Genomic DNA, 144,179 nt, shown 5'->3' with positions numbered 1-144,179 from the left:
TATATTTTTTAAATATTTAACTTTCACACATTAACAAGTCCAATACAGCAAATGAAAGGTACACATCTTGTGAATCCAGCCAACATGTCCGATTTTTAAAATGTTTTACAGCGAAAACAGCACGTATATTTATGTTAGCTCACCACCAAATACAAAAAGGACAGACATTTTTCACAGCACAGGTAGCATGCACAAAGCCAACCTAACTAACCAAGAACCAACCAAACTAACCAACAAACAACTTCATCAGATGACAGTCTTATAACATGTTATACAATAAATGTATTGTATTTTTTTTTGTTGAAAAATTTGCATATTTCAGGTATAAATCATAGTTTACATTGCAGCTACAATCAGAAATTGCACCGAAAGCAGACAGAATAATTACAGACACCAACGTCAAATACCTAATTACTCATCATAAAACAATTCTGAAAAATACATAGTGTACAGCAAATGAAAGACAGGCATCTTGTGATTCCAGCCAATATTTCCGATTTATTAAGTGTTTTACAGCGAAAACACAATATAGCGTTATATTAGCTTACCACAATAGCCAGAAAGACAAGCCATTTCCCAGCAGTAAAAGTTAGAGATCGTAACAAACCAGCAAAGGATATATAATTTTTGACTAAGCTTGATATTCTTTATCAGATGACAGTCCTATAACATCAGGTTATACATACACTTATGTTTTGTTTCGAAAATGTGCATATTTAGAGCTGAAATCAGTGGTTATACATGTTGCTATCTTAGCTACTTTTTCAACAACGTCTAAACAGCAACAATATTTTTCTGACACGTTTTCTGACACACATATTCTGACCAAATAGCTATTCATAAACATAACTAAAAAATACATGTTGTATAGGAAATGATAGATCCATTAGTTCTTAATGAAATCGCAGTGTTAGAATTCTGAAAAATAACTTCATTACGACATCCAGCTTCGGTATAGCTAGAGTACCCAAAAGTTGGGCGCCGACGACTAGTTCACATGTATGACAGATATATGAAATAGCATCATAAAATGTTTCTTACTTTTGCTGATATTTCATCAGAATGTTGGACAAGGGGTCCTTTGTCAAGAACAATCGTTGTTTGGATTTAGAACGGCCTCTTTCCCTCTTGAATTAGCAAGCACACTTGCCAAGTGGCGCGAATCTCTCCATCGTCAACAAAGTCAGAGAACGGAACACGGCAAAACTCCCCAAAAAATGTAAATAATCTGATTAAACTATATTGAAAAAACATACTTTACGATGATATGGTCACATGTATCAAATAAAATCAAAGCCGGAGATAGTAGTCGCCTATAACGGCAGCTAAACAGAAGGCAAATCCAGGTACCTCCTCGCGCTCTCCAGAAAACAGGAAATGGGAGACACGTCATACAAAGAGCTTGTATTCCACTTCAGACCAAGATAAACACTCAATTTCTTCTCTCACCGCCTCTTGACATCCAGGGGAAGGTCTATGAAGTGCATGTATACTAATACGTATCATGCCCATTTATAGGCAGGAAGTAGAACAGAGCCTCGATTTCAGACTTTCCACTTCCTGGTCAGGAAGTTTGTGCCAAATGAGTTCTGTTTGACTCACAAATATAATTCAAACGGTTTTAGAAACTAGAGAGTGTTTTCTATCCAATAGTAATAATAATATGCATATTCTACGAGCAAGAATTGAGTACGAAGCCGTTTGAATCAGAGCTACTCAATACTGCCCCTGCAGCCATAAAAAGTTAAAAGGTTTTTATATATTTGGACTATTTTCTATATTGTAGAATAATAGCGAAGACATCAAAACTTTGAAACATATGGCATAATGTAGTAACCAAAAAAAGTGTTAAACAATCAAAATACAGTATATTTCATATTTGTGACCGACCGGTTCAAATCGGTCTTATGTAGCAAAATTAGAAATTGTGTTTTTTACATTGGATAAAAGTAGAGACTCAGAGCTACAATATGGTATATCATACACTACAGTTGAGGAACAATGGGAAAGTCCTTTTGCTTTGAAAGTTGCTAAAAATGGTCTTTGAATGTTTTGGGTACTACTACTGGAGAGCCCTTCTTTGTCTACACCCATTGTTCACACCCTCTTAAAGCTTTAGCCCCACCCATCTCTTTAAGGGTTGATCTGAGCGTTCTGTATTAACAACAGCAGTCAAGCACCCAAGCTAACTTGCTAGCTACTTCCAGAGACAAATGAGAGAGCAGCTCACTGAACATTACTCGCCCTAGCAGAGCTTGTTAGGCTGTTGTGTTATCCAGACCGTGGGTGACTGTAACTGTGCTGTCAGATTGTGAGGTCAGAACTCTGAATTAACGAACGGACAACAGCATTCAAGCACCCAAGCTAACTGGCTAACATTGGTTGGCTTGCTAGCTACTTCCAGACACATGAGAGAACCCCCCCCCCCCCCCCCTGACCATTTTACTCGCCCTAGCAGAGCTGGTTAGATTTTTTTCATGTTATCTAGAGCATTGGTGACTATAACTGTGCTGCTGGCAACAATTTATTTATGCTTTTTTGCTTACTTTTGTTTACTGACTACGGCCATATTCAACAGTGTTGAGCGTTCGTAAATTCATCAGTTATTCTGCGCTCTGGCACACTCAGACGAGAGTCTTTTGTTAAGACATGTAGCTAGCTAGGTAAACACTGAACCATAATCCCAACTCAAGACGTTACTACCATGCATGAATCTGCAGGTAGCTACTCAACCAGATTCAATATTAACTAGCTAACATTAGGCTGTAACTAGTCAAGTAAATGGCTATGAGATACGAATAATAAGATCATATACGTAACGTCAGCTAGCGAGCCAGCCAGCTAACGTTGGCTAGTTAACAGTACACTAACATGAAATGAAGCCACTTTGTCAAAATTAGAAACGTGTAATATCTGAAAATGTAGCTAGCTAGACTATCTTACCCATATACATCATGGTTGGACTTGTCTCCTGTCGGATACAATGGTTGCCCTTAGTTTAAAGATGAATTCCACAGACAGGTGTTTTCTCCATCTCCTTAGCTATCATACTCGTATTCCACTGATTTCAAAACTCGGTCCTCCAGAAATTGGAGAGCATACACGTAACGTTAGCTAGCTAACAGCAGAATTTAACTTGACATTAGGCTTATGCACTTTTACTATGCAATATATATTTTTTTTTTATTACCTTGTGATAAGGTGCGTCTCGGTGAGAGGTGTAGGAGTCAGGCGCAGGAGAGCAGGGATTTCTGAGAAGCGTGTTTAATATATAATTATATATATATAGTCCACCAATACAAAATTGGCACAGACGAAAATCCAAAACTACGCTCTCGAAGGAACAGAAACTCGTGCCAACACACGGAGGAACAACCACAGTTCCGACACTACATACAAGTGCCTAAATAGTGAAAACAATACAGAAACTCGTGCCAAATGCACGGAGGAACAAACTCAGTTCCGAAACTTAACTACACGTACGTAATAACGAAAACAAGAAACATCAAAGATAATCGAGCGCAAATACACACAAGCTTAATCCCGCACGAAATAAGGCAGGTAACAGGTGCCCTTTATACACACAGAAATAAACGCAATTGAAACCAGGTGTGAAAAGGAACACAGACAAAACAACCAGAAAATGAAAAAGGGATCGGTGGTGTCACGTTCCTGACCTATTTCTGTTAGTTTGTTATATGTGTTAGTTGGTCAGGACATGAGTTTGGGTGGGCATTCTATGTTTTCTGTTTCTGTGTTGGTTTATTGGGTTGCCTGGTATGGCTCTTAATTAGAGGCAGGTGTTTGGCGTTCCTCTAATTAAGAGTCATATTTAGGTAGGCGTTGTCACAGTGTTCGTTGTGGGGGATTGTCTTCCGTGTCTGTGTCTGTACACCACGAGGGACTGTTTACGGTTTGTTCGGTTTGTGTAGTCTATGTTACCTATTCGTGCGTTCTTCTTGTTTTATGTAAGTTCGTCGTTTAGGTCTGTCTACACCGTTTGTTGTTTTTGTTAGTTTAGTCAAGTTCGTGTTTTCGTTAATAAAATTATGTCATTTCACTACGCTGCGCCTTGGTTCCCTCAATACTCCTCCTCTTCAGATGAAGAGGAGGAGGACTGCCGTTACAGAATCACCCACCAAAAATCCAGAACCAAGCAGCGGAATTTCGATCAACGGGAGAGTATACAGGACTTGTGGAGTTGGGAGCAAATATTTAACGGAGAAGGACCATGGGCTAAAGTGAATCACCGTCCATGGGAACAGCTGGAGGCAGCTCGGAGAGTGGAGGAAAAGAGAGAGAGGAACCGGAGTTATGAGGGAACGCGTCTTGCACGGAAGCCCAAAAAGCCCGTGAGTAACACCCAAAAATTTCTTGGGGGGGGAGGCTAAGAGGTAGTGGGCCAAGGGCAGGTAGGAGACCTGCGCCCACTTCCCAGGCTTACCGTGGAGAGCGGGAGTACGGGCAGGCGCCGTGTTACGCAGTAGAGCGCACGGTGTCTCCTGTACGAGTGCATAGCCCAGTGCGGGTTATTCCACCTCCCCGCACTGGTAGGGCTAGATTGGGCATTGAGCCAGGTGTCATGAGGCCGGCTCAACGCGTCTGGTCTCCAGTGCGTCTCCTCGGGCCGGCATACATGGCACCTGCCTTACGCATGGTTTCCCCGGTTCGCCTACATAGCCCAGTGCGGGTTATTCCACCTCCCCGCACTGGTCGGGCGACCGGGAGCATTCAACCAGGTAAGGTTGGGCAGGCTCAATGCTCAAGAGAGCCAGTACGCCTGCACGGTCCGGTATTTCCGGCGCCACCTCCCTGCCCCAGCCTAGTGCCTACAGTGCCTACATTACGCACTAGGCTACCAGTGCGTCTCCTGAGCCCTGTTCCTCCTCCACGCACTCTCCCTGTAGTGCGTGTATCCAGTTCGGTGCCTCCAGTTCCGGCACCACGCACTAAGCCTCCTGTGCGTCTCCAGAGCCCTGTACACACTGTTTCTTCTCCCCCTACTAATCCTGATGTGCTTGTCCTCAGCCCGGTGTCACCAGTGCCGGTACCACGCACCAGGTATAGAGTGGGCTTTGAGAATCCAGTGTGCCCTGTCCCTGCTCCCCGCACTAGTATGAAGGTGCGTGTCCTTAGCCCGGTGCCTCCAGTTCCGGCACCACGCACCAGGTCTACAGTGCGCCTTATCCGGCCAGAGCCATCCGTCTCCCCAGCGCCATCTGAGCCATCCGTCTCCCCAGCGCCATCTGAGCCATCCGTCTCCCCAGCGCCATCTGAGCCATCCGTCTCCCCAGCGCCGTCTGAGCCATCCGTCTGCAATGAGCCTGCAAAGCCGCCCGTCTGCCATGAGCCTGCAAAGCCGCCCGTCTGCCATGAGCCTACAGAGCCATCCGCCAGACAGGAGCCGCTAGAGCCGCCCGCCAGACAGGAGCCGCTAGAGCCGTCCGTCAGACAGGATCTGCCAGAGCCGCCAACCAGACAGGATCTGCCAGAGCCGCCAGCCAGACAGGATCTGCCAGAGCCGCCAGCCAGACAGGATCTGCCAGAGCCGCCAGCGAGCCATGAGCAGCCAGAGCCGTCAGAGAGCCATGAGCGTCCAGAGCCGTCAGCCTGCCATGAGCGTCGAGAGCCGTCAGCCTGCCATGAGCGTCGAGAGCCGTCAGCCTGCCATGAGCGTCGAGAGCCGTCAGCCTGCCATGAGCGTCGAGAGCCGTCAGCCTGCCATGAGCGTCGAGAGCCGTCAGCCTGCCATGAGCGTCGAGAGCCGTCAGCCTGCCATGAGCGTCGAGAGCCGTCAGCCAGCCATGAGCGTCGAGAGCCGTCAGCCAGCCATGAGCGTCGAGAGCCGTCAGCCAGCCATGAGCGTCGAGAGCCGTCAGCCAGCCATGAGCGTCGAGAGCCGTCAGCCAGCCATGAGCGTCGAGAGCCGTCAGCCAGCCATGAGCGTCGAGAGCCGTCAGCCAGCCATGAGCGTCGAGAGCCGTCAGCCAGCCATGAGCGTCGAGAGCCGTCAGCCTGCCATGAGCGTCCAGATTCGTCAGTCAGCCATGAGCTGCCCTTCAGCCAGAAACGGCTATATACCCAGAACTGCCCCTCAGTCCAGAGCTGTCTCTCTGTCCGGAGCTGCCCTTCAGTCCGGAGTTGCCCCTCTATCCTGATCTCCCTCTCTATCTTGAGCTACCTCTATATTCTGATCTATCCCTCTGTCTGGTGCTATCCCTCTGTCTTGATTTATCTCTCTGTCCCGGTGCTGTCCCTGTCATTGATGTTACTAAGAGGATTTTGTGGGGGTAAATTGAGTGTGGACATTTTTAGGGGGAGAGGGAGGCTAGGATTGATTATGGTGGGGTGGGGACCTCGCCCGGAGCCTGAGCCACCACCGTGGTCAGATGCCCACCCAGACCCTCCCCTAGACTTTGTGCTGGTGCGCACGGAGTTCGCACCTTATGGGGGGGGTTATGTCACGTTCCTGACCTATTTCTGTTAGTTTGTTATATGTGTTAGTTGGTCAGGACGTGAGTTTGGGTGGGCATTCTATGTTTTCTGTTTCTGTGTTGGTTTATTGGGTTGCCTGGTATGGCTCTTAATTAGAGGCAGGTGTTTGGCGTTCCTCTAATTAAGAGTCATATTTAGGTAGGCGTTGTCACAGTGTTCGTTGTGGGTGATTGTCTTCCGTGTCTGTGTCTGTACACCACGCGGGACTGTTTACGGTTTGTTCGGTTTGTGTAGTCTATGTTACCTATTCGTGCGTTCTTCTTGTTTTATGTAAGTTCGTCGTTTAGGTCTGTCTACACCGTTTGTTGTTTTTGTTAGTTTAGTCAAGTTCGTGTTTTCGTTAATAAAATTATGTCATTTCACTACGCTGCGCCTTGGTTCCCTCAATACTCCTCCTCTTCAGATGAAGAGGAGGAGGACTGCCGTTACAGGTGGTGGCTAGTAAACTGGCGACGCCGAGCGCCGCCCGAACAGGGAGAGGAGTTATCTTCGGTAGAAGTCGTGACATACCTAGACATAATGACCAGCTCAAATAGACAGAAGCATGCTATATGCCAGACCAATCCAAACTCATCTCTCGACATGTCCAGCCCACTCATTTTCTCAGCCAATCATGGTTAGCGGGAAGGTTGCTGCCTTTTTCTGGGCTCATTATTTAACAATTTTATTTGTATTTACAGATGGCATACAAGTTTGTTATTAAGGCACATGAAAGTTCACATGTTCGAGAAGGCATTTCTGCAACAAAAAAAAGCATGTTGATAATTTAGAAAAATGAAGTTTACGTTCAAAGGGCTCTCCTGTGAAGTAGTGACCCGCAAAATACACATGGTTTCCTGAAACAGGTCACATTTTAGATTCTTCAAGTAGCCACCCTTTGCCTTGATGACAGCTTTGCACACTATTGGCATTCTCTCAACCAGCTTCAAGTGAAATGCTTTTCCAACAGTCTTGAAGGAGTTCCCACATATGCTGAGCACTTGTTGGCTGCTTTTCCTTCACTCTGCGGTCCAACTCATCCCAAACCATCTCAATTGGGTTGAGGTCGGGTGATTGTGGAGGCCAGGTCATCTGATGCAGCACTCCATCACTCTCCTTCTTAGTAAAATAGCCCTCACACAGCCTGGAGGTGTGTTTTAGGTCATTGTCCTGTTGAAAAACAAATGATAGTCCCACTACGCGCAAACCAGGGGATGGCGTATCACTGCAGAATGCTGTGGTAGCCATGCTGGTTAAGTGTGCCTCGAAATTTAAATAAATCACCAACAGTGTCACCAGCAAAGCACCCCCACACCATCACACCTCCTCCTCCATGCTTTCATGGTGGGAACCACACAGAGATCATCCGTTCACCTACTCCGCATCTCACAAAGACACAGCGGTTGGAACCGAAAATCTCAAATTTGGACTAATCAGACCAAATTACAGATTTACACCGGTGGCCATTGCTCGTTTCTTGCCCCAAGCAAGTCTGTTCTTTTTATTGGTGTCATTTAGTAGTGGTTTCTTTGCAGCACTTTGCAGCAAGACCATGCAGGCCTGATTCACAGTCTCCTCTGAACAGTTGATGTTGAGATGTGTCTGTTACTTGAACTCTGTGAAGCCTTTATTTGGGCTGCAATTTATGAGGTTGGTAACTCCAATTTTTAATTTTTTTTATTTTATTTAACCTTTATTTAACCAGGTAGGCAAATTGAGAACACGTTCTCATTTACAATTGCGACCTGGCCAAGATAAAGCAGAGCAGTTCGACACATACAACAACACATAGTTACACATGGAGTAAAACAAACATATAGTCAATGATACAGTGAAAAAAAAATAAGTCTATATACAATGTGAGCAAGTGAGGTGAGATAAGGGAGGTGAAGGCAAACAAATATATGTATAAATAAATACAAATATAAAAAGGCCATGGTGGCGAAGTAAATACAACACAGCAAGTAAAATAAAAACTAAAAACACTGGAATGGTTGGTTTGCAGTGGAAGAAAGTGCAAAGTAGAGACAGAAATAATGGGGTGCAAAGGAACAAAATAAATAAATAAATACAGTAGGTAAAGAGGTAGTTGTTTGGGCTAAATTATAGATGGGCTATGTACAGGTGCAGTAATCTATGAGCTGCTCTGACAGCTGGTGCTTAAAGCTAGTGAGGGAGATAAGTGATTCCAGTTTCAGAGATTTTTGTAGTTTGTTCCAGTCATTGGCAGCAGAGAACTGGAAGGAGAGGCGGCCAAAGGAAGAATTGTTTTTTGGGGTGACCAGAGAGATAAACCTGCTGGAGCGCGTGCTACAGGTAGGTGTTGCTATGGTGAACAGCGAGCTGAGATAAGGGGGGACTTTACCTAGCAGGGTCTTGTAGATGACCTGGAACCAGTGGGTTTGGCGACGAGTATGAAGCGAGGGCCAGCCAACGAGAGTGTACAGGTCGCAGTGGTGGGTAGTATATGGGGCTTTGGTGACAAAACGGATGGCACTGTGATAGACTGCATCCAATTTATTGAGTAGGGTTTTGGAGGCTATTTTGTAAATGACATCACCGAAGTCGAGGATTGGTAGGATGGTCAGTTTTACAAGGGTATGTTTGGCAGCATGAGTGAAGGATGCTTTGTTGCGGAATAGGAAGCCAATTCTAGATTTAACTTTGGATTGGAGATGCTTGATGTGAGTCTGGAAGGAGAGTTTACAGTCTAACCAGACACCTAGGTATTTGTAGTTGTCCACATATTCTAAGTCAGAGCCGTCCAGAGTAGTGATGTTGGACAGGCGGGCAGGTGCAGGCAGCGATCGGTTGAAGAGCATGCATTTAGTTTTACTTGTATTTAAGAGCAATTGGAGGCCACGGAAGGAGATTTGTATGGCATTGTAGCTCGCCTGGAGGGTTGTTAACACAGTCTCAAAAGAAGGGCCAGAAGAATACAGAATAGTGTCGTCTGCGTAGAGGTGGATCAGAGAATCACCAGCAGCAAGAGCGACATCATTGATGTATACAGAGAAGAGAGTCGGTCCAAGAATTGAACCCTGTGGCACCCCCATGGAGACTGCCAGAGGCCCGGACAGCAGACCCTCCGATTTGACACACTGAACTCGATCAGAGAAGTAGTTGGTGAACCAGGCGAGGCAATCATTAGAGAAACCAAGGCTGTCGAGTCTGCCGATGAGGATGTGGTGATTGACAGAGTCAAAAGCCTTGGCCAGGTCAATGAATATGGCTGCACAGTATTGTTTCCTATCGATGGCGGTTAAGATATCGTTTATGACCTTGAGCGTGGCTGAGGTGCACCCATGACCAGCTCTGAAACCAGATTGCATAGCGGAGAAGGTATGGTGGGATTCGAAATGGTCGGTAATCTGTTTGTTGACTTGGCTTTCGAAGACATTAGAAAGGCAGGGTAGGATAGATATAGGTCTGTAGCTGTTAGGGTCAAGAGTGTCCCCCCCTTTGAAGAGGGGGATAACCGCAGCTGCTTTCCAATCTTTGGGAATCTCAGACGACACGAAAGAGAGGTTGAAAAGGCTAGTAATAGGGGTGGCAACAATTTCAGCAGATAGTTTTAGAAAGAAAGGGTCCAGATTATCTAGCCCGGCTGATTTGTAAGGGTCCAGATTTTGCAGCTCTTTTAGAACATCAGCTGACTGTATTTGGGAGAAAGAGAAATGGGGAAGGCTTGGGCGAGTAGCAGAGGGGAGGGCAGTGCTGTTGTCCGGGGTAGGGGTAGCCAGGTGGAAAGCATGGCCAGCCGTAGAAAAATGCTTATTGAAATTCTCAATTATAGTGGATTTGTCGGAGGTGACAGTGTTTCCTATCTTCAGAGCAGTTGGAAGCTGGGAGGAGGTGTTCTTATTCTCCATGGACTTTACAGTGTCCCAGAACTTTTTTGAATTTGTGTTGCAGGAAGCAAATTTCTGCTTGAAAAAGCTAGCCTTGGCTTTTCTAACTGCCTGTGTATACTGGTTTCTAGCTTCCCTGAAAAGTTGCCTATCACGGGGGCTGTTCGATGCTAATGCAGAACGCCATAGGATGTTTTTCTGTTGGTTAAGGGCAGTCAGGTCAGGAGAGAACCAAGGGCTATATCTGTTCCTGGTTCTAAATTTCTTGAATGGGGCATGCTTATTCAAGATGGTGAGGAAGGCATTTAAAAAAAATATCCAAGCATCCTCTACTGACGGGATGAGATCAATATCCTTCCAGGATACCTCGGCCAGGTCGATTAGAAAGGCCTGCTCGCTGAAGTGTTTCAGGGAGCGTTTGACAGTGATGAGTGGAGGTCGTTTGACCGCTGACCCATTACGGATGCAGGCAATGAGGCAGTGATCGCTGAGATCTTGGTTGAAAACAGCAGAGGTGTATTTGGAGGGCAAGTTTGCTAGGATGATATCTATGAGGGTACCCGTGTTTACGGAATTGGGGTGGTACCTGGTAGGTTCATTGATAATTTGTGTGAGATTGAGGGCATCAAGCTTAGATTGTAGGGTGGCTGGGGTGTTAAGCATGTTAAAATTTAGGTCGCCTAGCAGCACGAGCTCTGAAGATAGATGGGGGGCAATCAGTTCACATATAGTGTCCAGAGCACAGCTGGGGGCAGAGGGTGGTCTATAGCAGGCGGCAACGGTGAGAGACTTGTTTTTAGAGAGGTGGATTTTTAAAAGTAGAAGTTCAAATTGTTTGGGAACAGACCTGGATAGTAAAACAGAACTCTGCAGGCAATCTTTGCAATAGATTGCAACACCGCCCCCTTTGGCCGTTCTATCTTGTCTGAAAATCTTGTAGTTGGGGATGAAAATGTCTGAATTTTTGGTGGTCTTTCTAAGCCAGGATTCAGACACGGCTAAAACATCCGGGTTGGCAGAGTGTGCTAAAGCAGTGAACAAAACAAACTTAGGGAGGAGGCTTCTAATGTTAACATGCATGATGCCAAGGCTATTACGGTTACAGAAGTCATCAAAAGAGAGCGCCTGGGGAATAGGAGTGGAGCTAGGTACTGCAGGGCCTGGATTCACCTCTACATCACCAGAGGAACAGAGGAGGAGTAGGATAAGGGTACGGCTAAAAGCTATGAGAATTGGTCGTCTAGAACGTCTAGAGCAGAGAGTAAAAGGAAGTTTCTGGGGGCGATAAAATAGCTTAAAGGAATAATGTACAGACAAAGGTATGGTAGGATGTGAATACAGTGGAGGTAAACCTAGGTATTGAGTGATGATGAGAGAGATATTGTCTCTAGAAACATCATTGAAACCAGGTGATGTCATCGCATATGTGGGTGGTGGAACTGTGAGGTTGGATATGGTATAGTGAGCAGGGCTAGAGGCTCTACAGTGAAATAAGCCAATAAACACTAACCAGAACAGCAATGGACAAGGCATATTTACATTAAGGAGAGGCATGCTTAATCGAGTGATCAATAAGGGTCCAGTGAGTAGAGGTTGGTTGGGGTCACGGCGATCCAGACAGCTGGCCGGGTAGATGGCTATCGGTAGCAAGATAGCATAGTATGGAAGTCTATTTGTAGATACCTCGTGCGTTTCTGTCGGTAGGTTAGTGGGGTTCCGTGTGGTAGAGGGGATCAATCCAAATTGACAAAATAGTTATAGTGACCCAAGAAAAGAAAAAATAATAATAATAAAATAAATAATAATAATAATTGTTCGATATTCTTATTCAGATAGCAGCCGATGAAACAGCTAACGGTTAGCGGGCCCCAGATGAGCGTTCAGGTAACGTCGGGACGGAGGTGCCAGTTGGATAACTCCCTCGGGGAGATAACGTCGGCAGTCAGTCGTGAAGGCCCGGTGGGGCTCCGTATCTGCAGTAACAACAAAACAAAAACAAAAAAAAACGGGTCCGGATAGGTGACTGTAGCCCAGGAATGGCTGATGGAACTCCTCAGCTGGCTAGCTCCGGAATGATTTGAGTTTGCTCCGGGATCGACGTAAGCCAATAGTCACACGGTTTGCAGCTAGCTAGCTGCAAATGTCCAGAGCCTGCGGCTGAAATCCGGGTAAACTGAGAGAAAAAAAAGTCCCGGAATGCTCCGGTAAACTCATCCTCTGCAGCAGAGGTAACTCTGGGTCTTCCCTTCCCGTGGCAGTCCTCATGAGAGCCAGTTTCATCATAGCGCTTGATGGTTTTTGCGACTGCACTTGAAGAAACTTTCAAAGTTATTGACATTTTTCGGATTGACTGACGTTCACGTCTTAAAGTAATGATGGACTGTCGTTTCTCTCTGCTTATTTGAGCTGTTCTTGCCATAATATGGACTTGGTCTTTTACCACATAGGGCTATCTTGTGTACCTTGTCACAACACGACTGACTGGCTCAAAGGTGTTAAGAAGGACAGAAATTCCACGAAAAATTGTTCTGTATATTATTTTTTTTGTGTATAATTGTGAATATTTATGTTGTATTATACAGTGCGCATTTGAAAAAGAGACATACTGTAAGCCTCAATATGTCTTCACTGTTTAAAATAAAGGTTAAATAAAATAAAGAATATTCTGGAGTCTGTCCACAAAATTTCAATTAAAAGATACACTGAATTTAACCGAAGAGGAGGAGTAGTGATTGAACCAAGGCGCAGCGGGTTGTGATGACATATTTATTTACAGAAAAGACGAAAACACGAACTTGACTATAAACTAACAAAACAACAAAACGGAGTAGACAAACCTGGACATGCGAACTTACATAAAACGCAGAACTCACAAACAGGAAAATAACTACACAAAAGACCGAACTTACAAACAAACCGAACAGTCCCGTATGGTGCGACAAACACTGACACAGGAGACAACCACCCACAACGAACACTGTGAAACAACCTACCTAAATATGACTCTCAATTAGAGGAACGCCAAACACCTGCCTCTAATTGAGAGCCATACCAGGCAACCCTAAACCAACATAGAAACAGACAACATAGAATGCCCACCCAAACTCACGTCCTGACCAACTAACACATACAACAAACTAACAGAAATAGGTCAGGAACGTGACAATACCGCTCAGGAAGGAGATGCGTTCTGTCTACTAGAGATGAACGTACTTTGGTGCGAAAAGTGCAAATCAATCTCAGAACAACAGCAAAGGACCATGTGAAGATGCTGGAGGAAACACGTACACAAGTATCTATATTCACAGTAAAAACGAGTCCTATATCAACATAACCTGAAAGGCCGCTCAGCAAGGAAGAAGCCACTGCTCCAAAACCGCCATAAAAACTCCAGAATACGGTTTGCAACTGCACATGGGGACAAAGATCGTACTTTTTGGAGAAATTTCCTCTGGTCTGATGAAACAAAAATAGAACTGTTTGGCCATAATGACCATCATTATATTTGGAGGAAAAAGGGGGAGGCTTGCAAGCCGTAGAACATTATCCCAACCGTGAAGCACGGGGGTGGCAGCATCATGTTGTGGGGGTGCTTTGCGGGAAGCTTGTGGAAGTCTACCCGAAACGTTTGACTCAAGTTAAACAATTTAAAGGCAATGCTACCAAATACTAATTGATTGTATGTAAACTTCTGACCCACTGGGAATGTGATGAAAGAAATAAAAGTTGAAATAAATCACTCTCTACTATTATTCTGCCTTTTCACATTCTTAAATAAAGTGGTGATCCTAACTGACCTAAGACAGGGAATTTTTACGAGGATTAAATGTCAGGAATTGTGAAAAACTGAGTTTAAATGCATTTGGCTAAGGTGTATGTAAACTTCCGACTTCAACTGTATAAGTCTTAAACCGACAGACAGACAACAAAAGAAGAACAGAGTCACAGCAGAGACAGATAGACAACACAACATGGAGGAAAACAAAATGGCTAGAGCATAGGCAAAGTTATAGTGGTCAGTTGTATCTCCAGTGTGTTTTTACATATTGTATTTGCTTTCAACATGAGCTGGTTAAAAAAAGAGGAAGAGGACCATGTCTCATCAGTCACTGTTACAGAAATGTTTGAGAAACACTGCACTGTACTGCCAATGTTGTGTCAGCACTACTGCCTTTGTCTAAGTAGGGTGTGTGGGGTCAGTTGTAGGGTGTACGTGTGGGAATGGGGTGTGTGTATATTGTTGGTGGCCAGCTGGGTGGGTGGTAGGGGGATGATGCGGGTGGGGGTGCATGCATTGACGTGGACTGGTGTGATCAAAATGTCAGGAACTAACTGTCCCAATCCTCCCCTGAAGGTAGGCACATCCGTAGAGTGCATTACAGGACTGAATAAGGTAAGTCTGAATACCAAATAGTGAGAAGTGCGTAGGACAGGCGTGTGTAGGAATGGCGTACATTTTGTGTGTAGGAAAGCCGTACATTTCCTAAATCTGAATCCCCCCAAATAAATGTGACCCTACTGTCCTGCCCGTCTGCCTGCCCTAAGACCAACTGAGGCCTCTTAGAAACTTGCTAGAAGCACACAGAGGGTCTGAGGCGTGGAGTGCATGCTGCAGGTTTGGAGCAGGCCGGGATGTGGCCCTATTGTTTTCAGGGTCACCCCTCTTTTCCTTCCAGGGCTGCAGAAGGCCTGCTCTCTCCCTCAAGGCTGAAACCTCTTAACTAAACACAAAAACGCTTTACACATATATTTTCTGTTTCCCTCGCTCACCTCAAGACGTTCAGAGATGAGGTGGTTTTATAAGATCAAAGCAAGGTGTGTCTGTGGGGTATCCAATTTGTGATTTATTAATACATGTAAAGGGGACGTAAATGGGACCTGTGTGGTTCTAGTCCCGACCGATATTTTAGCTTATAAATCGATCTGTGTATACCATAGATCGAAATGGCTTGCATTGAGCAATAGCCCTTGTTCACAGGGACACAGACTCCTGGCTGAATCCTACAATCATTACATTGTAGTGCAGCAACAAAGAGCGGTTTCATCAAGGTAGTGTCAGGACCCGGTGTGAGAAACAGTCACTAATAGTCGGCAGAACCCAGAAGATGAGGCAGACACAGCAGTACTAGAGATGGTGGTTTAATAAAAGGAAAAGATCTTCAGGCAAAGAATCTAAATCCACAATGACAAAAATAAAGCCAAGAGGAAAAAATGGATATCCTCCAAAATACAAAGAAAATCCACAAAGTGGTAAGAATAACAGGGAAAAAAACAAACCTCAAAAGACTAATCAAAAATAAACAACAAAACCAGAGAACCTCTCGAAAATCCAACAAGAGAAATATATGTTCACAACAAGGCTGGGGCTGGGTGCTAACATACAAACACTGAGCAAAGAACTGAGAAACACACAGGGTTTAAATACCAACAAGAAAACGACACACAGGTGCAAACAATAATTAGAGCAAGGAAAAAACAAAAGGTTCAAAAAAGGTGCAATGGGGACATCTAGTGACCAAAACCTGAACAATCCTGGCCAAATCCTGACAGAATCCCCCTCCTAGGAACGGCTCCTGACGTTCCTACCAGCCTTCTCAGGGTGGAGGGCCCTGAACTGACGAATGAGGTCAGCGTCCAGTATGTCCTTTGCAGGAACCCAGGAGCGCTCCTCGGGACCGTAGCCTTCCCAGTCCACCAGATACTGCCAGGACCGCTGCACCCGGCGGGAATCCAGTATCCGATGGACGGTATAAGCCGACTGGCCCCCGATGACACGGGGCGGAGGGGGAGGTCTGCCTGCCGGGATAAGGGGAGAAAAAACAACAGGTTTTAACAAAGAAATGTGAAACGTAGGATTAATCTTAAGGGATCTGGGTAAGTGCAGGCGAAAAGTAACGGGATTCACTCTCCTGGCAACCTTAAAGGGACCGATGAATCTCTGGGACAGCTTGCGAGACTCCACCCGTAGTGGTAAGTTCTTAGTTGAGAGCCAAACTCTCTGGCCGGGGTACAGGGTAGGCCCGGGACGGCGACGTCTGTTGGCTTGTCGTTGGTACTGCTGTGAGGAACGCAGAAGATTAAGACGGGCCTTCTTCCACGTAAGCCGACAGCGTCTGATGAACCTCGAGGCTGAAGGCACTCTGACTTCTGCCTCCTGGTCCGGGAACAATAGAGGAGCATAGCCAAACTGACACTCGTGCGGGGATATACCAGTGGAGGAGGAGCACAAGGTGTTGTGCGCGTACTCGGCCCAAACAATGAAGGATGACCATGTGGACGGGCTGTTGGAAACCATACATCTGAGGGTGGTTTCCAGCTCTTGATTCATCCTCTCAGTTTGGCCGTTGGACTCCGGATGGTACCCTGAAGATAGACTGGCCGTGGCCCCTATGAGTTGGCAGAAGGCCTTCCAAAACCTTGAGGCGAACTGGGGACCTCTGTCGGAAACCATATCTTGCGGAATGCCAAAGACTCGGAACACATGGTTAATCACCAACTCAGCCGTTTCCTTGGCAGAAGGTAATTTGGTCAAGGGAACAAACCTGGCCTCCTTAGAAAACCTGTCGATGATTACTAGGATAGTAGTATTACCATGGGACGGTGGAAGGTAATAAAGTCCAACGAGGTATCGGACCAGGGTCGGTGGGGAATAGATAAAGGGTGAAGGAGTCCTTGAGGGCGGAGGTGAGAAGATTTGCCCTGGCAGCACACGGGACAGGCCTTGACGAAAGTGGCAACGTCTTCTTTTATGGTGGGCCACCAGAACTTACGCTGGATGAACTCCAAGGTGCGACCTACAGGTGGCAGGTGAGGCGAGAGGAGTGCCCCCACAGAAGGACTTGGGATCTTGCTGCCTTGGGAACAAATAACCGATTGGCAGGACCTCCTTTAGGACCCGGTTCGATGGCTTGAGCTTGTCTCACGGTATCCGCAACTTGCCACGAGATTGGAGCCACGATCTTAGCGGCAGGAAGAACAGTCATGTCAGTATCTTCTCGAATGGCAGGAGAGTAGACTCGTGTCTATAGGTGAGGATAAACTGGAATCGGCTGAAGAAAAGAGACCATCGAGCTTGTCTGGAGTTCAACCGCTTCGCCTGCTGGATATACTCCAGATTTTTGTGGTCCGTAAGCACTTGAAACGGTTGAGAAGCCCCCTCGAGCCAGTGTCTCCATTCCTTCAATGCCATCTTAACCTGTCTAGGATCAGCGTGGCGCTAGCGGCACACCCCCCCCCCCACCCCACTGAAAAACCAGTGCCGCGAAATTCAAAAAAAATATTTTTTTTAAATATTTAACTTTCACACATTAAAGTCCAATACAGCTAATGAAAGACACAGATCTTGTGAATCCAGTCAACATGTCCGATTTTTAAAATGTTTTACAGGGAAGACACAATATGTAAAGATGTACATCTATTACCTAAAAACACATTAGCATAATCCACCATCTTTTATTTGTCCACCAACACCAGTAGCCATCACCAATTCGGCTAAACTAAGATATTTATAGCCCCTAACCAACAAAAAAACTCATTAGATGACAGTCTGATAACATATTTATGGTATGGGATAGGTTTTGTTAGAAAAATGTGCATATTTCAGGTAGATGGCATAGGTTACAATTGCACCCACCGTCACAAATGGAATAGAAAAACTACTTAGAGCAACGTGTTTACCTACTTACTAATCATCAAACATTTCGTAAAAATACACAGCATACACGAATCGAAAGACACAGATCCTGTGAATACAGACAATATTTCAGATTTTCTAAGTGTCTTACAGCGAAAACACAATAAATCGTTATATTAGCATAGCACATAGCACATAGCAGCCCAGCATTGATTCTAGCCAAAGTGAGCGATAAAAGTCAACATCGCCAAAAGATTTTAATTTTTTCACTAACCTTCTCAGAATTCTTCCGATGACACTCCTGTAACATCATATTACACATTCCATATAGAGTTTGATCGCAAATGTTTATATTTAGCCACCAAAATCATGGTTAGACAATGTGAAATGTAGACAAGCTGGTCAGAAAAAGTCCTTGCGCCACTTAGACAGTGATCTACTCTTATACATAAATACTCATAAACGTGACTAAAAAATATAGGGTGGACAGGGATTGATAGACAATTTAATTCTTAATACAATTGCGGAATAACATTTTTTAATTTATCCTTACTTTTCAATACAGTTTGCGCCAAGCGAAGCTACGTCAAAAAACATGGCGTCCTAAGCCACTAAAATGTTTCGACAGAAACACGATTTATCATAATAAAAATGTCCTACCTTGAGCTGTTCTTCCATCAGTATCTTGGGCAAAGGATCCTTTCTTGGGAGCAATCGTCTTTTGGTGGAAAGCTGTCCTCTTGCCATGTGGAAATGCCAACTGCGTTCGGGATGAACTGAAAAGCGTGCCCAACTATTCACATCGTTGCAAAAATAAATGTCCCAAAATCGCACTAAACGGATATAAATTGCTATAAAACGCTTTAAATTAACTACCTTATGATGTTTTTAACTCCTATAACGAGTGAAAAGATGACCGGAGAAATATAACAGGCTAAACTAACGCTTGGAACAGGAGCGGGTCGGTGTCCAGCACGCGCGTTACGCAGCAAGGAAAGACTTGCTAGCTACAGGGTTTTTTGATTTATAGGGCCTGTGAACGCGCAATCGACCCCATTGGAATCGTCATCACGTAAAGGCATCCAGGGGAAGACGTAAGAAGTGTCCGTACAGTCATAGCAATATCAGTGCCGTTTTAACTGACTTCAGAACAGTGGCCAACATTTCTGAAATCTGAATCCATGTCAGGGAAATTGCTGTAGAATGGGCTCTGTTCCACTTAGAGACAAAATTTCAACTCCTATAGAAACTATAGACTGTTTTCTATCCAATAATAATAATAATATGCATATTGTACGATCAAGGATTTTGTGGGAAGCCGTTTCAAAAATTACCCAATTAGCATAAATAGTCTAAACAGCGCCCCCATCCCCAACAGGTTAACCGCTAGGAGTTCACGATCCCCCACATCGTAATTCCTCTCGGCCGGGGTAAGCCGGTGAGAGAAGAAGGCGCAAGGATGAAGCCTCTTGTCTTCACTCCTCTGAGACAGGACAGCTCCAACACCAACCTCTGATGCGTCTACCTCCACCACAAAAGGTTCATCCGCCGTTGGTAGTGTCAGGATGGGGGCAGAGAGGATGCGCTGCTTGAGTCCTTGGAAGGCCGTCTCAGCTTCTCTTCCCCACAGAAACCTTGTGTTGCCACCCTTGGTTAAAGCTGAGAGAGGGGCTGCCACCGAGCTGAAGTTCTTGATGAACTTGCGGTAAAAGTTAGTGAAGCCCAGGAAACGCTGAACTTCCTTAACGGACTTGGGGGTGGGCCAATCCGCAACCGCCCCTACCTTCCTGGGGTCCATCTGGACTCGACCGGGTTCCACTACAAATCCCAGGAATTGTACTCACATTGTACTTCACACTTTTCCGGCTTAACGTACAAATGGCTGTCTAGGAGGCGTTTGAGCACTTGTCTGACATGCTTAGTGTGCTCTTGAAGGGAGCTCGAAAAGATGAGGATGTCATCCAAGTAAACAAACACAAAAATGTTAAGCATATCCCTAAGCACATCGTTTATGAGCGCTTGAAACCCAGCCGGGGCGTTGGTCAGGCCGAAGGGCATCACCAAGTATTCATAGTGACCAGTAGGCGTGTTGAAAGCGGTCTTCCACTCGTCACCGGGTTTGATCTGCACAAGATGGTATGCGTTCCGCAGGTCAAGCTTAGTGAAGACCACTGCTTCCTGGAGCAGCTCAAAGGCTGTGGCCATAAGAGGTAGCGGGTAGCGGTTACGGACGGTTATGGCATTGAGTCCCCGGTAGTCGATGCAAGGACGTAATCCACCGTCTTTTTTGGCCACAAAGAAAAACCCTGCTCCCGCCGGCGAGGTGGATGGACGCATGAGGCCTGCTGCCAGAGCATCCTTGATGTAGGTATCCATAGCAGCTCGTTCGGGAGGAGATAGGGAAAAGATCCAACCCCTGGGGGGGCAGGTGCCCGGAAACAGGTCGATGGGGCAATCGTAAGGTCTATGGGGTGGTAGTTTGGTGGCCCTCTGTTTGCTAAATACCGGTTTGAGGTCATGGTAATACTCGGGAACTCGGGACAGGTCGATGGATTCTAGTGACTCGGGAGGGGAACTCGGGGAACTTGGGAAGACACAAGTGGCTTGGCACGTAGGACCCCACTGCTTGATAGTGCCCACAGACCAGTCGATGTGAGGGTTATGGCTGTGAAGCCAGGGGTATCCAAGGACGAGAGGGAACTCGGAACACGAGACCAGATGAAAGTTCATCACTTCCTGGTGTTGGGAAACTGCAACTTTCAAAGGGGTAGTGGCACGAGTGACAAGTCCAGATCCCAAAGGGCTTCCATCCAACGTAGTAACCCTTATGGGGTCACTTAGAGGTTCAGAGGGAACGCCATTCTCCTTCGCCCAGACACCATCCATGAAGTTACCTGCGGCTCCAGAGTCTACCAAGGCTTGAAGGGGAAGCTCGTGGTTGTCCCAGGAAAGGGTAACTGGAATGAGCAGGCGGGAGTTGGATGGATGGGAGGAGGTTATGTTTCCCGTTACAGTCCTCCCAGGCCTGCACGGGAGAGTGCGTTTTCCCTGGAGCCCGGGACACGTGGAGCAGAAATGGCCCGGTTTGCCGCAATATAGACAGCATCACTCCTTCATCCGGCGGTCTCTCTCAGCCTGGGAGATGTGTCCAACCTGCATGGGTTCCGGTGGAGTCAGCGAGGATAAAGGTGGAGACTCGGAGCTGGGACCGATAGGAGCTAGGGTGAGAGGTCTACAGTTGAGCTCTCTCTCTCTGACGCTGGTCTATGCGTGAAGCCAACTTGATCAGGGACTCGAGGTTGTCCGGTGGTTCCCGAGTGGTCAGTTCATCTTGGATGGTGTCGGAAAGACCCTTCAAAAAGCACACTGTGAGCGCCTCGTCGTTCCAGCCACTCGCTGCTGCCACCGTGCGGAACTGGATGGCATAGTCCGTCACGCTGCGCCGACCTTGGCGGAGAGTCAGGAGCTGTTTGGCTGAGTCAGGACCGTTGGTAGGACCTTGAAACACTCGCTTGAATTCTTAGGCAAAGGTAGAGTAGCTGGCACAGCAGGGACTTTGGGCATCCCACACAGCAGTAGCCCAGGCTAGGGCTTTTTCCGACAGCAGGGTGATGATATATGCTATCTTGGACCGGTCGGTGGGAAACGACGAGGGTTGCAGCTCGAAGGAGAGAGAACATTGGGTGAAAAACCCCTTACAAACACTCGGATCACCTGAGAACCGTTGGGGAGGCGGCAGACGAGGTTCAGCCAGGGGGTTAACTGCCACGGGCACTTGAATCTGATGAACTGGAGCAGAAGCGGTTGCAGGGGAAAGTTGATCAGAAATCTGCTTTATTGAAGTCATCATCTCCGACAGAAGTTGAGAATGTCTAGCCATTAAGGCCTCTTGCTGAACCAGAGCAGCTTCGTGACGTTGGACAGTCCCCTCGTGGTGGGACAGCATGGGGAAAAAATCCTGGGTACTGGCTGCCTCTGGGTTCATTTTAATGGCTCAGTGTTTCTGTCAGGACCCGGTGTGAGAAACAGTCACTAATAGTCGGCAGAACCCAGAAGATGAGGCAGACACAGCAGTACTAGAGATTGTGGTTTAATAAAAGGAAAAGATCTTCAGGCAAAGAATCTAAATCCACAATGACAAAAATAAAGCCAAGAGGAAAAAATGGATATCCTCCAAAATACAAAGAAAATCAACAGTGGTAAGAACAGCAGGGGAAAAAAACAAACCTCAAAAGACTAATCAAAAATAAGCAAGAACAAAACCAGAGAACCTCTCGAAAATCCAACAAGAGAAATATATGTTCACAACAAGGCTGGGGCTGGGTGCTAACATACAAACACTGAGCAAAGAACTGAGAAACACACAGGGTTTAAACCTGTTATGGCTGCAGCCCGACACCGGTACACTTATGACAACATCCAGCTCAGGTGCAGGGCGCGAAATTCAAAATCTATTTTTTTTTAATATTTAACTTTCACACATTAACAAGTCCAATACAGCATTTGAAAGATAAACATCTTGTTAATCCAGCCAACGTGTCTGATTTTTAAAATGTTTTACAGCAAAAACACCACGTATATTTATGTTAGTTCACCACCAAATACAAAAGAGGACAGACATTTTTCACAGCACAGGTAGCATGCACAAAGCCAACCTAACTAACCAAGATCCAACCAAACAAACCTAGAAACAACTTCCTCAGATGACAGTCCTATAACATGTTACACAATAAATCTATATTTTGTTCGAAAAATGTGCATATTTGAGCTATAAATCAGTTTTACATTGATGCTACCATCATAGCTACAGTCAGAAATAGCACGGGAGTAGCCAGAGTAAATACAGACACCAACGTCAACTACCTAATTACTCATCATAAAATATTTCAGAAAAACATATGGTGTATAGCAAAATGAAAGACAAAGATCTTGTGAATACAGACAATATTTCTGATTTTCTAAGGGTTTTACAGCGAAAACACAATATATCGTTATATTAGCTTACTGCAATGGCTAACACACAACAGCATTGATTCCAAGTAATTGGTAGCGATAGCACAGCTCGACAGATATATGAAATAGCATCCCAAATTGGGTCCTTATCTTTGTTGATCTTCCATCAGAATGTTGTAAAGGGGTCCATTGTCCAGAACGGTCTTTGTTTGGATCCAGAACGAACTATTTCCCTCTTGAATTAGCAAGCACACTGGCCGTGCGGCGCTAACCTCTCCTTCTTGAAAAAATTCTTCCAACGCATCACGTCTAAAGTCCCGAATAAATTTCAATAATATAATTAAACTATATTGAAAAAACATACTTTAGGATGATATTGTGACATGTATCAAGTAAAATCGAAGCCGGAGATTTTATTCACCTATAACGACGGTTTTCCAGAAGGCAATACAAGGTCCAACTTCGCGCCTTCGAGAAAAAAAAAAAATTATGGCGGACCTCTCACTCCAAGAGGCTGTATGCAATCCGTGAACGAGATATTTAAGTCCTTTCTGCTCTAACCTGTTGAGGATGGGGGCGCTGTTGTCACTATTTATGCTAATCGTGTAATTTTTGAAACGGCTTCCCACAAAATTCTTGATCGTACAATATGCATATTATTATTATTATTGGATAGAAAACAGTCTATAGTTTCTATAGGAGTTGAAATTTTGTCTCTAAGTGGAACAGAACCCATTCTACAGCAATTTCCCTGACATGGAGGCAGATTTCAGAAATGTTGGCCCCTGATCTGGAGTCAGTTAAAAGGGCACTGTTATTGCTATGAGTATACGGACACTGCTTACGTCTTCCCCTGGATGCCTTTACGTGATGACGATTTGAATGGGGTCGATTGCGCGTTCACAGGCACTATAAATTAAAAAACCCTGTAGCTAGCAAGTCTTTTCTTGGTGCGTCATGCGCGTGGAGGACACCGACCCGCACCTGTTCCAAGCATTAGTGTTGGGAGTAATCTTTCTCCGGTCATGTTAAGACTCGTTATAGGAGTTAAAAACATCATAAGGTAGTTAATTTAAAGCGTTTTATAGCAATTTATATCCGTTTAGTGCGATTTTGGGACATTTATTTCTGAAACGCTGTGAATAGCTGGGCACGCTTCCAGTTCATCCCGAACGCAGTTGGCATTTCCACATGGCAAGAGGACAGCTTTCCACCAAAAGACGATTAGACCCAAGAAAGGATCCTTTGCCCAAGATACTGATGGAAGAACAGCTCAAAGTAGGAACAATTTATTATGATAAATCGTGTTTCTGTCGAAAAATGTTAGTGGCTTAGGACGCCATGTTTTTTGACGTAGCTTCGCTTGGCGCAAACTGTATTGAAAAGTAAGGATAATTTAAAAAATGTAATTCCGCGATTGTATTAAGAATTAAATTGTCTATCAATCCCTGTCCACCCTATATTTTTTAGTCACGTTTATGAGTATTTATGTATAAGAGTAGATCACTGTCTAATATGGCGCACGGACATTTTCTCACCAGCTGGGCTACATTTCACATTGTCTAACCATGATTTTGGTGGCTAAATATGCACATGTTCGAACAAACTGTATATGCATGTTGTAATGTGATGTTACAGGGGTGTCATCTGAAGAATTCTGAGAAGGTTAGTGAAAAAAATAATATATTTTGGCGATGTTGACGTTATCGCTCACTTTGGCTAGAATCAATGCTGGGCTGCTATGTGCTATGTGCTATGCTAATATAACGATTTATTGTGTTTTCGCTGTAAGACACTTAGAAAATCTGAAATATTGTCTGTATTCACAGGATCTGTGTCTTTCGATTAGTGTATGCTGTGTATTTTTACGAAATGTTTGATGATTAGTAAGTAGGTAAACACGTTGCTCTATGTAGTTATTCTAGTCCATTTGTGACGGTGGGTGCAATTGTAACCTATGCCATCTACCTGAAATATGCACATTTTTCTAACAAAACCTATCCCATACCATAAATATGTTATCAGACTGTCATCTGATGAGTTTTTTTCTTGGTTAGGGGCTATAAATATCTTAGTTTAGCCGAATTGGTGATAGCTACTGGTGTTGGTGGACAAATAAAAGATGGTGGATTATGCTAATGTGTTTTTAGGTAATAGATGTACATCTTTACATATTGTGTCTTCCCTGTAAAACATTTTAAAAATCGGACATGTTGGCTGGATTCACAAGATCTGTGTCTTTCATTAGCTGTATTGGACTTTAATGTGTGAAAGTTAAATATTTAAAAAAAATATTTTTTTTGAATTTCGCGGCACTGGTTTTTCAGTGGGGGTGGGGGGGGAGTGCCGCTAGCGGCACCCTCATCCTAGACAGGCTAACTTCCGCATGACACCCAGGGGAAGGCGTATGACGTGTTTCCATGGTCCCAAGTGACATGCCCTTTTATAGACAAGTTCTTGAAAAAAGACCTCGCATTTGGAAATCTCACTTCCGGATAGGAAATGGGCTGCAGAAAGAGTTCTGGTTCACTTAGAGAAATAATTCAAACGGTTTAAGAAACTAGAGAGTGTTTTCTATCCAATAGAAATGATAATATGCATATTGTACGAGCAAGAATTGAGTAGGAGGCCGTTTGAAATGGCCACCTCTTTTCAGGTTACTCAGTGCTGCCCCTTGCAGCCATAAGAAGTTAAATACCAACAAGAAAACGACACACAGGTGCAAACAATAATTAGAGCAAGGAAAAAACAAAAGGTTCAAAAAAGGTGCAATGGGGACATCTAGTGACCAAAACCTGAACAATCCTGGCCAAATCCTGACAGGTAGCACATTCAGAGATCGACATAGCCATTAATCTAAAAGAATGAATAGATTTAAAAAAATTTAAAAAAACTTGCTGTTTGTCATAGACGGACAAGATTATTATGAGATGAAAGGTGAGCTCCTCACGAGTTCAGGAAGCCAAGCTAGAGCTCTGTGAGACGTTCACAGCGATGGAGGCAGACGTTTTGAACAAGAGAGACCTTCAGAAAATATGCACATTTTCTCTAACACTATACATACAAATATGTATTTGACAGTTATAAGTAAGGTGAAATCTTAGAGTTACTGGTTTTATAATTTGATTATGCTATATTTAGAAAGCACGTAAGCATTTCAAGCCTTATCCATACAGTTTTGTTGAATAGGAAATACAACATATCAAATATTTTCCGATTTTTATCATATTTGTACTGCGCACTTGAACTTGTGTCCTCAAAAGTGACTACACCTCAGGAATTTATTTACCACAAAGTTTAGATTTGAACGTTTCTTGAAGTATGCAGAATTACTAGTTATTTTTTATGGCCCTCTCGTGATAAATCATTTATTTTGGGGTTACATAGATCACATTTTTGTTTACATTTAATTTCATTTAACTGGTTTTAAAATGTACAGTATTGTCTGTGCTATATCATACCCTGACTGCAGATAGACCGTGTTTTGATAAGTAGGCCTATGTAATGTGTAAATATGAATTTGTATTGATGTGTAAATAACATGGGTTCTCAGCTGTGAACTCAGATAACTGGAAAGTGTTAGCCGTAGTACAGACTGCTATTGTGTGTAAACAGTAGGAGATGCGGGACAAAGCATGTCATTTCAAAGCAACCACCTTCGTTCTTTACTGCATGGCAATATTGACTGAGGCCAGGTCTAGTGAAAGTAGGAGGCGAGCGCACCTATGTAGTTACAAAGTTACTCATTAACTTGTCCTTCACAACACGATTGAGGCGAACGCACCCCTTTCGGCCTCCATTTTATAGCAAAGGTGAAAAGAAACGTTCAGTGACAATGCTGCTTCAATGTGAGCTATAAGGAAGAGGGTCATATCCGGACCTGAGTTTCAGGTACATATAGACCAGGCTGACCAGGTAGGACACTTCTAACGAGTGGACTTTCTCAACACTTTTACCTTTTGGGCTGTGTTACCTTGTTTACATTTGTTAACACTGAGATCATATGACTTCCCTGGTTCACCTGTTGGTATTTAAGTGCATACACTAAGTACAGTATCTTGGTATATATTACCATGACAACTTACTAGTATAATAACCAAATGGAAAGAACCTTTTGAACAATCTCAACTAGTATACTGTATATCACTAATTATATTTTGATGGATATGGCGATATGTAATAAAATGAAAGTAGATTAATGAGAGAGAAATAAATACATAGATGCATGGGTCCATTTCTGAGTAAGATACCATATTGCAAGCCAATGCTGCTCTACCAGTCAGTCATGCCCACACAAAATAAGGCTAAACCTTTGACAGCCGCTGACTTTTCAGCCAGGGTGTTGGTAATAACGTAAACCATTGTTCATTCAGGCAGGATGTTGTGGTGAGGTGCAGTTACATTACAAAGGAGAAGTAGGGCGCTAAAGGTAAGAGGCAGTGTTGTAGTACTCGATCCCGGCTTCGAGACTACATATTGAGCGTCTCGGTCTTGTCTCGTTGTACTCGGCCTTGACTCGGTCTCGGACAGTGAGGATTCGTAATTTCTTCCCGAGACCAGCGGAGTAAAAAAACTCCCAATTATCATCTTCCATTCATTCAGCGCATAAAAGCGCTTCGCCAGGCCAAATAGGAAACATTAATATCTTAACAGCCTTTATATCTATTATAGACATGTTTGCGCAGTGCCTAACATATTCGCCTTCAGTGTGTGACAGGTTCGTAATTCTGAAAGGACAGCAACCGATGTATTCACATGCGCGCCACACACATAGCCTAGTTTCAGCGGAATATCATGTGCAGGCAGCTTGAGTAAAAGAAAAGCTATCAACTGTTTTTTAGCATGGAGCAGCTCACAGAAGACTGACATCGGTAGCCGGTAGAGTAGGAAAGACATTTCCACGTATGATATCTCCCAGCAAATAGGCAACAATGGGTATGCAAACCAGGTGTTCAAAAAGTTTAGTCCGAAGTGTTGGTTAGTTGGCTATTTGTGATGTGCAATTGTCATTATGTGCTGTTTGCATCAGGGGTATAGACATGGATGGGCCCTGGTGGACAGAGGCCCACCCACTGGGGAGCCAGGCCCTTACAGGCCCACCCAATCAGATTAATGTGGTTGAAGCATTGTTGTGGATTTAAGACCATCAAATGTGTATTATTTCAATATAAAAAAAATGGGAGGAAAAACTGACGAATCCATAGAAAAACTCACAAAAAAGACAGGATTTTTCATTGGGAACTTTTTAGCTAAATTAGAGTAGGCACCACTACAACTCTACATAGGGCCAATGGAAAGACAGCAGTCGCACACAGCATGCTAGTAAAGGAGCAGCAGTCCATAAACTCTGACATAATATACCAGTAGGACCCAATCATAAGTAAACAAAAACCATGAAGCATTTCCCAATCGAAATATACAACTATTAACGTTACTTCCCACTGCAAAAAAAAAAAAACATTTCATGTTTAGTACACAAAGTAATCCGTGACCTAAAGTTTAAAGTGGAACTGACATCGTTTTAACAGATATGAAACAGACAATCCTAATATCAGTAAAAAATATCAAATTCCCAGTTTATGCTTCAAAACCAACTTTATAAGAGGTTTAAAAAAAAAATATATTTTTTTTTACTCAACGTTCCATGAAGTACACTAAGGCATTGTTGGCATTATAGATGCATGCAGTTCAATACATGATTATTATAATTCACTAATACATTTCTTGGTAGTCAAAAATATATTGCCGTCAGGTTGTAGATGACAGCTGGCCTGGTACATTGTTTTCTGCCTCCATTCGGGATGCACTGTTTCAGTTTCACTGACTCAATATTCTGGGGGGAAAATTACAAAATGTAACTAACGCTGGGAATGTCAATACAATCAAAATAGCAAGGGCAATGATGACAAGTCAGTCATAATTTGGCTAATAGGCTAGCGTATCTATGTATGTAGCAAGCTAAAAACACGAAGCCTAACGTTAGTTAGACCGTGGGAAAACTACTGCTAGCTATTGCACAGTGACCTGTTGACTTTCAAGAAGGCAGATGTTTCCATAAGTTTTAGTAAAAACGGTCCCACTCATTAAGTCCAAATGTGATTGGTTGTTTCCAATGGCACTACAAAATGTTGCCCTAATACAGTTGAATAGCATATGCCTTTATCTAGCTTCGGATGGCCTAGCAAATGGCTGACTTAGCTAGCAAGATTTATCACCCCAGAGACCAGCAAAGAAAAATCCTGATTGGATCTTTTTTTTCTCTTCAGCGTTAACCCTTTCCTTTCCAACAAAAACTGAAGCGATTAAATTAGAACATAATTGAAAATAGTAATATAGGTATCATTATAGTTATATTATTATAATCATTCTTTTATAAATCCTTAGCCCTTCTCTGAAGGCTTAGAAGGCCCATTGTTCCCCACTGTGTTTGGGTTAGCAATCATTTGTAGAGTGGCTCTATTTTCCCTCAGCATGCATTTTTTCACTATTCTGAATGTCAAAAAAATCCATGTGTTGATCTGAAATATGAGCACAGAAAAACTGGACATTTTAACTCTTATTATGGTGGTGATTTGACAAAATTACAATCATGGTCTTGAATTGGACTTTCATTTTTCTAGTCTCGGTCTTGACTCGGTCTCAGACCCCTTGTCCCCCTCTGGTCTTGATCTTGAATCAGTCTCGCTTTAGGTGGTCTTGAACACAACACTGGTAAGAGGTATTAGTCCGTCAAATATATTACTCTGCTATCTGACTATCCTCTAAAGCTAAATATATCAGTTTCATGGTGTTTTTGTTTGCAGTAGTTGCTTGGCTCTATTGATGACATTGCAGAGTGTGTACGCCTTTAAGCAAATGTTAGAAACGATTGTACCCTTTGACACTTTCTTTGTTTAGGACAAACAGTAGAATTAACATAGTTGCAGTCGTAGATGTGAAACTCATTCAAAGTAAAGAATAACTATTTTTAAGAATACCACCCTAGCCTGCGTAGCAGGCTCCCTGTACCCATTGCATGCCTAAAACATCTTCCTCATAAATAACCTCCCTCTCTCTTTGCCAGCTGTTTTTCCAATCACTGTATGATCAAACCATGTCCTTCATTCTTGACAAACAATGGCATCGCTTAGTTCCCACGGAAAACAAATATATATCTGGCACCATGAATGAGGAGGAAGGTTGAAGGATGACTTGCTCAGCGGCACCACAGAGTAGCCATACGTTTCACCAGGAGATCAGATGCAGGATGGCTTTGTGTGTGACTTCTGTACCCAGAGAGGAGAGAGAGGAAGACAGGAGTAACTAGAGCGCGATGAGACAAGGATATCCCTGCCGGCCAAACCCTCTTTAACGACGCTGGGCCAATTGTGCGTCGCCCCATGAACCTCCCGGTCGAGGACGGCTGCGACAGAGCCTGGGCTCGAACCCAGAATCTCTGGTGGGACAGCTAGCACCGCGATGCAGCGCCTTAGACCACTGCACCACCCGGGAGGCCCTCAAAGCCTACTCTTAAACATACAGTGCACACTTATGCAGTCACAAACGCTAATGCAGATGCAGACACACAGACAAGCATGCACACACGCTAGATGTACGCACACACACATACCCACACCCTACTATTACACACACACAGCCCCTTGTGGGCTCCGAGGCTTTCCATAGCTCCCAGGCCTGGCGTGTTGTTTTTGTGCCTTGGCTGTGTGAGGACAGGAAGAGATAAAGAGAGCCCCACTCGGGTGTTTACAGCCAACAATGCTGAGCTGAATAGCAGGAGAAGGAGAGGGGAAGAGGCCTAATGGCAGACCGACCAGCCAGCCTGGCCCCTCTGTGAAAAATCACCATGGTGCCAAGAGGACTCTGAAAACAGAAAAGGCAGGGTGAAAAAATAGAGAGAGAGACACAAATGGTTCTAAGAACTACATAAGAACACTCTGCAGAACAAAAGCTATTGCTATTGTGTGTGAAAAGCTCTTAATTCTATAACTAAACGCTTTAAATCAACTTTTTAGTGCATGGAAAGTGTGTACACACATCTTCATAGAAGATGTACAACACTAAACTGGTGGGAACACAAAAACTGGTATGGACGGACTGTTGTCTTTGTGAGAACATGCCAATAGACATCTTCAGAGTGCAATAAGTCATTTATGACAGACAGCATGAATCAACATCGCATGCAAACAAATGTACATTTAACATATTCACTTACAGAAGAGCACAGAGGTCACTGGTTGCAGCTTTGATTGAACATGTCAAAAACGCTTTATGTTTTTCAACCCAATTCTGGTGTTATTTAGGGCCAGTAGTTTTTCCTGGTCAGGTATATTTCAGTTAGGTCATAAGTCAGGTTATAATGGCTACACAAATGCAGTCCAATTCTAGTTATGACTTACTTTTCAGTCTGATTAATATGTATTGTGTTTCTCCCTTTGTCATTTCTACAGGAAGTAGGGGAACCATGGGGTCCTGGGGCCCCGGTCTGTGTGTGGTTTTGTGTTTCTGGGGAACAGTTAGTTGGAACACACTTCACGGTCACATTGTTGGCCCGTGTACTGTCAATACTGGCACGGTAAGAAAGACACACACAGCTTTGTCCTTCTCCCCATGTTCTTCCCTTTGTTCAGTTCTAAGCAGTCACACGAGGATGACACGACGGAGAATTTCCTGTTTATGCTACACTTTTCCTGTTGTTGATCATACAGTAAACTAGTGTTACCTCTGGGAGTCAAGTCTACTTCGTTATAGGATATCAACATTAGAATTATATGTCAAGATTGTGCTTCTTTAATATAGACCACATGGACAATTCAATAAATCAGATTTATCTTATGTGATAAAGGCTTGCTAAAGTGCAAAAAAACTTCATTTTGACATGTCCCTCCGTCAACCCTGTGTCACCTCTATGAAGATTTGAACCCCCTTAATCCTAACATTTCTCCACATTTCACTGTCATTGTACAGCCTTAGTTATTTTGTTGTTTTGACAAAATCATGTCTGAAGATGATTTATTTCATGTGATTAGTGATTCATTTTATGGTCAACCCTGTTATGTGCACTGAACTCTTGTTTTAATATGGAGAAACTATTCCTTTTTTAAATATTTATTTCTAAAGAAACATTGAACATATAATAGTCAAATCATAGAATAAAAGCAAATGAGCTGGTTCTACTCCTTTTGGCCATTTCCTGGTGTTTTGTTGTGGAAAACGGAGCAGATCAAGCATAACACGTCAACCCTGGTACCCATAGGTTGGCTTGACCAATCTTGTCCATCTCTTCCACACGGCATCATTTAACTGCAGTTGGAGGAAACTGGCCCATATTCCAACAGAGATATGGAACAATGCAACCGCACTGGACCTCTCTCATATAAAAAAGAAAAATTGTACACCTTTTTTTTAATTCCCTGTTTCACACAAGAAGCTTCCATTCCCCCTCTAACAAAACGATTTATGGCTGATTTAAGAAGAAACCGTCAACCCTGTTACGGTGAACCCTGTTTATTTGGCTCTTTTTTTAATTTGATGTATTTGACCTTTATTTAACTAGGCAATTCAGTTAAGAACAAATTCTTATTGACGATGACGTCCTACAAAGGCACTTAATAGACACTTACTAGAGTCTTTTTTTAAATTTCACCTCTTGAGATGGGAAAACGGGTTTTATGACATTGAACATGTGCTCTTTATGACAGAATGATTATAATTAGGTGAAATCAAACTTCTTCTTTTTTTTAACATGTTACACTTCTCAAAATGTACTGAATTGGTGGAATGACCTTCCTCATTAATTTTAACATCACCATTTTAATAATTCCCTTTCAATTCACCCATACAATGGTTTTAGGGAGAAAATCCTCAAGTTGATTTATTCTTTTCCAAACTCTTCTTGATTCTTGCAAAATGGCAACCACAAAATTGGAAGGGTTGGCTTGACCAATCTTGTCCATCTCTTCCACAAGGCATCATTTAACTGCAGTTGGAGGAAACTGGCCCATATTCCAACAGAGATATGGAACAATGCAACCGCACTGGACCTCTCTCATAACCACCTGAACCTTACTAACCCTCAACACCTCAGACAACTACAGAGGTTGGATCAGCTGGTTCACCTAAATCTCTCAGGAAACTACCTCCCTCTGCTGGAGAAAGGCCACTTCTGCAGCCTGCCCTTCCTGCAGATACTAGACCTCAGTGGTTGCCAACTGACCTCCATGGAGGCTGGAGCTCTGCAGGGTTTACCCAGGTTAGGGAAGCTGTTTCTGGGGCACAACATACTGCAAGCCCCCCTGTCTGTTTCTGCTCAAACTATATCCTTCCTGGATCTCAATGGGAACCAAGAGCTTGACCATGGCTCTGATGATTCGTCGACAGGAAACAGAAGACCATTCCATAGGAAACTGTTAACAGAGGTCATTGAACATCCCAGCCCAACTCCAACTAACTCAGTGACTACAACTAATGGTATGGATCTCAGTTTTTTAACTTACTTCTGCTTCATTATATCAATTAATTTCTATGTACTTAGTATCAATTATCTGTTGTCACGCTTACTCACGTGTTCTTTTCTGTTTTGGCAGTGAACATATTAATAATGATTTGAGCAGTAAAAGCTATTCCCCTCTCCCAACAGGCAGTGAGGATGGTGGTCAGAGCCGTTTCTCCAAAAGCTGGCAGTACCTGGTAGCAGTACTGGTGACGGCCATCTCCCTCTCCCTCCTCATCGCTGTCCTGGCCAAATGCCAGCTGGTCCGCCGCTACCTGGCCAGTTACCGTCACACCCGGCTGATCGAGGGGGACACAGCCAGCCAGTGTGACGCCAACAGCCTGGAGGTAGGCTTCTCCATGCACAACCATGGGGGACAGGCACGGAGCCCCCACCCTGCTGCTGTCCTCCAGGGAGAGATGGACATGGAGGATGAGGAGGATGATGATGATGGCTTCATAGAGGATAACTACATACAAGCCAGCGAGAGGGAGAGGGCTAAGAGGGCACTGGAACTACAGGAGGAGGAGGAGGAGGATGACATGGTATTTTCCATTGGCTAGAGAGGTGGAATGGGAGGGGAGAGAAAGACAGACAGACAGACATACATACAGAGAGAGAGAGAGAGAGGTCAATGTAGCCAATTTGGACACTGATTAGGGCCAATGCCGATATTAAATATATGCATGTCTATCTCCATCATCTTGGGAGGGAAAAAAAGGTCACAGATGAATACAAAACTGACAATAGCAATCTCTCTCAGAGCAGAGCCAACTCAATGTAGCTTTGCAATAGGGTACCTGTGAATGTGTGTCTTTCATTGGATTTCCAAGTAGGGTTGACTTTGTACAGACTTGAAATACAAATATGTTTGGAAATGATTATTCAAAGTGGATCAAATAATGAATCAATTTGTTTTGAGTTTGCTTTTTTGAGTTCCGGCATAATTTGATTTTTTGGGTGTGCTTGCACTCCACTTTGTTACATTTGTAGATCAAATAAACGTTTTAAAATTCAATAGCACACTTCTGTAGAAAAAGCCATCAAATTATTTTGAAACGGGTATGCATCGATCTATAATACGGTATAACAATGTTTTATATAGTACAATAGACAAACACTCCTGCTAGTGGTTTATGCATAACCTCAGAAGAACAGAAGAGAATCGATATCGTGGTATGTAGACCGATTCATTGATGTAGAGACTCGCGCACAGAATGACTGTCCATACGGTGGGTTTGGTTTTGGTTGAAAGCTGCTCGACAGGTCTGACGACGAAATACTACCCGGAAAGAGCCGTGGCGTGGTTTAGACAACAGAGCGAGAGAGATAGGAGGTTCACTGAATAAAATGTAAGGGATATTGAACGTCAAACATCAGTATATTGTCCGGTATTAGTTTATCAGGATGTCGGCGTCTGCTATATTCATTCTGGATCTTAAAGGCAAGGTGAGTTGAGATTTGACAGTTTACGTGGCGGAGAAGTTTATAGTTTAAGGCATCGAGATCAACAGCGCTGAGCATAGGCTGCACCTGCCAGTGTAGCGCAGTAATCCATGCGTAAAACTATAAGCGCAGATAAGAATATGAAAGATAGCGGTAGGGCAGGCTATAGTAAAATTACACACTTGTTTATTATCTTTGATTACTTACAACTAAATGTTGTTTATTTCTGAATACGTAAATGTTATTACATTCACAACATAGCTATTTAACATAGCTATTTAACTTCGTGATCGGCTCAATTTTCCGTTGAATTTTGTCGGCAGAGAAATAGCAATCTATTTCAGCACTCTCTGAGCCCTACACCTACATCAAGTAAAACGAATTTCTTGACAAATTATTGCTCAATCACTTATAAACATTCTCAGCAGATCTAGGACAGTGTAGGCAGTGGCGTGTCCAGAACATTTTAAATGGGGTGCCACAGACCCAGTTTAGGGGGGGGCATAACATTTTGAACCTTAATCAATGCTAGGTAGATTATTTCAATATAGTTATGATGGTTCAACGCCAGTGGAGGCTGGTGACTTGAACAATTGAGGAGGATAGGAGACTCACAGTATAGGCGTGGACAGCACATATGGCAAAACTTGTTTTAAAAAAAATCGAGGGAGTAGCAGTGTGCAGGACATGCTCATCATGGATGGATGGTGTTGGAGAAGAACTAAACTCTTCCATTCAGGGCAGGATAGGATTGTACTGATAAAGATGTGCAGCTAGTTTAAACACATAATTGATCATGTTATCACTCCTTCCCCTATTTATTGCAGGATTGTGATTTATGATTCATCAACATTGACACTAGGTCTTTACAGTCCAAACAACAATAGATCATTGAGTAATACAAGTAGGTTATTATTACTAAAGCATAATTTCAGGTGAACAAAAAAATAATTCTATACCAGAGGTGGCCAACCTTGCTCCACTGACCCTTGCTCTACGGGGTGAGCAGACTTCTGTTCCAGCCAAGCAATAGCACACTTGATTATCGACTCATTACAGTAGGTTTGACAAGTTGAATCAGGTGTGTTATTGCTGGGCTGGAACAGAACCCTGCACACCCAGCAGACCTCCAGCCGGGTTGGCCTGCTCCAGTTATAGAAGGTATATACTTTGTGTGTCATGTTTTAACTGCATTTGTGTATACAACATTTGCTAACATACTGTATAATCCATTATATAGGTTATACCCTTAGTCTCAGTATTGGGACATTCATTGGGACCTCTCTCTTCATCTGCAAACAGGCTTTCACAGCTTTCCATATGAGTTCCCAGTTGTTTTGAACGTGGCATTAAGAGTTGGGATTATGATGAATTGTTTAGCTAGCTACTTGTCTAAACAAAAGACTCCACTCTGCAAGTAACCATTTCCCTGTACCGTTTACCCCTTCTGTATCCTGTGCATGTGACGAATAAACTTGATATAGTGTGTGTTTACCAGAGACGGTAATGTGAAGAACAACACGACCTGCACCAAAATCAGAAGTTTATTTTTACTACTACTTTTTGCTACCACTTTCACCACTTTTAGTCTTGAAATCTTTGGCTGTTTACTCCACTGTGAATCCTTAAAGAGATGGGTGTGAACAATGCTGAATGGGTGTAGGCAAAGAAAAGGTATCCAAGTAGGTGGACCAAACTATTCACAGGCCATTTTCTCAACAGTGGGGGTACAAGTTTATCAAAATGACTTTCTCATTGTTCCTCAACTGCAGTGTATGATTTACAATTTTCTAGCTCTGAGTCTCTACTTATATCCAATGTAAAAAAAACTATTTCAAATGTTGCTACATATGACCGAATCCAGGTGGTGGGTCAATCCCCAAAAAATCTAGAATCGGCTTCCTATATCGCAACAAAGCATCCTTCACTCATGCTGCCAAACATACCCTCGTAAAACTGACCATCCTACCGATCCTCGACTTCGGCGATGTCATCTATAAAATAGCCTCCAACACTCTACTCAACAAATTGGATGCAGTCTATCCACAGTGCCATCCGTTTTGTCACCAAAGCCCCATACACTACCCACCACTGCGACCTGTACGCTCTCGTTGGTTGGCCCTCGCTTCATACTTGTCGCCAAACCCACTGGCTACAGGTTATCTACAAGTCTCTGCTAGGATAAAGTCCTGCCTTTTTTCAGCTCACTGTTCACCATAGCAGCCCCCACTCGTAGCACGCGCTCCAGCAGGTATATCTCACTGGTCACCCCCAAAGCCAATTCCTCCTTTGGTCGCCTTTCCTTCCAGTTCTCTGCTGCCAATGACTGGAACGAACGGCAAAAATCACTGAAGCTGGAGACTCATATCTCCCTCACTAGCTTTAAGCACCAGCTGTCAGAGCAGCTCACAGATCACTGCACCTGTACATAGCCCATCTGTAAACAGCCCATCTATCTACCTCATCCCCATGCTGTATTTATTTATTTATGTTGCTCCTTTGCACACCAGTATCTCTACTTGCACATTCATCTTCTGCACATCTACCATTCCAGTGTTTAATTGCTATATTGTAATTACTTCGCCACCATGGTCTATTTACTGCCTTAACTCCCTTATCGTACCTCATTTGCACTCACTGTATATAGACATTTTTGTTTTCCTTTTTCTACTGTATTATTGACTGTATATTTTGTTTATTCCATGTGTAACTCTGTGTTGTTGTATGTGTCAAATTGCTATGCTTTATCTTGGCCAGGTCGCAGTTGCAAATGAGAACTTGTTCTCAACTTGCCTACCTGGTTAAATAAAGGTGAAATAAAATTAAAAAATAAACATACAGCTAAGTGCTTTCTAATTGGCTAAACTAGGCTCATAATAAAATAAAATAAAAATTAATATTTACGGATCCCATACAAGTTTGTAATTAAGGCACATAAAAGTTCACATGTTCAAGAAAGCATTTCTGAAAGAAAAATAATAAATGTCCCTCAAACAGCCTTACTGTTAAGTAGAAACTAGCGTCATCTGCCCCCGTTGGGCTGGCATGCCACGTTTAATGTCTTATTAGGCAACTCTATGAACACAAGAGAAGGTGCAATAATAGCCTAGTTGAATTGGCTCATTCATGGAGCGTTGTTTGCATACAAAGTCTGGGGTACCCGCTCACTCAGACAGCAGACTATAGGCTAATCAAGCCAAACCTGACTTCCCTTATTCGTGTGGTTGTGGTAATAATATTGTGGAGAGGGAGAGCCTGAGGGTGTTAAGGGGATGGATCCCTGGATCCCTATCAGTGCTAAAGCCTTTTCTGCCCTCAGGCCTTCTCCCTGCTAAAAACCAACCCAGACGGGCTGCACTGGAGGCTGAGGATATCGATCTATGTATTTATCGATCGATTGATCGAGACTAGAGTGTCTGGAAACAGTCACTGTATCAACACATTGTGTGCTTGTTCTTGAAGTTTGAGATGTCATGAATGTAGCTTTTTTTTTATGCTGAATGGATCATCTGAACGTGTCTTTCTTTGAAATATATTGTTATGCTGATAAACGGCTGCTTGGTTTTGTACACTGACTGCAATCATATATTTGAAATACAACGTTTACACCAACACACTGATGAATAATCCCAAGCTGTTTTATTGAGCAAATTAAACAACTGGAACATTTATCAGTGTGTGGTATCTATTCTTTATTTCATTACTTTACTTTGTGTACCCTGCACATGCAATTCTGGATGTGTGTACACTAGGCTACTTTTAAACTGCACTCATACGTTTGCTGTCTTAAGTAATATACAGTGAATTCGTAAAGTATTCAGACCCCTTGACCTTTTCCAAATTTTGTTACTTTACAGTCTTATTATAAAATGGATAAAAAATAGTTTTTTTCCTCATCAAGCTACACACAATAACCCTTAATGACAAAGCAAAAACAGTAATAAAAAAAAATTGTTGTAAATTTATTACAAATTAAAAACTGATCACATTTACATACATATTCAGACCATTTACTCAGTACTTTGTTGAAGCACCTTTGGCAGCGATTACAGCCTTGAGTCTTCTTGGGTATGACGCTACAAGCTTGGCACGCATGTATTTGGGGAGATCCTCTCAAGCTCTGTGAGGTTGGATGGGGAGCGTCGCTGCACAGCTATTTTTGAGTCTCTCCAGAGATGTTCGATCGGGTTCAAGTCTGGGCTCTGGCTGGGCCACTCAAGGACATTCAGAGACGTGTCCTGAAGCCACTTCTGCGTTGTCTTGGCTGTGTACTTCGGGTCGTTGTCCTGTTGGAAGGTAAACTTTTGCCCCAGTCTGAGATCCTGAGTGCTCTGGAGTAGGTTTTCATCAAGGATCTCTCTGTACTTTGCTTTCATCTTTCCCTCTATCCTGACTAGTCTCCCAGTCCCTGCCGCTGAAAAACATCCCCAAAGTATGATGCTGCCACCACCATACTTCACCGTAGGGATGGTGCCAGATTTCCTCCACACATGACGCTTGGCATTCAGGCCAAAGAGTTGGTTTCATCAGACCAGAGAATCTTGTTTCGCATAGTCTGAGAGTCCTTTAGATGGCTTTTGGCAAACTCCAAGCGGGCTGTCATGTGTTTTTTACTAAGGAGTGGCTTCCATCTGGCAACTCTACCATAAAGGCCTGATTGGTGGAGTGCTGCAGATATGGTTCTCCTTCTAGAAGATTCTCCCATCTCCGCAGAGAAACTCTAGAACTCTGTCAGAGTGACCATCGGGTTCTTGGTCACCTCCCAGACCAAGGCCCTTCTCCCCCGATTGCTCAGTTTGGCCGAGCGGCCAGCTCTAGGAAGAGTCTTAGTGGTTCCAAACTTCTTCCATTTAAGAATGATGGAGGTCACTGTGTTTTTGGGGACCTTCAATGCTGCAGAAATGTTTTGGTACCCTTCCCCAGATCTGTGCCTCGACACAATACTGTCTCTGAGCTCTACGGACTCTTCCTTCGACCTCATAGCTTGGTTTTTGCTCTGACATGCACTGTCAACTGTGGGACCTTATGTAGACAGGTGTGCCTTTCCAAATCATGTCCGACAATTGAATTTACCACAGGTGGACTCCAATCAAGTTGTAGGAACATCTCAAGGATGATCAAGGGAAACAGGATGCATTTAAGTTCAATTTCGAGTCTCATAACAAAGGGTCTGAATTGTAATGTGAATATGGTATTTCTGTTTTTCATTTGTAAAACATTGGCTAACATTTCTAAAAAAAACTGTTTTCACTTTTTCACTATGGGGTATTGTGTGTAGATTGATGAGGAAAAACATGTTTGTAATCCATTTTAGAATAAGGCTGTAACGTAACAAAATGTGGAAACAGGGGAAGGGGTCTGAATACTTTCCCGAATGCACTGTATGAGAAACTAGACACCACAATGTATAGATAGCCTGACATGTGATGGGACATGGTCATAAATATAGCCTGACATTTGTTTTCAAGGTGAAATATAGTAGCCATGATGTGTGTTTGATTGTCAAACTGTGTCATTCTCGGAGGGGAAAGTCATTTTAGACCCTCTGGTAGCGTCATAGATTTTTCATGGATGTTTACCACCACATCCCTGAGCTTGTTTCCCAATGGTACCCTATTCCTTATGCAGTGCACTACTTTTGACCCCTGTTCAAAGGTAGTGCACTACATAGGGAATAGGGTGCCATTTGAGATGGAACCTGAGGGATCTCTGGTCTGTTTACCTTAACTGAGATGTCGTACAGACAGTAGTTCATATTGATTGTAAACATTGTAAATAATGCCTCATTGACAATAACCAGTGTCCCATTGCCAAACAAACTTCCCCTGGCTGAATCATCCCATCATTTTTAAGGGGATATGGTGTGTGTGTGTGTGTGTGTGTGTGTGTGTGTGTGTGTGTGTGTGTGTGTGTGTGTGTGTGTGTGTGTGTGTGTGTGTGTGTGTGTGTGTGTGTGTGTGTGTGTGTGTGTGTGTGTGTGTGTGTGTGTGTGTGTGTGTGTGTGTGTGTGTGTGTGTGAGTGAGTGAATAAACCAGGCCCTCATATTCAGCCAGTGTGTTTGACCTTTTGTCAGCCAACAGTGGCACTGAACTTGAACCATAAGCCTGCTTTCATATTCCCAGACATGTCTCTCATTCAATCTCTAACACTTACCACATCACTGCAGCAGTCTGACAGATCTGTCTGTGTCTGGTCTCTGCAGTACTGTAGAAAGATGCACTGGCTAACTCCATTGGAGTTGCTGTGTGTGTGTGTGTGTGTCCTTAGGTTCACCTTTTTACAGTTATCAGAATATTAGTCTCACGGTAGCCAGACCCCCAACACAGTATAATGGCTGGAGTCTAGGCTAGCAGAATACAAAAGTAATGGTTCAACAGAGAAAGTGTTTTAATGAAAAACAAAAGGTGGCTGGAGGGAGGTTTGTTAGCTCAGGATGACTGCAGACAGTGGCTGGGGATTAAAACAGGAATGAGGAACTTGCAATGGCCATGATGAAGGGTTGGTGACAATGGGTTTGAACAATATTTAAACTTTTTTTATTTCCTTGAACCTCAATGGCAGTTTAATGTACATTTTAAGCAGAAGCCAATCACGTCCTCCAAAGCCATATTTATTCTCAAAATGGTAATAATTGTGAACACCGAAATCTATCATTTTCCTCTACGTTCTTAACATTCAGGTAGCGTTTGTGTTTCCTGCAAGGGCAGACTGCGTTTTATATGCAACAACCTTTGAAATGTCTTTCCGTCTGTCCGGGGTTCCGTCTGTCCATATCCTTTCACTGTGTGATGAGTTTTTTTCATTTTGGTATTTCCTTTGTCTTATTTGTTATTTCCTCCTCTTTTGTTGTCTCTGCCCTGTGTGATCTCCCCGGCACAGAGGCCCCTCTAGTACAGAGGGTTGTAGGCCATGTCTTCAGTGTGTGAGATCCCTCAAGCATAGGCTTTGATCTCTTTCAACACTTATTTCAGAGTGTGAGGGCTCCAGTCCAGCGACTCTCAATGCTGACTCATCTTGTTATTGGTGTTGAAATGTGTGTGTGTGTGTGTGTGTGTGTGTGTGTGTGTGTGTGTGTGTGTGTGTGTGTGTGTGTGTACACATTTTATTATACTTGTGAGTACCAGAAGTCCTCAAAAGAATAGGAAACCAACTAAAATTCAAAGACATTTTGCCGGCCTCACTTGTAAAAAGGCTATTTAAGGCTTAGGTTAGGTTTAGGGCTAGCAGTTAGGTTTAAGGTTAGAGGTTAGGGTAATGGTTAGGTTTAGAGTTAGGGTTGGAGGTTAAGGTAGTGGTTAGGTTTAGGGGAAATAGGATTTTGAATGGGAATCAATTGTTGGTCTCCAAAAAGTCCTCACAAGCAGTGGCGATTTTATCATGTAAATCTTGGTGGGGCAAAACAAAAATATTTGTGGGATGCATGCCAGCAAAGCCACTACACAACACTCAACAATACATTAATTGCACTATAACAGTGAGAAACGGGGCCCACAAACTGTTAGAGCCTACATAAAGCTGTCCCAACAGCAGTCCCATCACCATACCACTGCTACAACTGGCTATCAGCGGAGCCTTGTTTGGCAGCGAAACATTTCATTCAAGCCTCATTTACTGCCTTTAAAAAAACATGATATGGTTGACTTGCTTAAACAATTGTGGTTTCTACAGACAATTGAGATGTCGTCCCTTTATGCCATAGTTTGTACAAGAGGCAATCCGTAATTTCGATGAAGACATTAATGAGCGAGCGAGGACGGATGTAGTCAATATAACTATTTGTTCAGCACTTTTGAAATGTACAGTGACAGAATTCAGAACATGGGACGTTCTTACAGTGTTTTCCCTGTACACCAAGTCAGAACCGTAGGATAAATAAAGGGGGCATATAAGCAGACAATGAAAGCTCTTACAATATTTGTTGATTACATTTCTCTAAAACAGGTTATAGGCTACATGTGCACCACCAAGTCAGAACAGAAGGTGAAATTAAGAGGGGAAAATATACCAAATTATTAGGGTGAGGCACATGAGCTTCTAACAGTTTACTACACAACATATACTTAGTATTACTTTTCTTAGCTACAGCATACATATCTCTCTGGCATATTACGTCATTTATGCAGCAGCATACAAGACATTTTTGGACACACCTAGTCGTGCTGCGCTCACTTGAACATGGAGTTGGCACGGCGGTCCTTCATGGGCAAATTTTGTTATCAATGTTCTGCATTCTCTGGATTTTTGGTGCTTTCAAGACAACTGGGAACTCTGAAAATAACAAGGTTGAATCATGATGACGTCAGTGATCTTCAGGTCATAGCTCTAGAAAGAGGCGCAACTTCTGGATTTTCAATTCCGAATTGAATGACCGTTCAAAAATTATTTTCCCAGTCTGAGCTCATTTTTCCCGAGTTCCCAGTTGTCTTGAACTCACTGAAGTCAGATTTCGCAGTTCTGAGTATACAGTTTTGAGCGCGGCACAAATCATGCTTCATTGACAGCATGGCCAATGTTGAATGTTTATAGTTTTTTTTATTGGAAAAAGAGACCCTTAATCCCCTTGGGACAACACACACAGCCACTCCACTGAATAGCAGGCTAGTGATTGCTTTGCAATGCTTGCAGTTAGCCACTGATTCCTTCCAAACCACTCATTGTTGAATTTGCGATTTCCAACTTGTTGTTTATGTCCAATGGCCGATTAGCACCGATACGTTTATTTCATTTCTCTTCATTATTTCTCATTTATATGACAAGCATTAAAAAGGATTTGCCAGTAGATTGTCAACTTGATTCATGAGGATGACAGCTAGCTAAGATTTTAAAGTATGATGTTGACATGATCAGTCCAATCAAAGCTACTGTAGATGTAACGTAATTTGACGTCATTTTATCTGTGGCCAATGACCTTGAACCTTCTTAGATGGGCACTTCTAATGTAACTCTATGGCAGCACCCAAGGGGCTTGAATTCTTTAGCTTTACCCGTAGACTTGGCGGTGACGTAGTGTCCCCATGAGTGACAGAACACTGAGCCAATCACGGTGCAACTAGAGAACATTACCAACACCTTCGCTCCGAAGCTGCCTTACTCAAGAAAGAAAAAAAATGGCTTTATTGACGCAATTACTTTTTATATTTTTTTTTACATTGTTTACAAACTGAAATGTGTCACGTGTTAATGCCAAAATAACATGCAAAACAGGCACTTTTTTACTTGTAATTTTTTTGGCTTAAAATGTGGGGCTCAAAACAGGTGGGGCTCTGCCACTGCTCACAAGTATAGTAAGACATAGGTGTGTTTGTGTGTGTGTGTGTGTGTGTGTGTGTGTGTGAGCGAGAGAGAAAGTGATGCTTCCCTCGGGCCACTCTAGTGTATATTGCACAATGCTGTTATTGGCTGTTGTGATCACAGACTAGTTATTTACTGTTTCTTAACAGTGGTCTTCCTGGCAGAGGCTGCTGCCCATTTCGACAGACAATTTTATGATGTTACACAACTTACCACTGAGCCGTCAGAACGAGGGGAAGGACATATGCTCCATTTCGGATCTTTTTCAATTTGTACTGTTGCATATCTTCCATTATGGACTCCTTGGAAAACATTTAGAATTTCTGCTGATTTGAAATATACTATCTAAATGAAGATTAACTGAATTGAATAGAAAATGAATGTACATCAATGTGTTACAATGCCCTTTATGTCACGTTATCTAATTGGCCAGGTGTTGATATGTCGTAACTACAAGAGCAACATGGACATGTTACAAACCTTCCCTCTCTATTTTTATGTTCTGTCTTTTCCTTGTAGGTGTTGATAAGTCGTAACTACATGGGAAACATGGACATGAATGAGATCGACCATTTCATGCCTATAATGATGAGGATGGAGGAGGACGCAGACACGTCGCCCCTGGTGACCAGCGGCTCTTCACACTTCCTGTGGATCAAACACAGCAACCTCTACCGTATCCTGTCCAAACAGGAAGTCCTGTTACTGGTCAGCCAGTCAGGCCGTCTGTCTCAGCTTCTGTCTCGCTCACGAGACGTATCACACAATTCACAGTTCACACCCTCACTGCATGCATGCAGATTCATGATGTCGCGCTGTGTACAGTACAAGTCAAAAGTGTGGACACACCTACTCATTCAAGGGTTTTTCTTTATTTTACTATTTTCTACATTGTAGAAAAAGTGAAGACATCAAAGCTATGAAATAACACATAAGGAATCATGTAGTAACAAAAAAAGTGTTAAAGAAATCTAAATATATATTATATTTTAGATTATTCAAAGGTTCCACCCTTTGACTTGATGACTGCTTTGCACACTCTTGGCATTCTCTCAACCAGCTTCATGAGGTAGTCACCTGGAATGCATTTCAAATAACAGGTGTGCATTTTTAAATGTTGATCTGTTTTGGTAAAAAGCTGAGGGTTGGGGCTGGAGAAATGTAACCACTCAAATTCGTAGACAGAGCTCTGGATGCAAGGGCTGACCATCCCATGATATCAAATTATAGTTTTAACCATGTTTTGAGGCTATCTAGTGTTTGTTTACATTTACTTTTTTTACAAACATTGGAGTAAAGCAAGCTTATATGTTGGGCTACGACAGTTGAACTAAGCTCATGAGGCATTTCTAAGTTATATTCTTCAAGAGTTCAAGTTCAAAAATAGATGTAGCAACTGCAGATTGTAAATGTTCCATTTGATAGATTTAAAACAGCATTGGCACAGTACCTTTTTCTGTTCAACAGTTTAGTACATACTTAACAGTCGTCCTTTAGTGGTGGCAATGACCAAGAAGAATGCCAATGCTGCTCTGGTATACTCCTTCCTCTACAAAATAGTACAGGTGAGTGTGTGCTTCACTGACAACACCTAGTATAATACACTGTGCTTACTATTCTGGTATTGTATTGATCTTGTATTAAGTTGTCTGTAAATCTGTAGGTGTTTAAGGAGTACTTTAAGGAGCTGGAGGAGGAGAGTATCCGTGACAACTTTGTGATTGTGTATGAGCTGATGGACGAGGTCATGGACTTTGGCTTTCCCCAGACCACAGACAGCAAGATCCTGCAAGAGTGAGTAGAGGACTCAGTTACAGTCAGTCAAGACTACAGTCTGGCCTGGAAAGCTTGGCATTTTAGACTGCAAACACAGGGGCAATGCTAAAACAGACTACCATCCAACAGACTACCATATTGCTGAGTAGGCTACAGTATAAGGTTCAAAGGCCTTAGCTCAGCTGTTTCCGAACTAGGGGTCGTGACCCCAGGTGGGGTCGCTTGATATGAAAATGGGGCTTGTGGGAGAATTTACAAAATCCTGAAGAAAATATATATATGTATTATAATATCGTCTTTGTATCTCAAAATGATTGTAATGTGGTTAACCATAAAAATGTAAATTAAAATTATTCAAATCTAAAGAGAGTGCCCTTAGATCATGGAAAAGGGCCGCACTTGACCGTTGCACATGAATCATTCTCACGGTGAATGGCTAGGCCGGATATGAAACCACGCACTATTGCAGAGACTTTGATATTACCAGCTGCAATTGATATGGTGAAAAGAATGTGTGGTGGATGTCGGGGGACGCTTCTCACGAGGACATATTGTTCTGTCTCGCGATTCCTGAGCATGAAACGACACAGGGGATGTTCAGTGTGCTGCGTGGCTATATTGACAACAAAGTGATCCCATATGGGATCGAATGGTGGGCTTTTGCACAGATGAGGCTCCATCTATCACAGGACGGCAGGCAGGCCTCTGCACTCTAGTTATGAATGTGTCTCCCTCTGCCATATGGAGACGTTGTACGATAAACCGAGGGAAAAAGGTGGCAAAAGAGCTGAGCACGGAACTCGGAGATATGCTGCAGCAGGTATCTTCAATTGTAAACTACATCAAATCACATTCATTGCGCGCACGCCTTTTCGCAAAACTATGTAGGGATGTGGGATCAGAGCATGACTGTTCTATTTCACACCGAGGCTTGGTGGTTATTGAGGGGGTGTTGGAAAGATTTTTCACATTGAGAGAGGAACTTTTGTCGTTCACAATGGATGTTAAAAATCTGACTTGGTTGACTTTCTGTGTAATGAAAAGAAAATAACAGAAAACAACATCAGTGTGTCCCAGGTGAGTGATGGCTGCTCACCTCCAATGCTCGGAAGAGCACTTTGGGACTGACCTACTTCCCAATCCGTTTGACTGTGATCCTGGCTCAGTTGACATGTCGGTAAATGAAATCGTACAGCTGATCAAGCTGTCATGTGACCGAATGCCACAGACAACGCATTCACGGTTCACCACGGAGGAGGCTTGGTTCCTGACTCAAAGGAAATACTCTGCCGTCTCCCTCTGAGCATTAATTACGCGTTCAAGACAACTGGGAACTCTGAAAGAAACGATCTCCGACTGGGAAAAATAGTTTTGAACAGTCATCCCACTCGGAATTCCAACTCGGGATCTCGGGCCTCTTTCTAGAGCTCTGACTTTCATCACTGATGTCATGATTTGACTTGTATTTTTCAGAGTTCCCAGTTGGTTCGAAATCACCATAAAACACATGGTAGGCAACCCTTCGCCAGCTCATATCAATGTCAAACTGGATTCAGTGCTCTCGTTTGTATTAAAACCAAATACGATCCAGATTGGATGTGACAGGAAAGATGAAGTGTGCACTGTCGACCACGCCCCCTGATTTTGAGAATCTCCGACGCGACATGCATCAAGCACACACATCTCATTAGTGGTGGTGAGATAAGAGACATTACTAATTTGCAATTGACTCCCCCACATCTCATTAGTGGTGGTGAGACAAGAGACATTACTAATTTGCAATTGACCGCCCCACATTAAAAGTACACAATTGTCTTCTCAACTCACAATCAGAAATACTGTTTGAATGTTTTTCAATTGACTGACATAGCCCCAAATAAAAAAGTTAACATTGGCTGTTAATTACATTATATTTTCACATGGGTGGGGTCGCAATCATTTTCAGATATCAAAATCGGGTCGTGGGCCAGAAACATTTGGGAAACCCTGCTTTAGCATGTTAATAAGACTTTATATTTCATGTTTTCATCTCTGCTAAAGAGTAGAGTCAGTTCGAGTCAGTCAACACCTCTGTCTACTCATCTCTCTACTAGATGGCTTGCCGTTTGATGCCATAAAAGACTACCATCTAGGCTAGTGCCAGACAGTATACAGTAGCCTATAGGGTTCAGAGGGTTTAGCTCGTTAACAGGACTTTGTTTTCCTGTTCTGTTACTTGCCCCTGGGAATGATGCCATATTCTGGCACAAGTCCAGACTACCATGGCAATCAGCCTATTTTGTCTGCTTAATTACCTGTTTGTAATTAGTATTACACTTTAATTGAAAGCCTGTTTGTAACATCATATAATATAATTTTGTCTTTTTATAATTGCTCAAACAGATGGTTTACTTTGATAATATGGTGACTGTCTGATGTGGACGTATGAAGATGTGTTTTTGCCCTGAGCTTTGATGAGGTCTTTATCAGTGTGTTGTCTGTGTTGTCTGTGAATGTGGGCCTGAATAGGGCTGATAATCGCTAGCCTGTCTCCCATTGACACATACACAATGCCACTGTCAGCTGGCTCCACTCGACACCCAGACAGACGAGCTCAGCTCTGCTCCTCGTTTCGCCAAGGAGCCCCTCCACCTCATCCCGACGCTCCTCCATCCTCCCCTGCTTCTCTTCTTTTTCCATCTCCCCCAACCGGGCGCTTCCACAACAACAACACCCCCCCCCCCCCCCCCTATATACTGCCCACCTGGGCGCGATTTCCCGATTGCGATGGAATTTAGGCTTATGCCTGTTTTAACGATGCACTCATTACAAAGTGGAATTTAACTGTGCCGTTGCAGGAGCTGTCCCTTGCTGAAATTATTCCCGACAATAAAGGCTAGTGTTTTTTTTCGGAATATTTTGTACGCAATGTTTGATTATGTAGGCTAAATTCTGCATTTCTTCCGTTTGTGTAAACTGTGAGCAAGAATGAATAAAGCCAAAGTCGCTCATTGCCTCGTTCGCTATTTAGAAAATATCAACGTGCCCTACAAATAGGACATGATGATAACCTTTAAGTTATTGGTTCGCCTACAGTGAAATGCTTGAGCTTTCAGATAATGTAGCCCAGCTGTTGCCTAATGACCTAATACTAGTTATCTATGATTGCACTTACATGAAAGTGATGTCAATATGTAGTCTAATCTAGCCCTCATATAATTAGGTTATCTCGGTTTTCATTTTTATATCCTTGCTTCGCTTGTTTATTACATTGGGAAAGGGAGAGGGGGATACCTAGTCAGTTGTACAACTGAATGCCTTCAACTGAAATGTGTTTTCCGCATTTAAACCCAACCCCTCTGAATCATTGCAAACTTTTTAGGCTATTTATATTAAACTATTATGTTTTTGGAGGTCCCAGAGACAAATGAACATCTTCATTCTATGTTTAGCGGAGATTTTCTGTGTGTAAAGTGACGCGGGAGGGGCAGAGGGCAAACAGTGATCTGACAACCTATTTATCTGTTCTACTGAGTGGTCTTTAGATTACGAGCGTTTAGATTACGATCGCTTTCAAGTGAAACATTAATAAAGACAATTTTGGGAAACGGCTCAGAAATGTAAAGATGCTCTTACGAAGGATCTAATTTAGCCTTAAAATGCTTTTGAGAAAACCGGGCCCTGGCCTGGCTACCATTCCAATTGTCTTCCCCTGTGTGTATGTGAAAGAGAAGGAGTGTGTTTGTGTGTGTTGTTTCGTAGTATGACTGTCGATTTTCCCGCCAACTCAGATGCTCTTGTTGGATACATCATTAGCATTTCTGGGGAGAATCAGGACCAAAACCAACACACCAAACAAGCCCAATTGTCTCCAACTTGACTTTCATCTCTTTCCACTCTCCTTGAGTCAAGATGAGGTATTGAGATGAGATGATCTCCCTGTATCACGTGGGATTACCATTAAACACTATATGAGGTCACCGTGGCCTGTGTCAAGTGGTGAATTCAAACCAGTGTAATGTAATTTTTGGGGCAATTTTGGGGGGGGGGGGGGGGGGGGGGGGGGGCTTTCGGTGCCTTTGCAATGTGCAGACTCTTTCAAGCTGAGCAATAAGGGGATTCTCAGAGGAGCCCAGGGAAGGGTAGTGGAGGAGAGAAAGTCTGCAGGCATCAGAAGGATCTATGGTTGAGATTGGATCAGTCTGTCATTACCACAGGGAGAGCTGGGAGAGATGCAGGCAGAGGAGAGATCTATCTGGTGGGATTACAGGTCGGGCGGCAGGACTGTGTGTGTGTGTGTGTGTGTGTGTGTGTGTGTGTATTTGAGGAAGTAGATGGTGTTGCTGTCTGTCACCCTGGTTGTTCGTCAGTGAGAGGTAGAGGCAGCGGGCAGGTGTTCCACCTACGGAATAAACGGTCATGTGTTTGCATAGGTACTGTATATCATCTCCCTCCTACCCACTCCCAGTCTCATCACATCATCCTGCAGCATACGGTATTGATAGTACAGCCAGTAGTAGACAATAGACATACAAGGTCTACTGTGTTTAAAGACACAATGCGATGGAGCTAGGCTAGAGACATGTAACCACTCTCACAGAGCTATGGGTACAAGGCCTGATAGTCTGAGGTCAACTTGATCGTTTTTAACTATTGCAGATTGCACCTTTTAAATGAGCTCACAAAATGCACTCCAGGATGATTTGAGCCTTAGAGTTTTAGTTTAGTGCCGTTTTAGTCTTTTGGTTACAATCACAATAGAATCACAATGTAAAACCCCTTGTTCCAATTACACCCATGACTAACCTGCTCACAACCCAAGACGAATCCTTTCATTAATCTATCTAATCCAGTGAGGTTTAATATAATTAACTTTCTATTCTGGGGTCTTATCATAAGCTCATTAATCATGAATATATATATAGAAAGACTGATATCACCTGGAAAACAAACATCTTTGTACCGATCCTCACGTTCTTGGATTCTACTTCAATATTTTTCATTTTCTGTTTTCTCCTCTGTTCTCGAACCTTAGTTGGAAAGTGAGGTAGCGACGACAGCATTCTTTTCCCTCTAAATAAGCTTACATGGTATCTGTCCTCTCACCCCCCCCCCCCCCCCCCCCCCCCCCTCTCCCACCAACCAATCTCTCTGCAGGTACATCACCCAGCAGGGTCACAAACTGGATGTGGGCGCCCCTCGCCCCCCCGCCACCGTCACCAATGCAGTGTCCTGGAGGTCAGAGGGCATCAAGTACAGGAAGAACGAGGTGTTCATGGACGTCATTGAGTCCGTTAACCTGCTGGTGAGGAGGCTTTTCACTCGGATGTCAGTAAAAACACCTCAAGTATTGTAATTAATCATGGGTAGTATCAAAGGGTCCCTAGTATACCACGGACACAGTAGCCACAATGTGCTAGTGAGGGTCTGCACTATGATTTCAGTCTGTGACTATTGTATCTGTTTAATAATATAGTGTCTCTAAGGGCACTGTTTCCCCCCAACAGTACACATTTTCGTCGTAGCCCTGGACAAAGACATATTCAACTCATCAAGGACTTGATGATTAGTTGACAAGTTGAATCATGTGTGCTTGTCCAGGGATACAATAAAAATGTGTACTTTTGGCAGTACTCAAAGACTAGGGTTGGGAAAAACTGCTCTAGGGTAACAGTGACTATGAAGTCTAAAATAGTCCCAGGTTTTCCCATAGCCGCCCGCAGGAATTAGCCAGCACACCCTGATAATAAGCCATTATTACCCCTGTATGAGCGGAGACAAAAATACACCCCAGCTTTATTGTATATAGTTTTACTATGCTTTACTGTATATACATCTACTACAGTGCCTTCAGAAAGTATTCATACCCCTTGACTCATTACACATTTTGTTGTGTTACAGCCTGAATTTAAAATGGATTAAATATATATTTTTAGAAACCCATCGACACACAAGACCCCATAATGACAAAGTGAAAGCATGTTTTTAGAAATGTTTGCACATTTATTGAAAATGAAATACAGAAATATCTCATTTACAAAAGTATTCACACCCCTGAGTCAATACTTTGTAGAAGCACCTTTGTCGGCGATTACAGCTTTGAGTCGTCTGTATCAGCTTTGCACATCTGGATTTGGGGATTTTCTCACATTTTTCCTTCCAGATTTTCTGAAGCTCAGTTAAGTTAGATGGGAAGAGGCGGGGAACAGCAATCTTCAAGTCTTTCCACAGATTTTCAATGGGATTCAAGTCTGGGCTTTGGCTGGGCCACTCAATGAGTTTCACATTCTTGTTCTGAAGCTCTGAAGCTGTGCCTGGTTATATCCTACATTGTGCTTTGCATTCAGTAAAAAGAAAATTGTATCAGACCACAGCATCTTTTTCCTTATGCTCTCAGAGTCTTTCACGTGCCTTTTTTTAAACTCCAGGTGTGCTGCACAGGAGGTTGGTGGCATCTTAATTGGGGAGAACGGGCTCATGGTAATGACTGGAGCGGAATTGGTAGAACAAATTCCTCAAATATGGTTTCCAGGGTATTTTTGTTCAAATTAGATTCTGTCACGTTCCTGACCTGTTTTCTGTTGTTTTTGTATGTGTTTAGTTGGTCAGGGCGTGAGTTGGGGTGGGCATTCTATGTTATGTGTTTCTATGTTGGGTTTAATGTGTTGCCTGATATGGTTCTCAATTAGAGGCAGGTGTTTGACGTTTCCTCTGATTGAGAACCATATTAAGGTAAGCTGTTCTCACTGTTTGTTTGTGGGTGATTGTTCCTGTGTCTGTGTCTGTTGCACCACACGGGACTGTTTCGTTTGTTTGTTCGTTCGTTTGGCTGGTCTTTCCTGTTCGTGCGTTCTTCGTGTCTTTATGTAAGTGCTCAAGTTCAGGTCTGTCTACGTCGTTTGTTGTTTTGTAGTTTGTGTAAGAGTTTTCGTGTTTCGTCTTGTTTAAATAAATATTCCATTATGTCTGCATACAACGCTGCGTTTTGGCCCGACCCTTACTCCTCCTCCTCATCCGAGGAGGAGGCATTAGATAGCCGTTACAGATTCCTAATAGTCTGATATACAGTTGAAGTCGGAAGTTTACATACACTTAGGTTGGAGTCATTAAAACTAGTTTTTCAACCACTCCACAAATTTCTTGTAAACAAACTATAGTTGTGGCAAGTCGGTTAGGACATATACACTGCTCAAAAAAATAAAGGGAACACTTAAACAACACAATGTAACTCCAAGTCAATCACACTTCTGTGAAATCAAACTGTCCACTTAGGAAGCAACACTGATTGACAATCTTGCCACATTTGTGGCCTGCTGGAGGTCATTTTGCAGGGCTCTGGCAGTGCTCCTCCTTGCACAAAGGCGGAGGTAGCGGTCCTGCTGCTGGGTTGTTGCCCTCTTACGGCCTCCTCCACGTCTCCTGATGTACTGGCCTGTCTCCTGGTAGCGCCTCCATGCTCTGGACACTACGCTGACAGACACAGCAAACCTTCTTGCCACAGCTCGCATTGATGTGCCATCCTGGATGAGCTGCACTACCTGAGCCACTTGTGTGGGTTGTAGACTCCGTCTCATGCTACCACTAGAGGGAAAGCACCGCCAGCATTCAAAAGTGACCAAAACATCAGCCAGGAAGCATAGAAGTGGTCTGTGGTCACCACCTGCAGAACCACTCCTTTATTGGGGGTGTCTTGCTAATTGCCTATAATTTCCACCTTTTGTCTATTCCATTTGCACAACAGCATGTGAAATGTATTGTCAATCAGTGTTGCTTCCTAAGTGAACAGTTTGATTTCACAGAAGTGTGATTGACTTGGAGTTACATTGTGTTGTTTAAGTGTTCCCTTTATTTTTTTGAGCAGTGTACTTTGTGCATGACACAAGTCATTTTTCCAACAATTCTTTACAGACAGATTATTTCACTTCTAATTCACTGTATCACAATTCCAGTGGCTCAGAAGTTTACATTCTATAAGTTGCCTGTGCTTTTAAACCTGCTTGGAAAATTCCAGAAAATTATGTCATGGCTTTAGAAGCTTCTGATAGGCTAATTGACATAATTTGAGTCAATTGGAGGTGTACCTGTGGATGTATTTCAAGGCCTACCTTCCAACTTTGCTTGACATCATGGGAAAATCAAAAGAAATCAGCCAAACCTCAGAAAAAAAGTTTGGTTCTTTCTTGGGAGGAATTTCCAAATGCCTGAAGGTACCACGTTCATCTGTACAAACAATAGTACACACGTATAAACACCATGGTACCATGCAGCCGTCATAACGCTCAGGAAGGAGACGCGTTCTGTCTCCTAGAGATGAACGTACTTTGGTGCGAAAAGTGCAAATCAATCCCAGAACAACAGCAAAGGACCATGTGAAGATGCTGGAGGAAACGGGTACAAAAGTATCTATAGCCACAGTAAAACGAGTCCTATATCGACATAACCCGAAAGGCCGCTCAGCAAGGAAGAAGCCACTGCTCCAAAACCGCCATAAAAAGCCAGACTACGGTTTGCAACTGCTCATGGGGACAAAGATCGTACTTTTTGGAGAAATGTCCTCTGGTCTGATGAAACAAAAATAGAACTGTTTGGCCATAAGGACCATTTTTATGTTTGGAGGAAAAAGGGGGAGGCTTGCAAGCCGAAGAACACCATCCCAACCATGAAGCACGGGGGTGGCAGCATAATGTTGTGAGGGTGCTTTGCTGCAGGAGGGACATGTGCACTTCACAAAATAGATGGCATCATGAGGTAGGAAAATTATGTGGATATATTGAAGCAACATCAAGACATCAGTCAGGAAGTGAAAGCTTGGTCGCAAATTGGTTTTCCAAATGGACAATGACCCCAAGCATACTTCCAAAGTTGTGACAAAATGGCTTAAGGACAACAAAGCCAAGGTATTGGAGTGGCTATCACAAAGCCCTGACCTCAATCCTACAGAAAATGTGCGTGCAGAGCTGAAAAAGCATGCGCGAGCAAGGAGGCCTACAAACCTGACTCAGTTACATCAGATCTGTCAGGAGGAATTGGCCACAATTCACCCAACCTATTGTGGGAAGCTTGTGGAAGGCTACCAGAAACGTTTGACCCAAGTTAAACAATTTAAAGGCAATGCTACCAAATACTAATTGAGTGTATGTAAACTTCTGACCCACTGGGAATGTAATGAAAGAAATAAAAGCTGAAATAAATCATTCTCTCTTATTATTCTGACATTTCACATTCTTAAAATAAAGTGGTGATCCTAGCTGACCTAAGACAGGGAATTTTACTAGGATTAAATGTCCGGAATTGTGAAAAACTGAGTTTAAACGTATTTGGCTAAGGTGTATGTAAACTTCTGACTTCTACTGTATATGTTTAAAGATTTGATAATCATTTGCAGTGTGCAGACTAAGAAACCAGGTCAGATTTACAGTATTAATCAGCATTGTGTCAGAGAAGCTTCCAGACACCATTCTCCAACTTCCTTGAATTTTTATTTATTTTTTACCTTTATTTGACTAGGCCAGTCAGTTAAGAACAAATTCCCGGCCAAACCTTCCCCTAACCCGGACGACGTTGGGCCAATTGTGCGCAGCCCCATGGGACTCCCGATCACGGCCGGTTGTGATACAGCCCGGGATCGAATCAGGATCTGTAGTGACGCATCTAGCACTGAGATGCAGTACCTTAGACCGCTGTGCCACTCGGGAGCCCCAAAATGTATTGTCAGAAGGGGGAGGAAATTATTTCAGATTTCCTTACCACAGAAACCGGAGGATTGATGTAACAGTGTTACACCAGGATACCCACGGCCCTTTGGTCTGACACGTAACCAGCCCCTTGAGCCCATTTTATGTATCCCAGGGGTCAGAGACAGAGACTAATAACTGACTGATTGTAAGGAAGAGCAAGTCTGATGGGCCTCTCATGTTACATTATCATTTAACTAGATAGCTGCCTTTCCTCAGAGTTCCCTTTTAGTGACAATACACTTTTTCATCTTCAGTCTCTCTAGGTCAATCTTTTCCATACCTCTCTCATCCTTTCTAAAAACTCCTTTTGTCATCTCTGTACTGAAATCCAGGGTTTCCTGATTTCTTTGGTTCCCTCGTGATGAAGGAGACTTTGCACTGCGAGTGTGGTAACACAAGACTATCTTAACTGTAAATGTCCTGCTGTAGTCTCTCCCCATTTAAATGGGGGCTGAACTCACCGATTCCGCCTGGGTTTTTCTGCTTCGCATTAAGAAAAAGCGAGACTTGCATCTTGGGGGTGTGTTATGTTTGCTATATTGTACCCTGGGGAGTTATTGTTGTTTGTCCCTCTTGAGTCACGGTAGCAACATTTCTCCCTCAAAATAGTCAGAATTATTCGAAGATAAATGAAGAAATCTCTAATTAATTTGAACGTTTTTGCCGGGGAGGTCTTAGTTGCACAATTTTACATCAGGCAAAGGTGTTTGGTGCAGTATTTCTCAAGTTAAAATATTTGCATGAAAACTAGGTAGACAGTATCGAGTCAGCTGCTGCTGCATCCACAACCTCATCAGCAAGCTGTCAAACTATCGTATGTAAAGCACAAACTACACGCTGTTCATCATTGCCCAAGTTCCATCTCTTTGTTTGTCAATGAAGCTAGCTAGTAGCAAGTGGCCACATCAGCAAGTGGGGCTTAGGGGCCAAGTGTTCTTTCAACATTAACATTGGCAATGTGTTATCTTTTATGTAAACGATTGGATAGAGCACAATCAGCGCAGATGTTATTCCGTGCATGACAATTCTCCCTAGGCGTTACCATGCTGTGTTAGTGGGCATTATTGAAATCAAAACCCAACCCTCAAATATGCACTGTATCTAGGAAATCTCACATCTCTGTTTTGGGAAAATACTGACTTTATGAAAAATTATGCTATTACACTTTGTAGTAAATTTGTACACTTGAATCAACGTTTCTGACTAATATCGATGCAACATAGGCCTTTTTCAACCAGATAAGTTTTTTTTTTTAACTTCAGCTTCCCTTTAATGTAACCGTGTCTGTCTGTCTGTCTCCCTGTGCAAGGTAAGTGCGACCGGCAGTGTCCTGCGTAGTGAGATCATGGGCAGCATCAAGCTCAAAGTGGTTCTGTCTGGAATGCCAGAGCTCAGACTGGGCCTTAACGACAAAGTGCTCTTCGAGATCACAGGAAGTGAGTAAAAACACGTGCAGTATAATATACACACACACACACACACAAACACACACACACACACACACACACACACACACACACACACACACACAGTAAGGTGTTGCCATGAATTTGACAGTAATTTGCAGGCAGCGAAGAGGCAAGTTAGTTCCTGTATTTCTTATTACAGTACACATACTGTAATATAAATATGGTATCAAATCAAGTACTGTTTAATTAATGACACACACTACAATACTATAGAATTGGCTGTATTATACTAAAGAAAAAAAGTTACAACTACTGTATTCGTAATGAATGGATGGATGGATGAATGAAATTCATTGAGGGGATATGGTGTTTGTATTTCACAGTATTTCACTTTTACATTGAATTGGTGCAAACAGTTTGGCTGCTGGGTAATGTGTTTTATAACACCTGCACTTATACAGGGCAGGTTAACAAAGGCTTCCAAACTGGCAGCTACTACAGGGCAAACCAGACCAAAAGGACATGGCAAAATGCTCAAACATTTAAGGTTTAAGACTTGCTGACACTCCAATCTGTCCTCCATACATTTTAAATTGATGGGGCACTACTACCACATACTAGTTGAAATTGGTACTCTCACTAACACGTGCAACAAATGTAGCCTCTTATAAGGCACACATCAAACTACTGCATTTGACCCAGAAACAACAATACCATGCTCCCACTAGTGGTCAAAAGGTTTTTGGAGCTCAAAAAATATGGTACGGTACTGTATTTTGTGGGATGGAATTACAGTATCATTCCAAATACAGCAATTCTTTACCCGCCCACAAAATATTCCCACAATGCACCATAATGTATAGTATGCTGCTGTAAAACATTTCACAGTATTTTACTGTTGATAATACCCCAAAATACCATATAAATGACTGTTTTCCGTTACAGCGCTAACACACTCACACAAGTACACAAACTGTACAAACACAATCCTACAAGTATGTAAACGGATACCAAGAGGTAAAGACTATTATACCAAACCCAAATAATTTGACTCTTCAGCCTTGGAGAGCGATGGTCATAATTGTCCCTGTTACCTATATTATCTTCCACTCCCATGGTCAAATCCTCCCCCTTCAAAATCTGTGTGCTCCCAATCCTGCCCAACTCACCCCCTTTCCCCCTGCCTCCTCTCCCCATCCCTGCTCCCACCACTCCACTGCTCCCCATCCCTACCTACACCCCCCCACCTTCACCACCCCAGTCCCTGGTCTCACCCCTCATGTGCCCTGGTTGTGGGGCGTCTGGTGGATTACTCTTTCTTGGTCTAGCCCCATTGCTAATCCCTCCCCGAGGCTACTGCTGCTGTTGGCAGATGAAAGATGCCCCCTGGACGGCTCCTCACATGTGCATGCTGCCCACGGACTGGAAGTGAAGTGGGATGTCTGGAACAGAAAAGGAAAACTACTCCGACAAATAATGAATAGATAAACATGAGCATTTCAAATGGGCTTCTGCACTCACCCTATTGTACCATAATCAGAGGAGAAGGCACACACTTTAATATCTTTCTTATTTGTATGTTTACTGATCTGTGTCTGTGCACGTCATACGTATGGATGCCTTTTAAGAGACACCCCACTGCAATCCTAAAGTAACTTTCAACCACAAATGCTCGTGTGTTTGAATACTAATAAGCGTTTTTTAGTCACGCTTACTGTTTTAGTCACGCTTACTGTTGTGACTGGCTTTCTACGCGTGAACAGACATGGGTTAAACAACACCTTCTTCTGGTCAGAGCCTGTTACTACATACAGTTTGTGGAAGAGACGGGAGAGTGAGGACAGTCACATCTGGGTATGAGGAAATCATACAGATGAAACCTGCAGGGAAATCAAGACACATGCGTACAGGGAGAGATTTTAAGTCGATTTTGAGCGATGAGACATGAGATATGAGAGCTGGAACAGTTAAAATTGGGAAAACAAATCAAACGCAGGATTCCTATCTGATATGGATACATGAGTGTTATGTTGCCTCGCTAGGGAGATGCCACGGCCTTTCGGGTGAACCTCAGGGGACTGTGTACACCCCCTTAGAGCCCAAACGTAAAGGACTGTGCCTCCTTTTTCACCTTTCCACAGTTACCCAGTGATGATGCAACATGGGACATCATACCTGTGTCGTGGACCAGTCCTCCAAAGGGCTTAGCTGCTGGGATTTGAGCTGTCTAAACAGGTCTCTCCAAAGACTAGACTCTGTGTTCTAGCTCTCTGCATCCATACGACACCTCTTAACCGACTTCATTTGGCTCCAGTGCACTGTTGAGTCGTCACATAGGAATGAATGGTGCCACGTGCATCGGTCGATGGCTGTCCATTTATATTCAGCCATTGCTGTATGGACAGGGTTATTCTTTCTAGGTTCATGGGGGGATTTAAGAGAAAGCCCAGTGGCCCTGATTCATTATAAGAGCTTTTAATAGCAGCTCTGCTGGACCATTTACTCTGGGAAAACAACAAGAACATTAGGCTTTCTCACTACGGTACACATCCACATTGCCATGCCATTGTTTTCTAGCCTTCCACTACTGAAGAGAGTGGTCTCCCGAAGCTTTCTCTTGTAAGAGCTGATTGATGGAACTCTTTATAAAGTACTTATGAAGAAGAAACAGTGGTGTGTGCACAGTGTCACTGTGGGTTTTCAGACCAGGAAGGATGACAGTGGAACATACAGGAGAAATAGCCTTTTTTTAAAGTTAGTATCCGAGGCAAATAAAATACTGTACATTCCTGTACACTTTAACTGGGACTGGTGAACTGCTATGGGCTGCTATTGAGATTTTGCACTTCTCAGGAGTTGACTGTTATAAGGACATAGCATACAATATCCCCCTCCTTGCCTGTGTGTCGGATCAGGAGAGAAGAGTAAGACGGTAGAGCTGGAGGATGTCCAGTTCCATCAGTGTGTCCGTCTGTCTCGCTTCGAGAACGATCGAACCATCTCCTTCATCCCTCCGGACGGAGAGAGTGAGCTCATGTCCTACCGCCTTAACACCACGGTCAGTGACACACGCGCACACACACATGCACACACACACACCCCTCCCTTGCCCAATGTTAACCTGATAACCCTCTCCTCTCTCTCTCTCCTCTCCTGGCCTTTCCGTGACAGGTGAAGCCTCTTATATGGATCGAGAGTGTGATTGAGAAGTTCTCCCACAGCCGAGTTGAGATCAAGGTTAAGGTAAAGGATGTCCACCATCATTCACTGTCAAACTGTCAACATCTACTGTTTCACCAGCAGCTCCAACACTGACCTCTCTTAAGTACATAGACCCAGACTCTTAAGTACATAGACCCAGACTCTTAAGTACATAGACGCAGATCCATGTTGTTTCCCTTTTTTGCTTCAATGTGCGAAAAAACCTTTGGGTTGGGACTGTTTCCTCACCCTTAAACTCATAGCAAGTTAATAATTGAACAGGAAATTCTTCATACAATAGCCTCCGTTCCATGTCCATGACTGTGTTTCTTTCCTCATGACTGTGTCATCATCGCTGTATTGTAAAACCGCGTTATACCCCATAAATTGCCCCCCTCCCCCTCTTTATGTCACTGCACGTCCTTATCGGTAACCCTGTGACCCTTACCTTTTCACCTCCACCCTGCAGGCCAAGAGTCAGTTTAAGAGCCGATCCACTGCCAACAACGTAGCCATCATGGTACCCGTGCCCAGCGACGCCGACTCGCCTAAATTCAAGACGAGCACAGGCAGCTGCAAGTATCTTCCCGAGAAGAGCGTGGTGCAGTGGAACATCAAGTCCTTCCCTGTAAGTAGCCTACACAGCTAGCGTCATGAGATAAACTAAACATTACTATGCTAATAACCTATTGCAGATGGCAGTCGATGCATTCCTGTTAGTGCATCCTCTGCTATCATCATAGATATTTTAACAGTCACCATGTGTTTTTAGATGTTATTTGTTCAAGCCTTGCTCACCCAAGAGGAACACAAGGGCTATACAACAGTTGTACTCTTCATTACCATACTATGGGGTCATTCCATGTCTTTTCAGGAAGCCATCACACCCACCATCTCCGATTGTTCTGAAATTGTTTCTCTAGTTAGAAACAGATACGTTTAGCATTATTTTGTTGAAATATAATTTGATCTCTGAGAAATTAAGAATTGATTGCACTCAAATTGGCCATTTTCATTTATTGGATTCATATAATATTCAATAAATATATTACCTTACAGTCGATTGGACCAAACTTTAAAAAAAATTAATGAGGAATCCAAAGAAACGATTAAAAGTCCCACCCACGCCAATCCCTACCCAACAACGAGTAGATGGAGAACTGATACTGTGTCTGACACGTTGTATGGAGCTGCGGCTTGGACTATTGTTTCTTCATCCTATGTAATGTATTCTCAGTGAATTTGGTATATTTAGTTTTTTCTCCCCGTTCATAGAAATAAGTCATTGAAGTTGTTAGGTTTATGTCCCATTCTACATCCTGATAATACCAGGTTCTGACCACTAGATGGTGCTGTTCCTGCTATTCATGTTAAAGGGATAGTTTGCTTAAATTACAAAATTACATATTGGTTTCCTCTATGGACAAGGTATAACAGCAACCCATGCTTTGGTTTATGTTTACCTGGCCACTGTTTCAAATGCTAGGTATGTATTCATGACACAAATCCAATGCAAGTTAATGGTTCCTATATTAGCATTTTCACACCTCATATCCAAATAATCTATAAGTAACATCATTGACTTATTTTTTGATACTTTAGTATGATTTAAACATGAAGCATGAAATTACTGATATAGGTACCATTGACTTGCATTGGATTTGTGCCACAAATGCTAAAAAGTTAGCATTTGAAACAGTGGCCAACAAAACCAAAGCATGGGTTACTTTCATACCTTGTCAGTAGACTGCTTAAAGGGTAAGGAAACCAATGTAATTTTGTAAATTGGGTGAACTATCCCTTTAACATTCTGGTAATAACATAATTTAGGATGGGACATAAACCGAACGAACAACTTCAATGAAAAGAGGATAATTTAAAAAAACGTCACAAATTTCACTGGGAATACATTACATATGATGAAGAAACAATACTCAGAGCCATGGCTCCGTACTACTGTCAGACACAGCAAACTGATACTATCTAATCGTTGTTGGGGTGGGATTGACGTAAGGTGTAAGGTGTTCGTGGGGGGCTATTGACCATTCCTTTGGATTCCTCATGTCTAACTCATTGTTTGTCAAAACAGTTTTGTACAAATTGTCTGTTAGGTACTATATTTATTAAATATTAAATGAATCCTATAAATTAAAAATGGCCAATTTGGATGCAATCAATTAAACATCATTTCTCAGAGATCAAATTATATTTCAACAAAATAATGTTGCAGAAACACTAACATTATTTTCTGTCGTGAGCTTTTTGAGGTGGAACAACCCCGTGTGTAATTATCGACTGAATGGTAACTAAATAGTAAAAATAGAGTCTTGTCCTACCATTCTCGGAAGGCAGTACACACAGTATTCTCACAGGAAGCAGCACATTTATAGATAGCATGTTTTTACACTTCCACCAGATGAACCCAGGGGAGATTAGCCAAGTAATGACTGATAACGGCTTTAGAGGAAATATAAACGCCTCAACACTTCATATTGATAAAGACGGATAAGGATACTGCACTCAACCCCATGGCCGTCTATTAACATTACATTCAGCATGACTGTCAACTCTCTCTGCTGCTGTAAACCCACATCCTTCCTGGCTTCGAAAAACAACAGAGCCGCATGGACAGTTTTAATAACTGTGTAGTGGTGTTATAGTGATGTGTGTGTGTGTGTGTGTGTGGTAGGGGAATGGGTTTGATGTGTGACCAACGACATTCAAGTCACCTCTGTAGTTGTTTACTTTACCTTGATTGTGCAAGGCAGTCCTGCGAACTGCTGATGTATCCTGCACCAGTGCAGGTGTGAGGAGAGTTTTACAAGTATAGGAATGCATAGTCTAGCTAGTTTTGTTTTGATAAGATCAGGTATGTTACAAAGAAATCTACAGGAGAGAAATGCCACAGATTTCCCAAATAAAAGTGTGTGTGTGTGTGTGTTTTGTGTAGGGAGGCAAGGAGTACATGATGAGGGCTCACTTTGGGCTGCCTAGTGTGGAGAGTGATGAGTTGGAGGGGAAGAGGCCCATCACTGTCAACTTTGAGATCCCCTATTTCACTGTATCTGGTATCCAGGTAAGTTAACAGAACCCATTTATCTCTGTTAAGGTGAACCCTCGTAGAGCCACACATGAGTTTCATTGAATAATGCATACAGGTTGGAAGGAGCAGACTCAACAGTATGTGTGGTGTGTGTGTGTCTGTTGTTTTTGTAACTGTTCTTTGCTCCTCCTCAGGTACGCTATCTTAAGATCATTGAGAAGAGCGGCTATCAGGCGTTACCATGGGTACGCTACATAACGCAGAGTGGAGGTGAGACACACACAAACACACTCCTTATCTCAGCACAATACGGCCCAGTAGTGAACCCAGCTTTCATATCCATTACCTCTCTCCTTATAAAGCTGGGGCATGGGGGATCTGAATTATGCCTTGGTGCCATTAGGTTCTCCGTGTCACTTGGCTCTGCATGCCAAGGTGACTATCACCTTTCCACTGTAATCAGCAGAGGTAGAGAGAGAGGGGGATGGAGGCAGAGAAAGAGAGAGATGGAGAGCGAGTGAGAGGAAGGGAGAGAGAGATGTAGAGAAAGAGCGAGGGGGGGGTGGAGTTAAGAGATAGATAGAGAGGGGGATAAAGAGAGAGGGAGAGAGGTGCACCACACTCCGATACCTTACACTGGCAGTGTTGACTTATTCATAAGCGAGTTCTAAGCGGTTATTGTAATGCCATTTATAAATGCTCCACTGACCCCAATGTGATCACTGTCACTCTAACCTAACATAGCAAACGCATGAAACTAGATCCCCTACATACTGGTCTTGACGAGAATTTTTTTTAATTTTATGTAAGGGGGGGGGGGGGGGGTTCTATTCTGACTGTTCAACCAATCCAGTAAATTTGGAGGAGTTAAGAGATGTCGCCTTGTTCACATTCAAAAGCGGAAGTCATCTCAAAGGCTTTCTTTTAATTTCCCCCTGAAAACCTGAACATCCGGTTGTTGGGGACTCGGCAGAAGCCACAGTCACGCCGAGCTCCAGTTTTGTGGGTTTAGATGCTAACAGCGCTAATTTGAACGTTAATGTGGTCAGCCACAGTACAGGGGCAAAGTGATGATGTACAGAACAGTGTTAATGTATTACTGTTACATCTCCCTCTTTTGGCAGATTACCAACTTCGGACAAACTAAGGGCAAGCCTGCTGCCAGACGAATGTCTCTTCACTCCCTCCCCCTCTCTCTCTCTCTGGCTCCCTGGGAGTGAGGGACAGCAGAGGACAAGGAAAGGATAACAATTTTCACCACTCTCCAAAAGGACCAGGCAGCCATCATGCCCCTGATCTGCAGACATTGAGTACCGTAAAGACTCTGTGACGATCTCAATTGCATACTCCTCGTGTCCTCGCTCTTCGTCTCCTTCTCAAACCCCATTGGATGAGAAAGCCAGAGGTCCCACTCCTCTGACCATCTCCTCCAATGGGTTTTGAGAAGGAGACGAGGAGACGACGTGAGGAGTATGCAATTGAGACCTTTCCATAGTTTCCCTTCAGAACTCGACTGATGTGTCACCTTTGACAAAGTTTTACAGCATCTGGAGACATGTTTTCTCAGTTTATAGAGTAATGAATGTAGGGTTTTCCTATTGGTCTTGTTGTAAAAATTGTATAGTTTGTTTATTCTCAAGGGATAGTGTATTTTATTTACCGTAAGAATTCAGGGTGTGAGACATGGTTGAAAGTCTGTGAACATTGAAACGTGGCTTTTATACAGCACTGATATAAACTTGTATCTGGTGGGTGTGGTTATCAGTTGATGTTATCTAGGGTCAGTTCTGTAACAGCATTCAGTCTCATGAAATGAACACCGAGCTGGTCAGATCAATGATTACTAAATAATACAAAATAAACAATATTGTCATCCGTCGCCATCTTTGTATTTGCACTCAGCTAACAACTATATGGAAAAGACTGAAGGAATTATTTTTCTTTTTGGTTTACTGACAAGGAAGTCGTTTATCTATCTGGCGGGAACAGATAACTTGAGGAAAATACATGAAAGAAAGAAATAAACCTCCAGACATACAGGTGGACCAGTAGGAACAAGACCTTGCCTGGCTATTGTATGCCAAAATGTGTTAAAATGACTGTTTTTATTTATGTTTCTCCATCAAAAAAAACACCCAACTTTTCCAAAGCAGGTGTTGTTTGGTATAGTTACTGTAGTCTGTTGGGCACCAACCCCTCATATCAGCCTTGGGTCTCTGCCAGGGGAATAGAGTTGAAAGGTTCAGCCCAGACTAGACGCTACAGTCAATTTGTTATGTGCATGAGTTTGCGGTGTGTAGGCCTACTGTATGAAATATTACACTTTCCTTGTAAAATAGTTGTTTGAGGAACAGAACAAATATGACGATTTTCTTTCAGATATCCTCTCCAGTGGGGTTTTAATGATTCGTACATGTGTTTTCAATCTCTCAATATCTTATTTATTAACCATATGTAAGTCAATGGGAGGCAAAGGGACCTATGTATAAATAAATAAATGTCTTTGTACCTTCTCTTCTAGTTATTTTCGTATATATCAGTGAGATTTGTATTTTATCAAATGAAAGATGGGGACAGACGAGCTGAACCCCCTGGGTCCATACTCACAAACTTTTGCTTAAACCAAGGTTTAGACCTTTGGTTTAAAATGTCTCGGTATTAGCTTTTCTCATAGGCAAACCTGGCACAATTAGCCACTATGCTAAGTATGACCAGCTGAACAGCATGATTATGTCCGGTAACAAATTCCGTATCAGCCAATTCAAATTGTCGACGTAGTTCGACATGATCCAACACTTTTTCATAAAAGCGTCCTTAAAACCTTTTCTCAATAGGGGGTGCTGTTTGCACTTTGTAATAATTTCGTTCCCAAATTAAACTGCGTCGTACTCAATTCTTGCTCGTACAATATGCATATTATTATTACTATTGGATAGAAAACACTCTCTAGTTTCTAAAAACGTTTGAATTATATCTGTGAGTAAAACAGAACTCGAGTTGGAGCAATTTTCCTATGAGGATGTGAGAATGCTGAAATCTGCAGGCTGTTCTGAGGTCGGTATATTGTGTTTTCGCTGTAAAACACTTAAAAAATCTGAAATATTGGCTGGATTCACAAGATCTTTGTCTTTCATTTGCTGTACGCTGTGTATTTTTCATAAATGATTTATGATGAGTATTTAGGTAATTCACGTTGGTCTCTGTAGTTATTCTAGTTGCTTTGGTGAGAGTTGTGATAGTGGCTGCAATGGTAAACTATGATTTATACCTGAAATATGCACATTTCTCTAACAAAACATATGCTATACAATAGATATGTTATCAGACTGTCATCTGATGAAGTTTTTTCTTGGTTAGTGGCTATTTATATCTTTATTTGGTCGAAATTGTGATAGCTACCTATGCAGGAAAAAAATGGTGGGAAAAAAAAGTTGTGTCTTTTGCTATCGTGGTTAGCTAATAGATTTACATATTGTGTCTTCCCTGTAAAACATTTTAAAAATCAGAAATGATGGCTGGATTCACAAGATGTGTATCTTTCATCTGGTGTCTTGGACTTGTGATTTAATGATATTTAGATGCTAGTATTTACTTGTGACGCTATGCTAGGCTATGCTAGTCAGCTTTTTTACTGATGGGGCTGCTCCCGGATCCGGGATTGTGATGAAGTAGAAGTTAAAGGGGTAGTTCACGACTTTGGTAATGAAGCCCTTTATCTACTTACCCAAGGTCAGATGAATGTGTGGATACCATTTTTATGTATCTGCGTCTAGTATGAAGTTAGAGGTAGTTTCGCGAGAAAATGCTAACTAGCTTAGCACAATTACCAGAGGTTTACAGGAACAGCTAGAATTTGTCGTTGCGACAAAACTAGTTAGCAATTGCGCAAACGCTAAATGGCAACTTCCTTCAAACTGCACACACAGACAGACATGGTATCCAGAAGTTCATCTGACTCTGGGGAAGTAGATAAAGGACCTCATTGCAAAATCCCAAACTATCACTTTAACAGAATTCCAACGGAACTTCTGTCCCAATCAAAGAAGATTGCGTATGTGAGTGACTGGTCAAATATCTCAGTGTAGGAAATCTACCTCCTGATAGTTGACCCAGTTTGCAGCAAAGGTTAGAAACCCACATGAAAAAAAAAATCCCTTAAATGTAGAATTACATTTCTGTGTTAGTGTGTTGAGACGAGAAGTGCAGACAACACCTTGAATATTAAGATTAAGAATTAATTTAATAAGGAGCTACATCTTTCTTCAGACTAGTAGACAAACACACTGCAAGGACCTAATAATCATATTACATTACATGGACTTGTAGACCTACAATGTCTAATGTATATTTTATAATGATTAATTTGTGAAATATACGTTATTTGACTTGATGACCAGTAGTGAAGCGTTATTCCCCCCCAATTTTTTGTTGTTGTTGTTGCCACAAGTGAAATATGAACTCACAGCCGTCTCATCCTCCAAACTTTGAGCATACCGCCTTAGCAGACTGCACCACCAGTCAGTGAAAGCATAAAAGAGGTACAGTATTTGACAAAACCACCATCCTTTTTTTTAAACAACGTAGCTACGAATATAAACGTATAATCCTCCTACATATTTCTTTCCGTAAAAAAAAAATGTCAATAGCCTAGTCAAAGATGCATCATGCAAATATTGGCACACTTTACTTGTTACAGACCAAGGGGAACGACCTCTGGTAGCCAAGTTGACCTAGTTTAAGAAATGCAATTGGATAGTGGCTCTACCATTTAAGATGATTTATTTTGTTACCGAACATACACCGAACAAAAATATAAATGCAACATTGTCACGTTCCTGACCTGTTTTCTGTTTAGTTTTGTGTGTTAGTTGGTCAGGACGTGAGTTTGGGTGGGCATTCTATGTTGTCTGTTTCTATGTTGGTTTAGGGTTGCCTGGTATGGCTCTCAATTGGAGGCAGGTGTTTGGCGTTCCTCTAATTGAGAGTCATATTTAGGTAGGCTGTTCACAGTGTTCGTTGTCAAGTGTTGTGTGTTCTGTGTATAGGTGTGCTATGGGTCTTCATACCCAGATTTTGTATTATAATTTTCCGTGAGTGTTATGGAGCTAATTACTGGGACTATTATTAAAGTACTCCATGCTACACTCTATTTTGACTCTCCTGCGCCTGACTTCCTCTGCCACCTATACACGCCATTGTGACAAACATGCAACAATTTCAAAGTTACAGTTCATATAAAGGGAATCTGTCAATTCAAATTAATTAATTATGCCCTAATTCACATTACTGGTAATACAGATATGCATCTGTTGGTCACAGATACTGTACCTTTAACAAAAGTAGGGGCGTGGATCAGAAGACCAGTCAGTATCTGGTGTGACCACGATTTGCCTCATGCAGCACAACACATCTCCTTCGCATAGAGTTGATCAGGCTGTTGATTGTGGCCTGTGGAATGTTGTCCCACTCCTCTTCGATGGCTGTGCGAAGTTGCTGGATATTGGGGGGAACTGGAACACGCTGTCGTATATATAGATCCAGAGCATCCCAAACATGCTCAATTGTCTGGTGTGTATGCAGGCCATGGAAGAACTGGGACATTTTCAGCTTCCAGGAATTGTGTACAGATCCTTGCGACATGGGGCAGTGCATTATAATGCTGAAACATGAGGTGATGGCGGCGGATGAATGGCACGACAATGAACCTCAGGATCTTGTCACAATATCTCTGTGCACTCAAATTGCCATCGATAAAATGCAATTGTATTCGTTGTACGTAGCTTATGTTTGCCCATACCATCAAGGGGCACTCTGTTCACGATGTTGACCAGGCACTGCGCTACACCGGGGCTAGGGAGGGCTATAGCTACATCACAAATCTGCGTAGCCCCAGTTAAGCCCCCTCAAAAGCATTTTAGTATTTTTTAAATTTTTAAATAAAGAAATATGTAAAAGTTAATAACCAGCTATTCTGTTCCAATCTGATCCCTGGCTGCAGAGGGAGATTAGAAAGATGAGTCGGAGAGAGAAACTCGTGAGCCACGACGTGAGGGAGCACCAGAGCAGTTCGTCACTGCTAGCTGCTCCAAAGCCACCGTTAGCTGCACTGTTAGCACAGCCACCACTCCCTCTGATTTAAGCCAGTCACCTGTTGAAGAACCAAGGCACCCTCTTCTTCGGCATAATCCAGCCACAATAGTTGGACAGCAAGATCGCTACTACAATCGTAGATGGTATGAGGATTACAAATGGCTGGAATATTCTATTTCAAAGGACTGTGCTTTCTGCTTTGCATGCCGCCACTTTCAACGTCCAGGAAACTATGGTGGCGAGAAGGCAAAATTTACCCACGATGGCTACCAGAACTGGAAGAAGGCGACAAGTTTGTTCAAGACACACAATGCTAGTGTGGAGCATAAATATGGAATGACAGCGTGGAATGAGTGGACTATTCAGAAAGAGTCTGGCTCAACAATATGCAAAGCTCTAGGTGATGGACATTCGAAAATAGTCAGAGAACAGAGAGTATGAGAGCAGTTGTGGAGTCATTGCGTTTTACTGCATACCAGGGACTTTCACAGAGAGGGAAACTTCCTTGAACTTTTACAGGTCATAGGCAAATTCGACAAAGCAGTGGCACAGAACATCTCAGATAATCCTAGAAATGTTAAGTACACGCATCATGATATACAGAATTAAATACTGGGCAAACCTTTGACTCAGCAAGCTTGCCTGCCTGTCCATACACGCAGAAAGAACCAAGGCATTAATTTCTGACGTTGTGATAGCCATTTCATCCGAAACATTATTACCAATGCACAGTTGTCTGATTATGCATATGGAATAAATGCCCTTGTAAATAGTCCTGAAAATTTTCTTCGCACCCCAACGTATTGGTCAAGCCCCCCCTTTGCACCGGTAAAGAAAAAATCCTGGCACCGTGCCTGATGTTGACATCAGCAAATCAATCACCCACACGACGCCATATACGTTGTATGACATCTGTCCAATACAGTTGAAACCGGGATTCATCCATGAAGAGCACACTTCTCCAGCATGCCAGTAGCCATCGAAGGTGAACATTTGCACACTGAAGTTGGTTACGACGCCGAACTGCAGTTAGGTCAAGACCCCGGTGAGGACAACGAACATGCAGATGAGCTTTCCTGAGACGTTTTCTGACAGTTTGTGCAGAAATTCTTTGGTTATGCAAACCCATCAGCTGTCCGGGTGGCTGTTCTCAGACAATCCCGCAGGTGAAGAAGCTGGATATGGAGGTCCTGGGCTGATGTGGTTACGTGGTCTGCGGTTGTAAGGCCAGTTGAACGTACTGCCATATTCTCTAAAGCGACATTGGAGGCGGCTTATGGTAGAGAAATTAACATTAAATTCTCTGGCAACTTCTCTGGTGGACATTCCTACAGTCAGCATGCCAATTGCACACTCCCTCAAAACTTGAGACATTCGTGGCATTGTGTTGTGCGACAAAACTACACATTTTAGAGTGGCCTTTTATTGTCCCCAACACACTTGTGTAATTATCATGCTAATTTAAAAACTTCTTGATATGCCTCACCTGGAGAAATGGTCACTAACAGGGATGTAAACAAATTTGTGCACAAACTTTGAGAGAAATAAGCTTTCTGTGCGTATGGAAAATTTGGGGTATCTTTTATTTTTATTTCACTTTACATGTTGCGTTTATATTTTTGTTCACTATACAAATGACTCATGGTAGCCAGATGGCCAATTGTGCCAGGTTTGCCTATGAGAAAAGCTAGCAGATATACATTTTAAACCTAAGGTCTAAACTGCCAGTTTAAGCACAAGTTTGTGAGTATGGACCCCCTATGGCCTATAAGGTGGACTGCACCTGAGGGTTTAGCTCTGTCTCTCTTTCTCTTTCTCGTCTTGTTGCTCTCATGTCGCTATTTTGTACTGTTTTCTCTTTCTCGCTTCCTCTCCCATCACTGTTTCATGGCTGTCGTCTCTCACACTCTCTGTCGTGAATGCACAGACCTACTTGGCACCACCACCTAAAGAGCATGTCCTGCATAGCATTGCACAGCAGAGACAGAGAGAGACTTCAGGTCAGAGAACAGTCCCTTGTCAATGAGGGATTACAGCCACAGTCGCTGCCGCTGCTGTGTGTGTGTGTGTGTGTGTGTGTGTTAGTGGGTGGTAAGGGAAAGCCGTACTGGGCGATGCCAACCCCTTACGATCCACAGCCTGCCCATTGTCCATTGGCCTGGCCGGCCGTCGGTACAACAACAATGGCCGCCTCAGTGACCCCTATTGTCTCTGAGCAACAGGCAGCTCACATGCACTGCCTGATAAGGAGTTGCGAGGGCCAGACACACACACACACACACACACGCAAACACACAGATGCTTTGTTCAATTAAACCATATTGTACCATTCAACCAGGCGACAATGGCATTCTCCTCAGATTCTTCGTAGAGTTGCAAGGCCTTTGACTACCCAACACAGCTGTAAACCTGTGACATAAAAAGGTGACAAAATGTGACATTTATCAGGAAATCACTTCGTACAGTTCAGTAACCTGTTTACATTATTCTATGACATGATTATTCCATACAGCAGCTTTTTCACCAACTGCTTTGTAGTGGATGATACTATTACATTAGACACATTATGAATCTGAATCTTTGTTCTGTGTCCGGGACCAGTGTCTGTGTCACTGTCATTCTGTTTATTTCACATTATAGAGAGTAGTGCTCTGCTGGGGTTCAATCTCATAAAAGTAATTATCCAAGGATGGCCCATGCTTGAATCATTAAAATAAAACATGTTGTGTTGACACAGCTCTCTATCCCATATTGCAATTCATGGACCTGCAAAATTGAATTGATACTTAGTTGCTCAAAAGGCGGCCACTTTGCTCAAATGCCATTTTCACATGTGATGTCCATTGGTCCCTCCCAGACAGCAAGGTGGATGTGGCCCACGTTCACACCAAATGGGGCCCCAGCAATTACAAGCCCACATACCTCAAGCCAGAGCTGACCAATAAGCTCCAACCCTCCCCAGTGCCCATATATGGATAAGATCTGGGCCATATGAGTGTTGCGGTCATCTGCTGTTTTGGGCTACCTATCCCATGCTATGTCTCTGGTGGTCAGGTCAGATGAGGTTAGCCAAGCTCGAGGTGGTCTCCCTCCTACCCTGGTCCATGTGTCGTCCAGAGATAGTGAACACCCCCATGGCCCTATCCCTGAAACTCTGTCCCGGCCACGTCCTCTCCAACAGGAACACCACCCCCGTGTACACTCCCACCCCCACCACCGCTGACCCCCCTCCAGCTAACAACACCACCCCAGAGATGTACATATCATTAAGGGCTACGCCAGGCTTGGGCATGTGGTGTTCTAGTGCCAGCTTCAGCAGTACGGCCCCACAGACCACCAGACACAGCCCTGTGATGAGAACCACTAACAGATCCGACAGCCCTCCGCTCTTCAGGATATCGATCCGCCTCCGGCTGCGGACGCAGTTCATGTCCTGCACGGCGGAGCTCAGGAGCTGTTTGAGGAGGACGGCCAGAGCTAAGAGACACAGAGCCATGCCCGCTCCCATGCGCCAGTCACTAGAGAAGCTGGTAGTGGTGGAGAGGAGGAGTATGCCCCCCAGGCCGCAGCCCAGGATGAGTAGGACGGCGACGGAGTAGCACAGCAGAGACTTGGCCGGGTCGCGGAACCACCACAGCTCTACCTGCTCGTCCAGTATGCTGCGCTGGATCTGGACTGGGTCAGGACCAGCCGGCTGGTCACCCCGCATCGGGGGGAAGTCCTCCAGCTCTGGCATCCTGATTCTCCCAGCCTGACGGCCACGCTCGACACTGCAGAACACTAACAGGACACAACCTGGACCACTGGTATGCTCAGTGCTGGGTCATAGTTCCTCCTCTCTGAAACTCTCAGTCCTCAGTGAATCACAGCAGCCCTTAGTGGATCGATCACTGGGCCTCTCTCCGGATCACAGTTCCTTCTCACTGGATTACAGGTATTATTTGTGGATCACAGGGTCCCTCATGTAATCCACTGCAGCCCGTCACTGAACCCTCAGAGCTATGGGACCAGGATGGAGCCTGATAGATACCTGGGGAGAGGAGAGACAGGGAAGATAAGAGCCACCTGCTGACATGCACGCACACACACACACACATACACACTGCGGCATATGCCATCTTTACAGCAGCTGTAAACAGTAGAGCTCCTGCCATATAAACAGAGGTAGCCTGCAGAGAGAGAGGTGTTTGGACTGACTGAAACCATACTGCTGAAATGGCAACCTGAAACCCCCTCATTCTCACGCCGCAAATTTGTACAGAGGCAATCAGCTGAGACCACTATCAGAGGCTAATCGAATAAACAACACACACACACTTTCTATTTCGCATCTCTCTCTCTCTCTCTCTCTCATACCATGGCCTGTCATCTTTACGGTTCACTCCTCCTGTGCATGCAGACCAGCACCCTGAAGCTCTGTCTAGTAACCCAGCTCTCGTCCTCCGTGTTGTGAGCAACCTCTTGTTTATTTCCCCGGGGGCAATGTTTCTAAGACAGCGGCGCAAACGACAAAGGGGCTCAAGTATTAATCCCCTTATCAATAAGCTGTCCCTGTAGTCCCAGCGACTCTCGAGGTTACGCCGCAGACAGCTCCTCTTTAAAAGCCTGTCGGCGTGTTCGCTATCAAAGTCAGCGGCGCGAGCCGAGGCGCGAGGCGAGCGCAGAGCGGGCAGGCCTGCTTACGCGAACCCTACCTGTCTGTCGGAGCTGAACGGCAGCAGGGTGCGATGAGCCCTCGTCACCAACACACAGGGACTATCGCACCGAGACAAGGTTTTCACGTGAGGTGTGAAATGAAGGGATACTTAATTACACAGAGTGCATTGTGTTTATTTGAGTCCCAATGTTCGACGTGGTTTCAGTTCATAACTGTGAGGTGGATGTGTGTACAAGGTGTACACAGTGTGTGTGTGTGTGTGTGTGTGTGTGTGTGTTTTTTTGTGTGTGTGTATGAACGTGGTGTGCAGTGTGTGTGTGTGCACTGTGTGAGAACGTGGTGTGCAGTGTGTGGGAGAGAGGTGTACAGTGTGTGTGTGAGTGTTGTTGAGTCACTAATTAAATCCCAGCAGGTTTTGATCTGATGCCACTGACAGCACAGGAATAGAAGGCAGTAATTGAGGTAGCATATGAGCTGGACAAAAACAATACTCACACACCTACACCTCACACACCTACACATCTCTCTCCCTCTCTCTCGCATGCACTCACTCACACACACCTATACACATTCTACCCTCCCTCTCACTCCCTCTCTCTCTCTAAGCCTTTCTGCCTTCTCTCTTATCACAGCTGACCTCTCCATCACATCGCCCAGATTACACTGACCTCAATATATATACCTTTATCATCTGCTCCTCTGTTTTCTCTCCCTGTGCTCTACTGTAGTCTCTCGTCCGTATTTTCTAGCAGACAGGTGCAGACAACGGCTTCTCCCGAACGTCTGCACCCAACAATGTTGATGGTAGTTCTGTGCAGTGCAGCATATTTCAGTTATGCAAATGTTCCCTGTGATAACGATGATGAAATCCCAGAGATAACCGTAAGCCTTGAAAATCAGATAGTTCATGCCTTTTTGGTTCCGAGTTTTCAGCCTGAAGGTCAGTCTGTCGGTCGGCTCGACAGAGAAGCTGTGCTTTTCTCCAATTACCTGCTACGCTTTAGGGACACCGTATTCCCTCCTCTGTTATTTGGCCCTGCTGAATTCATCCCACCAAGCCATTAGTGTCTAATTTTATGTTGAAGTGCTCTTCTGTTTTTTTTTTTTTTTTTTAACAGGAGTCGGCCATTATATGGTAATCAGTCTGCAGATCAAGTATTAATGGGTTCAATATAATAATAATGTCCTGTAAAGAATAAACAAAATTGTGGTTGTTTGACTTCTGTCTGGAGGAGATGAGAGCCAAGGGAGCCAGTGAGTTGCAGAGGTTTTGCTTTGATCTGCAGTTAAAACGGCAGAAACTGCTTCTACCTCTTTTCTCTTTGCAGTGTCGTTTGACCTATGACCCGTGACTCCGATCCCTTCAATCAGCAAGGGTTTAAAGAGGCCTATAGAGCTCCCAGCAGCACTGAGCCTGAGCTTGGCTGTGGAGTCCGTTTAATAATTCATCCAGGCCTGAGAGGCCAGGCCAGCCAGGAGGGAAAGAGGAGAAGTCCCACACAGGATGAAGTTTCACTGGCTTTCAGCAAACTAATGTCATACTCCTGCACTGGTCCTGGTCCATCAGCACATTCTCATACAGTCTAAACAGGCATGGAATGGAACGCCTAAAGAAAAAGTCTGATGGTGGTGAAATCTCAAAGGCACAAATTAGCCGGCGACAAACAAAACAGGGACCTCACTGAAGTCCTGCTGTGTGAATGTGTTTATCTGAGGCCCTTGGGGAGGATGTGGGGCTAGGAGTTGCCGTGGCGACGGAGCTCCCTCCTCTTCCTGTTCCTGTCAAAGGGCGATCTATCTGTGGCGGTGTGGTCCCCCGCGGGCGAGGAGAGGGGTCAGGGTTGGCACCATATGTCCTTGTGGTGGGAATCAGTGCCAAGTGCCATGGGGGCCGGGAGGCTGTGAGGCTGGTGCTGCTAGGGGCTGGCGTCTGGGGATGAGGCTGGGATGTTCTGGGTAGAGGTGGCGTGGTGGGTGGAGTGAGGGGAAAAGAGACAAGGAGGGATTGAGGGAGAGAGTGAGGGAGAGATGAGAGAGGGAGGGGGGAGAGGTTAGTAAGTACACAGAGAGAAGGAGAGGGAAGGAGAGGGAAGGAGAGAGAGAGAGATGGAGTGAGAGAAAGAGACAGAGAGGTTGTGAATGGTTCTTTATTCAGGCCGTGTCTCTGTTCCTGTCACTTTCCAGTCAGGGGCCTGGGGACCCTCTCTGTGCCTAGGCACAGTGAGGGGACAATGGGCTGACTCACTGCCTGTGTCTCGGTCTCCTTGTCACTGTGTCCTCCTTAGACATCAGACCATCACACCCAGGATGCCTTCACTCAGCAATGAGAGAGGAAGGGAGATATAGAGAGATGTAGCGAGGTTTGGGAGGGCAGGTTCGGTTCAGTTAAGTTTAGTCACACCACCCCAAATTTGCTTTCATGCTATTTTAATTGAAGACTGTCAAGAGACTCGTACAAACATATAACATGAGGAAAACCCTGGTATTTCCAGCCTGCTGGTCTCAGACACCTGGCTCTAGCTCTTCTGAAAACTGGATGGCGAAACAACAGAACACAAGCACACGGTAACCATACGCACCATCATAATCCTACCCCGATTCTGAAAAGCATTTCTATCTTAGGATGCAGACTGTTTCCTCTCTCTTTCTGCGTTGCTTTGTCCTAGCAGCCTGCCTGATAAACTCCCTGTGTTGAGTCCATGGCCCCAGTATGCCTGTACTGAGCACAGCTTGCAATATTAAACCACTAATCAAATCACCAATTAACATGCACTCGCGTCTTGTCTCCCTTGCCTTGCTCAACTGGAAACTGGTTTACCTATTTGTTTTTTTTTGTTCACCTTTATCTCAGTGTTGCTGTGTGGGTTTAGAGGCAGCCTTCAGCATATTTAGATCTCCCTGCTCTGGGAAACAAGAGACTAACCTACAACCTGATTCTCACAGGGTTCCAGGCTGCAACCTACCTAACACAGCACTGGCCAGAACACAATCTGTGTCATACACATATAGTACCAGTCAGTTTGGACACGCCTACTCATTCAACGTTTTTTCTTCATTTGTACTATTTTCTACATTGTAGAATAATAGTGACGACATCAAAACTATGAAATAACACATATTGAATCATGTATTAACTAGAAAAGTGTTAAATAAATCAAAATATATTTTATATTTGAGATTCTTCAAAGTACCACTGATTGGCTCAAACACATTAAGAAGGAAAGAAATTCCACAAATTAACTTTTAACAAGGCACACCTGTTAATTGAAATGCATTCCAGGTGATTGCCTCATGAACCTGGAGAATGCCAAGAGTGTGCAAATCTGTCATCAAGGCAAACTACTTTACAGTAGCCACCCTTTAAAATATAAATATAAAATATATTTTGATTTGTTTGACACTTTTTTGGTTACTACATGATTCCATGTGTGTTATTTCATAGTGCAGAAATGTAGAATGTAGAAAATAGTAAAAATAAAGAACAACCCTGGAATGAGTAGGTGTGTCCAAACGTTTGACTGGTACTGTACATCTGTGACACATACAGTTGAAGTCGGAAGTTTACATACACTTAGGTTGGAGTCATTAAAACTCGTTTTTCAACCACTCCACAAATTCCTTGTTAACAAACTATAGTTTTGGCAAGTCGGTTAGGACATTTACTTTGTGCATGACACAAGTCATTTTTCCAACAATTGTTTACAGACAGATTATTTCACTGTATCACAATTCCAGTGGGTCAGAAGTTTACATACACTAAGTTGACTGTGCATTTAAACAGTTTGGAAAATTCCAGAAAATGATGTCATGGCTTTAGAAGCTTCTGATAGGCTAATTGACATAATTTCAGTCAATTGGAGGTGTACCTGTGGATGTATTTCAAGGCCTATCTTCAAACACAGTGCCTCTTTGCTTGACATCATGGGAAAACCAAAAGAAATCAGCCAACACCTCAGAAAAAAATTGTAGACCTCTACAAGTCTGGTTCATCCTTGGGAGCAATTTCCAAACACCTGAAAGTACCACGTTTATCTGTACAAAAAATAGTACGCAAGTATAAACACCATGGGTCCACACAGCTATCATACCGCTCAGGAAGGAGATGCATTCTGTCTCCAAGAGATGAACGTACATTGGAGCGAAAAGTGCAAAAGAGGTACAAAAGTATCTATAGCCACAGTAAAACGAGTCCTATATCGATATAACCTGAAAGGCCGTTCAGCAAGGAAGAAGCCACTGCTCCAAAATCGCCATAAAAAAACCAGACTACGGTTTGCAACTGCACATGGGAACAAAGATTGTACTTTTTGGTGTGTCCCCTGGTCTGATGAAAGAAAAATAGAACTGTTTGGCCATAATGACCATTGTTATGTTTGGAGGTAAAAGGGGGAGGCTTGCAAGCTGAAGAACACCATCCCAACTGTGAAGCACGGGGGTGGCAGCATCATGTTGTGGGGGTGCTTTGCTGCAGGAGGGACATTTGCACTTCACAAAATAGATGGCATCATGAGGTAGAAAAATTATGTGGATATATTGAGGCAACATCTCAAGACATCAGTCAGGAAGTTAGCTTGGTCGCAAATGGGTCTTCCAAATGGACAATGACCCCAAGCATACTTCCAAAGTTGTGGCAAAATGGCTTAAGGACAACAAAGTCAATGTATTGGAGTGGCCATTACAAAGCCCTGACCTCAATCCTATAGAAAATTTGTGGGCAGAACTGAAAAAGCGTGTGCGAGCAAGGAGGCCTACCAACCTGACTCAGTTACACCAGCTCAGTAAGGAGGAATGGGCCAAAATTCACCCAACTTATTGTGGGCAGCTTGTGGAAAGCTACCTGAAACATTTGACCCAAGTTAAACCATTTAAAGGCAATGCTACCAAATACTAATTGAGTGTATGTAAACTTCTGGGAATGTGACGAAAGAAATAAAAGCTGAAATAAATCATTCTCTCTACTATTATTCTGACATTTCACATTGTTAAAATAAAGTGCTGATCCTAACTGACCTAAGACAGGGAATTTTTACTAGGATAAAATGTCAGGAATTGTGGAAGAACTGAGTTTAAATGTATTTGGCTAAGGTGTATGTAAACTTCCGACTTCAACTGTACATGGACGCGCACGCTCCTTAAACGTCACGCGTTCACTTACTATTCTCTCTCTCCTTCTCTCTGTTTCTCCCTGCCATACGAAAGCATGCATTGACCTTTGCTTTGTATGGTAGCTTTATAAAAGTGATCGCCCATGACATAGCTACATCATAACAGTGTTTCACAGGTTGGAGGACAACACTAACACTGTGGTCCAAAGGTTAAGGTGTGGTGTGATATTGACAGAAACAAGTTACAGTATAGGCTACTTCCTGGTTCACTTAAGTCAAAACACACTCGACAATTCAGTCCTGTTCCACCCATTTGGTCTGTCAATAAAAGGTTCATATTTATTCAGCTATTCCAGTATGGCATAAATGTGTCTGAAAACAGACGAGACTAAATGATTTGCATCATATGTAGACTGAAGAATGGACAGGATAAGGATTATGTATTTTTTTAAACTCATGACTGTAAAAAATGTATCATAAGGTCACTGGTCTGCTCACAATATTTGTTAATGCACTAATAATTAAAACGTATGTCAAACAGCTAATAACCACGATGAAAGTTTTAGAAATACCTTTATGAGGGGGTGGACCAAGCAAGTGACCAATTTCCCACTTAAATGTTTTTGAGGAATAACTCAATTATGAGCAGCAATGTATTTTCATGGGAGATAACTTTCAGGAAAATACGCTTGGAGTCTTTCAGAAAATACATCGGGTTATTTGAATTCAAATGTGTTGCAACTGCAGTGAGCTAACTCTCCAATGTAGCCTACTCTGTGATGATTGTCTCGTGAGAATGGTGACATGGTAGACATTTCAATAAACATACAGTAACACATTTCTAAGGCTGTCATAAAGCTAAATAACAGTCAGATGATGAACTCGTTCACCTCTATTAACTGGATATTTACAAAATGGGAAATAGGCTAGTCTATGCAGTGGTCTGACTACTTACTTCAATTAAGTAGCACAGAAAGGAACTAAAAAGAGGTGGATCGATTAATATTATAATTGAAATTTACAGTGTGCTTTTGGTCATTTGACTTGATTTTATCAAAACGACTGTGTGATTCATTCACTGTCTGTCTGGCATTTATATTCAGTACGTTATTTACCTGTCCGTGCCGCTGACACGTTCCCTGTCGCTCTTAATCCCCGTTTCTCAGCGGCGTGAAACGGAACCGCTCCACACACAGATCTGCGCTCGTGCGCCGGGAGGTATTTCCAATTCCCAACCATATGCCGCGGCTAATCTGGTGCGTGCAGAAACTGTTTGAAACAGTCTCGTCTCTATAATCAACACAACTCTGACTAGACTACCTCTCTGCGGTGTGGAGCCACTGAGGGTGATGAACGTGTGTGCCTCTCGCTCCAGGAACAGTGCTCAGGTCGAGCGGACTATCCTGTTGTAGGTCTGGTCACAAGACGCCGCAGCGACACTGGTTGGGAGGCGAGAGCGGATCGGGCTACACTTTCAGACACACTCCACGTATGCAGTTATCCTACTTGGGCTACAGTGCAGCGCGCGACCTTTCGCCGACGTCCCACGGGGAAAGCCCGCGCTCTAGCCTTGAATTATAACCACATCTCATGAAGGGGGGTGTGCATGGTTGAGATAGCACGGAGCAAACAGATAAAATAGGATTTTCCCAATACTTTTTTCAGGGCCAGAGAATGACAGGCATATCGTTTTTGCCATATCCCATTATTATGGTTGTAGTAAGAAGGAATATCCTTTCACCGGGCAGCCCCGTTAAATATGCACACCACATGCATCAATCAAAACACAAATAGGCTACTGACAAGCCTATAACATATTGAATCAATATGCTGTAGACTGTTTTGGATTAACAATAAACAACATTGTCAATTGGTCTTGTTAATGAATCGTTTGTCATAAAACATTAATCATTTCCAGTCAGACACAATGGCTTATTGATTTGATCCACCCTGACAAGAGCAGCTTCCATTCACCTTTGGAAATTCCAATGGGCCCATCTCATAAAACAAAGAAATACAATTATATAAAAACTCAAATATTAATTATTGTACTTTTTATTTCCAAGCTGCTTAATTTAAAAGAAATCATTATTACTTCTGCTAAAAGGCACTTTCAATATGTCAAATTCTTCTTTATATTCAGTTTATTATGATGTGGAGGTCTTATACTGCATGGGTCTGTGTGTTGGGTGAGTGGTAGTGGTGGTGAGGAGGTTATGTATTGGTTTGGAGGGAGGGTAGCTTGGCAGGGGAGGGGGATCTGTAGTGGGGGTGATGGAGGGTATGTGTTCGTTTGGAGGGAAGGTAGATTGGTGGTGGAGGGGTGTCTGTAGGGGGGGTGGTGGTGGGTATGTGTGGGTTTGGAGGGAAGGTAGGTTGGCGGTGGAGGGGAATCTGTAGGGGTGGTTATGTGTTGGTTTATACGGTAACGTAAAAAGGAATACCCTTTCACCGAGCAGTCCCGTTAAATATGCACACCACATGCATCAGTCAAAACACAAAAAGGCTACTGACAAGCCTATAAAATATTGAATCAATATGGTGAAAATTGTTTTTGATGAACAATACCCCAAAATGTCCATTGTTCTTGTTAATGAATAGTTTGTCATAAAACTTTCATAATTTCCAGTCTGACACAATGACTTATTGATTTGATCCACCCTGACAAGAAAAGCCTCCATTCACTTTTGAAAATTCCAATGGGCCCATCTCATAAAAAAATATATATATAAAAACTCAAATAGGAATTGTTCTACTTTTTATTTCCAAGTTGCTTTAAAAAAATGCCATTAATGATTACTTCTGCTAAAAGGCACTTTAAATATGTAAACATTTTCTATAAATTAATTTTACTACAATGTGGAGGTCTTATACTGTGTTGGGTGAATGGTGGTGGTGAGGAGGTTATGTATTGGTTTGGAGAGAGGGTGGTGGTGAGGAGGTTATGTATTGGTTTGGAGAGAGTGTGGTGGTGATTATGTGTTGGTTTGTAGGGAGGATAGCTTGGCGGTGGATCGGGTCTGTAGGGGTGGTAGTGGTGGTTATGTGTTGGTTTGGAGGGAGGGTAGCTTGGAGGTGGATGGGGTCTGTAGGGGTGGTAGTGGTGGTTATGTGTTGGTTTGGAGGGAGGGTAGCTTGGCAGGGGAGGGGGGTCTGTAGGGGTGGTAGTGGTGGTTATGTGTTGTTTGGAGGGAGGGTAGCTTGGAGGTGGATGGGGTCTGTAGGGGTGGTAGTGGTGGTTATGTGTTGGTTTGGAGGGAGGGTAGCTTGGAGGTGAATGGGGTCTGTAGGGGTGGTAGTGGTGGTTATGTGTTGGTTTGGAGGGAGGGTAGCTTGGAGGTGGATGGGGTCTGTAGGGGTGGTAGTGGTGGTTATGTGTTGGTTTGGAGGGAGGGTAGCTTGGAGGTGGATGGGGTCTGTAGGGGTGGTAGTGGTGGTTATGTGTTGGTTTGGAGGGAGGGTAGCTTGGCAGGGGAGGGGGGTCTGTAGGGGTGGTGGTGGTGGTTATGTGTTGGTTTGGAGGGAGGGTAGCTTGGCGGTGGATGGGGGTCTGTAGAGGTGGTAGTGGTGGTTATGTGTTGGTTTGGAGGGAGGGTAGCTTGGAGGTGGATGGGGTCTGTAGGGGTGGTGGTGGTGGTTATGTGTTGGTTTGGAGGGAGGGTAGCTTGGCAGTGGAGGTGGGTCTGTAGGGGTGGTGGTGGTGGTTATGTGTTGGTTTGGAGGGAGGGTAGCTTGGCGGTGGAGGGGGGTCTGTAGGGGTGGTGGTGGTTATGTGTTGGTTTGGAGGGAGGGTAGCTTGGCGGTGGAGGGGGGTCTGTAGGGGTGGTGGTGGTGGTGGTTATGTGTTGGTTTGGAGGGAGGGTAGCTTGGCGGTGGAGGGGGGTCTGTAGTGGTGTGTCTTCATCAGGACCTGGATCTCCTCTCTCAGTCTCTGGATCTCCAGGCGCTGCAGCTGGATGATGCGGTCCCCTTCGTCCTCCTCATTCAGACGGACCACCACGTTACTGGGGTTGGCCCTGGGAGACAGCAGGGCTGGGTATAGGGACCAAATACAGAGTGAGATCATGCAGGAGTTACTTTATAGGGAAGTAGAAGTAGACCAATAGGACTTTACCCTAAATTCTTAGGATTTACCCCAAACAACATATGCCTTCTTGGAATGAAACAGTGACCAGACAACCACTTCTAAAGCACTTACAGTTGAAGTCGGAAGTTTACATACACCTTAGCCAAATACATTTAAACTCAGTTTTTCACAATTCCTGACATTTAATCCTAGTAAAAATTCCCTGTCTTAGGTCAGTTAGGACCACCACTTTATTTTAAGAATGTGAAATGTCAGAATAATAGTAGAGAGAATGATTTATTTCAGCTTTTATTTCTTTCATCACATTCCCAGTGGGTCAGAAGTTTACATACACTCCTTTAGTATTTGGTAGCATTGCCTTTAAATTGTTTAACTTGGGTCAAACGTTTCGGGTAGCCTTCCACAAGCTTCCCACAATAATACCTCATGATGCCATCTATTTTGTGACATGCACATGTCCCTCCTGCAGCACAGCACCCCGACAACATTATGCTGCCACCCCCGTGCTTCACGGTTGGGATGGTGTTCTTTGGCTTGCAAGCATCCCCCTTTCTCCTCCAAACATAACGATGGTCATTATGGCCAAACAGTTCTATTTTTGTTTCATCAGACCAGAGGACATTTCTCCAAAAAGTACAATATTTGTCCTCATGTGCAGTTGCAAACTGTAGTCTGGCTTTTTTATGGCGGTTTTGGAGGAGTGGCTTCTTCCTTGCTGAGCAGCCTTTCAGGTTATGTCGATATAGGACTCGTTTTACTGTGGATATAGATACTTTTGTACCCCTTTCCTCCAGCATCTTCACAAGGTCCTTTGCTATTGTTCTGGGCTTGATTTGCACCTTTCGCACCAAAGTATGTTCATCTCTAGGAGACAGAACGTGTCTACTTCCTGAGCGGTATGACGGCTGCGTGGTCCCATGGTGTTTATACTTGCAAACTATTGTTTGTACAGATGAACGTGGTACCTTCAGGCGTTTGGAAATTGCTCCCAAGCATGAACTAGACTTGTGGAGGTCTACAATTTTCTTTCTGAAGTCTTAACTGATTTCTTTTGATTTTCCCATGATGTCAAGCAAAGAGGTACTGAGTTTGAAGGTAGGCCTTGAAATACATCCACAGGTACACCTCCAATTGACTGAAATTATGTCAATTAGCCTATCAGAAGCTTCTAAAGCCATGACATAATTTTCTGGAATTTTCCAAGCTGTTTAAAGGCACAGTCAACTTAGTGTATGTAAACTTCTGACCCACTGGAATTGTGATACAGTTAATTATAAGTGAAATAATCTGTCTGTAAACAATTGTTGGAAAAATTACTTGTGTCATGCACAAAGTAGATGTCCTAACCGACTTGCCAAAACTATAGTTTGTTAACAAGAAATGTGTGGAGTGGTTGAAAAACTAGGCTTAATGACTCCAACATAAGTGTATGTAAACTTCTGGATTCAACTGTATATGAATATAAATGCTATTATAGACTATTCACACAGTGACACCCAGTGGCTAGAAATATGAGCAATCTACTTCAAAGAAAAGTTCAGGGAACTTAACTCAACCAATATTTCCAACGAGTAGAAAGCTGCACTCTATTCTCTTTACTGTAAATCAGAGAGATGAGAGAGAAAGCGGTCACCTTTGAGTGTGTTGGTCTGCTTCAGGCCCTTCTTTCCCACCAGACTCTTGCAGTCATGGACCTGGGAACGCGCCAGATGCAGCTGCCGGCGCAGGTCATTGACCTCACTGATCAGAGTCACGTTCTCCTGTAGCAACCAATCAATTATCCAATTAAGCAATCAAGTAATCCAGTCAGTCCGTCAATTAGTCCGTCTGTCTGTCTGTCTGTCAGCCAGTCAAGGGCTACGACACTAAAACGACAAGCCTAGCTTTGGGGTGTCTTATAAATGGGAATGAAACCAAATCCACAAATCATATGAAAATAGTTTTGAGCACACAGACACACTTATCCACCTACTCCAATAGTCCTCTCTGAAAAGACTCGTCTCTGTCACCTGCATGATCTTGACGTTGTCAGCATGGTGGACCACGCTGTCTTGGGCCAGCTTCCTCTTCAGAGACGCCACGTTCCTCTCCAGGTGCTCCCTTTGCCGAGCGTACTCCCTCTGGACGTTTGCGTCCACACTACTTTTATCCAGCTGAGAGACATGAAGAGCAGCCATTTAAAAATGTGTATTCATTCACTACTTCTTCACAGGAACACACGGTAGCCAACGCTGTCTCACCACGTCACTCTGCTGTGCGTAGCGGTCGTACAGGTCTCTGATGCTGTCCTTCAGCCTCTTGGGCTCTTGGATGAACCCCACACAGTTATGGAGGTCCGTCTTGAACCTGCGTACCAGGGCCTCCAGATCTCTCACCTGAGAAGGAGAAGAGAGGAAAAGTGAGGGATGAAGGTGAGACTGTGGGTGAAGATCGTGGAGAAGAGAAGAAAAGTGAGGGATGGAGGTGAGACTGTGGGTGAAGATCGTGGAGAAGAGAGGAAAAGTGAGGGATGAAGGTGAGACTGTGGGTGAAGATCGTGGAGAAGAGAGGAGAAGTGAGGGATGGAGGTGAGACTGTGGGTGAAGATCGTGGAGAAGAGAGGAAAAGTGGGGGATGAAGGTGAGACTGTGAGTGAAGATCGTGGAGAAGAGAGGAAAAGTGAGGGATGGAGGTGAGACTGTGGGTGAAGATCGTGGAGAAGAGAGGAAAAGTGAGGGATGAAGGTGAGACTGTGGGTGAAGCTCGTGGAGAAGAGAGGAAAAGTGAGGGATGGAGGTGAGACTGTGGGTGAAGATCGTGGAGAAGAGAGGAAAAGTGAGGGATGTTGGTGAGACTGTGGGTGAAGATCGTGGAGAAGAGAGGAAAAGTGAGGGATGGAGGTGAGACTGTGGGTGAAGATCGTGGACTTGTCAGACAAATTGGGTGACACTGATAGTCAGACAAAGATAAAGGCACAAATGTAAACATATGGACCTCTCTCTCTCTCTCTGTCGCTACGTATACAGTACACACCTTCTGCAGGCCCTTGTGCATTTCCTTGTCAGTCGTGGTGAGTTTGAGCTTCAGCTCAGCGATGTCCAGCTCCCCCTGAGTGTTCTTCTTGTGGAAGGTATCCAGCTCCTCCTCCATCTACAAATCACCGGAAGCCAATAGCCTTTTTACATCGTTTTTAAAAATACATTTAGCAGACACTCTTATCCAGAGCAACTCAGTTAGTCATCTAAAGATAGCTAGGCTAGACAGCCACATCATCACAGTCATGGTAAGTCATTTTTTTCGCATTAAGTAGTTATGTGTAAAGTCAGCGCTAGTAGGAAAATACAAGTGTGAGTGTAGTTAGAGTGTAGAGTGTGTGTGTGTGTGGGGGGGGGGGGGAGCATAGCTTTGATCTCCATATTCTCCACTCTCTCCCACCTCCCTCTCTCACACAGCTGATCTATAGGACTCATCTAAACCCTGATCAACCCTAAATCGATATGGACCCCAGTGCTCATTTCCATGTAGATGAAAAGGGCCTGAAGTTGGCAGGCGCTTTCAAAAAGTATCAATGATGACAAGTTCAAAAGTAGGAACAGATTTTTTTTCTGTGAATATTGAATTCTCATTCTAATCAAAGAGACATTTCAGTTAGCCTACTGTGGACAACCGCCGATAGAATGTATGTATTCAAGGGACATTTCAGCGATGGTTTTCAACTATTTCAAAAATGTCAGTTAACCCGTTAAAGAGCTGATAAAGGAGGAAGAAGAGAAGCCATCTCGTTTTACCTCGTGGATCTGCTCCTTCATCTCCTTGATATCATTCTCTCTGGGCTCTATTTGTTTCTTCAGTTCTTTGATCTTGTAGTCCAGGACAAATTTAAACTTCCCCAGCTCCTGGTTCTTCTTCTTCAGATCATAGATGCGTTTCTCCTACAGTACACAGGAACAGGACTAGACTTTAGCCTGGTGCCAGATCTGTTTGTACTGTCTTGCCAACTCATTGTCACACAACAACAATAGGAGTTGGTGAGAAAGCATAAATAGGCTTCAGATCTCTGTATAAAGTTTGTATTCACACTAACAGACTACACATTTAACAGCCATGAGATTTTTATAGTCACTTTTTTTTAAAGTTCAATTATGTTCACGGTCCTCTTTCCAAACTTTGATATCCCATGAAATTGAAAGGAAATGTCATTTTGTATAGGTAGCTCAACAATAAAAGCCCTTCGGTGATCCAAATCTAAATGTTCGGCTTAACTTCTGGGCAGCACCTCTTAATGTTCAAATGTATTATCGTTAGAGACGAGCGAGCAAACCAGACAAGAGAGCGTAGGAACAGCAGATGCCAAGGTTATCGCTGCTGAGTGCGAATCTTTATTCATGAAGAGGAAGGTGTTTCAACTGAACTGGGTGGATCCTCTTTTGATGCAGAACCATTTTGTTCGAATTTACTCCCTGTCCAATTAGCTGTTTGAAACCGTTTAATCTTGTGTGTGTGTGTGCGTACGTGCGTGTATGTGTGTGTGTGTAGGGGGGTGATCTTTTCATAGGACAGCATCTGTGACATTTACACACTAATTAAGTTTCCCTGTATGCACAAAGAGAGCCAACAGAGAGAGATGCAAATGCCTTCCTCCCCTGTCTACCCCTCATAACACTGATGGTAAAATATGTACATGCTCTATTAAGGGAAATAACACGCTACAGTGTCTCACACATCAATAGCGCTAACAGCAGCATGCGTGTTGTCAAGGAGGTTTTACGCATTGACACGTGTTGTGCATGCATGTGTGTGCACCTATGCACGTACGCATTTGTGCGTTCGTGCTCATAGAGCAGGTGTCTGAGTGGGACTAGTCATTAGTGGACCTTCCCTTCTCAAGGCTCAGTGCTGTTTTGCGCTGGGGGGGTGGGGGGGAGTCTTACAGTCTCACAGTCACCTTGCCTGGTGTGATGCATGGCACCGGGACTCAGTCAGGATGAATGGCTGGGGGAGAGGAAACTTTTTGATGGACAATCTATGGTAGCGTATGAGTTGATTGTGTTTGATTCTGAGAGACGGGCATTAGAACAAATTGAACTGGAACACAATCATACCAGTAGATCTCCATTATACAAAACAGACTGTTTTCCTTCCTCAGTGTTTTAACAGTTTCAGTGACGTCCAGTCACCTTCCATGTTTCGGCATACCTTGGATGCAAACCAATAATTTCTTCCTCGCTGCTTTTGGAACAAAACTAACACTCTCCTTTCCTCGGCATCTTGCTGTACCCCCTCACCCCTTGCACCCCTCACCGCAGCCACTCACGCACCTTGTCTTGGATGGTCTCGTCCCTCTCCTGGATCGCTTTCTTCAGAGCCAGGATGTCCTTTTCCAAGGACTTGACGATGGCCTGTAGCTTCTGCTGCTCCAACTTCATCCTCTCCATCTCCACGTTGCTGTTGTCTATATCCTTCTGCAGGCTGCTGAACTGCAGTGTGTGTGTGTGTGTGTGAGGGAGGGGGGGAGGGAGGGAGAGGTAGAAGGGAGAGGAGGAAAATGTCATCATAACTCATTGTCCCTTACACAATGGTCATATTCTTTCTAGCTTCCATAACCCATAATAAGGCCTCCACATCCAAAACCATATTGGATAGTAAAAATTGCCAGACCTGATCTAGGAAGAAAGGGAAGGAGACAAAAAAAGACAGAGAGAAGACAAGAAAAGACAACAGATAGACAGAATGGGACCAGGTGTATAGGACGGCTGAATATGCAGAGTATCTGATTCAACGTCATCCATTTCCATTAAAGTGATCCCAGGGATATTGAGTGAGCATGCAGAGGGAGCGCATTAGAGCCTAACTGTGGACAGACGGACATGCCCTGCTTGCAGTCTGATTGGCTGTAATTATGATCTACCACGCCTGCAGGCTGGGAGAGAAGAGCTGACTGGGAGGTGTGATGAAAAGGCAGGCAGGGGCTAGATGGGAGAGGGTTGAGTGGGGCGTGTAGGATGGGATGGGACTTGGAAGCAAAGTAGGGGTGGATCTTGCATCCTCCCGTTCTCTCCCCACTTCCTTCTCAAAATATCATAGGAAAGCGAGGAGAGCATTGGAGAAGATCTGAGGAGAGGAGCCTCTGATCTTCTCCTCCAATGCTCTCATTATATCCCTCTGATGTCCTGAGAAGAAGGCAAGAGGACAAAAGGAATCAAGGAAATTTTTGAGAGAGATTGGAGGAGTGGGGGTGAGAAGATCATGTCCCTACCTTCTTCTTCATGATGCCAGTGTCTCTCTTCATGCGCATGTTGGTCTCCCTCTCGTCCCTCAGCCACTTCTCGTAGCGGATCCTGATGTCCTGGATCTCCCTGTCTCCATCCTCCTCCATCTGCTTCCTGCTCTCCTCAAACTCCCTCGCCTGGATACGAGACTCCTCCTGACACTACGGAGGTTAGGGAGGGAGCGAGAAATAAGTGGGAGATGGTAGAACAAGCTTCCCTCGGACACTAGGACAGCAGAGTCTCGGTTCATCTTTCGAAAACATCTGAAACCCTACCCTCTTCAAAGTGTAACTTAAATATTCCCACAGCACCCCCCCCCCCCCCCTCACTCCCCACAAAAAATAAACAACACTCTTTCCTTTCGTGTACTAACACTTGACTTTGTCCTACTAGTACAGATTTTGCTGATCGCTACTTTATTTTTAAAAAAATACTGAGATGTGGTTGTCTCACCTAGCTACACTATACAGTATATATAAAAGCATGTAGACACCCCTTCAAATGAGTGGATTTGGCTATTTCAGCCACACCCGCTGCTGACAGGTGTATAAAATCGAGCACACAGCCATGCAATCTCCATAGACAAACACCGGCAGTAGAATGGCCTTACTGAAGAGCTCCATGAATTTCAACGTGGCACCGTCACAGGATGCCACCTTTCCAACAAGTCAGTTTGTCAAATTTCTGCCCTGCTAGTGCTATTATTGTGAAGTGGAAACATCTAGGAGAAACGAAGCGAAGTGGTAGGCCACACGAGCTCACAGGATGGGACCGCTGACTACTGAAGCATGTAGCGCGTACCTCGTCTGTCCTTTTGTTGCAACACTTACTACCGAGTTCAAAACTGCCTCTGGAAGCAATATCAGCACAAGACCTGTTTGTCGGGAGCTTCATGAAATGGGTTCCCATGGCCGAGCAGCCACACACAAGCCTAAGATCACCATGCGCAATGCCAAGCGTTGGCTGGAGTGGTGTAAAGCTCACCGCCATTGGACTCTGGAGCAGTGGAAACACGTTCTCTGCAGTGATGAATCACGCTTCACCATCTGGCAGTCCGACGGACAAATCTGGCTTTGGCAGATGCCAGGAGAATGCTATCTGTCCCAATGCATAGTGCCAAATGTAAAGTTTGGTGGAGGAGGAATAATGGTCTGTGGCTGTTTTCATGGTTCAGGCTAGGCCCCTTAGTTCCAGTGAATGGAAATCTTAACACTACAGCATACAATGACATTCAACGGTTCTGTGCTTTCAACTATGTGGCAACAGTTTGGGAAAGGCCCTTTCCTGTTTAAGCATGACAATGCCCCCATGCACAAAGCGAGGTCCATACAGAAATGGTTTGTTGAGATTGGTGTGAAAGACTGGCCTGCACAGAGCCCTGACCACAACCCCATCAAACACCTTTGGGATGAGTTGGAACGCCGACTGCGAGCCAGGCCTAATCGCCCAACATCAGTGCCCGACCTCACTAATGATCTTGTAGCTGAATGGAAGCAAGTCCCCGAAGCAATGTTCCAACATCTAGTTGAAATGCTTCCCAGAAGAGTGGAGGCTGTTATAGCAGCAAAGGGGGACAATCTCCATATTAATGCCCATGATTTTGGAAAGAGATGTTTGACGAGCAGGTGTCCACATACTTTTGGTCATGTAGTGTATCTTAAGATGCTAGTCGCTCTGGATAATAAAAATTGATAGAGAAAGAAAAATGGAAGGCGAAAGAGGTAGCAAATTACAAGGCAAGATATATGGGAAGAGTTCAGTTGAAGAGAAGGAATGAGACACAGAGAAAGAGAGAGGTGAAAGGATAGAGAGTGAGATAAAGATGGTTTGAACGGGAGCTCTGCCTCACAACACAGACAGAGGTTAGGTCATCCTAGCATGGCATCTGTGAAGATGGATAATCCCATCGTTGGGTGTTTGTTTATGCACCTTTAGTACAGCCTCAATTATCCCAGTCAGGACTAGGCTACTGAGGTTCTCTCTCTCTAAATAATAAGGTGATTATGCAGGCCCTGTGGAGAGCTACAAAGGGGAACTTTGAGTCAATGGTAGAAGGTTGGGAAGGCCAAATTATGTGTGTTTAGTCAACAGTATACTTCTCCATCTACTATTTAGGCGTTGCAAGCGCCATGCTCTACCAACTGAGCCACAAGGGATGATGAAAGAAACTGTCAGAGTACTTGAGCAGAGTATAAACTGTTGAACTGAAACTACTCACTCCGAATGGCCCTGTTCTAGAAAGAACTTTACTGGAGAAAACACATGAACTGGGGTCATTCTTACATGAGAAGTCTCGTTTTGCTACTCTCTCTCAGTGATATGGCCGCTCTTTGCACTTTCTTTTTTTAATCTAGAGTGGTCGGTATCTCAGGTCGGTGTCTCAGCGCAAATCCATGCCGTGGATTTCTATTCTGCTCTCTACAGTGCGGAAGACTGTGACCCCTTTTGCACTGCACAGTTCCTTCAAGGACTTCCTAAACTGGGCCCTGAGCAGAGAGCTGCTTTGGACATTAATCTGCAGGAACTGTCCATTGCAGTTATGCAGATCTCCTCTGGCCTCCCTGGTATTGATGGTTTGCCATCAGACTTTTTACAAATATTTCTGGGAATGTATTGGGTGGGGGCGAATGAAGTGTTCTGTGAATCCTTTCAGGAGGGTTCTCTTCCAGTGTCTTGTCAACTTGCTGTGCTTTCGTGATTATTTCTTGAGTATGACATCTGAGGGCTAAATGGTAATGTGATGTATTGTAGTGTGGGTTCTTTAATACTCTCTCTCTCTCTCTCTCTCTCTCTCTCTCTCTCTCTCTCTCTCTCTCTCTCTCTCTCTCTCTCTCTCTCTCTCTCTCTCTCTCTCTCTCTCTCTCTCTCTCTCTCTCTCTCTCTCTCTCTCAGAATGAAATAATGAGGTGGTTATGCAGGCCCAGTGTTGCGCCCCCCCACATACCCCACCCCTCTCCCCACGCCCGCCACTCACACCCCCATTAGCAATGATGGGAGTTGACGTCGCATTTCCTTAAAGATTCCGCAGACATCCTCGATGGAGAACCTGGTGCTCCGATATTCATTTGTCTCTTCACTTCCAATCAGTGTCACAGCAAGGAGAAGAGGAGAACGAGAGGACAGAAGGGAGGGTGAAGGTTGCCGCTAAATGCCTGACTAGACTACATCGCCTTGAAGTAAGGCCAGGAGTTTTTCCGGACCACATGATCTGACCAGGGAGAACTCTGGGCACTAACCCAAAGTTATTCCTGGTGAGGGGAAAAAACAGGACGCTATCTGTGAGGACACTATATAAAGCCGCAAATCCCACCTCCAAACGTCCCCATACAACCCCTTGATATCCTAGTATCCACTACCTGCTCCAGCACCAGTAGTTTCTCTTGCATCTTTCCGTCGTAGTAGAGGGTGAGCTCCTCCAGGGCAGCAGTCTTGCTCTCGTCCATCTGCTGCAGCTGCTTTTCGTAGTCCTGCTGCATCTGCTGAGACTTGAACTGCAGCTCCTGGTACTTCTCATATTCCAGCATCAACTTCTGACTGTTGGCCGATTCTAGGGGAACGCAGAGAGAGACAGAGAGGATATCCAATGAGGACCCTCGATCAAACACAGTCAATGCTATTATGTGCTGCTGTCAATGTACACACTGCAATGGGAGTCATTCAAGTCTCATTCAAGTCTCTTAACTCCAAACTTAAAGGTCACTTTTGTTTTCTTCTGAAAGACGGACAAGAACTGAGAATAGCATAGAATAGAACAGAATAGAACAGAACTTACCCATATCCTGCAGGTCTTTGGAGTGTTTCTCCACGACCTCGAACATGGTCTCCTGATTAGCTACCTCCATATTGTCTCTCTCCGTCTTCAGGATCTGACAGGAGAGATGGAGAGAGGGGTGAAGAAAGGTGGAGAGCGAGAGGGATATCTCTGCACATGCACCTCACTGAGGTGTTCACCTTACGCCAGCCTAGCCAGAGCCACTTTCAATTCTCATTTCCATGTATCGATCTAGCAGTAGCTCTTATCAAGGCCGACTCTTACAGGGCAAAGTACACTCAGTGCATACCATAATGAGAGCTGAACACTTTTGAAAGTCAAACCGTGTTAAAAGTATTATACTGAGCTACAAGCTTAGAAAAAAAGGTGCTAAGTAGAACCATAAAGGGTTCTTCGTTTTGTTCTTTTTGGTGCTAGGTAGAACCATTTGCAGAAGGTTCTACCTAGAATGTTCTTTATAATCAACCAATCATTGTACATGCAAAAACATAGATATTTAAACAAACAATTCTGAAAATCACCCTTCATTAGCGCATGCTGTGAAATATGATGTATGGTTCTATGTAGAACCCTTCTTGCCTTACGAAGAATTATCAAAGAACCCTTTCCTCCAAAAACGGTTCTTAGGATGTTAAAGGTTCTAGGTAGAACCCTTTGCCTTCCAAAACCGGTTCTTGCAAGAACTCTATCCCCCCACAAAGAAGCCTTTTGGGACCCTTTTTTTCTAAGACTGTACAGTACAGTAAACAGACTCAGAGTTATTTGGTACGAGGTAAATCAGATGTCGGGGAGACCAGGGGCAATTGAGACCACTTGAACTCGGCCAGTCACTTTTTTTAATATAAGGAAAGTACAGTACATCTGTCTCAGTAACAGTAGCTGGGGTCAAATGTAACTCCTAAAAAATAAACCAAATACATTCACTTAACTTAAAAAACACTAATGTTTATGAATTATCATACACCTAAGTAATGCTTTTGAAATAAATATGATTATTTATATGTACGCCCACCGAAATATTACAGTTTACTATAGAATACCACAGTACTTACTATAGAAATCTTTAGTAAACTGTAGAATACTATACTACACCCTGCAATATCCCTCAATCATGTCAGTGGAGGGTGCTGAGTGGAGAACGGCTCATAATAATATCCGGAACGGAGCAAACTGTAGTATACTGTAGAGCAGGTATTCCCAAACTGGGGAGTACATTTATATTTTCCAACAGGGCTATACATTTGGGTGAGTTCTTTTTCTCGCCTGAGTAGCCTCGTGTAACTGCCAAAAATAAAATGAAACCATCTAGTGTTCAGCGAAATAACAACACAATGTCAAATACAGGAAGCCAAGTCAAATAATTTAAATCCAATCACATTAACCGTTACTCTCTCGCAGACATTTAGAAACGAAACATGACAATTTGAAAAATAAGCCACTGGAGTTTTTTGAGTAGTAAGACATGTATAAAAGCAACAGATACCATTAATAAGAAGGGGCTAGAAGCGTCTTATATGGTGAGCTACCGAGTGGCTAGGACAGGCAAGCCCCATACTATTGTGGAGGACTTCATTTTTCCTGCTACCGCGGATATGCTGGGACAATGCTGGAGGAAAAGGCCAAAAAAACTATACAGACAATGCCTTCATCAAACAACACTGTTTCATGATGCATCAGTGATATGGCAGGAGATGTTTGAAACAATTACTGCTTCGCATACGAGCCAGTGAATTATATGCGTTACAGCTGGATGAGTCAACAGACGTGGCGGGCCTGGTACAGCTCCTGGTATATGTCCGTTACATTCATGGGGGCTCAATTAAGGAAGACATCCTCTTCTGGAAATCAGGACAACATGATAGGATATTTTTAAAGTACTGGACACCTTTGTGACATCAAATGGACTTTGGTGGTCAAGCTGTGTTGGTATCTGTACTAATGGCGCAAAAAACATCACAGGGAGACATAGTGGCGTGGTAACGCACGTGCAAGCAGTTGCTCCCGACGCTGCAGCATCCACTGAGAGGCTCTTGCTGCCAAGGGAATGCCTGACAGCTTGAAAGACATTTTGGGCACTACAGTGAAAATGGTTAATTTTGTTAAAGCAAGGCCCCTGAACTCTCGTGTATTTTCTGCATTATGCAATGATATGGGCAGCAACCATGTAACGCTTTTATAACATACAGAAGTGTGCTGGTTATCAAGGGGAAAAGTATTGACATGTTTTTTTTTAAATTGAGAGACAAGCTTAAAGTTTTCTTTACTGACCATAATTTTCACTTGTCTGACCGCTTGCATGATAACGAGTTTCTCACACGACTGACCTATCTGGGTAATGTTTTTTCTCACCTGAATGATCTGAATCTAGGATTACAGGGACTCTCCGCAACTATATTCAATGTGCGGGACAAAATTGAGGCTATGATCGAGAAGTTGGAGCTCTTTTCTGTCTGCATTAACAAGGACAATACACAGGTCTTTCCATCGTTGTATGATTTCTTATGTGCAAATGAACTCAAGCTTATGGACAATGTCAAATGTGATATAGTGAAGCACCTGAGTGAGCTGGGTGCACAATTTCGCAGGTACTTTCCCGAAACGGACGACACAGACAACTGGATTTGTTATCCCTTTCATGCTCTGCCTCCAGTCCACTTACTGATATCTGAACAAGAGAGCCTCATCGAAATTGAATTTAATCAGAAGCCACTGGCAGATTTCTGGATAGGGCTGCGCTCAGAGTTTCTTGCCGTGGCAAATCGCGCTGTTAAGACACTGATGCCCTTTGCAATCACGTACCTATGTGAGAGTTGATTCTCGGCCCTCACTAGCATGAAAACTAAATACAGGCACAGACTGTGTGTGGAAAATGATTTAAGACTGATGTCACGACTTCTCCCGAAGTCGGTTCCTCTCCTTGTCCGGGCGGTGTTCGGCAGTCGACATCACCGGTCTTCTTGCCATCGCCGATCCATTTTTCATTTTCCATTTGTTTTGTCTTGTTTTCCCACACACCTGGTTTTCATTTCCGTGTTGTGTATTTAACCCTCTGTTCCCCCAATGTCTTTGTGTGGTATTGTTTGTTTGTAAGTGCTTGTGCACATGTTGACTGGTGCGTGTCGGGTTTAGTACCCAAGCTGTTATTTTCTTGATGCCGTTGGTTTTGGAATTAAACTGCTCTGGCTATTACCTAGATCTGCTCTACTGCGTCTGACTTCCCTGCCACCAGTTACGCACCCCTTACAACTGAGACTCTCTCCAATACAACCCAACATTGCAGAGTTATGTGCATCCTTTCAAGCACACCCTTCTCATTAACCTGTGGTGAGTTATTCACCATTTTTGATGAACAAATATGGTTTTATATGTAAGATGGCTAAATAAAGAGCAAAATGATTTATTATTATTATATTATTATTTGTGCCCTGGTCCTATAAGAGCTCTTTGTCACTTCCCACGAGCCGAGTTGTGACAAAAACTCACACTCATTCTTATATTTAATAAATGTATTGTATATTGTGTGTGTGTGGCAGGCTTACAATGATGGCAAAAAACAACATTTGAGAGTGAGCTGACGCTGGTGCTAGAGGGGGTACGCAGCTGGAGGTTGAGGTACGGAACTATAAAAAGTTTGGGAACTACTGCTGTGGAGTATACTGTAAATACTACAGTATTATCCACACAAAAAACATTGTAGTAACTACTACAGTAATGTCCGCAAAAATACTACAGTCCACACTAATCCACAAAACCACTACACTTTTTTATCTATTGTAAATACTACAGTATTTCATTTGCATATACCCTGCCCATTACCCTCCCCTATATCCTAATTTGTGCCACACTACATGCCATATATTGTGTTCCCTACAGGTTATAGAAAATAGCATGAATGAATTGAATCAAATTGATGAGTACTATCATGCCTGCTCTCGTTCTCCCTCCCTCCCTGGCGCCCTCGCTGCTCATCATTACGCACACTTGTCACCATCGTTACGCGTATCTGTCTGTTTCTCAGTTTGATCGCCGTGTCAGCTTTACTTTAGTTATGTTTCCCCTGTCCAGACGCTGTCCTTGTTTGTTTCATGTCGGTTATTTATTAAAATGTTCACTCCCTGTACTTGCTTCTCGTCTGTCCTCAGAAGTACTTTATTTAGTTAAGTTGTTTGAGGTAGGTAACTGATTGTGTTTGAAGCCCTGTCTGTCTCACCTGTATGTTGGTCTTGAGCGACTCCATCTGCCGAACAAAATTAGTTGACAGCTCCTTGGTCTTTTCGTTGTAGTTCATGTCCTTCAGACGGAGCTGGTACTCATTCTCCATCTTCAGCTCCTCAACACGTGTCTTCAGCTCTAACATCAGCTGGTTCTGTTATAGGAGGAGAGGAGGTAGTGAGAGAGAGAATGAGCGAGGGAGAAGGTAGAGTGAGAGAAGAAGAGTAGTACCAGTGAAGTGAAGTGAAGCGAGTGGGAGAAGAGAGAAAAGAAGGCATGAGAGCAGGGGAGGAGAGGGGGGAAGAGGAGAGGACAGGAGGACAGGGATAATGTGATTAATCAGGTGAGAGTAGGAGTGACCATGGCCCTCACAAACCTACAAAAATGGAACACACCCAACCCATGTATCACATCAGTGTAATGCTCCAAAATCCCCATGGAGGGCTACCTTCTCCTCCAGGTCTGACTTGGTGATGAGGATCTCCTCAGCGTAGGTGATCTCCTTGTCTCTCTTCAGGCCGCGGCACTCCTTGTCTATGATCTTCCAGATGAGCAGACAGCCGTCCTCAGATACCGTCAGCAGGTACTGGTCATCAAAAGTGATCACCATCTGAACACAGAGAGGACACACACTTCAACACCTCCGTTCAGTGCATTCGGAAAGTATTCAGACCCCTTGACTTTTTCCACATGTTGTTACGTTACAGCCTTATTCTTAAATGGACAAAATAAAACTTTTCCTCATCAATCTACACACAATACCTCATAATGACAAAGCAAAAGGCGATTAGACATTTTTAAAAACTGAAATTGAGCTCAGGTGCATCTTGTTTCCATTGATGATCCATAAGATGTTTCTACAACTTGATTGGAGTCCACCTGTAGTAAATTAAATTGATTGGACAAGATTTGGAAAAGGCACACATCTGTCTATTTAAGGTCCCACAGTTGACAGGGGAAGGGTACCAAAACATTTGTACAGCATTGAAGGTCCCCAAGAACACAGTGGCCTCCATCATTCTTAAATGGAAGAAGTTTGGAACCACCAAGACTCATCCTAGAGCTGGCTTCCCGGCCATACTGAGCAATCACGGGAGAATGGTCTTGGTCAGGTAGGTGACCAAGAACCAGATGGTCACTTTGACAGAGCTCCAGAGTTCCTCTGTGAAGATGGGAGAACCTTCCAGAAGGACAACCATCTCTGCAGCACTCCACCAATCAGGGGAAGCCACTCCTCAGGAAAAGGCACATGCCAGCCCGCTTAGATTTTGCCAAAAGGCACCTGAAGACTCTCAGACCGTGAGAACCAAGATTCTCTGGTCTGATGAAACCAAGACTGAACTCTTTGAACTGAATGCCAAGCATCACGTCTGGAGGAAACCTGGCACCATCCCTACGGTGAAGCATGGTGGTGGCAGCATCATGCTATGGCGATGTTTTTCAGCGGCAGGGACTGGGAGACTAGTCAGGATCAAGGGAAAGATGAACAGAGCAAAGTACAGAGAGATCTTTGATGAAAACCTTCTCCAGAGCGCTCAGGACCTCAGACTGGAGTGAAGTTTCACCTTCCAACAGGACAATGACCCCAAGCACACAGCCAAGACAATGCAGGAGTGGCTTTGGGACAAGTCTCTGAATATCCTTGAGTGGCCCAGCTAGAACCCGGACTTGAACCCGTTCGAACATTTCTGGAGAGACCTGAAAATAGCTGTGTAGCAACGCTCCCCATCCAACCTGACAGAGCTTAAGAGGATCTGGAGAGAAGAATGGGAGAAACTCGCCAAATACAGGTGTGCCAACCTTGTATCGTCATACCCAAGAAGACTCAAGGCTATAATCACTGCTAAATGTGTTTCAACAAAGTACTGAGTAAAGGGTCTGAATACTTACATAACTGTGATATTTCAGTGTTACATTATTTATACACTTGCAAAAAATTCAAAAAAACTGTTTTTGCTTTGTCATTATGGGTTATTGTGTATAGATTGATGAGGGAAGAAAACATTTGACTACATTTTAGAATAAGGCTGTTACGTAACAAAATGTGGAAAAAGTCAAGGTGTCTGAATACTTTCCCGAATGTACTCAAATCAATGGCCTTTGCCATCAATCTTGAATCCAGCGCGTTATTCAATAATCAAATCAAGTTAAATTTGATTAGTCATATACACCTATTTAGCAGATGTTATTGCGGTATGTAGCGAAATGCTTGTAAAACAGGTTGTGTGTGTTTTTGTGTTGTTGTGGTTCATTACACTGTAAACGCTCAAATTGTCCCGCGTGGTGTAGTATTCCATTGCAATGCACAGTATTTGACTGTTTTGTGAAGGTATTGCAAGTCGTACCTTGGTGACAGGTGAAGAGTGGGCCTGGTACTCGATCCAGTCCTTCTGGGTGGACAGGGGGTACTTGATGGCCCTGATGGTTCCGATGGAGGTCCCAGTGAAAAGCGTGCGCCCAGAACGGGACATAGCGATGGTGGTGTAAGCCACATCTTCAGCGGGCACTTCACGTAGGATCTGACAGAGAGAGAGATGGGACAGCCAAGGGATGAGGACACAGTGGATGTGCATTTAAAGGCTACCATTTTTTTTTTAATTGAACCTTTATTTAACCAGGAAAAGCCCATATAAAGGCTACCATACAGAGGCTACCATATAAAGGGTCCTATCAAGGGATGGCAAGAAACAAATGCAGCAGAGGTAAAGCGTTGTTAACATTCATGCATAACATTAGCGTTATTATGCCAGCCTCATCCAGGAGTGTACATGTACATTTTTAAGACGAGCTTTGTTACCCCGAGGGACTAATTTATTGAAGTGGATATTCTGTCAGGGAAAGTTGTTTACTTCACCAACACTTGGAATGCAAATAGCCTAATGGGGAAGGATGAAGGCATCCAACATCCCACAAAACCACTGATCTATTCAGGACTGGATAAAACTCTTCCAAATTGAGATGTTTATGATTGTTGTGGGTTTTTCTCTCCAAGCTCCAGCAGCCCAGAATAACTCAAAGGGCCTCTATCTGACGGACTGTATCCTCTTTCCTGATTATTTTCATAGACTGTCAGAAAGATGGCCGTCACTCAAGGATGAGAAGAAGTGACAACAGAGTGTGAATTTAATCAACTCTCTGGCCCCAGTCATTATGACGGAGAGGGAAACACTATTTATTTCCCTTTCAGAACTTCACTTCACACAGCTGGAAACTGAAACCATCAAAAAATGTAATGAAGAGTTAAGGGAAATAAAATATTAACTCCAAACAGTCAGAATAGTACCGCTCTCGAGGGAAACTTCTGCATAGTAAGAATAAGAAGATACTTTAGAACTGGCTAATAAGTTCTAACTGCACCCCTCACTTATTAAAACCATCTTCTATTATTATAGCCAGGTCCTCAAAATGTTCTACAGCTGCACCATCGAGAGCATCCTGACTGGTTGCATCACCGCCTGGTATGGAAACTGCTTGGCATCTGACCGTAAGGCACTACAGAGGGTAGTGACTGGGGCCAAGCTTCCAGACATCCAGGACCTATATACTAGGTGGTGTCAGAGGAAGGCCCCAAAAAATGTCAAAGACTCCAGTCACGGCAAGCGGTACCGGAGCGCCAAGTCTAGGGCCAAAAGGCTCCTTAACAGCTTCTACCCCTAAGCCATAAAACTGCTGAACAATTAATCAAATGGCCACCCGGACTATTTACATTGACACCACCCCCCTTTGTTTTTACACTGCTGCTACTCGCTGTTTATTATCTACGCAGTCACTTTACAAATTACCTCCACTAACCTGTACCCCCGCACATTGACTCGGTAGTGGTACCCCCTGTATATAGCCTTGTTATTGTTATGTAATTTTCTTGTGTTACTTCTTGATTAAATTGTTTTACTTTAGGTTATTTCATAAATATTTTCTTAACTCTATTTCTTGAACTGCATTGTTGGATAAGGGCTTGTAAGTAAGCATTTCACGGTAAGGTCTACACCTGTTGTATTCGGCGCATGTGATTTTTTTTGTTGTTGATTTAATTACAAGAAAAACCTGAAATAATTTTATAGCATCATTATAACTGACTATATCTCAAAACTAATACGCAGTGGTCAGAGTATCTGACATTTCAATAAAATTTAAATCTCATGTTTTACATCAGCAGTTGTCAAGAAAAGCTTTACAGTAACCCAGCCTAGACCCCAAAGAGCAAGCAAAGCAGAAGCAACATACAGGAAAAACTCCCTAGAGGGAAGAAACATGTAACTTTTTTGGGGTCTCACTTGACAGGCCTGGATCTCTTTCAGGGTACAATCGGTCCCCACGGCAAAGATAGTCTTGGCGTCAGGGGAGATGGTGACGCTGGTGTAGCTGCAGGACTTGAGGACGCTCTCCGACTCCCGCTTGCCGGTCAGGGTGTTCCACTCGTACACAGCCCCCTCCATACCACACGACACCAGCCTGCTGTCATCACCACTCCAGGCTATGGAGCGCACCTGTAGATGGAGACAGGCGAGCCTCAAACAAAATACCCACATGCGGTCACGTTATCTCTGCGACCCTGAGTGTTTCGAGCCAGGTGAACTGACCAGGAAAAACTTAAAGCTATAACTAGCGCCAAACGTTTTTCCTGGTAAGGTCACATGGCCAGGAAATGTTGGCCTGAGGTAAGGCCTACTGGAACTGAGGTTGGTCAAGCGGCTGCCAGATGTGGGCGAGAAAATATGCCGGAGGCAGGCTGATAGTGGGCTAGTTGGAGCTTGCTAGCTAGGGTCTTACTCTCTGATGATAAACCCCACCGTAAACCATCAGTGACTTCCCCCAGTGTACCATTCCTAACCTTCCCATTGTGTCCTTTGAGGTTGAGGACGTTCTCGAACGTGGTGGTGGAGTAGATGTGGATGATGTTTCCATTGACCGCAGCAAACAGGTGTCCTCCGTGACTGAAGGCACACTGAAAGGAAAAAGCACACAGTATACTGCAAGAGCTGGAATAGCTAGAAATCAATGTTTGAGTACCAGTGATGTTCAGCTATCTACAATGAGGCACTGTTGGCATTGAGAACTCTTCGTTCTGACCTCTCTACAGGCTCGCACGGTGAACTCCTTGAAGGTCCTGACGTCGTCTATGAGCAGGTTCATAAGTCGCAGCTTGTCAGAGAAGCCAACCATGACAAACAGGCCAAACGGGTGGAGGGCGATGCTGAACGCCTCCTCCTGGAACTCCTTATACAGCTCGAGGGTGCTGGGGGGAACGGAAAGGGAGACAGACCTAATAAAGGCCTTAAAGAACAGACCTAACAAAGGCTTTAAAAAATAGACCTACTATAGGCTTTAAAGAACATACCTAATATAGGCTTTAAAGAACATACCTAATATAGGCTTTAAAGAACAGACCTAATACAGGCTTTAATAAACAGATCTAATATAGACTCTAAAAACAGAGCTAATATAGGCTTTAAAAACAGATCTAATATAGGCTCTAAACACAGAGCTAATATAGGCTTTAAAGAACATACCTAATATAGGCTTTAAAGAACAGATCTAATATAGGCTCTAAAAACAGATCTAATATAGGCTCTAAAAACAGTGCTAATGGAGGCTCTAAAAACAGATCTAATATAGGCTCTAAAAACAGAGCTAATGGATGCTCTAAAAACATACCTAATATAGGCTTTAAAGAACAGATCTAATATAGGCTCTAAAAACAGATCTAATATAGGCTCTAAAAACAGAGCTAATGGAGGCTCTAAAAAATAGGTAATATAGGCTCTAAAAACAGATCTAATATAGGCTCTAAAAACAGATCTAATATAGGCTCTAAAAACAGAGCTAATGGAGGCTCTAAAAACAGAGCTAATATAGGCTCTAAAAACAGAGCTAATGGAGGCTCTATAAACAGAGCTAATATAGGCTCTAAAAACAGCTAATATAGGCTCTAAAAAAGACCTAATATAGGCTCTAGAAAACCTAACAGCCAGCCAAGAAATGTTTTTTTTCTCAGATATACTGTAACTACCATTCAGTGTCTAAAACAACAAAGGAGCTGAGTTAATCATCACAGGCTGGGACACTGTATAGACTTGACATAAACTCCAGAAAATCTGTATTAAAAGGGATTGTGAAACCCGCAGCTCTTACTTGGTCTCAACATTCCAAATGCGTACAGACTGGTCCAGGGAGCAGGTGGCGATGATGGGCTTGCGGATGCAGATGGACAGGCCGGTGATAGCCCCAGAGTGGAAAGAGTGGGACAGGAACTCAAACTGGACCTGCTCCCCCTTGCTCATCTCAGCAGAGGACAGGGTGATACTGTAGAGCTGACCACGATCTGTGCTGGTCACTACTGTCTCCTCTGATGGACTGATGACCAGAGAGACTATCTGCTGCTGCTCTGCATGGCTGGGATCGTGACTGCACTGGTCTGGGGGGATCTGAAATGGAACACATACATGAATACACACACACACATATACGTGCACACCCCACACAGTTACATTAATACAAACACACAAGCATAAATACAAAGGCAGAGACATTATCAGAAACCTCTTTACAAATAGTCTGTTTGTATAGAAGGTGCTTAGATTTGCAGTATACAGCTCGCTTGAGTGATTGTTATAGTTTGGTGAAATAAATTCTGTCACCCTGATCTCCCTGGTCTTCCTATAGTTGTCCTTGTCGTCGGTTCTCTCAAACAGATACACAGTCCCAGGACCGGCCGAGCAGGCAAAGCCTTTCGAGTAAGCTGTGATGGCCGTAACCCGTGGCAACTGAGGGGTCTCTTCATCATTTCCCTCTGCACTGTAAAACATTTATTTGTATTATTATTAGAATGTTTTACGCCATTAGGAGGGTAACATACACAGACGTTTCGGCTTTCACCTTCTTAGGTGTGCAGGTAAAAAGAAACACAGCAGGCATGGAAATTGTGTGACATCTGTTCTGTGCCCTGTGCAATGAAAGAAGTTGCCCAAACTGGACTCTAACTGCTTTTGTGGTATGATATCCAAGAGCACTTTAGATTGATCTAGCTTTCCTAAACAGCTAATTTGGTAAAATTGTATTTCATGGTAGACAGGTAGGTTATTACTGTGTTAGCACAAGCCTCTCTCCTTATGCCCACCTGTCTGGGTCCTGTGACATGGTGGTCTTGGTGGTCACACTCATGTCCCATCGGAGGTCTCCAGACTCAAACACCATCAGTATGCCTGCTTCTGTCCCTGCAATCACCCTCCCCTCAGACATCCAGGCATGGGATAGGAAGTTATGGGTCTCTTGCTTATGGAAGGTGGACTGCTTCAGAACCCCCTCTGCATAGCGGAACAGCTTGAAGACCCCATTCCCACTCACACAGATCTGGGTGTTGTCGTATGGGTTCAAGCTGACCTGGAAACATAATACACTCTTTGGAAAAAGGGTTCCAAAAGGGTTAATCGGCTTCCCCCATGGGAGAACCCTTTTTGATTCCAGGTAGAACCCGTTTTGGTTCCAGGTGGGACCCCTTTTGGAACCCTTTTTCCAAAGAGTGTATTATGTTTCCATAGCACCTTCACCTTCATTTCTAAGAGTGTTGAGTGTGAGACAGTGCCATCATAATATAGCTTTTAAAAGTAAATAAGCATGCGTGTCATCAGCTACAAAGTTAATACTATAACAGAGTAAGGAGCAAGGACCCGGAATGCGATTTAATGCCTTCCCTCAGGGTTTCCCAATGTCGGTGCTGGGGCCCTCCCTGGGTGCACGTTTTGTTTTTCCCCCTAACACTACACATCTGATTCAAATAATCAAAGCTTGACAATAAATTGGTTATTTGAATCAGCTGTGTAGTGCTAGGGGGAAAAACAAAGGGGGGGGGGGGGGGGGGACGACCCTGCTGGGGCCCAGAACAGACTTTGGGAAACCCTGCCTTATCTATGGAAAAATAACACTGCTATTTTGAATGAACACGCGGATCATTCCACATCACCATTTCCTTGCCAAGGACTCTTCCCTGGCCCCAATAACAAGAGAGCAGTCCGACATCACCTGGTTGACTGGATTAGCGGCCACAGTGGTCTTCACCATGGCCATGACCTTCTGCTTCTCCCACATCCAGTAGAAAAGGGTGTAGTCTGGCGCCCCTGACTGGCCAATGAAGTACTTGGAGTCGGTGGAGAAGGCCATGGAGACAAACTCCTGGACATGGATGTCCCCTCCATTCAGCACCTTCCTCTTCCGGCTCTGCTCGTGCTGCAGGTCGTACACCGTAATGGTGGCCCTCTCTCCACGCTCCGACACCGCCAGGTAGCGGCGGTTTGAGCTGATAGCCAGGGCATACATTCCCTGACTCCTCTCCAAACCTAAGGAGCAAAATCAAAGATGAATCACAAAGACAACATAACTGGAAGTTGGATATCTTTAACAGGTGCAACAAAAAAATTATACCAGGTTTAAATTTGTCTATGAATAGATTTCAGAGAAAGTGATGTAGTGTCAGAGACATTAAACAACTATAAAACACCCTAGCCATATTGTTGTACTCCTGAGATGTGAGCATGCAGATACCTGGGATGAACCTCTGCCATTTCTGATCAATGTTATAACGAACACAGTTGTTCCCGGATGGGAAGATGACAGTCTGCTCATCAAAGTAGAACAGGTTATTGGCCACGCCCCTCTGCAAACCAAAGCTGTAGTGGCACTGGGCCACCACTGCAGACATCAGTGTTGTCAAATCAAAGCTGCAGACTAAAATCTGCCAGTGAAAGGACAGAAGAAGAAAAAACTAATTCAGAAGGGTTTTGATCTTTAAAATGTGGCAAGCAAAACTTTTAAGGAAACTAATTAAATTATTTAAGACCATATTGATCCTTTTCACTTTGATCTGAAATTGCGCTATTGGACCTTAACATTTACATCTACAACTCCTGATCTACAATAGGCACATTTTTATAGCCTTACCTGGAACCATACATTCAACTTTGAAAAGTAATTATTCTTATTTAACTAAGCTACTTACCTTTATTGGAAAAACAATTGGTTGATTCCTCAAAACTCCTTATTCATTATTTATTTTTAAATCATTGATACATCCAGAGATTAACATGCTATGTTTTGCCGAGGCGTGGAATATAATATGAATAGAATGTTATCGTTACATTCTATCACTATGGAAAAGCATTCATACAATGCGTAATTACATAATAAACAATGAATATAAATTATTAAAGCATACACCCATATCAATATAAATTGAATATGTTTTTTGTCCTGACTCTTCTGGTCTTTTTTTCTCCACGAGTTATAATCCAGGAAAACTGTAAATACTACAAAAAAAAACGTTGGGTAGGAACCTTTCATCTCTTCGGGCTGAGTGTTTCACCGGAAGATATTTTCGGAGGACCCTGAAAGCCGCCACTTCCTTCCCACGTGAACCGCTCCATGTGAGCACTGCTTTTACATCAAATAACTGTTTGTATCCAATGATTCTCGTTAACAAAACCATGGATATTAACGAAGATGACGAGCAATTAGGTGAGACGTCTGAGGAGGATGACAGCGAATTATCTGACGGAGAGGTAACTGGATATTCTATAGCGTGGTGCTTGGTAGCTAGCTAACATTAGCGAAGTTAAATAGTAGTTCACGTTAGTTAGCGATGTCTTTGCTAACTTTAGCTAGGTTATAAAAAGCTTTAATTTGCTGTGTTTCTTTTTCATTAGCTTCAAGATGCATTTGCAAAGGGTTTGTTAAAGCCTGGATTGAACTTTACAACACAAGAACCGAAGAAGATTGTCAACAATGTGGTGAGTGTTGACATGCGCAACCAACCATTGTTTCCAAAGATCTACGTCCTATGTAGGCTATAATCGTTAAACCTGGTTAAACTGTTTAGGATTTTTTTTTAAATATCTAAATGGTTAAACTAGTGAGATATATGATTATTGGAAAAGTCTGAGTTTGCTTCATTTTTTCTATCATCCTAAATTAAATTATTGAATTGTTTTACTATCATTGATATTACGTTACTCCATGATGTGGACAGTGTGTTACTACATTACACACGCTGATGGGGGGGGGGGGGGGGGGGGGGGGGTTATAGAGGTTATAGAGGTAACATTACATTATATCAATTGCTTAAAACGGATCAATGTCTTTGATTTGTGTCATACACGCTTGGGGTTGCAGGACTTAGAATGCAGCTATCGTTTTCTTTCTCAAATGGCGCGAATAATTCGGGTAGGTCTCTCCATAAAAGTCGCTAGCCACACACCAATACACAAGTTTGACTGTCAAATGTATCACTTTGATAACAGCCAACCGTTGTAACTGTTTGTATTCTATTTTTTTTTTATTTGGCCTTTATTTAACCAGGTAGGCCAGTTGAGAACAAGTTCTCATTTACAATTGCGTAAATGACATCGCCGAAGTCAAGGATAGGCAGTTTACGAGGGTATGTTTGGCAGCATGGGTGAATGAGGCTTTGTTGCGAAATAGGAAGCCGATTCTGTGTCATTTTGGATTGGAGATGCTGAATGTGAGTCTGGAAGGAGAGTTTACAGTCTAGCCAGACACCTAGGTATTTATAACTGTCCACATATTTTAAGTCAAAACCCTCCAGAGTGGTGATGCTAGGCGGACGGGTGCGGGCAGCGATCGGTTGAAGAGCATGCATTTCGTGTTACTAGCATTTAAGAGCAGTTGGAGGCCAGGGAAGGAGTGTTGTATGGCATTGAAGCTCGTTTCGTGGTTTGTTAACAGTGTCCAAAGAAAGGCCAGATGTATACAGAATGGTGTCGTCTGCGTTTAAGTTAATCAAAGAATTACCCGCAGCGAGAGCGACGCCATTGATATATACAGAGAAGAGAGTCGCCCCGAGAATTGAACCCTGTGGCAATCCCATAGAGACTATGGAGGGTCATGGTTAGTTTTGGGGCTCCCAAGTGGTGCAGCGTTCTAAGGCACTGCATCACAGTGCTAGCTGCGCCACCAGAGTCTCTGGGTTCGCGCCCAGGCTGGGCTGGGTTTGCGCCCAGGCTCTGTCGCAGCCGGCCGCAACCGTGAGGTCCGTGGGGTGACGCACAATTGGCATAGCGTCGTCCGGGTTAGGGAGAGTTTGGCCGGTAGGGATATCATTGTCTCAGTATGTAAAAAAAATGTAATGGAATGTAAAAAAATAAATAATAATAAAATGTATGCACTCTACTGTAAGTCGCTCTGGATAAGAGCGTCTGCTAAATGACTAAAATGTAAATCTCAGTGCTAGAGGTGTCACTACAGACCCTGGTTCAATTCCAGGCGGTATCACAACCGGCCGTGATTGGGAGTCCCATAGGGCGGGACACTATTCAGATCAGCGTCATTAGGGTTTTGCCGGGGTAGGCCATCATTGTAAATAAGAATTTGTTGTTAAATGACTTGCCTAGTTAAAACTTTTTTTGTCGTTATTTGAGTTTTTTTTGCACATTTGTGGCCTGCTGGAGTTCATTTTGCAGGGCTCTGGTAGTGCGCCTCCTTGCACAAAGGCGGATGTAGCGGTCCTGCTGCTGGGTTGTTGCCCTCCTACGGCCTCCTCCACGTCTCCTGATGTACTGGCCTGTCTCCTGGTAGCGCCTCCATGCTCTGGACACTACGCTGACAGACACAGCAAACCTTCTTGCCACAGCTCGCATTGATGTGCCATCCTGGATGAGCTGCACTACCTGAGCCACTTGTGTGGGTTGTAGACTCCGTCTCATGCTACCACTAGAGTGAAAGCACCGCCAGCATTCAAAAGTGACCAAAACATCAGCCAGGAAGCATAGGAACTGAGTGGTCTGTGGTCACCACCTGCAGAATCACTCCTTTATTGGGGGTGTCTTGCTAATTGCCTATAATTTCCACCTTTTGTCTATTCCATTTGCACAACAGCATGTGAAATGTATTGTCAATCAATGTTGCTTCCTAAGTGGACAGTTTGATTTCGCAGAAGTGTGATTGACTTGGAGTTACATTGTGTTGTTTAAGTGTTCCCTTTATTTTTTTGAGCAGTGTATATACTGTTTTCTACTGTATTTTAGATGATGCCACTCTGACATTGCTCGTGCTAATATTTATATTTCTTAATTCCATTCTTTTAGATTTGTGATTTTGTTAGATACTACCAAGTGTCGGAGCTCTCAATGGTGCAGCTCTAGAACATTTTGAGGATCTGAGGACCCATGCCGCAGCTTTGGTTAGCTTGTATTCGTAACGTGGCTCGAGCAATTTCACGGGGTGCTGACCCTTCCTATTCTCAGCCACCGAGAATGGGCGCATATCCACGGCTATAAACCAAAGACTGTAAACACAGCCTGCCTATCGCTCTTGTTATTTTCTTGGCCAAGTCAGAATCGGCGGCTTGAATGCAGAGGGGAGACCGGCGGTGTTCCTTTGCTTTTCCATCTTGCTCTGGTACACTGGAGGGGTGTTGGCGTAAATGTGTCACCATATTTGAGTTGTGGCCAGCTCTCGTTGATTTTAGCGACTACACTGTTGACGTTTTATCCACGACGCTCTGTCCTTCGCTGTTGTAATCTACTGGGAAGCCAAAATGTTCCCAAACTGGAGATTTAAGCGATGATGGAGCATCCTCCAGTTCTCGTTCCTGGCCGCGCCTCACAAAAGGACAGTTTGAAATGCGACAATTTAAAATTAAAATTTTGATTACAACGTGCGCATAGGCTCTAGTTTGAACAGAATAGCCTGATATGTTTTTCAGCTCAGATTTACTCCAGGCAGGCTTAAAACGCAGCGTAGGCATAGCAACAAAAAAATAGGCCTATTCGTTTGGATTTACAGTGCACACCGACTGGTTCGGCACCACTACATGTACCGTTATTCCCCTAATCGGCTGGTATTTCCATCAATGAATAGGCCAAACATTTTGCAATGGGATTCTCCCCGCCCCCCTTCTCCCTGACAATTGGCCGGCGACAGTTCTTATTTTATTTCGGGGCTTTTTTGTTGTTGTTGCCAGAAGCCGGCTATTACCGGCTAACAGAAACCCTAGTGATTAACAAAAAAGTGTTAAACTTACTGCGTTGGCGACCCATTAAAATCAAAATGCAACATTGTCTTTAAAAAATCAAAATAAGTAACATATTACGATTGTATGTGTAAGTTTTAGGACTATAAATAACTTACAACATTCGTTTCCAATGGTATTGTACTTAACAAGGTAAAACTGCTGAATGAGTCCAAAAACGTGCTCCGATAGATTTTTGTTGATATGCCAGAAGTCACAAAATTGGTGTTGCCTAGTATGTGAATCACCGTTAGCTTTTCTAATACTTATTTTCTTAATGGTTGTGTACAGGAGGGTTTGAAACAGTGCCTTGCCGACTTCCGTAAGAACACACTACCCTGGGTAGAGAGGCTGGACATGGTCAATCTCCCAGCTGATGACATCGTTGCCAAGTCCGAGGGCAGACTTGACAACAAGGCTAGCGGAGACCTCAACCCGGATGACGACTTCCAGCGAGAGATGTTCTTGTGAGTGTATTGCCCCGATACATGAGTGTTGAATACATGGGTGTGGGGCTCCCGAGCGACGCAGTATCACAGTGCTAGAGCCGTCACTACAGACCCTGGTTCGATCCCGGGCTGTATCACAACCAGCCGTGATCGGGAGTCCCATAGGGCGGTCGGTGCACAATTGGACCAGCGTCGTCCTGGTTAGGGTTTGGCCAGTGTAGGCAGTCATTGTAATTAAGAATTTGTTCTTGACTGACTTGCCAAGTTAAATAAATAAAAAAATCCATTCATATCATACTGAAGAGAGACTTTGGTGTAATATTATGCTCTTTAAGCTATGGCAATTGTAACACATCCTCTCTTGCATTGATGTCCTCCAGCTACCGCCAAGCCCAAGCCGCTGTTCTGGAGGCGATGCCCCGGCTCCTGAAGCTTAAGATAGCCACCAAGAGGCCCGAGGACTACTTTGCAGAGATGGCCAAGTCGGACCAGCAAATGCAGAAGGTAGGATGCCCTGATGTAGCCTTAGACCAGAGATATCTTGCCATGTGTATGTGACTTAATTGCATCAGGTATGGGTAGATCTCTGACACCAAAACGGTTATAAAAAGAGTTGCTGTTTTTACTATTCCGTAATTGCCTGTTTATGGCAGATTATATAATAATTGTTTTAATGCTTAAAAAACATTATTTGACAAAGTATCCTGACACAAATCAATATCCTCTTCAAATCACATTGGCTATGCATGGAGGTTGGTTCAGGTTGTCTTGTTATCGCATAATCTCTAATCTGACAGTCTGTCTTGCGCTCTTGCTTGCCAACTAGCAACATTGTATCATGGTACTGGCCCACAAAGTTTCCTGCACCACTCACTGAACTGTATGCATACAGGTGAGACGTACCATACAAGTCCACCAAGAAGGAGTATTAAGATGAAGTCATTTTGTATTTCCTCCTCTTCCACTAATCTAATGTCTGGTTGAAAAGTTGGCCGTTTAATTTATTTTTTTTTAATAAAGAAATGCAAATCAAGCTAGCTAACTAGCAACTTTAACGAGGATAAAGGCACAATAAATTGACGCTGAAACAGCGGATATTGACTAGCCAGATGGACAGAGGGGGACGTGCTTTGTGCAAGGCGGTGGGCTATCATTCTTGCATTAGTATTGCAGTCACTTCCATCGTGGTGTCAATAAATCGCCCGTGGGCACTCCTAATCAAACTTTACCTTACACGCGGAGGCATTCAAATGGATTTCTGTTGGTATGGCCGGTAAATCTCACGTTTGTCCAGCAAATTCTGACATTTTACTGGCGCTGAAACACTGGTGTGGTCATGAATAATGCGATCCGTTGTCTTTTCCTATAGATCAGGAAGAAACTCATCATGAAGCAGACAATGATGGAGAAGTCCGAAAAGGCCAAGAAACTAAGAGAACAAAGGAAGTACGGCAAGAAGGTTAGTAATCCTCTAATCTCTTTTTCCTTGAAGGACAGCAGTGGTGGTCTCGCTGGCACTTACCTTTTTATTATGTCATCGTGGTCATATGAAATCTGTCCTGTAGGTGCAAGTGGAGGTTATTCAGAAGAGGCAGAAGGAGAAGAAGGCCATGATGTTTGCCGTGAAGAAGTATCAGAAAGGTAGGTCCTCAGTTCTACGTGTTGTGCTTACGGCCCAACTTGTTCACACTTGTCGTTGGTAAGTTGCTCTGGTTGACAGCATCTGCTAAAACTGCCAAATGTGATTCATACCGTTTTAAACACCCTCTTCTCGTAGGCATGACTGACAAACTGGACTTCCTGGAAGGAGATCAGAAGACTGCTAAAGGAGGCGCTCCAGCTAAAGGAGGAGCAGGGAAAACAGCAGGAGGCCAAACACCTGATAAAAAAGCCACGAACAAAAAAGGGTAAGACGCCACACACAGATGTGAATGTTGTGCACAATGCTTATTCTCCACTACCTACCTATACTCATTGTATTCAGTGCTTTTATAACATTTGTGTGTACTGTACCTCGACTCAAACCTCTTTACTTGACAGGCCCAATGCTAAGAGGAAGTATAAGGACCAGAGGTTTGGCTTTGGCGGAAAGAAGAGTGGAAGCAAGTGGAACACCAAGGACAGTCACAATGATGTGTCAGGGTTTCGTGCCAAGGTGGCTCATGGGAAAGGAGGAAAGGGAGGGAAAGGAGGCAAAGCGGGACCTGGAGGAAAAGGAGGAAGGGGCCCTGCCAAAGGAGGGGCTGTAAGTGACTGACAGACATCATTGATCACATTTTAAATTAAAGTACAAATAATTGATTGTTCAATTACATTTTTTCCCCCAGTTATATTATTTGAGATCGTAGATCTTTTGTAATTTTTCTCCTTTTCTACTATGTTTTGTGATTCTTCAGAAACGACCGGGCAAGAATGCACGCAAGAAGATGAAGGGTCGCTCCTAAAGAGTTGTGCCAAAGGTCCTGCAGTCTGATTGGTCTCTCGGTCTGTGACATCAGCCAGGTTTGCACCCCGTCATCAGTCTTGGGTGACACACATTGCATCCCAGCGCATATATTAAAGAAAAGTGCTCTCTTTCTATACTTAATTCCATACGCCACCTGTTATTGAGCCCTTGGGGCAGTGGACTGATATGGAGGACTTTGTCACTATGACCCAAGATGTCCACTTGCATCCAGCCCTCAGACTGATCTTTCCTAGAATATCGCGGAGGAGGCTAGATGTGGACTTGGCTGCATGTGAGCTTTAGAATGTCACCTTTTGCATAACCTGACTGAGCGGTACCGTACTATACACGCCAAATTCAATAACTGCCCTGCTACACTCCCTCTGCAGAGGGGAGGTTTAAAACACCAAACATGAATTTGAACATCAAAAGAAAATTACATTTTGTTTCTTTTATTACTGTCTGTAAAAAAAAATCCATGTTTCTTTTAAAATAAATCTTTATACATTGTTGTAACGCGTGTAAGTTTGTGAAGCTATTTTCTGACGGTGGTTACAATGATCAAGCCACTTCAATAAATGTATGCTGTCATTTAGTTTTTGGTAATACTTATAGATTTTTAGCAAAATCCACACCTTTTCAAGTCTGCGAATTGACACTGATTCACTACCCTCTAGTGACATGACAATTTGTAATATTGTACAGCTGTCATGTTTGGCCTTTAACATCTATCAATAGGCCTTTAACATCTATCAATAGTATTAATATGTGATGGACCAATGTGTTACTTTCTATAGATCTGGGTAAATGTTAAATCTAAACTATTTTTATGTGGTGCAAGAATTACCTCTGGTTTAGCCTGAGGAGTATACCCCCTCAGTCACTGGCTTCGTCAATAAGTGCATCGATGACGTCGTCCCCACAGTGACCGTACGTACATATCCTGACCAGAAGCCATGGATTACAAGCAACATCCGCACCGAGCTAAAGGCTAGAGCTGCCGCTTTCAAGGAGGGGGACACTAATCTGGACGCTTATAAGAAATCCCGCTGTGCCCTGAGAAGAACCATCAAACAGGCAAAGCATCAATACAGGACTAAGATGGAATCCTACTACACTGGGTCAGATGCTCGTCGGATGTGGTAGGGCTAGAAAACGAATATGGACTATAAAGGGAACCCCAGCCACGAGCTGCCCAGCGAGCCTTCCAGATGAGCTAAATGCCTTTTTATGCTCGCTTCGAGGCAAGCAACACTGAAGCATGCATGAGAGCACCAGCTGTTCCGGATGATTGTGATCACACTCCGTAGCCGATGTGAGGAAGACCTTCAACCTCTATGGGATCGGTGTGTGTGTCGTCATTTTTTTAGGTGAAAATTGTAAAAACGGTCCGATCCTTATAAACAGGTCAGCATTCACAAAGCCACGGAGCCGGACGGATTACCAGGACGGACCAACTGGCAAGTGTCTTCTCTGCCATTTTCAACCTCCCCTGACTGCCTCTGTAATACCTACATGTTTCAAACAGACCACCATAGTCCCTGTGCCCCAGAAAGCGAAGGTAACCTGCCTAGATGATTACTGCCCCGTAGCACTCACGTAGGTAGCCATGAAGTGCCTTGAAAGGCTGGTCATGGCTCACATCAACACCATCATGCCGGAAACCCTAGACCCAATTCGCATACTGCCCCGACAGATCCACAGATGGTGCAATCTCAATCGCACTCCGCACTGCCCTTTCCCACCTGGACAAAAGGAACACCTATGTGAGAATGCTGTTCATTGACTACAGCTCAGTGTTCAACACCATAGTACCCACAAAGCTCATCACTAAACTAAGGACCCTGGGACTAAACAACTCCCTCTGCAACTGGATCCTGGACTTCCTGACGGATCGCCCCCACGCTGATCCTGAACACTTGGGACCCTCCTGTACTCCCTGTTCACCCACGACTGTGTGGCCAAGCACGACTCCAACGCCATCATTAAGTTTGCTGACGACACAGCAGTGGTAGGCCTGATCACCGACAGGTCAGAGATCTGGCAGCGTGGTGCCAGGACAACAGTCCCTCCCTCAAAGTGAGCAAGACAAAGGAGATGATCGTGGACAATAGGAAAAGGAGGTCCGAACAGGGCTTCATTAACGTCGACAGGGTTGAAGTGGAGCAGATTGAGAATTTCAAGTTCCTTGGTGTCCATATCACAAACAAACTATCATGGTCCAAACACACCAAGACAGTTGTGAAGAGGGCACGGCAACAACTTTTCCCCCTCAGGAGACTGAAAAGATTTGGCATGGGTCCCCAGATCCTCAAGAAGTTCTACGGCTACACCAGCAAGAGCATCCTGACCGGTTGCATCACCGCCTGGTATGGCAACTGCTCGGCATCTGACCGTAAGGCCCAGAACATCACTGGGCCCAAGCTTCGTGACATCCAGGACCTATAAACTAGGCGGTGTCAGAGGAAAGCCCCAAAAATTGTCAGACTCCAGTCACCAAAGTCATAGACTGTTCTCTCTGCTACTGCAATGCAAGCGGTAACAGAGCGCCAAGTCTAGGACCAAAAGGTTCCTTAACAGCTTCTACCCCCAAGCTGAACAATTAATCAAATACCACACAGACTCTTTATATTGACCCCCCCTTTGTTTTTACACTGTTGCTACTCGCTGTCTATCTATGCATACCCCCTGTATATAGCCTTGCTATTATGTAATAAATAAATAAAAATGTTTACTTTAGTAAATAGTTTCTTGACGCTTTCTTGAACTGCATTGTTGGTTAAGGGCTTGTAAGTAAGCATTTCATGGTAAGGTGCTACACCTGTTGTATTCGGTGCATGTGACAAATAAAGTTTGATTTGAGTGCCAGTCTGGTATTATACAAACTCCTTGTCACTCATTGTCATGCGGTATCATGGTTGGCTTGACAATGACAACAATGGAGATGGCAAGGGCACAAACAGTCCTGGGACCATGCTATACCTGCTCCTGTTTCTTTTTGATAAATGATTTGTACTAGTTCAATATGTATTTCCTGTATGACTTTATGGTGTTTGACATTATACAGTAGGTCTGTCTGCAACCAGTTGTTTTATTTGGGACAGTAAAGCAATATTCTTCATAGCCATGTTTCCATTTAATATTTCTCAATTGATATCCAGCAAAGAGGGCAATGATCCAGTAGTTGATCCAAATTGAGTCTCGTAGCCTGCTTGGAGTAGGCTGGAGATCTATCCCAGGTTCTGGGTCTGTTCTTTCAGACGCCATGCTGCATCCATGTACTTGGTGATCTCAGAGTTCTGCCGCGGCCAGTTCAGTCTCCTATCGCTGCGATCTGAAACAATCTGACAGGGGAAAAAAGGTGATTTTTTTTTAAGGAAAAATTTGATTGTAGGAGTGCCAGAGCAGGCTAAGGACACTAAAGAAGGGGGGACAACTTTGAAACGTATTCTCATAATCACTCACAAAGTGGGAGTTCTTACCAGAGGTCTGGATATCCAGCCTATCTCTTGGCTCGCAGTTTGGGGTTGAGTGTATTTCTTGGTTGGTTCCAAACAAGCCCTGTGGATGATCTTCAGGAAAGCAGCTGGGGGGGGGGGGGGGGGGGGACATAATCTAAGAGACTGGCCAACATCTCCGATAATATTGAAAAGCTAGCCATCATACTTACGATCCTCTATGTTGTCGTGGGTGGGGCTGGCCATAGGCTTGTCAGTCAAAACATGAACTGAGAAGTAAAAGATGACTTTATTGGTTTATTTGTCAGAGATTTAGCTAGATAGCTGATATATGTAGTCCCGGACAGAAAACGATATACTTCAATACATCATTACAATATAACGCTTAAGATATCTCTCTATATATAAAACAAATCAAAATAGGCAAAAATATACAATATAATGATACTTCAGAGTTAAAATCCTTTGGTCCTACAGTATCTGACATTTTAAGTAACAGAATGCCTTAATCTTCACATGACTGGTTTTACACTAGACACTTTTTTAGGTCTGCCGTGAAGCTAGCAAAAATACTCTCACTGGTTGGCAGGGTGTTTCATAATCCAGACGCTCTGACTGAAAAAGCGGTCGGGCCAAATTTGGTGGACCGAAACTGAGTTGAGCAGACTCCTCTGGTTGAAGCTCTTGTCGTCCTAGTATTGTCCTTGCAGTATGTTACTAACTGAGTGATCTTATACAGCAGAGGTGTCGGCAAAGCATTAAAGGCTGTCAACTCAGGAGGTTGTATTTCTTAATTGGAGTGTGGTGATAGCTAGGTGTTTTCGTTTTTTTGTCCAGTACTTTGAGTTTGTATATAGCTAAAGCTTTTGAAGTGGTTTCATTCCTGTGATACTAGCTTGTGACCAGGTTATGACACAGTAGGGGATTGGACAAAAGCAATTACATTAGTTGTTCATCATGACATTCCTCATCGTTCACATTAATACACAAACCTTTCTACGGCGGTTGAATGTGCTTACGTCTTTTGTACGGGTTTATGCTAAATTGCGTGTACAATTGTTGGCTCCTATTCTCCTTCTTTATGGTCTCGACGTGAATTTCGTTCTGATGAACAATATCCACAGGATGCTTTTCTTTTGGTTGCTTAGCCGCTGCCATCCTGGTTCGTGTAAATTCGGACGCAATCCAGAGAAAACAACCGAGACACTACGTAGTGTGCAACTTTGTAGCAAGCCAGTCGTCGAAATACAAACTAGCTCTCAATCGCAACAAGTTTTATTTAGTTCTCTCGTTGCCTAGCAACAGTCAACAGAACCTCAGAATGTACAGGTATTTAGTGGCCACACGAGGGCGCACAGTACACATTTTCTTTCAGTCAGCCATGGATGAAATCAAACGTATTTCTGTTCAGAGCTACAGGGGCTGTAGTTTACTGTGCTCTTGCCTTATTAGTGAATAGAGTACATTCTGTCTTGTAGGCCACCATTAAATCAATTTACTTCAACGTTGGCAATTGAAAAACATCAAAGAAAATATTGTAAAATGCAAGCCAAGTTTGCTTGTTTGATATCTAGAGATACTATATCAAATGTTAGGGGCTTTAAATCTTTACACGAGCTGCTCCGTTCAGTACGTGTTTTTTTTATATTTAGGCCTGGCTGCATGAGTAGAATGTGATGACAAGGTCATAGCTGTATTGACATGAGGATCCCCGGTCTCCCTCTATATAACCCTGCCAGAGGTGGTGTCCAGTTCCAATACAAGACCTTGGTTGTCCTCGGCCGGCCTCGTCTCTAGGGCTATATTTATATCTGATAAGCTTGACGAATAATATATATATATAGCCTGAGATTATTGCTTGGTCAGTCTGTGAGTTTTTGTTTTTCAGACTGCTGTTGATTTAATTTCGAAGACCGTTGTGTTTGATATTGATTCCCGAGTTTTCATAGAGACCCATTTGTCTTGTCTTAGGTTTATGTTGTATGCCTACTAGGTTTTGCGAGTGGCTATCAATCTTACTTTTTCTTGTCTTCATATCGTGATTTTCTTTCCTCTTTTTTTTGCCACAATCTCACCAATCAGAATGTTTTAGATGTACACTCTGATTGTGTCCCAAATGGCATCTTATTCGCTACATGGCACACTTCTTTTGACCAGAGCCCTATGGGCCCTGGACAAAAGTAGTCCACTATATAGGGAAACGGGTGCAATTTGGGACATAATCTTTGTCAGGCAGACACTGGCAGAAGATTCTTGGAGCACTTTAGTGTTCAGCTGCTCTTTCCCCATCTCCATCTGTTAACGTCTCCGTGTTGCTGGTGTACTGTATGTAGCCTACTGGGTTAACTGTTATGAATATTTAACAGCAATGGGAGAAAGTACAGTCTAGTGACTGACTGCACAGTGCTTGGAAACCGAATTGAGGTTTTCAGATTGTGCAGAACTACGCTTGAGTTAGTCTACCATCTGTAGTGTCACGATCAGGGCTTCTCACTCACACACGTGCACATTTACAAAGGCACACACACTTCCTCTTGTAAATGGAGCATTTGGTTGGATGGGTCCCTCAGGATCACTGGTATATTTGCAAAGCAGTGATGAAAATCTCACGGCTGTGAAGCACCTGCACTTGTCCCATCACATAAGGCCTTTTATTTAATTTCCCTTTCATTTCATTTCCCTTCCTCCGGTCTTCCTTAGTCCCTCGTTCCTTCCCCCTGTTCTGAGACAATCATTATTGTCCCCCCCTCCCCTTCTGAGGGTTTCTGAGCAGTGTGTGTCTCTGCTGGATGGTTCTGTGTCACTGCTTCCCTCATGGAAAGAGACAGGTTAATAAAGTCAGAGATCCTCTGCTGTTCTCCCTTCCCATGTCGTAACCTAATTTAAGGGTTATTGTCGTCTCCGGAAAATAATGAAAAATATAGTAAGTAATAACAGGAAAATAGGACTAGCTTCCCAGGGAGTTGGAGAATCAGCTTGTGTTAGAGTGCAGCTTTGTTATTGGGACGATCTAGAGGCAGATTAGTAGGCTCCAGTGTGTGTGTGAGAGTGAGAGAGTATGTGTCTCGTGTTTGTGATATTTCTCTGTATGTGTGTGAGGGACTCGGGGTGTGTCATGTCAAGCACATCCCTCTGTCCCCTGTCACAATGTCCATCCATGTTAACGTCAAGCCAGTCACTTTCTCTCCCTTTGCATTCTGGATCAGAGAACAGAGAGAGGGCAATTTTTAGATTGTCAGGTTGGCATTTTGATGTAGTTCACATCCTCAGGCCATAATGGAAGAATTTGTAACTATTTTCCCTTGTTTGAATATACCTATTATTTAGAAAGGCCATGGAAAAGAACATTAGATTGTATGGCGACTGTGTACACCATATAATGCCTTTTAGAACTAATGTGTGTGCAAAGTAGAGAGAGATCGAGAGTTTGTGCCCCAGAACATGGCTCAGTATCAAAGCCAATAACGGCTCAATATTCACGACCCTTTCCATAGTAGACAGGCCAACTCTGTGCCATGGCAATCAACAGCTTTTGACCTTTCCTGACGAGGCCATGTTCTAATTACAAATTGCCCTCCAACTAGCCTGCTAATTAAACATTATGTAATGTACAGTATAATACAGCCATTTTCTCCCTGATTAATCCAACACAGAACTAACAAGAGCCTGCGTTTTATTCCTTCACACTCTCTAATCCACTTAGTGATGACCACTTAATGAACTCCGCCGATATTTACTTACTAAGGGGAAAGAGCAACACACTGGTGGTGGAATTTGGAATTTAGAACTGTAATTTAATGAACTTCCCGTGTAGCTTTTTTATTTACTGAACATGACCTTTGGAGCATGAGTGGCTGTGGATGAGAATCAGAGGGAACTGTCGAAATGTCTCATCAAATAGCACTTTGAAAATGTAAATTGATTTTATTTTTCATAAACGGATGTTTTTATGAAATAGGGAGCGTGTTATGCACCAGACCCCTTGTGGATTAATGGAATCGGCGGGGAGATAATTTTTTGTTGTTGACAGACTCCAGAAAAGGAATTTGACATTTACATTTTTTTCTTTGGAATCTATTCAAACCAAATCAAATGGCGATACAAAACATAAACGGCTATATTTTTATCACATGAACAAGCGAACAAGACTACCTTAGAGATGATGTTAAGGCAGTGACGAATCCCAACTAACCCTGCTCGTCAGCCAGTAGAGAAGAGAGCCCGTAGAAGACAGTGTTGTACACAGACTTTGCTCTCTCCAGTGAAGACCTAAGACCGTGAGAAAATTATTTCTCTGTGGTTTGTCCCTGGAGCCCCTGAGCCCAGCGCAGTCTGACTGCCAGTCATCCACCACTCCATTTTGAACACAACTCTTAACACATCCCTCCTCTCATGGCCTATTGTCGCCACACACACCAAGATAATGCCCACACACATCTACACATACTGTACACTACTGTGGTACGACATCAAGGAAGGGACTGTCTGACTGTGTGTGTGTAGCTGCTGAGTGAGATAATGTTTTTCCAGTCTCCCCTCTCCACTTGTGTTTGGTGGAGCAGGGCAGGCACCACTACCCACACATTCAGTGCCATGCAGTCTAGCCATGTATAGATACTACACTCACAATGGAGCCAGCAGGACAGGTGATAGCAGGGGAACGTTTATCTGGAGACACACACACACAAACACAGCTGATGCTTGTGATTTGTTTATGTGAGGAGCAGTGGAGACACCCCAGTCGTGGGAAAGCCGTCCTCAGATCAGATCTTACTGTTATGTTACCATTGCTCCTTTCTCAAATCTCCCTGTTGTGCCTCCAGTAGTAAACTTTCTCAGTAGACTGTCTAACTGATTGAGCGCAGCCGATTAGAGCTGTACAGATTAGAATATACCTTGTTGTAGAATAGATATCTGACCAAAGTTACTTTATAGTCTACCCTTTCCTGCAGACTGTAGTATCTTTTTTTGGGGGTCACAAAGGCAAGAGGAACTTTCATAAGTGTTGTATGCTTTCTGCTCTCTTCTTGTCTCCGGCAGTTTCATGGTTTCTCCACCGGGTCGCAGTGGTGGGTGATGTGAGCTCACTCATCTATGGCGCTCCTCTGCCCTCCACTATGTAGTCGTGTTTTAATCTAATTTGTCCTCCTATTTGCCCTCCTGACTACACTAGCTCATCTTCATTAATATCACTGGCCTGGAGTGAGACAGGGAGCGTGGAGGCTGGTGATTCTCTCTGCCTTGTTTGCTAACAGAGCTGATTAGCTAGAGGCATTAGAGGAGCGAGGCGGAGAGACGGGGCATCCTCGGGTGCGTGTGTGTGTCTGCTGAACACCCCGTTGATGCGGTTAACGGCGTTGCTAGGATTTGAGGAAATTGGGGGCTTAGCCCAAAGATGGGGAACCTTAGTAGGGGGGTCTGGAGGGTCTCACCCAGAAAAAAAGGAATTTCAACATCCTAAATGCAGATAGTCTTTCAAAATCATATTTATTTATTTTAAGGCACATATTGATGCCATAAGTCATTGGCGTAACCTGTCAATGATTGTAGAGGGCAGGATAATTGTGATTTAAATGGATTCACTGTGCAGATCCAGGAACAATGTGTGACTGGCTACATCCGGAGGTGGTCAGGAAGGTCTGATCACAATCAAATCACAATGTGTCTTTTAATCATCTACACATGTCAAAAAATTTGAGCACAATCAGAATGTGGACAAGATTAGGACAACAGACACATTAGAACCACGTATAAACGGGGCTTCTGACATGTCCAATGAGCCAAACTGCTTAAAGAATCACACTGTTACCCAAGCCCCCTCACACACTCTTTCTCTCTCAACAATATACAATCACCGGCCAGTTTATTAGGTACACCCATCTAGTACTGGGTCAGACCCCCTTTGCCTCCAGAACAGCTAGAATTATTCGGGGCATTGATTCTACAAGTCGGAAACGTTCCACAGGGATGTTGGTCCTTGCTGACGCAATGGCATTACACAGTTGCTGCAGATTGGACAGCAGTACGCCACCACCACAAGCCTGTACCTTTGACACCAGGCAGGATGGGTCCATGGACTCATGCTGTTTGCTCCAAATACTTACTCTGCCATCAGCATGATGCAACTGGAACCGGGATTCGTTGGACCAGGCTGTTTTCCACTCCTCGATTGTCCGGTGTTGGTGATCTTGTTCCCACTGGAGCCGCTTCTTCTTGTTTTTAGTTGATAGGAGTGGACCCTGGAGTGGTTGTCTGCTGCAATAGCCCATCCGTGTCAAGGATTGATCATTTGTGTGCGTTTCAAGATGCCATTCTGCACACCACGGCGCCGTTATTTGTCTGTCTGTGGCCCGCCTGTTAGCTTGCACGATTCTTGCCATTCTCCTTCGACTTCTCTCATCAACGAGCTGTTTTCGCCCACAGGACTGCCGCTGACTGGATGTGTTTTTGTTTGTCGCACCGTTCTCGGTAAACCCTAGACACTGCCATTCGTGAAAAGCCCAGGAGGGCGGCTGTTTCTGAGATACCGGATCTGACGTGCCTGGCACCGACGATCATACCACACTCAGGCGCTTAGGTCACTCATTTTGCCCAGTCTCACGTTTAATCAAAGAGTAACTGGATACCTGTCTTCCTGCTTTATATAGCAAGCCATGGCCACGCGACTCAAGCGATCCAGTTTCGTGAATGGAGTGGTGTACCTAATAAACTGTATGGTGAGTGTACAGTTCAGTAAAATAAAATAACATGCTTACAATTGTTGTCAGACAAATCATCATGATCCAATGTCTGTTTTCTTTCAAAGGAGAGATGTGGCAGACCTTTACAATGCCGAAAGTACAGTGCATTCCACTGAATACGTGCATTTTCTGTGCTATATTTACGGCCCTATTAACACATATTTGTTTTAAAATAGTGATAGCATGGACCATCACACTTTTTTTATTTTCAATTTTAGGACCCTGAAACAAATCTGTAAAGAAAAATGATGAAGCTTTTGAATCTGGCCTTTATAAAGAACACAAAGATATGTCAGATCAGGCAATGCCAAATTTAAGTCTGAATGAAGTATGCCTTCAATTGATTCAAATGCATCGTACAAGTATTGGAATATTCAGGAAAGCAGAAAGAAGATCATCAGGCAATCACAAGATATGTCTTAACTTTCAGGAACGGGATCATAATTGCAAATAGCCCAAACCGTTCCAAGGCTGGAGCCAAATTTATAGGAAGATTATCACAATTGAATTAAATTAATTTACCCCAGTCATTCTATGGTTTTGTCAAAGTCCCTTCTAACGACTCGTGCGGCGGCTTGTGAACGTTGTGGAGGGAAACAGAAGGCACACAATCTGTATGTTCCTGGGAGTCTCAGCTTTCATTTGTGGGGTCATAAGAGCTGATAGCCCAAGCTGTTCACACGCTAGAGCCAAATATATAGGAAGAAAACAAATTCAACATGCCATGCTGGCTTTAGAAACCGCTGGGTGCATATTCAAACAGCCTGTCTGCCCCTTCCGAGGTGTTCGCACGGTATTTTTTGACAGGCTGCAATTTCACAAATATTTGACCATCAAAAGGTTAGGGGCTGGACTGAAAACATTCCGTGCTGGAGCCCTAGAAGCCCTAACTACGCCGGTGCCTTGAAGTCTTAAATTCAACAAGTGGAAATGGGTTGGAGGCACATCCTACCTTTTTGAATATGTTTGACGTAACATTATCCAAATTAATTCATATCCAATAAAGCCTGCCTGAGAGAGACAAATCAATTAAATATTTGTTGTTGTCATAGCAGGACAGCTTAACGCGCAGGTTGACATTTGTCACAAATCTTGCCCTGGAGGCTGCAAAGGAAAAAGTTGGTTATTTTGTAAAAATTCATAAAAACAAAAATGTATTTACGGTTCGGCATTAGGGTTAGCGGTGTGGTTAAGGTTTAAAATCAGATGTTACGACTTTGTGGCTGTGCTAGCTAGTGACCACTCTGCAGAGCAGCCTTCAGGGCAAGATTCATGACAATAAATGCCAACCCGCATTTAGCTCAGGGCTAATGACACCAGTGCGGCGTCCACGGCTCACCATGCCTCACCTCTTCTGAATGGTACTGCTGTTGAGAGAGGGATGGCAGAAGAGACCAGGGTCGTCCTCCATGTCACATTCCTGACAAGAGCAGAGTGATCTTTGTTTAGGAAGGGGATCCATCTGTGGGGCCATGCCCTAACCTGACCACATCCCCTGGCATACCTCACAGGTGACAGGAAGTCATGACAGCAGAACTCAGCCCAGAGGTCACAGGTCACTGCAGGTATAGAGGAGAGGGACAGGGCAGAGAGAGAGAACAAGAGAGCAGAGTCAGATCATAAAATTACCCGAAGGTCACGTCACTGGAAGTGATGAGGTCACTTCATGACTCAATACACTGGCCTTAGTGAAAGACTGAAAACAGGCTCTGGGTAGCAATAAGGATATAGTCTTGTGTCACCAGACTTTGAAAGGAAGCTGGAGATTGATGTTCATGGGGATATGATTAATTCAATCTATATTATATACACTGAAAAAATATATAAACGCAACATGTAAAGTATTGATCCCATGTGTCATGAGCTATAAAAAAAATCCCAAACATTTTCCATACGCATAAAAAGCTTATTTCTCTAAAATGTTGTACACAAATGTGTTTACATCCCTGTTAGTGAGCATATTTACATTTACATTTAAGTCATTTAGCAGACGCTCTTATCCAGAGCGACTTACATTTACCAAGCTAATCCATAGGCTAACATGGTAGGCTAACATTGAATGACAACTGACTCGTGAAATGTGACTCATCCAGACATGAGACATGTCATTATATTTTCATCTCATATATCAGTTACATCCACTTTAACACTGACAGGAGAGCTCTGCCCTGGCTGTAATTGGCTCTGTCTTGTCCTCCTGTTAAGCACTTGGTGTGTAATCTCTTTAAAAGCTTGCCCTCCTTTCGCGGGCGACTAGAAAGCAGCCATGTTAAATTAACAGTGTAATTCATGTAAGAAATCACACACACACACACACACACACACACACACACACACACACACACACACACACACACACACACACACACACACACACACACACACACACACACACACACACACACACACACACACACACACACACACACACACGTCACGTCTGTCAGTCGGCAGCTACCCACTTACAGCGGGCAAAAAAAGAGGAATTGGGTTTCCTTAGAGAGGGAGGGGCCTGACCCTGTCTCCATGTCTCTCTCTCTGTCTCTGAGGAGGTGAGGGTGAGGTGGGGAAGGAGGGGAAAATTGAAGTGATGGTGGATGTGAGGATAGACCAGGGAGTAAAGTAGGGGGGGGAGTTAGGGGAGAGAGTAGGGGTATGAAGGGTGGTGAGGAAAAAGGGCGAGTTAAAGTGGTGAGGTTGTGTCTAGGTTAGGTGGTGATACAAGGAGTGGGTATGTTCTTCGTAGCTTCACATTGATGTCTAGATTATTCATTTATCAGATTGGTTCTAATGAAAATTCCAAAATTGAAGCTCTGCACCCTCGACCTCTTCTCATCCCTCCATCTTTCTTCATACCTCCACCTCTCCTCTCTCTCTCTATTTGCGCCTCTCTAAACGGGTCTTTCTTGAGTCTCCTCTGCTCTTCAGACAGGTGGACCAATCAACCCCCTAACAAAAAGACCAAAAGAAGAAAAACCTTAAGGTTTTTCAGATGCTGCACTGAAAAGAAAAAAAAATAGGAAAGATACAAATAATAGTCACAACAAACACCATTTGGACTTCAACAGCGGCAGTTGCACACTCCCATCCACAACGTCGGGGCCTCTGCGGAGAGGGTCAAATGCTTTAAGTTCCTCGATGTCCACATCACCCAAGGAAAATGTGTGAAAAATGTATTAGCATTTTCACATTTGAAAAACGTTTACATGTTGAAATCTAATTTGCTCTTGTGAAAAACTTTTCAGTAAAAATCTAACTCTCACGTGTGTAAATGTATTTTCGATTGAAAAACATTCATGTGTGAAAATTGAATTAGCAGTTTTACGTGTGAAAAACGTTGAAATGTTGTCACGTGTAGACTCATGTTATCACGTTGAAATGTTGCATCCCCATTTTTGACACATTTATTTCACGAGTTCACATGTTTTCACTTGTGCTCAACTGTTTTCACGTGTAGTTTATCACATAGTTATCACATGTTGCTTTTACAGGTTGTAACATGTTACCTTTACATAAGATCACGTGATCACATGTGTAATTCATGTGGTTTTTCTGTAAGGGTATCCAGAGCGACTTGCAGGAGCAATTAGTGTTTAGTGCCTTGCTTAACCCTTTACACTCGGGAATTGGCCTATAAGGTAGCAAATGAAAGGGAACAGTTTGGAGATAATGGACAAATTATTAGACCAATGGTGAGTACACGACAGTTCACCTGACACAAGACTGAATCCGAACATTTCAACTGTTGATTTTATGTGCATTTTACATTTACTGTACTTTTTGACAAATATTTTGATAACGTAATCTGAAAATACTCTGCATACATTCAGCAACATGATAAGACTATTCCTGGAAAATGTGGGGTAGGTGCAACATAAGCCAACAAAAATTACAAGCGTTTGAGTGAGAGGACTAACTGGTGTCTCAAGTGGCCACACACCTCTCCAAAGTGTGCAGAGTTCCTCAGCAATTTCAATGCACTTTAATGACTCAAAGAAGAGTCTTCAACTAATAAGGTACTGTTTTGAGCTCGCCTAAGCTGCGCCGTTGAGGAACTACAGCAAGCACACCACTTGTAGTTGTGTCGTTTGGAACGATTACTGTTGTTGTTTACGCAATCCAAAAACGGTCTATTATAAATCGCAAACTGGGTCAGGTGGGCATCATTTGAACGCTTGTTCTATTGCCAACATGACTAGTTAAGTTATAAAATATGAGCCTACATTGTTAGGCTTTCACAAGGCAATTCAGAGAAACAGATTTCGGTTCGAAACAGAAAGGAGTCATGAGTGCATTCAGGTGCATGTAGAGCAGCAAATTGTCTTCGCAATAAACAAACAGCCTCATTCTGTTCAGAACAATCCAGGGTTTGACGCTACGTCATCTTGTAACTGTTTATCAAACCTAGTGATCATAAACGTCGACTCTGTCAAAGCCGACTTGAGTTTTATGATTTGGAAATGTGACGTGCACATTTGGACTCACAGATGTTTGGCTTGCTTATTATATTCCTCAACGTCTCCTCTTAAAAAAAATGCATAGTCATCTTAATTTGCGGCATTTCCCTCACTCAGACAACAAAACATTTGCAAAGGTTGCCCAATTATCGGGAGGGGTGGAGGCAACTTCTTGTTGTACGTGGTACTGAAGTTCAGAATGGCTGACAGTCAAAATCCATACAGCACTGTGAAGCACAGCGCTCGGATGTACAGCATGTTACTGTACAGCCCGACGTTCCAATTTAGGTGCTTATTATTGCCAAAATCTGCCATATACGAGTGCGAGTGTAAAGGACTACAATCGCGTCAACAGATTTTTCACCTAGTCAGCGCGGGGATTCGATCCAGCGACCTTTTGGTTACTGGCCCTACACTCTTAACCGCTAGGCTACCACTCTCTCCAAACAGCACAACATCACCAGAGATAGTTTCCAGTCTCTCTGTCAACACAAGTCAAAAGCCTCTGTTTCTTCCTGTACAGTTCCCTCTCGTTCAAACCCCACATAAAAACCATCACCAGGACAGCGTTCTTTCACCTCTGCAATATCTCCAGGCTCCGCCCCTCACCTTCACACTCCAGCACCAAACCCTCATCCATGCCCTCGTCACTTCCTGTTTGGACAATTGCAACACCTCTCACTAGTATCCCCACCAAACTCACCAACAGACTTCAACTGATCCAGAACTCTGCCGCCAGAATCTTCACCCACACCAAATCCACGGTACACGTCACACCAATCCTCATCTATCTACAATGGCTCCATGTGCAATCCCTTATTCACTTTAAGAGACTCCTCACCTACAAAGCCCTCCACAACCTGGCACCCTCCTACCTCTCAGACCTTCTCCCTGTCTAAGCAGCTTCCCGCTCCCTCCGCTCCTCCTCTGATGGTCTTCTTGTCCCCCCCCCATTACACCTCTCCACCATGGGTGCCCAGGCCTTAAGCTGCTCTGCACCCAGGCTCCGGAATGCACTCCCCCCACACATACAACATGCAGACACTTTCAAAAACCTCCCAAAAACAGACTTCTTCAAGGATGTCGAAAACCTATAGCCTGTGTTCTATGATTGACTCTGTGCATTCTCAGTATACCTATGTGTACCCCCAACCCACAACCTTAACCGGGTTTGTGTCTCATTCACAACCCTACCCCCTAAAACTAAACCCTTACCCTAAACCGGGTTTGTATACTCTACCCAACCCCTCCATGCTCTTTTTATCTGACCTGTTTCGTCTTGTCCTTTGATTGACATGTTACTTTGATTGATGCAATTGATTTTATGATCTTATGTACTGCACGTGCTTTTATATAGGCACACTTTTAATGCAAGATGTCCTTGAGTATCCTGAAAGGCGTCCTCCAACTAAAATGTATTATTGTTATTACCTGTCGCCCCATACATGCCAGGCGGTACATGCCCGTACATGCCAGGCGGTGTCTGAGGAAGGCCCGAAAAATTGCCTAAGAATCCTACCTCCTGAGACATGGACTGTTCTCCATGCTCCCGTCCGGCAGGCGGTACCGGTGCATCAAGGCTCAGACCAACAGACCCCTAAGCAGCTTCTATCCCTTGGCCATAAGATGGTTAACAACTACCGCTCCCCACTCACGCCTACGCTGCTGCTAAAATGATTATTGATTAGGTTCATTGTTCCCAAATCAAATTGTATGTGTCACGATTCGTAAATAACAGGTGTAGACTAACACTGAAATGCTTACCACTACACTGCTGTTCATTGACTATTGATGGCCATTACTAATAGTATCTATCTATTTAGCCTGATACTGGTCACTATTACACCTGTTCACATGTATATTACCATAAGCATTTATATATCCCTGCTACCAGTCACTTTTCAGCCCTCTGACATGTACAGTGCATTAGGAATGTATTCAGACCCCTTAACTTTTTCCACCTTTTGTTACGTTACAGCCTTATTCTAAAATTGATTAAATTGCATTTTCCATCATCAATCTACACACTATACCCCATAATGACAAAGCAAAAACAGGGTTTTAGAAATGTTTGCAAATTAAAAAACTGATCACATCACATTTACATAAGTATTCAGACCCTTTACTTAGGGGTCTACTTTGTTGAAGCACCTTTGGCAGCCATTACAGCCTCGAGTTTTCTTGGGTATGACGCTACAAGCTTGGCACAGTTGTATTTGGGGGAGTTTCTCCGATTATTCTCTGCAGATCGTCTCAAGCTCTGTCAGGTTGGATGGGTCACTGCACAGCTATTTTCAGGTCTCTCCAGAGATGTTAGATCGAGTTCAAGTCCGGGCTCTGGCTGGGCCACTCATGGACATTCAGAGACTTGTCCCGAAGCCACTCCTGCGTTGTCTTGGCTGTGTGCTTAGGGTCATTGTCCTGTTGAAAGGTGAACCTTCGCCACCAGTCTGAGGTCCTGAGCGCTCTGGAGCAGGTTTTCATCAAGGATCTCTCTGTACTTTCCTCTGTTCATCTTTTCCTCGATCCTGACTAATCTCCCAGTCCCTGCCGCTGAAAAACATCCCCACAGCATGATGCTGCAGCCACCACCATGCATCACCATAGGGATGATGTTGGCCAGGTGATGAGCGGTGCCTGGTTTCCTCCAGACGTGACGTTTGGCATTCAGGCCAAAGAGTTCAATCTTGGTTTCATCAGACCAGAGAATCTTGTTTCTCATGGTCTGAGAGTCTTTTAGGTGCCTTTTGGTAAACTTCAAGCGGGCTTTCATGTGCCTTTTACTGAGGAGTGGCTTCCATCTGTCCACTCTACCATAAAGGCCTGATTGGTGGAGTGCTGTAGAGATGGTTGTCCATCTGGAAGGTTCTCCCATCTCCACAGAGAAACTCTGTCAGAGTGACCATCAGGGTCTTGGTCACCTCACTGACAAGGCCCTTCTCCCCCGATTGCTCAGTTTGGCCGGGCGGCCAGCTCTAGGAAGAGTCTTGGTGGTTCCAAACTTCTTCCATTTAAGAATGATTGAGTACACTGTGTTCTTTGGGTCCTTCAATGCTGCAGACGTTTTTTTTGCTCTTCCCCAGATCTGTGCCTTGACACAATCCTGTCTCTGAGCTCTACGGACAATTCCTTCGACCTCATGGTTTGGTTTTTGCTTTGAAATGCACTGTCAACTGTGTGACCTTATATAGACCGGTGTGTGCCTTTACAAATCAGTTGAATTTACCACAGGTAGTAATCAAGTTGTAGAAACATCTCAAGGATGATCAATGGAAACAGGATGCACATGAGCTCAATTTCGAGTCTCATAGCAAATGGTCTGAATACTTATGTAAATAAGGTATTATTCTTTTTTATTTTTTTTGCAAACATAAAAAAAAAACTGTTTTTGCTTTGTCATTATGGGGGTATTGTGTGTAGATTCATTGTTTTCCTCGTCAATTGAATCCATTTTAGAACAAGGCTGTAACGTAACAAAATGTGGAAAAATTGAAGTGGTCTGAGTACTTTCCGAATGCACTGTATATCCGCCTACACTGACACACATACACACACTAACACATACACACACTCACCCACCACTTACGCTGCTGCCATACTGTTTTCCATTTGTAATATTATTTATCCTGCTACCAGTCACTTTCTCCTAATCCCTGCCTTACATGTACGTACCTACCTCAGTACTCCAGTATCCTTGCACATTGTACATTTGGTACTGACTCCGTGTTCAGCGTACTCTCTTATTTCTTATTTATCATGTTTTTTGCAACAATAAAAATATTTGTAATACTATTTGATATTGAATACTGCACTGTTGGGTACGGCTTCCAAGATAAGCATTTCACTGTAATTGTGCATGTGACAAATGTAACTTGAACCTTAACATTGAAACTCAATCGAAGGGCCTATCGATAGAAATGTCTCGGTAGAGCACCCCTATTGTTTAATGTGGTTGCTCTCTAAGCAGATCAAATGGAGATTGGTGTAATTGTTAACGGAAAATAGACTCCCAGACAGCTCATTAGAACGACACACAGTCCTCTCTGTTTGCGTTAAAAGACCAAGCGCAGAACATTAAAATGGAGCGTGTCCATCATACAATTACACTTTATATACAAAAGTATGTGGACAGCCCTACAAATTAGTGGATTCAGCTATGTCAACCACACCTGTTGCTGACAGGAGTGTAAAACTGAGCACACAGCCATGCAATCTCCATAGACAAACATTGATATTAGAATGGCATTGCTGAAGTGACTTTCAACGCGGCACTGTCATAGAGTGCCACCTTTCCAACATGTTAGTTCGTCAAATTTCTGCCCTGATAGAGCTGCCCCGGGCTACTGTAAGCGTTCCAAACTGCCCCTGGAAGTAACATCAGCACAAGGACTGTTTGTCAGGTGCTTCATGAAATGGGTTTCCATGGCCGAGCAGCCGCACACAAGCCTAAGATCACCATGCGCAATGCCAAGCGTTGGCTGGAGTGGTGTAAAGCTCACCGCCATTGGACTCTGGAGCAGTGGAAACACGTTCTCTGCAGTGATGAATCACGCTTCACCATCTGGCAGTCCAGCGGACACATCTGGGTTTGGCGTATGCTAGGAGAACGCTACCTGTCCGAATGCATAGTGCCAACTGTAAAGTTTGGTGGAGGAGGAATAATAGTCTGGGGCTGTTTTTCATGATTCGGGCTAGGCCCCTTAGTTCCAGTGAAGGGAAATCTTAACGTTACAGCAAGCAATGATATTATAGATGATTCTGTGTTTCCAACTTTGTGGCAACAGTTTAGGAAAGGCCCTTTTCCTGTTTAAGCATGACAATGCCCCCATGCACAAAGCGAGGTCCATACAGAAATGCTTTGTTGAGATCAGTGTGGAAGAACTTGACTGGCTTGCACAGAGCTTTGACCTCAACCCCATTGAACACCTTTTAGGATGAATTGGAACGCCGAGCCAGGCCTAATCGCCCAACATCAGTGCCTGACTTCACTAATACTCTTGTGGCTGAATGGAAGCAAGCCCCCTCAGCAATGTTCCAACATTTAGCGGAAAGCCTTCCCAGAAGAGTGGAGGCTGTTATAGCAGCAAAGGGGGGACCAACTCCATATCAATGCTCATGATTTTGGAATGAGATGTTCGACAAGCAGGTCTCCACATACTTTCAGTCATGTAGTGTATCTATACAATAACTGAGAACTCCAATTTCAAACAATTAGCCTTCTACAGAGATAATGTAGCCTTCTACAGAGATAAATGGGTTAACAGGCTATTTGTCAGGTGCTTCATGTTGGCAGGGTTTTGTTTGCTTAGCTGATTCCTGTGGATCTCAAAGCAGGAACACACTGAGCCCTGTTAACCTGAGCGGATGAATACCTCGGACAGCTTGTAGGTTGCTCTCCCTCTGTCAGTCCTCCGTGATCTGAAGCAATATCTCTGGGTGACACCTCACTTTGTAGTGCCTGGCAACATTACTCTTCAAATGTCAGAACCATGTTGTGGAGACACACACTCATCTTCAACCTAATTCAAACATACGGGTTTATTTATGGAACACCAACTTGTGGAAACCTCCAATGGGATTTAGTCGATGTTTGCAACACAGTTGTAGCTCTGTGTGTGCACGTGGGTATGTGTTAGTATGGGTTGGAGGGAGTGGAGGACTGACATACTGTTAGTTAGCTTTCATATCACACTCCTACCGGGAAGGAAGTTCTGAGTGGCGAATTTCAGAACAGCATATTGGAAAACATCCATGAACGCCCACACATGCATGGACACGCACGCATGCGTATACACACAGAGACACACAACACACATTATATATACACACACACACACACACACACACACACACACACACACACACACACACACACACACACACACACACACACACACACACACACACACACACACACACACACACACACACACACACACACACACACACACACACACACACACTTCATGAGGAATGGCTTTACATGGAGCTCTGGTCTGGGGCCAGCTCTTGTGATGCCGCGGCAACTGCCAACAACCAATCGTCACACTTTTCACCTGGCAGTGGCTTGGCAGTGCATCCCCTAACAACTCTCCTGTTAAAGTGTCAGAAAATGACTAGCTGACAATGAACTCAGTCCAAAAAGTGAGCTGTGATGCAGGCATCAAAAGTTTTTGTTTCACTGTGGTACACACACACACACACACACACACACACACACACACACACACACACACACACACACACACACACACACACACACACACACACACACACACACACACACACACACACACACACACACACACACACACACACACACACACACACACACGTGCCATACATTGCCAGCTGGTTATCTGCTAAGCACTATTCAAGGTCCATAAAGTACGGTAATAGGCGTCATCTAAGACCTTTGTTTTTTTCCATGTGATCGCTAGCCTATCAGTACCTAATGGCTCCATGCATCTCCCTCCATATGCTCTGTGCATGTGTTGTCAGTCCAGTTTGGGCAGGGATCAACTGCTTTGGCAGCAGTGGCTGTCGTGCTCTCAAAGAGATGGCTAGCTGCAGGGAAACTCAGACTTTTATCTCTTTCCAAGTGTCCAGTTTTTCTCTGGTTTTTCTCCTGTTGTTTTGAGTGCTCTGTGTCATGCACATCATACAATGAATGGGGCCGACATCATGGCCAACATGACACACGTCATCATTGACGGTCTACCCCTGCAGACAGCTGCATCGGTCAAAAAACTGAACTCAAAGAGGAGATTATGAGGTCGTGTGCCTTTTTTCTTCTTATATTATCAACCGTCACCAGACCACAGAGTAGAAATATGCAAACAATTCAGCTGACCAGTCAAAGCTTCACCGACTTGCTATCAGCAAGTGATGCGTTTTCATGTTAACGGTCGGTCGAAGTCCGGTTTGTTTGTTCAGAGCTGAACTGAGTGGTGATGTCTGGAGCCCATAGACCGTATTCTGGAGCCTGACAGATAGAGGGGAGATGAGAGACAGTTTAAGCTGATCCCAAACCGAGCTGGCGACTGCAGGAACGGACAGGTAAGAACAGAGATCGAGGCCCATTCCTCCCCCTCCCTCCATCCTTGGGAGTTGGATTCTACCTGGGAGGGAAGGAAGGAAGATGGTGACTCACTTCCTGTCACGTCTAACCCTATTTGGAGGATCGCGTTATAGCAATATCCCCCTCCACTTAAAGAGACACTCAACTCAAGTGGCCTCCTTGGTTCAGGCATGTGTTCTGCCTCTTAAGACTACCTCTGTCTGTGGGGTCTCACTGCTATTCTGCTACTGCCAGACTCTGACAGGATGGTGATAAGGTTAGGCTGGTTTAAATGTTGCACTGGGGGGTATTGAGTTATACCAGGCCACTGTAGGCATAATGTAGAAGCTTTGTGGAGTTTGTTAACCCAGATATCTGATTGGGTATCTTGGCATTAGGTGAGCTGGGTAGATCTGACATCTCTTAATGGAGGGCTGAGAGTTGTTCGGTACCGACCGGGTTAAGTACCTGCGATGACTAGAGGATGGTACAGCATAACACCAAGGCTGGTCCACATTGATAACAACTACATCAACCTAACAGGCCATCTTATTATTATCATGTCATCTCTCCTCAAATTAAGTATGCTCTCTCTAATTCTCTCGTTCTCTCTTTCTTTCTCTCTCTCTGAGAACCTGAGCCCTAGGACCATACGTCACGGCAAACCAGGCATGATGACTCCTTGCTGTCCCCAGTCCACCTGGCCTTGCTGCTGTTCCAGTTTCAACTGCTCTGCCTGCGGTTATGGAACCCCTACCTGTCCCAGACCTGCTGCTTTCAACTCTTAATTTATCGGCTATGAAAAGCCAACTGACTTTTATTCCTGATTATTATTTGACCATGCTTGTCATTTATGAACATTTTGAAAATCTTGGCTCTCTCTAATTCTCTCCTTCTCTCTTTCTTTCTCTCTCTCGGAGGACCTGAGCCCTAGGACCATACGTCAGGACTACCGGGCATGATGACTCCTTGCTGTCCCCAGTCCACCTGGCCTTGCTGCTATTCCAGTTTCAACTGTTCTGCCTGCGGTTATGTCCCAGACCTGCTGTTTTCAACTCTTAATGATCGGCTATGAAAAGCCAACTGAGCTACAAATTATTCCTGATTATTATTTGACCATGCTTGTTAGCTATGAACATTTTGAACATCTTGGCATAGTTCTGTTATAATCTCCACCCGGCACAGCCAGAAGAGGACTGGCCACCCCTCATAGCATGGTTCCTCTCTAGGTTTCTTCCTAGGTTTTGGCCTTTCTAGGGAGTTTTTCCTAGCCACCGTGCTACTACATCTGCATTACTTGCTGTTTGGGGTTTTAGGCTGGGTTTCTGTACAGCACTTCGAGATATTAGCTGATGTACGAAGGGCTATATAAAATACACTTGATTTGAAACTTGATTTCTCTCTCTGTGTGATTACTGGTTCTCTTGCTTTCTTTCTCTTGCTTTTTGTTGTTGCTGCTGTTGTTATTTTGGTGCTGTACTCCGGCACGTTTGATTTGAACTGACACAATGACTGAGGTTCAGGTGCAGAAGGTAACCGTTCATTTGAGGGTATTTTCATCCATATCGGGTGAACCATTTAGAAATTACAGCACTTTTTTGTACATAGTCACACCCCATTTTAGGGGACCAAAAGTATTGGGACAAATTCACTTAGATGTGTATTAAAGTAGTAAAACGTGTAGTATTTGGTCCCATATTCCTTGCACGCAATGATTACATCAAGCTTGTGACTCCATAAACTTTTTTGGATGCATTTGCTGTTTGTTTGGTTGTGTTTTAAATCATTTTGTGCCCGATAGAAATGAATGGTAAAAAAATGTATTGTGTCATTTTGGAGTCACTTTTATTGTAAATAAGAATAGAATATGTTTCTTAACACTTCTACATTAATGTGGATGCTACCATGATTACAGATAATCCTGAATTAATCATGAATAATGGTGAGTGAGGCATAAATATAATACCCTCACAAGAAAGCTTACCTCTCCTGTTATTGTACCGGTGAGAGGTTAGCATGTCTTGGGGGTATGATATCCAATATGGGTCAAAATACCCTCATGAAAGCTGACAGTCTACACTTTAACCTCATAGTCATTGTATCATTTCAAATCCAAAGTGCTGGAGTGCAGAGACAAAACAACAACAAAATTGTCACTGTCCCAATACTTTCGACGTTCACTGTATTTAACCCTTTTTTAGGGGGCACAAAACTACCTCCATACCGGGTTACCTTCAGACAAGTCCTGTGACACAACAGAAAACACTATCGCGTTCGTAAGCGTCTCCCCTTTCATCCATATCCGGGTTATAATCCGGGTTATAATAGTTATTAGGCCAAATCCTTCTGAAAACTAAAGACGTTTTCGCCAGGAGACTGATTTTCGGGATGTCGCCTGGTCTGACAAACAGCGGCAGTAGCTCTGCCACTTTCTAGTGCAGATGCGGAAGGCTGACATAGGCGGATGCAGTGGATTGTGACACAGCCCGTGCAAAAAAACATCTCTCTAGCTTAAACGTATAGATTTTTATGGGGATGTTTTATTATGTTAATTCGTTTGGGTGAGTCAAAGGATTTAAACCAATACTAGTTATTTTCTCTGTTTTCTCTGTACCATTTCTGGGTGAGACTGTGTCACTTGTTATACTGTGATTCTGGAGACAGACAGATGCAGTGTAGCTTTACCCACAGAGCTAGGATAGCATCAGCCTCATCCAAACAAGACAAAGACAGGTAGAACAGAGCAGTGCAGAGCCATGTCAGTGATAGGGCTGAGATAGATTGAGATGGCTGGAGGGAGATGGAGTGATGGGAGGAGAATAGGAGAAGGAGAAGGAGGGGTGGAGGCATCAGGGCTGACAACCAGTCTGACGATCCTATAAGTACCAGTGTCTCCATTCTCACCACTCTCTCCCAGCACAGAGATATATATATATATATATATGTGTGTGTGTGTGTGTGTGTGTGTGTGTGTGTGTGTGTGTGTGTGTGTGTGTGTGTGTGTGTGTGTGTGTGTGTGTGTGTGTGTGTGTGTGTGTGTGTGTGTGTGTGTGTGTGTGTGTGTGTGTGTGTGTGTGTGTGTGTGTGTGTGTGTGACCCATCATACATATTGACCTTCAGTCTCCCAGATTGTGACCCTGTTAGGTGTAACATTACCAGACAGAGAGGACAGGGTGATGACAAACAAACAGAGAGAATCTACACTCTGATTGTCTTAACGAGGCTCCTCAGCTCGTAGCATATGTTCATAAGATCCTGTGACTTTACAGTAGGTGAAAAAGGGTGATGTACTGTATCATTGTGCAATGCAAGTCAATGTTCTCATTTAATAAATCCTGAGAAAACGGAAAGCTGAAAGTAGAGTCAGTGTTTCAGTCGGTTCTGCATGCCGTGCTCCACTCAGGAAAAGCCCCTGCCGCTTAAGTGGAACTCAATATCCAAAATCGACGGAGCAGCTCCTCTCATCGGTGCATGAACCCCTTAAGTTAAACAGAACCTGTTAATGTCAGACCTATTTTTGTCAGCCATCCATCCACAACCTCATAATACTCTGTCATTTCGGGGAGAAAACTATCCCCATTTGTCAGCTGCTGGGGCTGTATTTTCTCATGGTTCAGAGTGGTGGTAGTTCAGCAGCCGATTAATTCCTGCTGATAATTTGGATTGCACCCCAAATGGCACCCTATTCTCTACATAGTGCACTACTTTTGACCAGAACCCTATGGGCCCTGGTCAAAAGTAGTGCACCACATAGGGAAAGGATGCGATTTGATATCCTTTCTCTGGTGTCTGTGACTAGGAGGGCAGTGATTGAGTACTATACTCAGTGGAAACTAGCAGGGAAGGGAATGGCTTTCCTCCCTCCACACACACGATAATGATTGATAAATAATAGTCTCGAGTCGGTACTCTTCACTCGGTGTGTTAATGATGGGGACATGGTGAGGAGAGAGTGGAGTTAAAGACTTCAGTGAGTTAAACCTTCCACTGCCTCTATGTGCCTTCCTGACTGCCTGGCTGATTGCTACTCAGTCAATATTCACAACACTATATTCAGTGTCAGTGAATTGGGTTTTCAATCCTGAGTAGACAGGTTTCCATTGACCCGGGTTTATTCGACTTAAGCAATGTAATGGAGACGTCAGATGTAGGAGACATTTTCTAAATGTCAACTATCATTTTATCCGTTCGACAAGGGTGTATTTTTTATTTTGTCAAACTTCCTTTATTGCAAAAATGTATGATGGAAACAGTGTTTTTCAAATAAATGGTGATTGTCGAATCATTTTGAAGTTGCGGGCACGTGATGTCATCACGAAAATGCCTACTGCTTGGAAAATCTATTTATTCACCTATAAAATAATGTTTCTTTGCAGGGCAAGGATTGTCTTGACTTTCAAGAATGCCCGCAATTTGAAAAATTGGACTCTGACGATAAGTAGGCCTAGGCACATGATAATTAGGAAAGGCCAATGACAAATATTTGTTAATTCTTGCATTCTGTCTATGCTAGCTTTTAAGGGCTACCTGAGACATGAAACACATACAGTTGAAGTCTGAAGTTTACATACACTTAGGTTGGAGTCATTAAAACTCATTTTTAAACCACTCCACAAATTTCTTGTTAATAAACTATAGTTTTGGCAAGTCGGTTAGGACATCTACTTTGTGCATGACACAAGTCATTTTTCCAACAATTGTTTACAGACAGATTATTTCACTTATAATTCACTGAATCACAATTCCAGTGGGTCAGAAGTTTGCATACATTATGTTGACTGAGCCTTTAAACAGCTTGGAAAATTCCAGAAAATGATGTCATGGCTTTAGAAGCTTCTGATAGGCTAATTGACATCATCTGAGTCAATTGGAGGTGTATCTGTGGATGTATTTCAAGGCCTACCTTCAAACTCTTTGCTTGACATCATGGGAAAATCAAAAGAAATCAGCCAAAACCTCAGAAATAAAATTGTCGACCTCCACAAGTCTGGTTCGTCCTTGGGAGCAATTTCCAAACGCCTGAAGGTACCACCTTCATCTGTAAAAACAATAGTTTGCAAGTATAAACACCATGGGACCACGCAACCGTCATACCGCTCAGGAAGGAAGACGCGTTCTGTCTGCTAGAGATGAACGTACTTTGGTGCAAAAAGTGCAAATCAATCCCAGAACAACACCAAAGGACCCTGTGAAGATGCTGGATGACAAAAGTATCTATATTCACAGTAAAACAAGTCCTATATCGACATAACCTGAAAGGCCGCTTAGCAAGGAAGAAGCCACTGATCCAAAACTGCCATAAAAAGGCCAGACTACGGTTTGCAACTGCACATGGGGACAAAGATCATACTTTTTGGAGAAATGTCCTCTGGCCTGATGAAACAAAAATAGAACTGTTTGGCCATAATGACCATTGTTAAGTTTGGAGGTAAAAGGGGGAGGCTTGCAAGCCGAAGAACACCATCCCAACCGTGAAGCACGGGGGTGGCAGCATCATGTTGTGGGGGTGCTTTGCTGCAGGAGGGACTGGTGCACTTCACAAAATAGATGGCATCATGAGGTAGGAAAATTTTGTGGATATATTGAAGAAACATCTCAAGACATCAGTCAGGAAGTTAAAGCTTGGTCGCAAATGGGTCTTCCAAATGAACAATGACCCCAAGCATACTTCCAAAGTTGTGGCAAAATGGCTTGAGTAAAACAAAGTCAAGGTATCGGAGTGGCCATTACAAAGCCCTGACCTCTATCCCATAGAAAATGTGTGGGCAGAACTGAAAAAGTGTGCGTGAGCAAGGAGGCCTACAAACCTGACTCAGTTACATCAGCTCTGTCAGGAGGAATGGGCCAGAATTCACCAAATTTATTGTGGGAAGCTTGTGGAAAGCTACCTGAAACGTTTGACCCAAGTTAAACAATTTAAAGGCAGTGCTACCAAATACTAATTGAGTGTATGTAAACTTCTGACCCACTGGGAATGTGATGATGGAAATAAAAGCTGAAATAAATCATTCTCTACTATTATTCTGACATTTCACATTGTTAAAATAAAGTGGTGATCCTATCTGACCTAAGACAGGGAATTTTTACTTGGATTAAATGTCAGGAACTGTGAAAAACGGAGTTTAAATATATTTGGCTAAGGTGTATGTCAACGTCCGACTTCAACGGTAGGTGGGCATTGGATACAGGCTGTCGTCACGTTATTAATGTGCTAAATGGGTAATGGAAACACTTCAGCCACTTTTTATCTTATACATTTTTTAAAGGTGTGACGTCATTACGTCCAGCTGTTTTCCTTGACACAATAGAATAGAAACGCAAGCAATTGTACTTTCTACAAAAACTTTGTAAATGTCGGGACAAGTTAATGGAAAAAATAGCTAGTGATTGAGTTTTTTGTTGCTGTTAAAGCTGAATTCGTATTAGGAGAAATAGCGCCACTTGCTACCACAGGCATATTTTGTTATTGTTTTTGTTTTGTTAATTAAACGGAGAAGAGGAGCTCCAGCGTTGTGGTAAAACATTTTTGGAGTACATACTCTACTGTTATATCCCTCGTGCAATGATGTCCGACAAAAGAAAACAGTGTTCTTTGTTTGAAGTAACGTTTTGTTGTTGGAATATCGCAAATACGGTTCCAACAGCCCAACAGGTTCCAACAGCCAGAAGAGGACTGGCCACCCCTCATAGCCTGGTTCCTCTCTAGGTTTCTTCCAAGGTTTTGGCCTTTCTAGGGAGTTTTTCCTAGCCACCGTGCTTCTACACCTGCATTGCTTGCTGTTTGGGGTTTTAGGCTGGGTTTCTGTACAACACTTCGAGATATTAGCTGATGTACGAAGGGCTATATAAAATAAACTTGATTTGATTTGATTTGTTGCCTTCGTACAGCATACAGTGCATTCGGAATGTATTCAGACCCTTTAACTTTTTCCACATTTTGTTACGTTACAGCCTTATTCTAAAATTGGTTCAATTGTTTTTTTACTCATCAATCTACACACAATACCCAATAATGACAAAGCAAAAACAAGTTTAGACATTTTTGCAAATGTATTACAAATAAAAAACGGAAATATGACATTTACATACAGTTCCAGTCAAAAGTTTTAGAATACCTACTTACTCTTAACTAAATTGTAGAATAATAGTAAAGACATTAAAACTATGAAATAACACATATGGAATCATGTAGTAACAAAAAAATGTTAAACAAATGAAAATATATTTTATATTCTTCAAAGTAGCCACCCTTTGCCTTGATGACAGCTTTCCACACTCTTGGTATTCTCTCAACCAGCTTCAACGGGAATGCTTTTCCGGCAGTCTTGAAGGAGTTCCCACATATGCTGAGCACTTATTGGCTGCTTTTCCTTCACTCTGCGGTCAAACTCATCCCAAACCATCTCAATTGGGTTGAGGTCAGGAGTTTGTGGAGGCCAGGTCATCTGATGCAGCACTCCATCACTCTCCTTCTTGGTCAACTAGCCCTTTTCCAGCCTGGAGTTGTGTTGAGTCATTGTCCTGTTGAAAAACAAATGATAGTCCCACTAAGCACAAACTAGGTGGGATGGCGTATCGCTGCAGAATGCTGTGGTAGGCATGCTGGTTTAGTGTGCCTTGAATTGTAAATAAATCACCAACAGTGTCACCAGTAAAGCAATCCCCAAACCATCACACCTGGTTGTCCCATCTCCAAAGAGGAACTCTGGAGCTCTTTCAGAGTGACAATTGGGTTCTTGGTCACCTCCCTGACCAAGGCTCTTGTCCAGCTCTAGGAAGAGCCTTGGTGGTTCCAATCTTCTTCCATTTAAGAATGATGAAGGCTACTGTGCTCTTGGGGACCTTCAATGCTGCAGAAATGTTTTGGTACCCTTCCCCAGATCTGTGCCCCGACACAATCTTATCTTGTAGTTATATTGACAATTCCTTCGACCTCATTGCTTGGTTTTTGCTCAGACATGCACTGTCAACTGTGGGACCTTATATACAGTAGACAGGTGTGTGCCTTTCCAAATCATGTCCAATCAATTGAATTTACCACAGGTGGACTCCAATCAAGTTGTAGAAACATCTCAAGTATGATCAATGGAAACAGGGTGCACCTGAGCTCAATTTTGAGTCTCATAGCAAAGGGTCTGAATACTTATTTGATTTCAGAATAAGGATGTAACGAAACAAAATGTGGAAAAAGTCAAGGGGTCTGAATACTTTCCGAATACACTGTACATTTTTATTTGAATTGTCACGAATCCTGCCGAAGATGGTGCCTCTTCCTGTTCGGGCGGCGCTCGGCGGTCGTCGTCACCGGCCTACTAGCTGCCATCGATTCTTTTTCTTTTGTTTCTGTTAGTTTGGGCTGATTGGGTGCACCTGTTTTGAGTTTAGTTTGGGGGGTAGGCTATTTAAGGGCAGGTAGCCCGCTGGCTTTTGTGCGGGCTTGTTTATCTGTTATTTGGTGTTGGATTGTTATGTGGATTTTATTATTTTCTCTGGACAGTTTAGTCCGGTGTTTTTGGACTTGTTTTTCATGCGCCGGTGTGTTTAGGGCATGATCGTTTTCCCTGTCAACTGGAGAATAAATCCACTTTCTTGAAACCCTGCTCTCTGCGCTTGACTCCTCCACCCAGTACTCCTAGCAGCTCTGACATGAATAATAAAAAGTCACTTGTGCTGAAAGAATCAAACACACTCTTACGCTGTTACACAATCTGATTTATTGTATATTCCAAGGTCACAACTCTCCTGTCTCTATAAAGTAGCTGTTAATACAGGAAGGGTTGGCTATAGGCTAATCTGTGAGTACATACAGTATGCACATACAGTCAGGTCCATAATTAATTGTCAACCTCGATAAATAGATTGCATGAAATAAATAATTGAAAAACTTTATGCTAAAAAAAAAAAAGGAAATTATTTTCTTTTATACTTTGATACAGTATTTTTTGCTCATCTTCATCAAGTGTGTCAATAATTATGGACCTGACTGTATATAAGCTATGTGATGGGATGAAAGTATAATTTAAAGGTCTCGGAGGGGAAGTGTGTGAACATTGGCCTGATCGACCTCTGGTCAGTAACGACTCCCACAGGGCCCTCT

The 144,179-nt window shown here is 43.6% G+C and overlaps 6 protein-coding genes across 8 annotated transcripts; 3 read left to right on the top strand and 3 right to left on the bottom strand.

Annotated features, from left to right (window-relative positions):
• The first annotated feature begins 26,614 nt into the window (after positions 1 to 26,614).
• Positions 26,615 to 34,423, top strand: LOC129855538 (leucine-rich repeat-containing protein 19-like). Of its 2 annotated transcripts, none has more exons than XM_055923312.1 (4): positions 26,615 to 26,802; positions 31,359 to 31,483; positions 32,877 to 33,378; positions 33,548 to 34,423. In XM_055923312.1, the coding sequence occupies exons 2-4, from the start codon at positions 31,373 to 31,375 to the stop codon at positions 33,961 to 33,963; spliced, it is 1,029 nt and encodes a 342-aa protein (XP_055779287.1). In that variant the 5' UTR covers positions 26,615 to 26,802; positions 31,359 to 31,372; the 3' UTR covers positions 33,964 to 34,423. The 2 variants fall into 2 exon arrangements, with proteins under 2 accessions (XP_055779287.1, XP_055779286.1); XM_055923311.1 differs by having other exon boundaries at positions 26,615 to 26,826.
• A 163-nt stretch (positions 34,424 to 34,586) lies between these two features.
• On the top strand, positions 34,587 to 65,796 carry LOC129855536 (AP-1 complex subunit mu-1-like). The gene is made up of 12 exons (XM_055923309.1): positions 34,587 to 34,849; positions 44,658 to 44,814; positions 45,636 to 45,703; positions 45,802 to 45,932; positions 51,051 to 51,198; positions 56,940 to 57,066; positions 59,955 to 60,097; positions 60,211 to 60,282; positions 60,710 to 60,868; positions 63,191 to 63,316; positions 63,478 to 63,553; positions 64,408 to 65,796. The coding sequence occupies exons 1-12, from the start codon at positions 34,808 to 34,810 to the stop codon at positions 64,428 to 64,430; spliced, it is 1,272 nt and encodes a 423-aa protein (XP_055779284.1). The 5' UTR covers positions 34,587 to 34,807; the 3' UTR covers positions 64,431 to 65,796.
• Positions 65,797 to 67,504: 1,708 nt separating this feature from the next.
• LOC129855540 (transmembrane protein 125-like) lies at positions 67,505 to 80,767 on the bottom strand. 2 transcript variants are annotated; one of them, XM_055923314.1, is made up of 3 exons: positions 80,251 to 80,767; positions 74,713 to 75,982; positions 67,505 to 73,403 (listed from the first exon to the last, which is right to left on the bottom strand). In XM_055923314.1, the coding sequence occupies exon 3, from the start codon at positions 73,107 to 73,109 to the stop codon at positions 72,429 to 72,431; it is 681 nt and encodes a 226-aa protein (XP_055779289.1). In that variant the 5' UTR covers positions 73,110 to 73,403; positions 74,713 to 75,982; positions 80,251 to 80,767; the 3' UTR covers positions 67,505 to 72,428. The 2 variants fall into 2 exon arrangements, with proteins under 2 accessions (XP_055779289.1, XP_055779288.1); XM_055923313.1 differs by lacking the exon at positions 74,713 to 75,982.
• Positions 80,768 to 82,973: 2,206 nt separating this feature from the next.
• On the bottom strand, positions 82,974 to 106,149 carry LOC129856083 (cilia- and flagella-associated protein 57-like). Its single transcript, XM_055924203.1, is given in 21 exon segments — positions 82,974 to 83,167; positions 84,856 to 84,982; positions 85,232 to 85,375; positions 85,463 to 85,597; positions 86,235 to 86,351; positions 86,990 to 87,133; positions 88,520 to 88,678; positions 89,458 to 89,631; positions 92,827 to 93,017; positions 93,243 to 93,336; positions 97,453 to 97,608; positions 97,903 to 98,064; positions 99,800 to 99,973; positions 101,729 to 101,941; positions 102,286 to 102,399; positions 102,525 to 102,690; positions 103,587 to 103,879; positions 104,093 to 104,249; positions 104,539 to 104,834; positions 105,474 to 105,787; positions 105,993 to 106,149. Coding segments are annotated over 21 exon segments (3,681 nt in total).
• A 658-nt stretch (positions 106,150 to 106,807) lies between these two features.
• Positions 106,808 to 113,883, top strand: ebna1bp2 (EBNA1 binding protein 2). Its single transcript, XM_055923310.1, has 9 exons — positions 106,808 to 107,005; positions 107,150 to 107,233; positions 110,764 to 110,939; positions 111,302 to 111,425; positions 112,291 to 112,380; positions 112,487 to 112,562; positions 112,699 to 112,828; positions 112,962 to 113,166; positions 113,318 to 113,883. Exons 1-9 carry the CDS (start codon positions 106,910 to 106,912, stop codon positions 113,363 to 113,365), a joined length of 1,029 nt encoding a protein of 342 aa, XP_055779285.1. The 5' UTR covers positions 106,808 to 106,909; the 3' UTR covers positions 113,366 to 113,883.
• A 2,555-nt stretch (positions 113,884 to 116,438) lies between these two features.
• Positions 116,439 to 118,129, bottom strand: LOC129855541 (cilia- and flagella-associated protein 144-like). Its single transcript, XM_055923315.1, has 4 exons — positions 117,845 to 118,129; positions 117,038 to 117,094; positions 116,850 to 116,953; positions 116,439 to 116,711 (listed from the first exon to the last, which is right to left on the bottom strand). Exons 1-4 carry the CDS (start codon positions 117,981 to 117,983, stop codon positions 116,598 to 116,600), a joined length of 414 nt encoding a protein of 137 aa, XP_055779290.1. The 5' UTR covers positions 117,984 to 118,129; the 3' UTR covers positions 116,439 to 116,597.
• Between the last annotated feature and the right edge of the window lie 26,050 nt (positions 118,130 to 144,179).

The sequence above is a fragment of the Salvelinus fontinalis genome, chromosome 5, assembly GCF_029448725.1.
Source record: "Salvelinus fontinalis isolate EN_2023a chromosome 5, ASM2944872v1, whole genome shotgun sequence".
Classification (NCBI taxonomy): domain Eukaryota; kingdom Metazoa; phylum Chordata; class Actinopteri; order Salmoniformes; family Salmonidae; genus Salvelinus; species Salvelinus fontinalis.
Note: the sequence above shows the minus strand (reverse complement) of the source record. Positions and strands in the feature narration are given on the sequence as shown.

Bases quoted from the DNA above. Each gene is read 5' to 3' on its own strand.
- LOC129855538 (XM_055923312.1), top strand. From the start codon at position 31,373: ATGGGGTCCTGGGGCCCCGGTCTGTGTGTGGTTTTGTGTTTCTGGGGA. The intron at 31,484-32,876 runs GTAAGAAAGACA...CTCTTCCACAAG, and splicing joins GTACTGTCAATACTGGCACG to GCATCATTTAACTGCAGTTG. The intron at 33,379-33,547 runs GTATGGATCTCA...CTCTCCCAACAG, and splicing joins CTCAGTGACTACAACTAATG to GCAGTGAGGATGGTGGTCAG.
- LOC129855536 (XM_055923309.1), top strand. From the start codon at position 34,808: ATGTCGGCGTCTGCTATATTCATTCTGGATCTTAAAGGCAAG. The intron at 57,067-59,954 runs GTGAGTAAAAAC...GTGTCGGATCAG, and splicing joins GCTCTTCGAGATCACAGGAA to GAGAGAAGAGTAAGACGGTA. The intron at 60,098-60,210 runs GTCAGTGACACA...TTTCCGTGACAG, and splicing joins CCTACCGCCTTAACACCACG to GTGAAGCCTCTTATATGGAT.
- LOC129855540 (XM_055923314.1), bottom strand. From the start codon at position 73,109: ATGCCAGAGCTGGAGGACTTCCCCCCGATGCGGGGTGACCAGCCGGCT.
- ebna1bp2 (XM_055923310.1), top strand. From the start codon at position 106,910: ATGATTCTCGTTAACAAAACCATGGATATTAACGAAGATGACGAGCAA. The intron at 107,006-107,149 runs GTAACTGGATAT...CTTTTTCATTAG, and splicing joins GCGAATTATCTGACGGAGAG to CTTCAAGATGCATTTGCAAA. The intron at 112,829-112,961 runs GTAAGACGCCAC...TTTACTTGACAG, and splicing joins AAAGCCACGAACAAAAAAGG to GCCCAATGCTAAGAGGAAGT.
- LOC129855541 (XM_055923315.1), bottom strand. From the start codon at position 117,983: ATGGCAGCGGCTAAGCAACCAAAAGAAAAGCATCCTGTGGATATTGTT. The intron at 117,095-117,844 runs GTAAGCACATTC...TTTACTTCTCAG, and splicing joins CATAAACCCGTACAAAAGAC to TTCATGTTTTGACTGACAAG. The intron at 116,712-116,849 runs GTAAGAACTCCC...TTCCCCTGTCAG, and splicing joins GCTGGATATCCAGACCTCTG to ATTGTTTCAGATCGCAGCGA.